Source organism: Podarcis bocagei, assembly GCF_964188305.1.
Source record: "Podarcis bocagei genome assembly, chromosome: 15".
Classification (NCBI taxonomy): domain Eukaryota; kingdom Metazoa; phylum Chordata; class Lepidosauria; order Squamata; family Lacertidae; genus Podarcis; species Podarcis bocagei.
Genome location: NC_138141.1, coordinates 45679055 through 45796715, shown reverse-complemented (window position 1 = coordinate 45796715; position 117661 = coordinate 45679055). Strand labels below are relative to the sequence as shown.

At 50.7% G+C, this 117661-nt stretch overlaps 6 protein-coding genes and 1 long non-coding RNA gene across 13 annotated transcripts; 3 read left to right on the top strand and 4 right to left on the bottom strand.

Moving 5' to 3' along the window:
• Nucleotides 1-204: 204 nt before the first annotated feature.
• On the top strand, nt 205-14055 carry INPP5K (inositol polyphosphate-5-phosphatase K). 3 transcript variants are annotated; one of them, XM_081172144.1, is made up of 13 exons: nt 205-335; nt 2130-2237; nt 3085-3193; nt 4112-4228; nt 4905-5080; nt 5988-6099; nt 6591-6700; nt 6895-6921; nt 8037-8226; nt 9132-9269; nt 10340-10423; nt 10516-10620; nt 10878-14055. In XM_081172144.1, the coding sequence occupies exons 1-13, from the start codon at nt 304-306 to the stop codon at nt 10977-10979; spliced, it is 1410 nt and encodes a 469-aa protein (XP_081028270.1). In that variant the 5' UTR covers nt 205-303; the 3' UTR covers nt 10980-14055. The 3 variants fall into 3 exon arrangements, with proteins under 3 accessions (XP_081028270.1, XP_081028268.1, XP_081028269.1); XM_081172142.1 differs by lacking the exon at nt 205-335 and adding an exon at nt 352-748; XM_081172143.1 differs by lacking the exons at nt 205-335; nt 6895-6921 and adding an exon at nt 352-748.
• Nucleotides 14056-20501: 6446 nt separating this feature from the next.
• On the bottom strand, nt 20502-24901 carry LOC308574410. Its single transcript, XR_014002478.1, has 3 exons — nt 24774-24901; nt 23124-23227; nt 20502-20753 (listed from the first exon to the last, which is right to left on the bottom strand). It is a non-coding gene; the product is annotated as an uncharacterized lncRNA (long non-coding RNA).
• Nucleotides 20937-58780, top strand: MYO1C (myosin IC). Of its 3 annotated transcripts, none has more exons than XM_081171994.1 (32): nt 20937-21065; nt 42437-42595; nt 43024-43139; nt 44415-44613; nt 44976-45056; nt 45596-45775; nt 45966-46064; nt 46184-46297; nt 46930-47001; nt 47185-47304; nt 47509-47594; nt 47930-48035; nt 48411-48491; nt 49238-49329; nt 50239-50333; nt 50493-50539; nt 50663-50743; nt 50852-50957; nt 51285-51402; nt 51676-51789; nt 51876-51952; nt 52107-52175; nt 53022-53106; nt 53263-53422; nt 54358-54441; nt 54571-54664; nt 54747-54802; nt 55003-55138; nt 55772-55842; nt 56025-56122; nt 56709-56808; nt 57120-58780. In XM_081171994.1, the coding sequence occupies exons 1-32, from the start codon at nt 20949-20951 to the stop codon at nt 57144-57146; spliced, it is 3240 nt and encodes a 1079-aa protein (XP_081028120.1). In that variant the 5' UTR covers nt 20937-20948; the 3' UTR covers nt 57147-58780. The 3 variants fall into 3 exon arrangements, with proteins under 3 accessions (XP_081028120.1, XP_081028122.1, XP_081028121.1); XM_081171996.1 differs by lacking the exon at nt 20937-21065 and adding an exon at nt 25031-25174; XM_081171995.1 differs by lacking the exon at nt 20937-21065 and adding an exon at nt 38161-38424.
• A 2137-nt stretch (nt 58781-60917) lies between these two features.
• On the bottom strand, nt 60918-75662 carry YWHAE (tyrosine 3-monooxygenase/tryptophan 5-monooxygenase activation protein epsilon). 2 transcript variants are annotated; one of them, XM_081172212.1, is made up of 7 exons: nt 75458-75662; nt 72342-72541; nt 68944-69050; nt 68116-68322; nt 67407-67543; nt 63444-63489; nt 60918-62425 (listed from the first exon to the last, which is right to left on the bottom strand). In XM_081172212.1, exons 1-6 carry the CDS (start codon nt 75519-75521, stop codon nt 63482-63484), a joined length of 723 nt encoding a protein of 240 aa, XP_081028338.1. In that variant the 5' UTR covers nt 75522-75662; the 3' UTR covers nt 60918-62425; nt 63444-63481. The 2 variants fall into 2 exon arrangements, with proteins under 2 accessions (XP_081028338.1, XP_081028337.1); XM_081172211.1 differs by lacking the exon at nt 63444-63489 and having other exon boundaries at nt 75458-75660.
• Nucleotides 75663-76997: 1335 nt separating this feature from the next.
• CRK (CRK proto-oncogene, adaptor protein) lies at nt 76998-83788 on the bottom strand. Of its 2 annotated transcripts, none has more exons than XM_081171514.1 (3): nt 83516-83780; nt 81958-82496; nt 76998-80163 (listed from the first exon to the last, which is right to left on the bottom strand). In XM_081171514.1, exons 1-3 carry the CDS (start codon nt 83709-83711, stop codon nt 80026-80028), a joined length of 873 nt encoding a protein of 290 aa, XP_081027640.1. In that variant the 5' UTR covers nt 83712-83780; the 3' UTR covers nt 76998-80025. The 2 variants fall into 2 exon arrangements, with proteins under 2 accessions (XP_081027640.1, XP_081027641.1); XM_081171515.1 differs by having other exon boundaries at nt 80022-80163; nt 82128-82496; nt 83516-83788.
• A 2436-nt stretch (nt 83789-86224) lies between these two features.
• RPL23A (ribosomal protein L23a) lies at nt 86225-92100 on the top strand. Its single transcript, XM_081171516.1, has 5 exons — nt 86225-86368; nt 88569-88749; nt 89785-89961; nt 90863-90932; nt 91943-92100. Exons 1-5 carry the CDS (start codon nt 86344-86346, stop codon nt 91955-91957), a joined length of 468 nt encoding a protein of 155 aa, XP_081027642.1. The 5' UTR covers nt 86225-86343; the 3' UTR covers nt 91958-92100.
• A 6744-nt stretch (nt 92101-98844) lies between these two features.
• On the bottom strand, nt 98845-108438 carry TLCD1 (TLC domain containing 1). The gene is made up of 4 exons (XM_081172248.1): nt 108240-108438; nt 105864-105946; nt 102150-102232; nt 98845-99618 (listed from the first exon to the last, which is right to left on the bottom strand). The coding sequence occupies exons 1-4, from the start codon at nt 108428-108430 to the stop codon at nt 99238-99240; spliced, it is 738 nt and encodes a 245-aa protein (XP_081028374.1). The 5' UTR covers nt 108431-108438; the 3' UTR covers nt 98845-99237.
• Nucleotides 108439-117661: the final 9223 nt, after the last annotated feature.

The window sequence follows — 117661 nt, the reverse complement described above, 5'->3', positions numbered from 1 at the left end:
AATCATGAAGAGCAGCAGGCACCAGGGTCGCAGCGACCCTCAAAACCCCATTGACTTCTCTGGCCAGCTTCTTGTTTCTACCCGGAAGTGCACCGGATATGACACTCTATCCTTTTTGGGTAGCTCTGCGTTCGCTCCCCGTTGTTTGCATCACGTGCTCAGAACGACGCGGCCTCTTGGCATCCCAGCCAATCAGGAGGCGCGCCGACCTCGTCCCCTGCCCCGATTGGCCGGAGCGGTCACAAGAGCGGAGCGAGCTCTTTCCTCCGGTCTCGCCCGCCTCTTCTTTCTCGGGCAGCCGCGATGGAGGCGGAGGGAGGACCGCGGCATCTCAGGTGAGGACGCGGAGGGGGCCTCCGGCTGCGCCTGCACATGCGCGCGGGGGACCCGTCTTGGGAAAACCCCCCTTTGGCCCACGTGCCCCCGGCGGAGTCAAGGGAGTCCCTGGGCATGTGCAGAGTGCGCCCGAGCCTTCCTGCCCCAAGGGGCGCCCCCACTCCCGCTGCTCCCTCGAGGCTCTTCCGCCCCCTTGGGGTTTCCCGCGAGGAGGCAGCAACCCCTCCCGAAGGATTTCGGGGCCCCGTGACCGGCCTCCGCCCGCAGACAGGCGCTCCTTCTTACAGCAAAGCCCCCGGATGCGGCTCCGGAGCGGGAGTTATGCTAATCGCCGCGGGAAGCGCGAAAGCCGATTTCGGCTTGCAAAGCACTGGCTGGGATTTGAGTCCTTCGTGGGCCGCTTATTCAGCAGGTGCTGCGCCTGCTGCCAAAGGGGCTCTCCTGTCCGCACTTGCCACATCCTCCGGGGGCGGTGATCAGGTGCGCCCGCGGAAAGGCAGGCAGGCGGCCGGGAACACGCCCAGGATCGGGGGCTGCCGGGCTGCCTGCCGGTGGCGCTTCTCCCTCCTCCCGCGGGACGCGGGTCTTGCGCTTGGCAGGCGACTCCGGGCTTCCGCTTAAGTCCCAGCCAGGTCTTCCTAACCGCGGCCCTGCGCGGCACATCCGCTTTCTGCCTTTGCAGCTCCTGTATTTACGGGGAACCTCCAGTAGATGTTAGGCTCTAGTTCCCAGCAAGCAGCGGAGTCAGTGCTCAGGGGTGATGGGAGCTGTAGTCTGGCAGCCTTTGGAAGGCCACCTGTCTCTGGGCTACATCCTGTGCCATGTGGAGGGCTGACTTGGGTGGGGAAACAGGCCAAATATGTTTTCCCTTCCCCACACTTCTCTGACCACAAGCTAAGCTCCAACAGCCACCTCTGAACCCCCAAACCCCTTCCTAGCCAGAAGCTGTGTTAATAAAAGCCTCCTGAGGGGGTCACTTGTCAGATTTTGTCCCTGGCTTGGCAATCCCTCCATGTGGGGCACGTGCCTCAAAACCAGTGATTATACCTCCATGACACAGTGGCAGAAACATGTGATTGGCCTCAGTTAACAATAGCTTTTCATAAATCTCCAGGCTCCAGTAGCATTAAATCTTGGCGCGTGGCATGGGTTTGGGGGGTGCACCTTGAGGGCTTGCAAGGAGGGGAAGAGGACGTCCCTTCCTGCCTCAGAGTTGCCTTCTGGTGCGGTTGACGGCTTCCTTGCTTAGCTTGTGCCAGAAGCAAGGCTTAATTCTGCCTACATTGACCCTTCTCTGGCTGGGGGGCGCCTTGGGTGGGGAGTGGGGCATGCCCCTCTCCTTCTGGCCCCATGGCATCTTTGCAGCCTGAAGAGCCGCTTCAGGACTTGCTCTCCGTCTCCTTGCTGGACCTGGAGGGCACCCCCTCTGCCTTGCGCAGCCGCTCGGCCAGTGTGAGCAGCACGGGCTCCAGCGGGCGGCTGCAGCTGCGGCAGCGAGTGGCACAGCTCATGGCTTGCGTGGAGGACGTCAGCTCCGATGACGAGATCCACGAGGAAGTCTCACACACCATCGACGAGGCTTTTCTGATCTGTGGGAAGATGCAGAAGCAGAAGCTTCTAGGGATCAGGTGCCCTTCCCAGGCAGACAGGCTCTCTCCAGCGGGGCTTTGGTGTTTTTAGGGCAGGATTACAGATAATAAGGCACGAGGAGGGGAGAGATAAATGGGATGATGAGGTAGCCTGTCCCCACCTGTTTGTACTTCAGCTGCACTGCCTTTTGTCTGTCTCTGAAGGTTGCACTTGGTGACTTGGAACGTGGGCACAGCTTCTCCCCCTCCTGATGTCACCTCTTTGCTGCAGCTCAACTTGCAAGACCAGGAAATGGACATGTATGTCATTGGGTAGGTATTTTGGGAACTAGAGCTGGGGCTCTTCTTGGGGATATCATCCTGGTCATGCCATTTGCAGAAGCGAGGGGGCGGCCTTCAAGAGCATGGTGCTTCTTGAGATCTTTTGCAGAAGGTCTCTGCAGGTCTCTGGACATAGGGGGAATGTGGCACAGGTGAGCGATCTCATTCAAGAAAAGGGGCAGCCATTCAGGATTGTGTGGATTTCAAGAAAGAATGCTCTTGGTGTGTGATTTCACTGAGTAGTACTGAGTAGTCAGTACTCAGTGCGAAAGATTTATACGATCTGAAGAGAAACCAGAGTATTCTCAAGAAATACTACAAAATTGATGAATGTTAAAATGTTGGGGTTTTTGTAAGAAAAGGAGATTGCAGCGACAAAAGATTAAGTAAAAGAAAAGAACAATAAGGGATAAATTTGATAAAATTAAGTTTAGGATTTGCTGAAACAATTCCGGAAATTGGGATGTAGAAAGGGGAGGTTTGGGGGAGTCAGAGAAGTGAGGTTTATGAAAAAAGGAGAGGAAATTATACATGTTTGTTTGTTTTTCTATTTGTATTGTTCATAAAATTTTTGTAAAACCAATAAAAAATATTATTAAAAAAAAGTCAGTACTCAGTGTGCTAAGATGGTATCCAGAATTGTGCCACTGTGTAGTGATGCACCCTCCCTTCCTCTGCTTTCATGTGGATGCAGGCGATGGGTTAAAAGATTAACAAACATTTTATTGGACAGCAGAGAGGCAGCAGCCGCTCCTGCTCTTAGTGGTTCCCAATAGGTCTGGGTACTTTTTGTCAAAATGAGATGTAAGATTACCTGGGTTAACCCTGGACTGTTCAGTTTACAGGAGGTGAACTCCAAGATTGTGAATTTCCTATCCGACATGGCCTTTGATGATCCTTGGAGTATTTTCTTCATGAATGTTCTTTCTCCTCTGCGCTATGTCAAGGTAATCATGTTGATTTGTCTATTGGTGGTCTCTGGCTTACATTCTCCTGATGAATATTCTCTCTGTCATTTGGCCGTGGCCCTGCCTCCTTCCTGACCAGCAGACAGTCATAGATCTGCTGCAGGTGTTCCAGAGTTTGCATTCAGCATAGGGAGGGCACGTTGGGGAGGCATTCTCAGTGACTGCCCACTCCTCCCAGGGACTCGCCAAAGCAGAAACCATTCAAGGCTGGCTTTTGGAATTAAGTGTTCTAGAATTGTCTCCGATGCAAGAAGTAATGTAGTCACAGTGGCTCTGTGCTCCCTCCACTGGTCTGGAGGCAACAAGTGCCTCTGAATACGGTGAATTACAAGCGTGGAGAGTATTTCTGCTGTTTTCAGGTCCTGCTTATGGGGAGCAGGTTGGCCACTATGGGAAACAGGGCAGTGGGCTAGAGGACCCCTTTGGCCCATCCAGTTGCTGAAGGACCTTCTTATGTTCTTTTGATTTCAAGAATGGTCTAGTCTGGTTTGATTCCAAAAGGCCTACCAACCACCTAGAATTGCAGTGGCTGTGCATTAAATTAAATAAGACAAGGCTACAGTTTTGATGTTTCCTGTGCTTGGTCCTCAGACACTACTCCACGGTCAGAGTTCTGTTGAGCATTGCACTGGCTTTGGTCAGATGCTCCCCGGTGCCTTTATCAGGGCTGGGCAGGAAGAGATTCTTGATACTGCCTGTCTTCCATTTATCTCAAATTCCATCAAGAATGGAGGAAGCAGAAGCTTTCCTTGGCCCTCAGGGGAGATGCAGTCGCCTTTCTTTAGCCAACTGAGCAGTGTTTGGACTCCCTTCCCAGGCCTGGGATTTCCTGGGGCATCCTAACCTTTTCTGGGGGGTCGCTAGTGTTTGTTTTTTAAAGTTCTCTTCCGCTCGCAGGTCTCTTCCATACGCATGCAGGGTCTCCTCCTGCTGGTCTTTGCAAAGCAGCCTCACGTCCCCTTCATACGGGACATTCAGAGCCAGTTCACTCGCACGGGTCTCTACGGATATTGGGTAAGCAGCTCACCGTGTTTCCCAGACCTTTTAATGGCTTTTTCAAATTGCAACAAATTGGCTTCTGCATGTTGTCAGCGGTGGCTTCGGTGAGGAATAAAAGAACGTATAGAATTTTACTCCTTTTAGTAAAGTTTTAAAACATTTTGTCTGAAGTTATAAACTTGTCAAGGGCGACAGAGAATAATCTGTATGATTGATGCAGGATTGGACCACATCAGAGCAAAAAGTGCTGCCATCCCTGGTGCTAGCAAATTTGCTCCTCACTTCTGTACCCAAAGTACAGTCTGATTCCTGGCTACCTATTTAACACTCATGGTGGCTTACTTCTCTGTTGTCTTGAGGATTCCAGTCCCTTTCTTGTCTTCAAACAAGTTTGGGATTGACCAGGGCTTTTTTTAGCTGAAACTCACCAGAACTCAGTTCCGACACATCTCAGGTGGGCGCCGTTGCCATTATAAGAGAACAAAGGAGGTATTCCTGAAAAGTTCCGACACCTCTTTTTCTAGAAAAATAGCACTGTTTGATATTTATGAATGGTAGGTGTTGCTTCTGAAATGTACCTGGAAATGGAAACAAGTTCAATGGAAACAAGTCCCAAAACAGCCTCAAGCGCTGCTGTTGTGTGATCTGGGGGACCTGATCCGTCCGTGCCTTGGCTTCTTATGTCTTGTAGGGAAACAAGGGGGGTGTCACCACTCGCATGTCTGTCTATGGACATACCGTCTGTTTCCTGAACTGCCACTTGCCAGCCCACATGGAGAATGCAGGACAGCGGTTGGATGACTTTGAGCGCATCTTGGAGATGCAGCAGTTTGAAGGCGAAAAGATTCCCAACGTCCTGGATCACGAGTGAGTGGCAACTGAATCTGGTCGAGGCTGCCCTGCTGTCTTGCTTCTAGGAAAAGAGGATCCAGCTTGGCTTGGCCTCTGCTACATATGTCATTGTCCATTTAGTTTAGGGAGCCTCTCTGATAGCTTTGAACCCAAAGTGAGAGCATCCGGAAGAGGGTTATTTCATGAAGGTGGTGGTGGTGGTGATTAATTTGTTGCTGTTTCCACAAAAGCAACTCAAAGTGGTTTACAAAAATGAACATTAAAAACAATCTAAAATGCTCATCCATAAAATGTGGATTCAATTCAACTTATCCTAATAAAAAGCTGAGCAGAAGGCCACAAACTTAATTGGCACTCCAAATTCCCAGCTAAATAACAATTTTTTTGCCCAACTCCTAAAAAGAGATAGTGGTTGTGGAATTTTGTAGTTTAGGGTTTATTCAGAGCTCCACAGAAGTCCGTTCAAGGGAACAAAATTCCTGGAAGAAGAGGAGGTCCTCAAGCAGAACAGCCCTTGGTCTCACTCCCAAGCTTGGAAGTCTTCCCTTTTGCTCTGAAGCACCTGGTTCTGCGAAGGGAGGGGGGTAAGGTGCCTGGACCAGAGAGGGAGGACCATTTTGAGCATTGTTCTGGCAGCTCTTTTGGGAGCCACTGTAAGTAGTGAGCCTGACTCCGCCCCCCCCCCCTCCGCACCTTGTCACTTTCAAGACTAAGTGATGCTTCCTAATGGGAAAAAACCATGCAGTTCAAAGCGAGCAAGAGGACAGATAACTTTGCACAGTGGTGAAAGATAATGGAGAACTACAGAGTAAATGTGCTCCTGAGATGACATGTGCGGATGAATCTGCTATGTCTGACGTCTGCCTTGCAGCTTTCTCCTGTTTTTTCTTAAGCCGTTATTTCTCGTTTCTTCTCTATGAAGCGTTCTCTTCTGGTTTGGTGACTTGAACTTCCGGATTGAAGATTACGGCCTGCATTTCATTCGAGAATCAATCAATAACAGCCGATTCAGCCTTTTGTGGGAAAAGGACCAGGTACTACCTCCAAGTTCTGTTCTCCATCCCTGTGCAGGTGCCACCACCAGGATCTTCTGCTTTCTTCTCTCTTCTGGCTTCCCCTGATGGAAGACCCTACAATTTCTCCTGCCCATTCCACCCACCCATGACTCACCCCCCAAATGTCACTTGGCAACAAATCTGTGAATATTTTCATTTTGTTCCCATAATTTTTTGCCTTATTCCTGGTCCATATCTATTTCACAATTGGCTCTAAATTTCCTCCTGGGAAGTTGTGAAACTTGCCTGTCCCATTCCATATCAATTTCTGTGGAGTAAAATGACCTTCATGTGGATCTCCTTTCCGGAAGGAAGGAAGGAAAGAAAGAAAGAAAGAAAGAAAGAAAGAAAGAAAGAAAGAAAGAAAGAAAGAAAGAAAGAAAGGCCTCGAAGAGGAGGCTGCATATTCTTTTAGTTGGGCCTCGTTGCTGCTTTGCGTTTCTGTTATTCCTTTCTTTTTATTTATGCAGCTTAACATAGCTAAGAAGAAGGAACCCATTCTTCAAGAATTCATGGAGGGGCCCCTGAAGTTCAAACCCACCTACAAGTTTGACCTGTACTCAAATGACTATGACACCAGGTAAATGCTGGTTACCCCCACAACACACACATCGTGGATGTATGACCAGGCTGGTGAAGGTGAATAAGCAGAAGAAAGCGGGAGGCAGTTTGGGGAAGGAGAGAGCTTCATCAGTGTCTTGGCCCAGTCCTCCAAAAGAGCTCCAGTGGAATTGGTGTTTGGGATTTTTGCACTAATGTCTGTTTCTATTTCAGGGGGCAGAAGACGCTCCTTTGGTTTAAGTAAGGAGATTTTGATGCCCTCCTTTCCAAATCTTCAGCATTTTAGACTATTAGGCTATTAGCATTTCAAACTGTTGCTGCTCTATTCTCTCCAGCTGCTGGAGGCTTGATCCTAACCTGCTAATTGGCGTGATGGACCTGAAATAAAAAAGAGCCTCTTGCATCTGGGTGCAACGGAGAGTTTCCCCCACAGTGATCAATGGGGATGAAGGAAGCAGCTGTTCTCCAGCATGATAGCCCTTGCAGATTCAGTTTTGTTGGCTCACTAGGTTTGCTTTCTCGCCTGCCTGCTGGGGCTCCTCAGAAGTCAGGATAGGAAGTGCTTCTGCTGCACTTGCTTCCACAAGGCACAAAAGGGCTCTGCTGGCTGCTATTTAGTCAGCTCAGCAGCTTAAAACAGAATTCGTAGGTTGCTCAGCTGCCCCTTGGGTAGCTTAATCCCTTCAAAGAGACCCCGGTGGGGAATGGAGTGAACAGGTCAGATCTTAAGCTACTGGTAACTCCGGTGGCAATAAGAGTTTAGTGCTGCCGAGCAAACTGTCTTCTTCCCACATCTTTCTATCGTAGAATTATAGAGTTGGAAGGGATCTGAAGGGCCATCTAGCCCACCCCCTTGCAGTGCAGGAATCCTTTGCCCAAAGTGGGGCTCAAATCCATGACCCTGAGATTAAAAGCCTCATGCTCTGAGTCCTCTGAGAATGACCAGGCAGCCCAGGCTGTATTTGTCTCCTGGGGTTATGACCATTTCACTCAGGGCCAGAAATGCAGGTGGCACAAACTTCAATGTGGGCAAACCTCTCCTGAGCACTTGATGGTCTCATGACTTACCACGTGGGCCACTGTAAATGTAGCTGATGCAACCTGGCTAACACTTGGTTGCTGCTAGTTCGTGTTGTTTTCTGATACGAAGTTGATTAACCTCCCTTCTTCTTCGTCTGCCTTTCTTTTAGATCTGCTAACGTCCAGATAGACGTTGTTTGATTGAGCTATAAAATGAAGGCGGTGGGGGGCAGTGTATGCACTGGTTTGCTTTGTCCCCATAATGCCTCTGCTGCTGCCACCATGGATAGCAGCTTTGCTTCGTTGGTGTGTCCTCACTGCCTCCCCTTTTGCAGTGGGAAGAAGCGGAAGCCTGCGTGGACGGACCGGATCCTCTGGAGGGTGAAGCACCTTTTGCAGTTGGCCTCAGAGGCAGGAGAGATGCCAGAAGAGGAGGCCATTTCTGTGTCCCTGCACAGCTACATCAGCCACATGAGTTACGGCATCAGCGACCACAAACCTGTCACCGGGACCTTTTTACTTGAGGTAATGTTCTCCTCTCCCTGAGTGCAGAATTGGCTCTTGGAAAAGGGAACCTGGCCACGACTCCGGTCCCTTCCATCAGAGAAATGGCTGGGCAGATGAAGCCCAGCTACAGAAGTCCTGGGAAGGCTTTGCAAGCTTTCCAGCTACCCAAGGTGTATTTTCTGATGGACGCTTTGCAGTCCTGCTCTGTGTCTCAAAGACAGATCACGAACCAACTTATGGTTGGTGGAGAGAGAGCCCTTGCACCCTAAGTAGATAAACAGGATTGACTCTGCCTTTGATTTCCAGGCCCGTTTAAACTCCTCTCTTGTGTAGGTGCTTGCAAACTGTAACTGCGTCAGCCTACTGATTTGGGAAGGTCTCCTGTGAAGCTGCCGCACCCCCCAAATTTTTTTTGAGGGTCACTCTACAACCTTTTTAGGATAGCTTAAGTGGCAGCACGGGATGCGGGTGGCGCTGTGGGTTAAACCACAGAGCCTAGGACTTGCAATCAGAAGGTCGCCGGTTCGAATCCCCGCGACGGGGTGAGCTCCCGTTGCTCGGTCCCTGCTCCTGCCAACCTAGCAGTTCGAAAGCACCTCAAAGTGCAAGTCAAAGTGCAAGGTACCGCTCCGGCGGGAAGGTAAACGGCGTTTCCGTGCGCTGCTCTGGTTTACCAGAAGCGGCTTAGTCATGCTGGCCACATGACCTGGAAGCTGTACGCCAGCTCCCTTGGCCAATAAAGTGAGATGAGTGCCGCAATCCCAGAGTCGGCCACGACTGGACCTAATGGTCAGGGGTCCCTTTACCTTTAAGTGGCAGCACTTGAGGATTATTAACGTTTTCAGAGTTGGGAGCATGAAGAGTGGCCTTTGACTGCTGTTGAATGGGTGGCTATGGGATTCAGCTTCTTTCCTTTCTTCCAGATGAAGCCTCTGCTACCTGTCCCACTGGTCAGGCTTCATCCTGTGGGCAACTGGGATGCTGAGCAAGATGCCACCGTCCGCTACTCCACAGCTCCTGAATTCCCAAGCAGTGCCTGGGATTGGATTGGTCTCTACAAGGTGACATTGCCACAGATGTGTACTGAGGGGGGAAGGATAGTAGCTCAACCACAGAGACATGCAGAAGAGTCCTCAGTTGAATTCCTGGCCTCTTGAACTGGGAAAGACCCCTGCCTGAAACCCTGGAGAGCTGTTGCAGTGTAGGCCAGGCACCCCCAACCTTCGGCCCTCCAGATGTTTTGGACTACAATTCCCATCATCCCTGACCACTGGTCCTGTTAGCTAGGGATCATGGGAGTTGTAGGCCAAAACATCTGGAGGGCCGCAGGTTGGAGATGCCTGTTGTAGACAGCACAGAGCCAACATACCAATGGCCTGGCTTCCATTTCCTCTGCTCCTTTGAGGGTGAGGTGTGCTGTGGTCATGAGAAAAACTGTGCCATTTTCTCCTTGTGAAGGAGAGGTTCTCCTGGTCCCTCCTGACAGTGTCAGAGATTTCCTCCTGCCCAGAGTGCCCGCAGTTCCAAGAGGAATTTTGGCATCCTGCAGCCAAGGATGACTAAAAGGAGGCAGTGGTGGGTTGTGTGAAGCCGAGGTATCAGGGTGGGAGGGCACTGAGTGACCTGAGCAAAGGGTCTGGTTCCCTTGGGGGAAAGAACAGGCTGCAGACCCTGGCCCAGAAACAAAGGCAAGGCTCAGAGACAAGAGGAGGCTCGTGAGCGGCAAACCTCCTTGCGCCTGAAAATTCTCGTTTTGATGGAAGCTGTCAAAAGCCAGGAGACGGATGAGAGACTTGGTCTTTGGTATGGGGATCTTTTGGATTATTTAGGCCAGTTCTTCTGTTCTTGTCTAAGCCTCTAAATACCACATGTGTTGCCATAATTTCCTTAGAGAAAAGGTTACAAACTTTGTGATAAATCATTGTGTGGCCTTGGCTTAATCTTGGTTTTGTTGTCATATTTCCTCATTTCTGAAACCTTGTATCACTCTTAGCAATACTGAAGTGTGAAACAGTTCAGAGTTTGCCTCCCATTTCCTTAGCTACCCAGAGCAAATAGCTCTCACATATTAGACAGGTGTTCACTCCCCTGACAACCAAGTTGTGCTCAAGGCAGCTCTTTCCCCTTGCAGGTGACCTTCAAGCATGCAAATGACTATGTGATGTACGCCTGGGTGCAAGACAACGAGATTTCCTCTGAGGAGGATGCCAAGCAGGTGAGGGGGAAGTAGCCTGAGGTGATCACTGCTGGCTGCTTCGTTCCAGATGTTTTGCTGAATGCTGACTGCCTTTGCTTTATTTTCCCCAGGTCTATCTCAGTGCTGAGGAGCTTCCAGCAACGGGAGGAGAGTTTCTCCTGGGTTATTACAGCAACACAATGCAATCCCTGGTTGGCATCAGTCCGCCCTTTCAGGTATGGGACTGATGGGCTGACTCAATACAAGCCATGTTCCTAGAACTCCCAGGGAGCTCTTCCCTATGTTCCTGGACTCACCTGGGGAAATGGTTCTCCTCTTTGGATTACCTAGCCTACCTCAGAGGATTGTTGTGAGGACAAAATAGAGAGGGGAAGAGAACCATATATGCCGCCCTGAGCTCCTTAAAGGAAAGGTGGGAGAGAACTGTAATAAATAATAAGAAACAAAAACAGAGACTGATCTCTCCTTTCAGATTCAACCAAGGAGAATGTTAGCAGAGAAGGACCTGGCCTGGGACGGAGTCAGCAGGATGCAGGAGCAGCTCTGTGATGAGAAACCACCGTGTGACTTTTGAACTGTGCCACGTGCCCCTGCAGCGGGGTCTGTGAGGAGGGAACCTCCTTCCTCTGCCTTAGAAACAGGCCTCTCTCTGAAGAAGGCTAGAAACACAGATGGGCATGTGAGTTTGAGCAGCCCAGAGCATCATTTCCTAGGAAATAAATAGTTCTATTGCTGTCCCAGGAAGCTGGAACAAGGCTGTGCCTACCTTCAGCAACTAAAGAACCTTGACTAATTGTAGCTTTCCCAAGAGGATCCACCTTCCAGTGGCCTAGCACAGGGCAGGGGGCACGTATTCCTGAGGCCTGCTGCTGCTTCCTTTTCCTAGGGGTTATTTTAGGGCCCAGGCAATACACTGCAATATTAAGTAGTCGATGGTTGGTCTGTTTTTTAAAAACCAGCATTCCAGGATTCAGCTCCCTATTTTTATGAAATGCACTTAGAATTTACTTGGGAGCTGAAATGCACTTTCTATCGTAGACGAAGAGAGTATGCTATCAGTTGTGACATTTTGGTTGGTTGGAAATGAGCAGTCTTGACAGAGCAGTGAAGAGGGAGGGACTTGAGCAGCTCATGGCTTCTGTTATCTTTACTTCCAGCTGCCCCACTTCCTGTGGTAGTTTTAATCTCCAAGAGTTCAGTGCTTGAAATTCTGGAGGTAAATCTACATCCATCCAACCAACCAGCTGACTTTTGCTTGGAATGTGGGAGTTCTTGATGGCCTGTCGCATAAAAAACCCCCAGCCATGCTGGTGATTCCACCTGGGGTTATTTTGAGCTGTACAACAAGGGAAGCCAATGTGGTGCCGTCCAGATGATGTTGGTCCCCCAACTCCTATCAGCCACAGCCAGCATGGCCAAAGGTCAGGAAAGAACAGGGGCAGGTGTTATCTTCCCCTTCCCCTTCTGAAGCAAGCTCCACAGTAAAACAGCCTTGCTGGCACCTTCCTGGGGCCAGTCCTCATCTGGATGCGGATTTCCTGCACCTGTGCAAAATTTCTGTGGACCTGGCCTGTCTCCTTCAGCCCATGTTTCTGCAGTGTGTGGCTCCACTCAGCACTCAAGGCCCCTGTCAGGATGGGCTGCTGTGCTGCACTCTCTGCAGCCCCCAAGCTCATAAAGCAAAGCCGGCTAGTTCTTCTCTGTATGCAAGTGATGTGGAGGCTGCTGTTGGCAACATGTTGTGTGTGGATATGACTTGGCCGCTGCAGGGATTCCCTTTGCTGCTCATGCCTTTGCACTCACAAGGGAGGGAGAGAAATATGGATGCCCCTGCCCTCTGGGCACTTCTCAGCTGCTCCTGTGACTCAAAGGTTTTCCGTGGAGAAAAGGTAACAAACTGCCAAGAGAACAGGAGAAACCTGGGCTGAAATAATTAGTGGTGGGTGTTATCATGGTGGGCAGCCTTTGAGCTCTGAGATAAGGCAGATGCACCCACCAAAATCCTTATGTACAAGCACTTTCACTTTGTCTTGTCTGAATTACTCCTGTTGCATCTGGACTAGTTTCCATTTCTCCCAATGCAGTTTCTGTTTCCGAGAAGGTGGGCATCTTGCTCCCTTCTAGACTCAGACCAAGTGTAAGTATGGGAGGTTTTTGAATGGGGCAAATTTCCCCGTGCCTGTTAGCAGGTGAGCTTCAGTCACTGCCTAATGGATTTAAAGTTAAATTGTGGCAGATGGACAGCAGGATTCTTATGTAAATTGGCCCACAAGAAGGGCGCCCTGTCTGGCAAAGCCTGACTCTTCGCTTGAGCCTCGCATTCTACCTGGGGCAGGAACTTCCTTGGGAGCCAGTGGTGGCAGGTGCTTTTCTGTATGTCACTTTGTTACATGCGTGAAGATATATTGAGAGCGGTTTTTTATTGTCTTTTCGGTAAACACCCTCAAGATACTGTCTGGGGTCATTGCTGTGACGGACATATTTTTTGTTTTAATCTTTCTGTTTGAGAGCTCTGTCGCAGCCTGGGAAAGGACTCTCTTCAGGAAGGGCCATAGCTCAGAGCACCTGCCTTGCATGCAGAAGGCTGCTGGTTCAATCGGCAGGTAGGGCTGGGAGAGTCTGAAACCCAGGCAGTGTAAACAGTACTAAGCTAGATGGACCAGTGGTATAAGGCAGCTTCCTCAGTGGAATTTCATTTTCTCCTCTTTTAAGCATCCTGGCCATCACTTCCTTTGTTCTTTGCTGTGCGAATTTAAGAGAAGCATCGTATTTGTGTCATTGTATCATGACATCATTTTTGTGTGTGAGAGAGATTCACCCCGAAAATTGTTTGGCAGTCAGGTGTGCTCTGTCAACACAGAACAAGATGTGGCAAAGCAGGTGTTCCATCCTTTCACTGTGCCAAAGAGTCTTGTGGCCTAGGGGTCACACTTCTCCATACCAAACTGGTTCACAGTTAAATCTGCCATTAAATCTAGTCCTGGTGTTGACACCCAAGTGGTAGGAAACACTTTTCATCAGCTTTGATTGGTTTACCAGTGTGCATCTCCTCTTGAGTAATTACTTGGCCACATCTGCAGTTGATAACATCCAAGAACTGTGGGGGACTGACTAGGAAAAATGTCCAAGCTACTGAATATGTATCGGCAATACTTACAAGACTACCACTGGGTTGCTGTTGGTTTCTGGGTGCAGTTCAAGGTGCTTCTCCTACTGTTTTTTAAAGCCTAATTCCTTAAAGGGTACCTGAAGGAGCTCTGCTTCCTCCCATATGAACCTGCTGGTTCCTGGAGACCACTGTCTTAAGGTCCAGCTCCTGGCACCTCACTGTCACGGGTCAGGCAGGTGGTGATTTGGGACAGGGTGTTTTCTGTGCTGGTGCCTTGCTTTTGTGATACACTTTCAAGTGCATCAACTTTTTTTTTTTAAAATCATGTTTTAGGTACCAAGTAACAACTGTATTTCCCCCAACCCCTCATCTGTTATTTGCTGTATTTTGCTGCTGCTGCTGCTATTTGTCTTCACTGCTTAGTTTGTATTGTGCTTCTATACTATTTTATTTTAGATGGTAACTTGTCTTGCAGGCCTTGAGGTGAATCACAAATGGTTTAAAGAAGAAATATAAAAATAAATGTTAACTCTGATAGTTACTCTGCCTCCCAGTTGTTGCTGTTGTCTCTGAGCCACAAGGGGGCACTGCAGAGGGCGCAGATTCTGCTGAAACGGTTCCAGCTGTTTCTCGGGCGTGGTCTCTCCTCTGGAAGCTCTTCTGAGTGATGGCAGTGCAGAAGTCTTCACCATTAGTAGGGTGAGCCTGCCTTTAAGTGAGGCATGTGTGTGTGTCCTGAACCCTGGTGCATGCCATTGCACAAGGGGGAAGGGGGTTGCTGGGGAGACGAGGAGATTGTTGGCGTGAAAAGAGATGGTCCTGCTCACTGCCATTGGCAGGGGACGCCTATCTGGGAAGATTCCCCCCACTCCCCGCTTCAAACTTGGGATGCAAAGTTTTTTCACAGCTCAAAAGAGTCTTCTGTTTTGGCTCCTATTGGCAAAGGGAGAACAGATCCTCCAGACCACAAAACAAGACCGGAATTGATCACTTGCTTCAGAAATGCCAGTTCAGAAATGTGCCAGGGAAAACTGCTGACACTTTTGAACTGAGTGGGTGGATCTGTCTTTAGTAAGCTAATCTCTCGGCAGAACAATGCTACTACCACCGGCTGCAGTGGAAAGTCGTCTAATTAAATCTTCCCAGCTTGTGGCTTTTCCAAGCCTTTGTGGCAGAGTGCAACCTGGGGTGGGAGGAGGAAGAGGGCCTGTGCTGCGGATGGAAGCAGATAACCAGGCAGGGAGCGGCTGGCTCCACAGGGCAGGCGCAGGGAGCCTGAGAGGGAAGAGATGACTGAGCCAGAGGCGGAGGGGGGAGACTGGAAAGTATTTGAGGAGAGGCTTGAACATGGAAACAACTAGGCAACTTTTAAAAAATCTGCTAGGCATACAAGAAAACTGGGAGGAGTTCTCACATCTGTCCTTCCCCCTCCCAGCACTGTTGTTCACTGGTTAATGAACTGAAACAATCCTGTTCATGGTGTCCTCCAAAAGCAGTGCTACAATGATAGGAAAGATTTGCTTTGACACAGCCTTCTGTGACCTGGCACCCTCAGGACAGGATGGCCTGCAGCTCTCAGCACCAGGCATCTGGAGGGCACCAGCTGGCAAGGTTGTGAAAACAATTTTGTATTCTTTTGTGATCTAGTAAGATGCTGTGAACTCCTTGGCCTGGCTCAGCTCGCCCCCCCCCCCACTAGTAGCACTGCAGAAGCGCCAATGCAAAGCAAGGAGGAGGGAGAAGAAATCGCCACTGAGGTTCACAATGCAAAGAAGAAGGGTTTTGATGTGTGTGTTTAAAAAAGCCGAATCTGGGTTGCTACTGAAACGAAGTACAGTAGACTTGAAACAAGCAGAAGAGTCAGGAGATAAAACTTCTGACAGGGTTGGCATTCTGGGACAGCTGCCAAGGCCCCAAAACCTAACCCAGTTCACTGCCCCAGAGATGCTGGAGCAGCAACCCCCATGGCCTGCCCTCTGTCTTGCGGCACCATCAGCCTCCCACCCCTTGAAGTGGTGGCCACTGATTCCCACCTCTTGCGCTGCTGAGGGGGGCGGGCAGGTAGGTGGTGGCAGAAGCTGCTGCTTGCTCCTGTCCCATTGCCTTTGGTTCGTCCACCCGACTGCATGGGGGAGCAGCAGACAGCTCCTCCCTGGCACAATGGGACATGGGCCTAGCAGGTGGCAGCAGCTCCTTATTGCCCCCCCCCTCCACTCAACACACTCTCCAGATAAAGCTGCTTCCACACTGCTTCGCTTCCTCCTTCCTTGCCTGCAGAAATCTTCCTACAAAGCCCTGCCCTAGAAGCCAGTTATGGCTGCCTGCCAAGAAGACGGCTGGCCCCTGACCCGATTGATTGACAGACGACTACACATGCCCTGGAGGCAGCAAAGTGGGCCATCAGTGTTGAGAGCAATGAGACAGTATTTCTGCAAGTTCTCTTCCGCTCCCAATCCCGGTTTCAGAGCCAGAGAAAGATTTTGCAGCGAGGGTGAGGGTTCCTCTGCTCTCCGCTTCCTGAACTGTCTGTGGGCAGCAGCACAGGTAAAGCCTGGCTGCTGGATGTTAGAGGCACGAGAGCAGTCTATGAGGTGTCTTGTGGGGTTTTTAATTCCCAGCATGGGCCCGGAAAGAAGCTAGAGGGTTGGGCAGGGGTGTGTGCGTGTAGGGGGGGCAGGGGGAGTCTTTCCTCTTGGGACAGAGCAGAATGTTCTTTCAAGGATTTCTTCCCAAAGTGATTCTGATTTTCTCTCACCCAAGCTGCAGCTCCTCTGTAAACACCCAGCACCGACATCAATCTGCAACTTTTTTGCAGAACTGCTGAAGGCCTAGGAGTCCTTTTTCTGGCACTGCATCAGACAGCCACAGACTCATAACTGTCTTTTGTTTAAGTCTTAGGTGCCAAGCTGTACTAGGGAAGTAACAAGAAGTCACGGACTGATTGTGTCCAAGGGTTTTCTTTTTTCCAGTTGCCATGGGCTTGCTTTCTGGCTTTGGACCAGCCATTTCTCCTCACTCTGATGAGAAGTAGCTGGTGTGGTTTGCTGGGAAGAGTTGGAGCAGGAGCAAGTAGGGAATGGGAGCCTGAGGGTGGGGGGGCACCAGCCACCATCGGGAATGACTTGCAATAGGAGATTTTGCTAACTTAACTATCAGCTATTTAGTGAAATCCTCAGAACCAAAGACAGCCAAAATCATCATCATGTGGCAGGGTGTGGGGGGGAATACACCCATTTTCAGCTAAGAGCAGCAGAAAAACTAGACTCCAAGGGAACTTTTGGTGACCAAGAAAAGTAAGGTGACTTAATTATGTTAGCAGAGTTGGGAGCAACCTTTCTGTTAAAGTGGGTCAAATTTGACGGTGCTGTGTTGGGAGGCTTTCACATGATTGTGGCTGTTCAAACCTTAGTTTGAAATCAGTCCCTGCTCTTTTTACTCCTCTTAGGCAAGGAGGTTGAGTCAACCGTCTTCCACCAATTCAAAATCTGCAGGCTCCTTCAAGCTTCTCCTTGTTAGTGGTAGACAGGCTGGGGTGCTGGAAACTCTGGCTCTACAATTAAGTCCTTGCGTTCTGATTGGTGGCTTCCGAAAGTGCGTAAAATGCTATGGCAAGGGGACCCCCAGTGTGTGCGTATGTGTGTCCCAAGCAATGGCATGAAAGAATGACAAATACCTGCTGAGGCCAGCATGCTGCAACTGCCAGTGTGGATGAGGAAGGCCAAGCTCTCTCTTGGGCAGGAAGAACTCCTGCCAGATGACCCTTCCCTGCCTCCCCCCCCCCCCGCCCATTTGTCAGATTCTTGGCAGCTGCTGGCTCCATCAGTCTTCCATAGGCTGTTTCTCAAAGAAAACATTTGTCTGCTTTCAAGTTGCCTAAGTGAAATCACTTGAGGACAATTCAGCCAGAGGGGTAGCAAGTGAAACATTGCAGGTTTCTTCAGACAGCTTGCTCCCCCCTCTCCATCCCTTAACGCAGGCAGGAGCCATCAATGGTCACCCCCTCTCTTGGGGATAAATAGTGAACCTCTGCATTTACATAGCACAGCTTTATGTAAACAGGAAATGTTTCCAAGATATTTCGCATGTTTTCTGGACCCTAAAATATCCACTGATAAGAGCCATTGTTTCTTCCCCCACTGCTTCCTGCAAACTAAATTATGATTTCCTTGAGACGGCCCAGCCTTAGAGTCCCAGAACATTGTCTCCTGTCTTACCTGATTATCCTGGAACGTGGACCAAGCAAGGCAATTTCTCTGAAGGGCAGGAGACAAAGTTCACGGAGGCTGGTGGGACTCATCACCAAGAGGCAGTTACAGCCCTTGCGGGTGAATTTCCAGAGCACTCCCCATCAGGAAGCGGTTGCAGGGTAACACTGCAGCGTGGGAGGAAATCAGTAGTGTATGTCCACCAGATCATTCCTTCATTCTCTCTTCCTTCAAAACCTGAATGGGGACTGACCAGGCACCCCACCAAGAGGGGGAGGGAGGTTGCAGCATAGTTGTGACACCCTTGCATTCTCAACTGCACTGTCAACAATTGAAGTATATTTAGCTATTTCACTGGATGCCTAACTAACTCTGATTTCTGCAAACAAACCTCTGTATAGGTTTCCTACCTAAGTCCCCCAAGTTCAAAACCTTTCCCTTTCTTCCTCCTCCTCACTGTCCCATTGCATTCGGGATTATGCCACTCTTTCTTACAGCCAGTGACACACCAGAGCCAAGGTGGCTCCATAAATAAATATAAGATTCATCAGAACTGTGAGACATCTTGGAAAACATGAAGTCTTTGAAAGGTAAAGGTAAAGGTACCCCTGCCCGAACGGGCCAGTCTTGACAGACTCTGGGGTTTGTGCGCCCATCTCACATCTATTGGCCGGGGGGCCAGCGCTGTCCAGAGACACTTCCGGGTCACGTGGCCAGCGTGACAAAGCTGCATCTGGCAAGCCAGCGCAGCACACGGAACGCCGTTTACCTTCCCGCTGGTAAGCGGTACCTATTTATCTACTTGCACCCGGGGGTGCTTTCGAACTGCTAGGTTGGCAGGCGCTGGGACCGAGCAGCGGGAGCGCACCCCGCCGCGGGGATTCGAACCGCCGACCTTTCGATCGGCAAGCCCTAGGCGCTGAGGCTTTAGCCCACAGCGCCACCCGCGTCCCCCCGAAGTCTTTGAAAGGACACTGTTATTTTATACTAGAAGGCAACTTTTCTCTTTCAACACAAGTTTGATACCTGGGCCTCTTCCCACCCTGGTTTGGGTGACAGCTGAGCTTGATACCAGTCTATTTTTAAGAGAGGTGGGATTTCAATCTCTGATGAAGGATTCAGTTGATTAATCAGACCAGTTAACCCTAACTCCACCTTGAACCCTTAGCAGGAGTGATTCTAGCACTAATATAAGCTCAATTTTATCAGCAAAGGCGGCAGATGGGTAGCAAAAGCCAACAGTAACAGCTGAGAGTTTTTCTTTTTCATATACCATATTTACTCAGGTCTAAAACACCACTGAATCTAATGCACACCTCAATTTTCAGAACCTTGAAATAAAAAAAAAGGAATTGCTGTCGAATGTAAATGTGCTGTCGAATCTAATGCACCTTGATTTTTGCAACATAATTTAGCCAAAAAAGTGAGTATTAGATTCAAGTAAATACGGTACATATGTATTTCTGGGCATGCTCATCACCCCTCAACATTTAAAGTTTCAGCAAATAAATTGCTTAAAAGTACATTTTTCCAAACAAAAATAAACTAGTTTTATTTTTGGATTGCTTATCTCGGGGGAATATATTTGGACAGCTGTGTCCCAGCCTCCCTTTCTCCTCAGTGTGCTCTTTGGCTCCTTTCCACCTTCGTTTAGTTCCTGGTCCCCCATTTTACATCTATTTCTTAAAACCTGTTCTTATATAAGGCACATCCATTAAACCACTTCTGAAGGAAAAGAGAGATTCAAGTCTGCTCCGTGTTTTTAGGAATAGGAGAAACTGTTGGCAAGTACTTCCCACCAAGGAATTTGCTTTGGAAATGGGAAACTTATTCTGGAAAAGACATAAGCAGACTCAGAAGCGGTGACACAGCCTGTTCTGGAAGGGGTAGTGTTCCTTCTTTTGAGCCTGGCTGGAGGCAGATGCGGGCAGTAGCTGGGCTTGGGCTGCTGTGTCTGTCCTGGAGAAGGCAAATCTGGCCACTTCCATCACCCATGTCTTGGTCACATATTTCAACTACTGTAAACCACTCTATCTTTGACAAGGGCTTTGCAGCTGGTGGAGACTTATAGAATTTCCTCTGTTCCTCTCTATCTGTTTATAGATATCAATATAATGTCCTCCAGAAGAAATTCCCAAGGTGGTTTACATAAAAACAGGCAGAAATTCAAAATGCTTTTTTTTTGTTAGCATTGAGATGTGGTGGCAGGCAAAATGCGAGGATGTAGAATTTCTGCCTGTCATGGAATGGCTGATGACATAGAAGACCTCTCAGATAAGGAGAGGGCAAATTGTTGTTCCCTCTTAATCAGTTCCTAGTTTCTTTCTGAACCCAGTTCAAAGTGCTGGTTATCATCTCTAGTCCCAAGTGTTGTTAAACCTGCTTATCCCGCCTGCCGTTCTGAGATCTGCTGGGGAGGCCCTGCTCCACATCCCTCCTTCCCCTCCAGCAGAAACATGGAGGGGGCCACATTATTATTTATTAAATTTGTATATTGCCCTTCATCCATAGACCTTGAGGCTGTTCACATGCAGGGAGGGTCTTTTTTGGCTGTGGTACCAGTGCAGACTCTGGTCCTCCTTCCTTTGGGCGCAGCCTCTCTTCTCCCTGGCCATTTCACAGACTGGTAAAGACTGTCATGCAGGTGTTCAGATCGGATTATCACTGCCATGTATTTGTCTACTGCCAGTGGTGGCCTTTTTTTATATAGTATACGTGTTTGCAGCTCTTTTTATGATGTTTCCACTGTTTTTTATTAATAAAACAGCTTGCTGACTTCAGGAGCCTTTGGGTGAAAAGTTGCCCATATAATTTACCAAATTAGCACACAAACAAAGCTTTGCCCCTTAGGAAGAGGTCTGACAGAAAGAAAGACACACCTGGCGCCGGCTGGGCAAGGGGGACCAGGAGGGCTAATGTACCCAGAGAGGAAAAGAGCCCTTCCGCTGCAGCTTCTCAGGGCAGAACAGCCAAGGTCACAAAGGTGGTGCCAAAAATTGCAGATGTCCATCCAGGTCTCCAGAGTCCCCTGGGTCTGAGAGAAGAAACATTGGAGTTAAAAGCAATAAGCAAAGACATAAATTAAAGGCTCTTGGAACAGCTGAAAGGACGTGGAAACAAGTGCTTGAACTGCATTGTTGCTTGAGCTCACACCTAGAGCTTGTACAAACACAGGCCTTCCGCTGCTGGGCCAAGAAGGCTGTTTATTGTGCTGCTGCTCCTTCAGAGAATGCCAGGACTGTTCAATGTCCGCCGGCTGCAGAGGGATGGTGAAAACCAGAGACCGAACCCTGGGAGGATGGAGCTGCGGACCAAGTTTATCCCCACCGGAGAAATGATCTGCCAGGTTGGTCAGGATCGAGGGGCTAAGCCTGTAAGCATGGCTCTTCTTGTGCAGCCTAAACCTGCTTTCCTTTTCTTGTTTTGGTAACTTGGCACAGACAAACACGAAGAGGGAGGCACGATTCAGGAAGGGTTCTATCAGTGCGAGGGAACTGCTGCATTTATGGAAAGGGACAGTCTAGCATGGCTTGTGAAGAGAATGAGGACAATATCCAGTGACAAGCTTTGAGAAAACTGGCCCTTGCAAGGCCAGAGGAAGGAGGAGACAACGGTGTCCATATTTCAGACCACTGGACTGATGCTATAGCAAGTTAAAAGCAAACACAGTGAAATCGGTCAAGGTGGTCAAGTAGCAGGGGCGGGGGCATAAAGGAAAAGGCTCCAAGAGCCGTGTAAAATTAGCTGGACTTCAGGCCGTCTCTAAGTTGGTGAATGATTGGATCTGGAACACCATACGGGTGAAGAGGAGGCATTTGTTGGTTTGGGCTTTACACATCTCTCCCAATATCTGCTCTGTTGCTTTAAATTAAGGTTGCCTGCAGGTTTCTAACTCTTTGTGCAGGTGACATAGGCAGGATTCCAAATTCAAGAGGTCACAAAGGTTGGAGTAGACGTTTCTGGCTTTATTGGGACCTCCAAAAGCTAACAGCCTGCATTGCCAAAGGATGTTGGCTCTTAGCTTTATACAGTCCAGTTGAATGATTATCGCTCTGCCTGCAGTTGGTCTTCTCCAGTGTCTATTGTGGTGGACCATGGGCTGGGCTGTGGGGCACTAGTGGCTATACCCGATGTGGGAGCCACAGGGGAAAGCCTTCCTTGCCCTGTGCTCTCTGGCGACAAGATTTGGCTCTCAAGTTACCCTGGGACTCTTTCCCCACTCTCCAGGATGTTCCTAGTAACAAGGGCTAGGCCCTGTCATAACGGCAGGATTTCTCTCTCCCCCCCCCCCCTTTGGCTCTGCTGTGGTCGTTTATCTCTGCCCTCTCAGACAGCTCCTGTGCCCATGTTGTACCAGCCAATGTGCCAATGTGAAATGACAATGGTTGTGGGGAAGAGGACTCAGAGGGCGGGTAACATTCTGGGCTGCCACAGCCTGCTGATGGAGCTTGTGGTGACAGCAGCAGGGTTGGCTTGCCAGTACTGTACAGTGGTACTTTGGGTTACACATGCTTCAGGTTACAGACTCCGCTAACCCAGAAATAGTACCTCGGGTTAAGTACTTTGCTTCAGGATGAGAACAGAAATTGTGCTCCGGCGGCACAGCGGCAGCAGGAGGCCCCATTAAGTAAAGTGGTGCTTCAGGTTAAGAACAGTTTCAGGTTAAGAACAGACCTCTGGAACGAATTAAGTACTTAACCCGAGGTACCACTGTAGTTCAATGGCAGCAGTTCCACTCATGAAAAGGCTATAGGCTGCTGCTGGCAGGACACTTGTGGTAACATTGGAAGACTTAATCTGGGAGTAGCTGGGAGAATGCCATGTAGATCAGACTCCCCACCCCCACATGCTAGAGCCTGTGCATTCTTTTGAGCTCCTGGCTCCCTCTCCCTGCCCCCACTCTCTTGCGTTCTCCTCTAGCACCAGGCCATCTTCTATTCTGCCTTCCTCCTCACCCCCACCCTGGCTGCCTTTATGGATTGGTTAAATATGAGATTAACTGGGTAAATGTTTTCTACATGCTTGCTTCCTCAGCCTCAGTGTTCTCCATCTATAAAACAGGCACGTTTCCTAGAATGCCTATCTTTCCTTTAGCTGATATGCTGCACTAATATGCTGCGCTGCACTGCTGTTTGTGTTATACATGTGATCTTGTGTGCGATGTGACCTGATGTGGTGGGGTTCAGAGTAATGGGGTCTACATGCACTCTTACTTCTTGCTTCATGTGGGACCTAGGTAACATATCTGTTTTGTGGGTTGGGGGGCTGGAATTCTCTGCAAGGCTTTGAAGCAGCACAGCTTTTTTGAGTACATTAGGTCCTAAAAATAACAGAAATGTGTAACTGTTGGTGACTTCAGGGGTGGGGGGAGAAATCCTTACCAGGTCAGCAACACAGAATTTACCTCATAGCTGAAGTGCTGCACATAGCTCTGACATGGACCCACAGACTATTCTGAATACGACACTCAAGATTCTTGGGGAATAAGAGCTGTGTAGTTTGAAGAGCCTGCCATTGTGAGCATAAATGCACTTAGAACTTTTAAATGTCCTGTCTCCAGATGCTTCAAAATAAGAAACTTGAAATGTTTTATTACTAAAATAACCCTCTACTGCTCTATTAGCCGCCAACAACTCATTTGGGAGCATCTGAAAACAGGCAAGACTCAACCCTATCAGAAGCCTGTCAGCTACCCTTATGTTGGAATCCTAAGCTAGATTGTTAGTCCTTCCAGTGCAGTACTGTCCTTGCCCTCGCTATCCCCCATCTTTGTTAGAAATCTGCAGAGCTTCAGGCAAAGTGAGCAAACAGGTGTTACAAGGTGCTCCCTTACAGGCTAAAGCTGCATCCGCCCCAGCACTGGGCACATTAACTGGCAGCAACTCTCCAGACAGGTGTCTCTTACAGTTCTGTTACCTGAGACCTTTCATTGGAGAAGTCCGAGCCTTAACCCACAACCTTTTACAAACAAACTGTGGACTTGCCAACTGCCAGAGACTGACATGTTGTAAACTGGTCAGATTTGCAAGCAGGGCTGGGCTCAAATGAACCACAAGGCAAAGGCAAAGACTGCTGGTGGCGGGGAACTGCAAAAGGCAATTTTTGCAAGGGAGTTCACCCTTCCACTTTGCCCCTAAGTATAGTGTATAGTAAAAGCTATGGTTTTCCCAGTAGTGATGTATGGAAGTGAGAGCTGGACCATAAAGAAGGCTGATCGCCGAAGAATGGATGCTCTTGAATTCTGGTGCTGGAGGAGACTCTTGAGAGTCCCATGGACTGCAAGAAGATCAAACCTCTCCATTCTGAAGGAAATCAGCCCTGAGTGCTCACTGGAAGGACAGATCCTGAAGCTGAGGCTCCAAGACTTTGGCCACCTCATGAGAAGAGAAGACTCCCTGGAAAAGACCCTGATGTTCTCAAAGAGGACAAGATGGTGGGACAGTGTTCTCAAAGCTACCAGCAGGAGTTTGACCAAACTGCGGGAGGCAGTGGAAGACAGGAGGGCCTGGCGTGCTCTGGTCCAGGGGGTCACAAAGAGGAGGACATGACTAAGCAACAACAATAGTGTATTGTGCTGTGCAACCGCAGCATATGGCTAAATCCCACCGAAAGTCTCTTTGGGGCTTCTGCATGGCAGAGTCCTCATCTATTTTCTAGGGTTTGCTCTCCTTGCAGTGGGCGCCTGGGAAGGGCTGCAGCGAACTGCAATTCTCTCCTTTTTTTTCATGTGAGCAGAGCAGATCCCAAGCTCTCTTCCTACTCCAAGAGTTGACAAATGTTAGAACTTGTATTTAAAAGTCACCGCCAGCATTAAAGGCCTGGCCTTTCCGCCGCTTGCCGTGCCCCGGAGAGGCCCTCTGGGAACAAGGACGAGGCTCCTCTGGAAAGAGCTGGCCTTCGCCCGGCCTCGCTCAGCGCTGCCCACTCGGACGGGCAGAAGCGGCGGCTCTGAGGGCGGGTGTCAGGCCCAAGCGCCGCCGAGAGGCCCTCCAGCTCCACCACGGATGGTCCCCCGGGGCCCCTCGAGCGCGACCGAGGCGGGGAAACGCCTCACCTAGCGGGGCGGCGGAGGAAGTTCCCTCAGGGAAAGCGAGACGCCCCGTCCTGAGGTCTCTTCTCGCGCGCGCGCGCCTTTCCCGCCCAAACGGGCCCGCGGGGGCGGGGGAGGAGAGAGGGTCGCGCAGGCGCGGAGGGGCGTGGCCAGGCCGCTCTCCTGCCCTCCCCCCCGCCCCCCCGGGAGGGCCCGAGTCAGGCCGGCCCGCCAGCCCCGCCGCCGCGCAGGCGCACTCCGCCCTTGCCACGGCTCCGCCCGGCCCGTGACGGGAGCCCCAATTGCCGCCGCCGCCGCCGCCGATCCGATCGAGCGGCTGGAGCGACCGTCGCCGACGGGGCAGGAGGAGGGCGCGGCGGAGCGGAGCGGGAGGGCCAGGCGGCGGCAGCAGCTCACTCAACAAGGTAGGCCAGGAGGGAGCGGCGAGGCGGAGGACGGACCTCTGAGCATGGGCAGAGCGCCTCTGCCGCCGCCCGCTGGACTGGGTCTCCCCTGGGGGGGAAGGCAGCCCGGCGGAGCTGCGGGACCTTCTCGCGCGCGGCGGCGGCGACCCCCGAGGGGCTGAGGGGGCGGGGCTCCTCTCCCCCCTCCGCAGCCCCGCCTCTCCGACCCTGAGGAGCTAGGTCTCCACGTGCAGAGGAGGAGTCCCGTGTCCACGTGTCCCGTGTGAATGCGGCCCCTCCCCGGTGGGCTCCCCGCGGCGAGGCTGGGCCGGTGTCCCGGGGGGCGACGGGTCTCGCTTTCTCCCGAGGAGGCCCTGCCGCCAACAACTTCGCTTCGGCGCCGGAGTTGGCTGCGCCGGAGCAGGAGGGAGGCGGCTGCCCCGGGGCAGGGCGGGTCTGCTAGGGCGCCGCCGCCGCCCGAAAGCGGAAGGGCATCTGGGCTGCCCGCGGCGAAGCGTGGCTCTTGCTCCTTAGCCTAATCCGTCTGCTGCCAGCCAGCCGCTGCCTCGCTCGTCTTCCCTTGGGGAGAAGACGAGGCAGCAGAGGCTGCTCTCCCGGAGGGAAGGCGGGGAAACTGAGGCACAGGGGGATGGTGGCCCTGGAGAAGCAGGCCATGGCACGGCATGCCCACTTGCTGCCACCCGTTCCACCCCCCCACCCCCGTCCTGTATGCCAGGCAGCAGCTACACGTGAATACGCCCCACTCTGAGCTCAGGTGTGAAGCCCACCTCCCTTGTGGGTGGAGCAGGGGCCTCTGGCTGTGTTAAAAGGCAAGGCAACTGGCAGATTCAGCCTCAACTGGACTTTCTCCTGGGTAGCCACTCAGGCTGCCTTCTGGATCAGGCCCATGGCCCATCCGGTCCAGCACCTTCTCCCAACCAGATGCCTGTGGGAAACTGGCAAGCAGCTCTCTGCTCCCATATGTAGCATATTATACTCCCATGTTGAACTTTCCACTGGGCAAGTCGCTTTAATAATATTTCTTTTTTAAAAAAAAAAAAAAGCCTCATTATAAGTGATTCCAAAGTAACATGCTTTTCAAAAGCCAAGCCATGGACCTCCTACTTTTGAAAACTTTGCTATCTCTATGGTAGTTTTTGTTGTGTGAATGGAGCCAAGGACCCTCTGGGTGGGTTACATGGATCCGCTGGGGTCCACGAACCACCAATTGGGAACCACTCATGTATAGTATAAATATGTATAAGCAGTATATAACAGTGTATGGGAACATCAGATCCCAGATGCAGGCCAGGAGGATTCCTATACTGGGTTACGTTTTTGTTTCTTTGATTATCTTGGGACTTAGCTCCAGGCGAGGTCCCATAATGGGCAGGTATATCCTGCTGACCAGGCTTGCAGTTCTGTTGTTGAGGGAGTGGAGATTCGTGTGTGTGTGTGTGTGTGTGTGTGTGTGTCTTTCCAAGTGCCTGGTGAGAGTTGGGGTCGCTGTTCAGTGCAGTGGGAGTGAGGGTGAGGGTCAGCCAGAAGGGATGAAACCTCCGGTGACCTTGGAAAGGAAAATGAGTTGGACTCTGCCACCTTTGTATGGGTGTCTTGCAACTTGTGTCTCTGTCAAGGTTGTTAGCAGGCCGAGCCCTTGGAGTGAATTTGGCATTAATTAACAGTGACCTGAGGTCAGCAAATCCACAGCTGCAAGGGCAGGCCGGATGCTTACTTAGTGGACGTCCTGGGAGACGAGAAGGTATTCTTGCTCTGCTCAGGGTTTAGCCGTCTACATTTTCATATTCCGTTTTGCATTCCAGTGCTTGGTGATCACAGGGAAACCCCGTGGCCTTAGGAGGAGTCACACAGACACACTCTCCCCCCTTCCCCAGGGTTTTGACCTGGCTTACAGAAGTAGCTGCTGGGTCAGGGAAGCTGGACTCTGGGCGGAAAGTCAAGAACTGCCCCAAAGGGGATTTTTTTGTTCTCAGGGTGGGCTACCTAATCTTTCTGGGCTGAGCTGCTGGGCTCTGATTTCCTGTTGCTTATGAGTGTTATGGAAGCTCTTAGTCACAATCAGCACTGCCAAGAGTGGCTTGATGCAAAGAGGAAAGGAAGCATAGCAGGTGACCTCTGCAGAGGCTGCTTGAAGGTCTCCTGGCTCCCAGTTGCAGCGCAGTGGAAGGGAGGGTTGGGGGGTCTCAGCCAAGGAGGTGTGATAAGGGCATGGCAGTCTGTGTCTGCATGAGAAGCTCTTAGGCATGGGTTCTCTCCACTTCCCCCCTACCCATTTGTGCCTTGGATAAATGGATGAGATCTGCAGAGTCCCCCCCTCCCCTTAGAAATTGGGTGGCATGGAGGAGAGCAGTATTGGTTCAGATTTCAGCTTTTGAATTCACTGCACTTAAAAAAACCCCTTATCTTACATTTGTGAGTTGGGCTGGGAAAAAACCCCATATGTCAGGTTGCCAGAACATTTGCAGATTGGATGCTGGTGCCAGCTTGCAGGTCTGAAGCTTCTGCCAGCCTGATGCAGAGCTGGTACCTAAACTACCATGGCTGGCTTCTCGGGATGTGATGGAGGGGAACAGAGCGATGGAACTCTTTTCTCAGCCCTGGCCGGAAGTGCTGGGAGAAGCGGATTCTGCTTTCTGTGGTGCCTCTGAGGGAGGGGCACCTGGGTGCAGCGCTGCTGCTGCTGAGAGAGGAAGGCCTTGCCCACTTCCGTGGTGCTCATGGATTATCCCAGGAGGACTTTGGAGCTGTGACTCTGCTAGTGAGACACAGCGGGAGGGACTGTCTCAGCTGCAGCCTGTTCTGCTGTGGTTCCAGCAGGAAGCCTTTGCTGCTCCAGGAGAGCGGAGTCCTGGCTGGAAGTTCTGGGTGGGCTTCCTTCGCCACCAGTGGCTGGTGCTGCTGGTGCGGTGCAGTCAGTCCTGAGCCATTCTTTGTGCAGGAAAAATGCATTTTGTTGGCCAGACTTGGTGTCCCCGAAATCGTGCCTGCCCTGCACATTCTGAGCCTTTGTTTCCCCGGCCAGCTTGGTTTAATAACATAAGAGCAAGCTTACAGTGCCTCTAACTCGCTTAGCTGCAGCCTGGCTAATTTCCTGGCTTCTGTCGTTTAAACAGGCAGCGCTGGCTGCTGATGGGGCCAGTTGAGCAGCTTCTGGGTGGAAGCCCTTATCCTGTTGACAGGTAAAGGGCTTCCATGGGGCCTCCCCGCATCCTGGAGCCAGCCCCGCCCCTCGCCTCCCCAGAGGGCCTGGCAGGAGTCCTGCCTGGTGGCTTTTCCAAGGGAGTGGATTATTGGTTTTAGATTGAACTGCCTTTTATATCCCGGGCTGTGTGCTTTGCTCCCACACCACCTGCTGCATCTCAGGTCCTTCTCGGCTTCTTGGTGGCATTTAGCTGGGCCTGGGCAGAGCTTTCACTCCTGAAAAGCACAGGGCTTCCTTTCTCCCCCCTCCTGCCCCCTCTCCCCACCCAGAGCCTCCTGTCCCCCTGCCATTTTGAGGGGGGGGGGGATGACCACTTTTGGAGCCCTTTGGGTCAATTCTCTTTCCTTTCTTCACTTGCCTGAGTCTCACCCAATGAAGAACCACTGAGAGTGCCGAGTGCCTGAGACAATGCAGAATGAAGTGTTAGCACTTCATACAAGAGGGAGGGTGCCGTTCTAATCCTGGAAAGAGGCTGGTGCGTATTCAGATGCAGTTCTGCAGGTCTCTCTGCCCTCCCAGCCTCCCTTCCTCCCCAGGTTAAACAGATGGAGCCTAACATTTATTTGCGTCCTTGTCTAGTGCTTGTCACAACAGAGCCAACATCTCCCACAAGGAGGGGCAGCCCGCTGGCTGGTTGTACACAAAGCTTGGTGAGCACTCCCTTCCTTGAACTCAGGTGCTTTTTCATTCACCCTGCTCTTCCTTCAGTAAGCGTGTGTGCGAGCAGGCAGAGGCTTATCCTATTCTCACAACAATCCTGTGGAGTAGATTAGACTGAGGAGGTGCCTGGTTCATGTTCGCCCCAGGATGGCTGCGTGGAGATTCAAATGCAGAGTGCTTCAGCCTTCAGGTCCATCTCTCTCTATGCAGGATGTGCAAGGCAGAGTCCTCTCTCCTACTTTTCTTTCCCACTGATTCCGCCCCCCTCCCCGCAACTGAGCAGGTGGGAAGTAAAATGGGAAATGCAATTCCTTGTAAGCAAGTGGAAGGGGATGCATGTTGGGGCAAAAAAATAATAATCTAAATTTCACATCTACACTTACGGCGTCTGAACTGGCAGCGGCTGACCAGCAATGAAACCTTGGGACATAGCAAATAGCTCCATGAAGATGTTGACCCCAGTGTGCAGCAGCAGCAGCCGTGAACAAGGCAAATGCCATGCCTGGGCCATTAGGAAAGAGATTGAAAATGAAACTCCCGCTTTCACAGTACCATTATACAAAACAGTTGGAATATGGTGTACAGTTGCCCTGCCTTAAAAAGGGTATTTTCAGGCTGGAAAGGGTTCAGAAGAAGGCAGCCAAACACATTTGGTGGAGAGTGGTGGAGTTTATTATGGATAACTTTTATTATGCACACAGTCCTGGAAATGAGGGACCCCCTCCCAAAGGTATCTGCCAACTTGTGGATAGTGCAACAAATGATCACCTGTGTTTTGTTTTTTGCCTTCTGTCACAAAGCAATATGCTCCTGCAGTAAGGGAAATGCTAGTCTCACATTGGGGTCTCCAAAACTGAAGGCCAGGGGGATGTTTTGTTGTGAAATGCCGTGGGCTCAAACTGGGCTGTGCAGGTAATAACAATGAACAGTGATTTTAAAAGGAGAGGGGGGCACCAAAATGAACAGGGTGTGTGTGGAGAGACTCCTCTATCAGGGCAGGTTACAACTTTGGGGGGGGGGGGCTTTTTGGTTTAGATAAGTGAGTGAGGCAGGACATGATGGGACGTTTTGCATTTTGGCAAAAGAGGTTTTTCTCCTCCCCCCCCCCCCCCCCCGTGGTACAAGGACTTGTGGACATCCAGTGAATTGGAGAAGACAAGAGAAAGTCCTTCACAAGCCACATGGTTAACCTGTGGAACTCGCTCCTGCAGGAGGCAGGGGTAGCCACCAATGTGGGCAGCTTTAAAAGAGGCTTGGACAGATGCATGGAGGAGGAGGAGGCTATCAGTATCTACTGGCCAGGAAGGCTGTGTTCTCCCTCCACGGTCAGAGGCAGTGATGCTTCTGAATACCAGTTGCTAGAAATTGCGGGCGGGGAGAGGGTTTTGTGCTTGGATCCTGCTTGGGGGCTTCCCACAATGGGCATCTGGTTGGCCCCCTGTGAGAGCAGTTTGTTGCACTAGATGGGCTCTTGGCCTGGCCCAGCAGACTCTTCTTCTGTTCTTATCCTTTGGTGCCTTTGAGAAGCAAAACAAGACATTGTTTATTCCAGGCAATAATCATGAACATGCTGCAAACTGAAGGTGCCTGAATGAGCCCTCGCCATCATTATGCCCAGGAAGGTTTCTGGGATCCCTGTGTGCGCTCTGTCAAGAGCAAACCTTCCAGCTGGCTTGAGTGGCTCCTTAGGAAGTCGCCTGTCCCTGGCTGGCCTTGCCCCCCTCTCCCCCCAGCTTGTGGGATGAGAATGCGGCATGTCAGAGAGAGAAGGACCATCTGCCCTCTGGGGTGGGGCTTGGACCCACATCTGTGGGTTGTTTGCTGGGAGTGGCAGCTGAAGGGGGCATGGGAAATTCCTGGGTGGGGTGGGGGTGAGGCTGAAGTCCTCTGGAACAAGACCACTTTAGACACTTTTATATTTGGCAAGGGAGATTCTTCTGCTGAGAGAGAAAGAAGGTTCTTGAGGGGAAAGGCTGCTAAGAATAGAAATCATATTCATACAGGACATAAAACATTCCAAATCCCAGGCTTTTCCCGGCCTGCAACTCAGCGCAGCCCTGGGAATTGGGTCCCACTTACTGCCTTGGAGTTTGAATTGTAGGGATTCAGGGCTTGGGACCTGTGAGGCTGGTGGGTTCCTGTGCTCCTCCCTGGACAAAGGAGGTTTCCAGCTTCCCCCACCCAGGCCCTTCTCCCTGCATGTGGGGATGGCAGGAAGAACCAGCAGCTGTGTCTTGTTCCAGGCACTCAGGGCTCTGGGAGCACGAGAGCCTCCCTCCTGACATTTTGTCCCTGGGTGCTTCCTGCTCTCCTCTCCTTGCCAGCTTTGTTGCGGAGGGCCCTGCGTGCTTTCTTTCTTCCCTCCCTTGCTCCTCTCCCCCACTTGGGTCCCGTGCAAGAGAGGAATTTCAGCAAGATTCTCCACACGCTGGCATTGCCACTCCTCCCCACTGCGGAAAGTAGGACTGAAGTCAGCTCTCTCCCTCTTTCCCACCCTCGCCAGATCTCGACACAAACTGCATTCCATTCATTCCATGGGCCTGACTTGTGCGGAGGGGGGGCTTGCCATGACAGGCTGGAAGCAGAGCTGCCATCTCAGTCTGCAGCCCAGGCAGGGCTCCCCCCCCCCCTCCGCCTTGCCCCATAACACTTCCTGGAGAAGGCGCTGCAGGATTGCCCCACTCCCCAGCGCCTCTGTAAGGACAGCGGCAAAGGTGCAGGGGGCTGTTGCAATTGTGGGTCCAGCCTCTGGGATCAGAAGTGTCCGTAGCTCCCTGAGCCTTTCATGCGTGTATATATCGTGGGTGCAAAGCAGATCTGTAGTGTCGGGGTGCAGGATTAGAAACTCAGGTAGATAAGCTTATCGCCAAATGGCACCTTGAATCTAGGTTATGGTCAATGTGAGAAACTGGGATAGGAGAGTTAGGAGCCAAATGATTTCTGAGACCTGGGTTGTGGGTGTTAAAACAGAATGTCTAGTCACCACTGGGGGGGGGGTCAGCAACACTGTTAATGCATGTTTAATTTGGTGTTGACGATATAAGTATTGGGACCATACTTAAGTTTTCAAAACACTCTACTCTATTGTTAAACTCCTTAACGTATTGTCTATACTTAACGTATGCTTCAATGCTTCAAAGCAACTACCGTATTTTTTGCTTTATAAGACTCACTTTTTCCCTCCTAAAAAGTAAGGGGAAATGTGTGTGCGTCTTATGGAGCGAATGCAGGCTGCGCAGCTATCCCAGAAGCCAGAACAGCAAGAGGGATTGCTGATTTCACTGCGTAGCGATTCCTCTTGCTGTTCTGGCTTCTGAGATTCAGAAGATTTTTTTTCTTGTTTTCCTCCTCCAAAAACTAGGTGCGTCTTGTGGTCTGGTGCTTCTTATAGAGCGAAAACTACGGTACATTTCAGGAATCCTGGAGTGTCATCCAGGCGCAAAAATGGCACCCAGACTTTATGAGGTGCTCGCAAATGGAGAATCTTTAGGCGCAAAATGCGCCTGGCGCTCTGCTAATTTCAAACCCTAGTTACAGTCACCACAATGCACTGTCCAGTTGCCTTTTCCCCCAATGAAGTTTATTATAGCAACAAGACATCACCACAGATTGGCAGGCTGGCTGGCATGCAGCAATGTCTTTTGATGCGTGAGCATGCAGGAGCAGAAAACTGCTGCACACCAGCCAGATGGTGGCAATGTCAGCCATGAAACCTGGTAACAAGGCATCTTCACTTGTTTGCAATTGGACCTGTGCCAGGCACGAAATGTGCCCAGCGCCTGACAAGTTTTGAATGCTGGTCAGACTACAGTTCCCATCATCTTTGGCCGTGATGTGAGTTGGAGTCCAGCAACATCTGACAGTCTGCCGATTTCCCATCCCTGATTTAGCAGGGGACGTGTGATGGTTGACTGAGATCATTTTGGTTTCTGCATTTTGTGTAATGTGAGATGGGGGGACACACAAGCAGAATTGGAAGGGGACCTGGTTTTATTTGGCCAGACAGAGCTGGCAGCAAGGCAGCCGAACAGCTCAGCTTGGTTCTTTATCTGGGACTTAAAGTCAAGCAGACGCACAATCTGAAAGGAATGATGATGGAAAGAGGCTGGCGTGGTGGAGCAGAACTGCAGCCACACCCCAGCTGCTGAGGGCAGGAAGCTGCCTCGGTCAGACCTTTGGTCCCTCTGGCTGGCTGCCTGGTGGCTCTCCAGGTTGCTGGCTGCCCTGCCTGGGACGCCACTGGGCCTGGACCTTTTGCATGGCAAGCAGACACTTCCCGCCGAGCCACGTTGAGTAAGAAAAGCCCCCGCAGGACTTGGTGGTGCTTGTTCCGAGGAGGTTTCAGCATTTCAGAGTTCACGAGACGGCAGGGCGAACCTCGCCTTGTCTGGGTAGGGCACTGCCTTGGCACTCTGGTCCCCAGAGACGTGTTTGTTCTGCTCCGGGTGCCTTGGCTGGGATCCTGCAATAAAGAATGAGTCACGAGTGTTTGGCCAGCAGCACCAATAAGGGGAGCCTTCCTAGGAAGAGGAATTTGGAGAGCTCTGGCGGCAGGCCTCGCTTCCTGGGCAGGTGCTGAGCAGTCCCAGGTTGTGGAGAGGGAGACAGAGAGAGGGGAACTCCTCCAAACTTGAGGGCGTGCAAAGGTGCCATCTCCTCAGAGAAGCAGCAGCAAGAGCCAGGAGGGCCTGGGCGAGCCATCCATGTTTGCTTACTGGAAGAGGGGAGGATCTGGGCTGTTTCAAGGTGCGTTTCCCACACCCATCTGCTGGGAGAGGCTGGGGGCCTTCTCCTTGGCTCCCCTGACTGATCCCCATGGGATGAACATTTCTGTAGCTTATTGTTTATTCACTTTATTACCTGCTCTTTAAAAGAGGATTAGACAAACAGCCTTAAAGGAGGATTAGAGGAATACAAGGGGGGAAAGGCTACGGATGGCTGTGCTCTTCCTCCACAGAGGGAGGCAGCAGTGCTTCGCCAGAGTCCTATTGCAGGGGAGGGCTCTTGCTCTCAGGGCCTCTTTTTGGGCTTCCCATTGGGGCCGCCGCCCTGGTCCAGCAGGCTCTTGCGTTCTTCTAAGGTCCCAGGGTGGGTTACAAGAATTTAAAACACAAGAATAAAAACAGATTAAAACAAATTACAATTGCAAGAATAGGCCGGGTTCTAAAAACACGCATCTCGAGTGTTCAAGGCCAGGGTGCAGAGGCGCATCTTCAGCACACTGTCCAATGAAGGTGCCAGATATCTGCACCTCTGCGGAAAGGGAGCAAGGGAAGCTGGCCACCCAGCTCAGTATTACCTGCACGGACTGGTAGCCGTGGCGCCATCACTAGTGCTTCAGGCAGGACTCTCTCTCCCAGCCCTCCCTGGAGATGCCTCTGGGGGCAGAGCCTGGTGCCTTCTGCATGCAGGACAGGTCCCCTCCCCCGGGGCCACGTCCCTCCCTAAGGGGGCTGGCACAGAGAATGCCTTTTTCCACCACCCCCCAACATCCAAGGGCAGTGGGGTTACCAAGAAGGCCCCCCTCCCCTGATCTTGCTCCTCCCCAAGAGGGTCAGGAGGTGGCCTCCCAGATATTTAAGGCCTAAGTCTTTCACTGCTTCAAACGCCATGCAAACCCCTTGAATGGGGCCTGGAAATGACCTGGCCATCAGGCAATTTGAAGGGTGGCTTTTTGGGGCCTCCTGGTCCCACCCAGCCCCCAGTAGAGCCCCTTGTCCCCATGGCTGCTCCTGGGGAAGGAGGTCCTCAGGGGCCACAGGAAGGGGGGTAGGAGCAGCTGCTGCATTTCGCCACCTCCCTGCCTCCTCCACAGGCTTTCCCGTTCCCTTAATTCCCAGGGGCCTTGTGTGGGAATCGGCAGCAAATCAGTAATTGGCCCTGGTCTGCCAGTGGCATCCCCCAGCTGCCTCCCAGCTGCCTGCCTGCCTCTGCTCCTCCTGGAGCCCACAATGGCTCCTGGGAGCCCCTGGGAGCAGCAGGATCTGGACCTCGTTGTCGTTCCTTGCAACAAGCAGCCAGAGAAGCACGAGCCTTCCTGGGGCGCCCCTCCCTGGGCGTGAGGCTGGGGGTGGCACGACCATGCCGCCCCCCTCTGCGTTGGGAGAGGCCTGTGTCTGGAGCTGAACAAACAAGCCATTAAGCGCCTCCTGGGGCTGGGCGTCAGGCATCAACAGGGCAGGCGGCGTGCTCAGCGCCTGGGCTCAGAGCTGGGACGTTGTGCCAACCTGCCAGGAGCCACGAGGGACGCCTGATCAGCGCTCTCTGTTCATTGTCAGGGGCCCCCCAGGACGGGTTTGGGCGAGGGCTTTTCCCCTTCCAATTAATTAGTTTTCACAGACTGGCTCTGAGCAGCAGCAGCTGGGACTGCTCTTTTGTACAGGGTTGCAGGTACTGAGTCCCTGTCAGGGAAAAGGGGGGCCTGTTGTTGGGGGGCAACTGGTCCTCCTCCTCTGCCCCACTGGGGCCCCAGGAGGACTTCCCTGGCCCCAGTGCTCTGTGGGAGAGGCGTCCTCTTTCAGCTTTTGCTGGGAGTGGGGTGTGTGTGTGTGTGTGTGTGTGTGTGGTGGAGAGGGAGGGCTGGCTCTGCCATTCGGGACCTTTGGCATGTGGAGCAGGTGTGGAAGAGGCCCAAGGGAAAGATGTCAGGAAGCACCCTGGCTTTGCAGGGGGTCAGAGCAAGGTGCTTAGCCCTAGACAAAAGCATTGCTGAGCGGGAGGAAAAGAGCTGCCGCCTAAGTGCCCTTGAATCTGTGCAAAGCAAAGAAGCTGCTGAAAAGTGGCCAGTTCCTCCCTCCTGGACAGATCCTGCCTCTCTCTGTGTGTGTTTGTGTTGCAGCAGCAAAGCTGCTCTCCTCAGTTCCCCTCCCAAACTGCCAGGCACCCAGTGCAAATCTGCCCTTATACAGTCATTTCCTATTCTTAGAAGCTTTTCCCTGGGATTCTGCTGGGGGAGTCATCCAGAGGAAATCCTGTTTCCTCCGTTAAAAAATGGAGGGCTGCAAGCGGCACTTCTCTCACTTCCTATCTGGTGTCCCCGAGGGGACCCTGGATGGAGGGGGCAGGCCCTGCCCGTCCTCCCCACCTTACGTCCTTTGCAGCAGCCGCCACAGAGCAGCCAGGTAGCAGGTTTGATTTTTGACTTTGGGCAGAGGAGCAGAGCCTTCTCTACCGTGGGGAGGCCCCGTCTGCAGGGCATTCTTGCCCTATTGCTGCGGCTCAGGACCAGGGCCTGCATCAGCCCAACGCCTCAAGTGGGGCAGGGGGGGCGCAGGAGGGGACCCCAGAGTCTTTCCGCTCTCCGGAGCCTCTTGAGGGAGGAGGCATTTCCAGCAGTGGAGGATTCCAGCAACCGCAGGCTCTGGACACTGAACTTTCCCCGTGAAAACATATTTTCTCCTTAAAAGGAAAATGACGGCCTGGCTGCTTGGAGGAGGAGAGGCTTTGGCTGAGCAGAATCCAGCTCTTTCTCCTCAGTGCCACATCTGGCAGGAGAGGGAGAAGCTCCGCAGGCGACTGGGCTGAGCCGGGGGTCTGCGCGGCTGCTGGGGGTGGCGAGGGGGATCAAGGCACAACAACAAACAACAAAGCAGGGTCCGGTGCAAGGGGCACCAATGTGACATTTTGTTCCGCATGGGCTCTGGACTCCACCACCCGCCTGTCCCCGGTCTTCCTCACCCTGAATGCCTTTTAGCACCAGATGCTGTGCACCTCTGTTGTATATGGAAGCGGGGCTGACTTTGATCCGGATGTGTATGCCTACTCACAGGCCTCAGGGAACTGGGCAGCTGAGAGCCAGCAAACCCCTTTGACTGGCCTGTTTGGGGCACTTCTCCTCCCAAAGCTCCCTGTGGAGAGACACTCTGCCTCCACCCGCTGCCTGTGCCTGGGAGGGAGGCCCAGGGTGACTGAGGGGCTCCTGCTCACCCTCCTGGGGGCTGCCGGGCTGCTTTTGGCCACATGGGAGGCTGTCCCGCCCCACCTAAGGGTGCCACCCCTCCCTTCCCTTGTGGCCTCCATTTCTCAAGCAGCTGTGGGGTTAGGATACAAAGGGCTTATCCTGGCAAAGCAGTGGGGGGACGGACAACCAGTTGACCGATTGATCTCTCAGGTGTGAGCGTGGCAATCCTGAGTCGGGACAGACAGACAGACAGACGAGGATCCCAAGGCCCTTCTGCCCCTTCTGAATCCTGCCCTTTGTGGCATGCAACATGAGATGCTTGGCTGGTGGCGCAGCTGGCAGAGCCTCGCCCCCTCACCCACCCCAGGGAGAGACTCCACCTGACCCCTTCCAGGCCTGCTGGGTAACAGGTGCTTATCAACTGAGTAGAGCAAGTCTGGCCAGGAAGGCCGGGATCCGACCACGGCCAAGGGGAGCCATGCAGCTGTCCGTCACCGCCCGCCCCCCGGGCAAAGAAGAGACTGCTGAAGAAGACCCCCTCGGTTGCCTTTGCTGCCCTCCCCCCCCCCCTGTTTCCCAGAGGCTTGGCCATGTGGAGATCCAGAGGAGGTGTGATGGCGCAGCAGGAGAGCCAGCACAGCCCCCCATCTGGAAGCCCCCATGCAAATTCCTGCTGGCAGGGTGGGCCCCAGGTCTCCCCCAGCCCCTCGTGCTTTGTGAGTGTGTGATGCTCACAGGGTGTTGTTGCCCAGAGGGCCAAGGTGTAGGAAAGTGTGTGCAGGACATTGTGAACTTTGGGGAAAGAAGGCGGCAAAGGCTAAGTCGTTGCCTTTCGGTGGGTTTCCTCACAGAAGTCTTCGAAATGCGCCAGGCACCTTTTGCTCCTGCTGTGGGTCAGTTTGCAACTATGTGGAGACTTCTGGGTGCCCAGAATTCAAGGTGCCATTAGCCCCTAGCTTATATGCGTTTCTCACACTGCCCCATGGCTGTGGCCGCCTGCTCCTCCCTCCTGGGCGACCTTGCCTGGGCATCCCCCCATTGCCGCCCTCCTCTGGGAGCCAAGCTGGGCTGCCATCCTCCCTGCCTCCCTCCCTCCCCCCTCCTTGTGGCTTTTTATGAGGAGTGCTGGGCTCGGGCCCAACTTTCCCAGCCACTTGGATTCCTTTTCTCTCCCTCTTGCCTGCTGAGAGGGAACTATTCATCCAAGGCAGCCGGCAGAGGCTTTTGCTGCAGCTTGTGATTTAGGGTGTGCCCACTCGCCTGCCCGCCTGCCTCTGCTGCCCATTGCTCACCGTGGAGCCAGGAGGGGGGCTTCTGCTGCGGCGGCGGCTACTGCTGGCGATGAGGGAAGGCCTTCTGGAGGGCCCAGGGCGATGCTGCCGGGAGGAGAGAGGCGGCAGAGAGTAGAGGCAACCTCCTTTGGATCCCTGCTTTGAGAAGCGAGGCCCGTGACTCTGGCCAGGGGCAGCCATGAAGTTCAGGGCTGTGGTAAGGCTCTTCTGCGGTGGGGAGAGGGCGAGGAGGGGCAGGAATTTCCTCCATGGGTCTCCTGGGGGTTGATCCTGGCCTCCGGCTGATGCCCCTCCCTGTGGCCCTGTCCTGCAGGGGCAGACCTGGACTTGGGAGGAGGTGTGGGGGGGTGTCAATGTGGCCACAAAGCTCAGGAGGTTTTCTCTGTGGGGCTCCTGGATCTGGTGTGGGGAGGGAGCCTATTTCTTGGCTGGATCAGGACATGGGGAGGGGAGCCCACAAGCCGTGAGGCTCTGGAGTCGTCGTCCCCCCCAGTCCTGCAGGGACCCAGGAAAGCTAGGCCTGGTGTGCCTCAAGGGCCCCTCCTGGGTGGACTGGCGTGGAGGGGGAGCCTTCATCATCCTCAGGTGACCCCCCTCTCTATCCTGGGCCATGGACTCTGCCTCAGGCAATGTTCCTCCTCCAGCTTCCCTTATCATAGGAGCCTTGTCAGGGCCGGCCGGCCCCTGAGTCTCCCCAGACACAGCCTACCTCCAAGGAAGCTAGCCCTGCCCTTACAAACAGGCCTGAGCCATTTGCTCAGCTGCAGCCCCTGGGACAGTTCTGGGTTACCCTGTCTCCTTGCTCTGTATGTGTTGCAAGGGGGGGGGGAATTGTGAATCCATTAAACAGTCGAAAAAGCCTTCCGAAGGGTGTTGAAGGAGGACCCTCTGGGGGCACTGGGGCCTCTTACCTTCAGGTGCCTTTGGGGGGCTGAGCGACACCCACAGCCCCCCTCCTAAGTCCCAGCCCGAGGGGCAGGGCAGCAAGACAAGGGAAGTTGGAAGCAGAAGCGCTTGCCAGTCAATGGGGAAGCTGGCCTGGAGAAAGCTTGCTGCTGCCTTTCCTCTTGTTGCCCTCGGCCTGGGCTTGCGCACCAGGAGGAAGTCGACTCCTGAGACATGCTCAGTCTTGCAGTCGGAAGGGGAGCTTTGCCTAGTGGGCGGCCAGAGCAACAAGCAGGGAGGGAGGGAGCAGGGTGGCCCAGGCACCTTGGAAGGGCTCCCTGGCTGCCCACCCGTCCTCTTGACCCCTGGCCTGGATGCAAGGCTGCCCCAGCCAGGCGAGAGTGACGTGGGGCCTCTTTGCCAGCCAGGGCAGGGACCCCCTGGGGCAATGGTGCCATTGCCACGCCCCGTGAAACTCCTGGCAGCTGAGGAGTGGGTGCCTGCCTCTGTCTGGGTGAGGGAGGGGCCCTGTAGAGATTTCCAAAGGCCAGCGAATGGTTTGACTGGAGCAGTGGAGCTGGCCAGCTTATCCTCTGAAGGGGGTTAGGGTCTTCTGGCTCAGCCTCCTCCATCTCTGTTGTCAATTCTGCCTCTGGAGGAAATTGCCTCTGGGGCTGGTGGAAAGCAGGACCCCTTTCTATGGGGTGTGGAAGGGGGTCGCTGTTGGGGAGCAGGCAAGCTCCCCTCTGCCCGGCATCACTGCTTGTGGTCCAGCAGAACCAGGGAAGGAAATTCCTGAGGCTGCAGCAGCCTGAACTTCTTCTCTATATGCCCAAGTTCCTTCTACTTTGGAAAGGGAAACCCGGGTTGTGTGTGTCCAAAAGGCCCTCCTTCCTTCCTTCCTTCCTTCCTTCCTTCCTTCCTTCCTTCCTTCCTTCCTTCCTTCCTTCCTTCCCTCCCCATATCTCTCCACCCCACCCCAACAAAACAATGTGCCTTTGGGTGCCCTTTGGGCCTCACAGCTCTGTCTCCAGTGATGATGGGAATGTTTATAATTCTTGTTTGAATAAATACTGCAGAATTTACACTTGTTTGCTTCAGAAAGACGCCTAACGGTACTATTTTTAAACGTTACGTTTATTTGCTTTTACCCAATCCAAGATGCAAGAAAGGCATGTAAGATCCTGGCACAAAATGTGTGTGTGTGTGTGTGTGTGTGTGTGTGTGAGAGAGAGAGAGAGAGAGAGAGAGAGAGAGAGAGAGAGAGAGATTGAGAGAGGGAGGGAGGGGTGGTAAACAGTGAACACGTCTGCATCATGTTTAGCACCAGAATTGCACCAGAATTTGACTGCCTGCATCACCAGGCAGTCAAAAAACCACCCTGCCTGCGTTCCACTTCCCCTATCTAGCACTTCCTTCCGGTGGACAGAGGCTCAGGACCCTCAGGACCACGGGCAGGTTAAGTCCCATCTGCAGACAAGCTGCAGGTGGGCCAGCCATGCCAGCCACGTGTCCTGGAGGAAGGGGAGGCTGCCCACTCCCAGCCAGCCCTGGGGCCTTTGCCTCCACCTCCTCCTCCCAGGGAAGGCAGCCAGCCAGGGCAGAGCATTGCTGGCTGGTCCCAGACAGGCCCATCAGCTGATCTGGCTGGCCAAGGGGGCTGCCTGCCAGGGATGAGCCTTCAGGATTTGTGTGGGGGTCCTGCTTCACCCCTTCTCCCCCTCCTTCCACCCTCCCATGGGGTGGGCATCACTGTGGCCTTGTCTCCCTTGGTTTGTGGTGAGTCCCCTCCCACCTCCCACATTGCCCTCTCCTCCAGTGTCCAAAATTCCCCAGGGGCGTTTTGCTACTGACGCAGGTCCAATTGCCATTGTGTGGAGATTTCTGGGCGCCAGGCTGGCAGCGAAGTTTAAAAACCTCTGCCTTAATCCATAGTTTCCCCTGTGTGAGTTTCTGCTCCTTGCATGCTGGGATTAGTGAAGTGTTGTAAGATCAAGTACAGTCAGGCAGTGCAGTTGAGATCATAGGATCGTAGAATTGTAGCGCTGGGAGGGACCCTGGGGGTCATCTAGTCCAACCCCCTGGCGAGCAGGCGTTCCGTTGTGGTGACCGTGACCCAGATTCAAGGTGCCATTTGGCACTCCTCCCCCACAGAGCCACCACTTTGTCCCCCAACTGTACCTGTGGCACCTGGGGAGACCAGGTTGGGTCGGTGTCCTTCACTCAGAGGTCTCTGTGTCCAGCTTGGATGTGACCTCTTGTTTCCCCTCCTTGGCCAGCCAGTGTTTGGAGGAAGACCTATGGGCTCCCTTTGCTGGTGGTGTTGAGGGGGCCAGTGGGGTGGGGCTGGCTAGTGCCAGGAGCCCCTGCAGGTATGGGGAGGAGAGAGAGAGAGAGAGAGAGAGAGAGAGAGAGAGAGAGAGAGAGAGAGATGCTCAGCTGTCTCTGAGGCATCCGCCTTTCTCTCCCCACTCTGCCCCCCAAACTCCAGGTCTTCCCCCCTTGGAAGAGCCCCTCCCAGTATCCAACCCCCAAAGGCTCCCTGCGGGGCCTGAGCAGGGAGAGTGGCAGGGAGAGGTGAAGAGGGTGCTTGAGGAGCGCAGGTGCGCCTCCTTTCTCCCTCTCCCCTCCTGGGGATTTGCTAGGGGAGGAAATGTTCCTGTTGGCATGGAAAGTTTCCTCCATTGGGGGGGGGGGCCTCTGCGCAGTGCTGGGGAGAGGCCGGCAGGCTCACTCCGCTCCACTCCCAGCAAGCGAAGGACGTGGGGACGCTGTGTTCCCTCTCGCGCCAGCCATGAACGTCGAGGGCTTGTTGGCCCAGATCCAGCAGAAGAGGTCTCTCATCCCCATGGGCTTCCACCTGGCCAACCATCTGGTGAGCGCCCATGGCGTGCGCAGGGTGTTGCTGGCTGAGGGCAGGACCTGGAGGCCTGGACGGGATGCCAGTGGAGCGTGTGTGTTGGGGTTGGGAAAAGCCGCTCTCTTCTGCCTCGCAGCCTTCCTGGGAAGGATCCTGATTTGCATTGCCATTTGTGGCTTCTGAGACCTGGACTCCTTTACTCTAGGAGATGTTAAAACTTTGGTAGTGAACCAGCTGAGGGGCGTTGGCTGGGCTGGAGTGGGGCGTGTGGACTTCTGCCGGTGGGTTGGGGACTTCTGTCCCCTCCTTGTTGTGGACATGCCTCTCCCTGAGCCCTGCCAGCCCTCGCTCTGGCGTCCGTCCTTTGGCCCTTCCTTGACAGCCAGGCCAGGCACAGCGAGGCTTCCCTCCCTGTCCACCTCTGGCCGCCTGGCTCAACCTCCCCTCTTGTTGCTCCTTGCAGCCTGTCGGCAGTGACGGGATCCGGCTCGCAGCCATGGAGAGCGCCCTGACAGCTCGCGACCGCGTGGGAGTCCAGGACTTTGTCCTGCTGGAGAACTTCACCAGCGAAGCGGCTTTCATCGAGAATCTGCGCAAGCGGTTCAAGGAGAACCTCATCTACGTGAGTGGAGCGGGTGGGGCAGCCCCCTTCATCCAGCAGCTACCTCTTTCCCTGTGGGGCTCTACCCGACGGGAGCAGAGCCCCTCTGTTTGGGTGCTGGGCGGTCCCACTGCAGGTTCTGGAGCAGAGGGTCCAGGAGGGCAGGCTGGGGTGGGGCCTGAGGTGCAGCTGCTCTCAGCCCTGCAGGCAAACATTGAGGGAGGCAAACCATTCTGCCCCCACCCCCAGTTTCTCGTGCCATCCAGTAATAACCCCCTGAGAAAGCCTCCCCTCCTAAGCTGAAAGCAAAGTTGTTTGAGGGATGCAGGAAACATTTCTTGGAGGAAGATTTCAAGGCAAAGAAGAAGAGCGTCTTGCCAGGTGTCCCAGAGGCTGCTCCCTCCTTCTCCCTGTCCCTCCTGACCTCCCCTCCCTCCCTTGCTCTGCAGACGTACATCGGCTCTGTCCTGGTCTCCGTCAATCCCTACAAGGACCTGGAGATCTACTCCAAGCAGCACATGGAGCGCTACCGGGGCGTCAGCTTCTACGAGGTCTCTCCTCACCTGTGGGTAACGCCAGGGGTCAAGCCAGCCCCCCTCCCCCCCTTGCTTGTCCTGGAGCCGCAGGCCGCCAGCCACACCCAAAGCATAGGAAAATCTCTGTGTGTGTGTGCACGGGAGGGCAAGGGTGGGATTTTTCCTGCTCCCTCTGCCCAACATTCCCACGTTGCTAAGAGACCAGGAACCCGCCAGAGTATCTTTGTTTGCATAGCTGGGTGAACACTCCTCATTTAGAGAACGGAGCGCTGATTCTGAGCTCAATTTTGGAGGGTTCGTAAGACAAAAGAGCCCCACGTGCGCGAAACACCCGGCCGCTCTGCTTGCAGGGCGTGTGTGTACAAAATCTAGGGAGTGCCTTTGCTTTGGGAGATGGGAGGGAGGAAGAGAGGGGAGGAGGGGATATCCCAGGTCACATTCTGCCCCCCTACCCATGTTCCCTGGGATTTGGCCCAGCCGAAATGCTGAGTGGGCGGGGCGCTGTCTTTTAGAGGGACAGGCTGCCTCCCAACTTCCCACTTGTTGGATCTGCAAGGCTCTTGATCACAAGCTTCAGCCTCCTTGAGATGAGGGAAAGCAAAGAAGGGAGGGAGTGGGAAAGAATACTCAATTCGGGATTTATTCTCTCCCAAACCCTATCACATTTTATTTATTTATTAAAATAGTTTGCTCTCCGTATACCACCCAAAACCATGTTGGGATTTCAGGGCAGCATACAGCGAAAAGGTACAAATTCTCAATTATGACCCAGCAGACAAAATCCTTGAAACGTTGATGAGGATTTGTAGCAGTGGAAAGTGCCTCCCTGAGTATCAAAACATTTGCCCTGTGGGCCCTGGGCAAGGCTCTTTGGGGGCATCCTTCCCCAGCTGGGGCGCCACAGCCAAACAGCCCCTCGCGGCTGCATCACGGGAATCAGATGCTGCCACAGCCTTTCCCTGGCCAGATGGGATCCGACCCTGTAGTTGTCGATATCAGTCTCAGTCCCTGTTTTAACCAGCTTTTACACACGTTTTACATTTTGCTTTAATGGCAATGCGTACTGGGTTTACGGTAGACATTTTGGAAATAAAGGAGGAAGGTGCCTGGAGAAAGGGCCTCAGCAGAAGCTCTTTAAGGCACAGGCAGGTGAAGAGAGAAGAAGTAGAAGCAAAACTCTGGCACAGACTCCCCCCTGGCAGGCCTCCTTCCCCCGCCCCCTGCAGGCCCCGGGAGCGCCGGATGGTGGCGCTGGCCAGGTGGTGACGACCGTGGCCCTTTGCTTCCCTCCTCCTCCTCCTCAGCTACGCCATTGCAGACAATGCCTACCGCTCTCTGCGCACGGAGAGGAAGGACCAGTGCATCCTCATCTCGGGGGAAAGCGGGGCTGGCAAGACGGAAGCCACCAAGAAGGTGCTGCAGTACTACGCCATCACCTGCCCAGCTAGCGAGCAGGTGGAGACCATCAAGGACCGGCTCCTGCAGTCCAACCCAGTCCTGGAGGTAAGAGCACGAGGCCCAGTTCAGAAGGTGCCCGGGCTGCGGCTGCCCCTTCTCCTCTGTGGCTTTTGGGACGCAGCACAGCACAGCTGCTCCTCCCCGGTAGACCTGCCCCATCTTTGTGGCCTGGTTTGCTCTGCTGGTTGCCAACAACCAAGGGAGCCCATATGCCAGCCCCTGGCCCAGGATGCCCGTGCTGAGGCAGGAGAGGCCCTGCAGTGGTCAGCACTTGGGTCCGAGTCGAGGCCAGCTGGGGGCCAGGCAAGAAAGTCAAGCCAGGCAAGGCCTGCAGTCTGAGGGGCTGTGCCTGAGCCAGAGTCCTCTCCCCACATCTGGAGATCAGTTGTCCTCTTCTTCCTCTACAGGCGTTTGGAAATGCCAAGACCCTTCGCAACGACAACTCCAGCCGCTTTGGGAAATACATGGATGTCCAGTTCGATTATAAGGTGAGTCCGTGGGAGGGCAAACCGAGTTAGCCTCCTGGTCCGTCCTGCTCTCCCCGCCTTGCCTGGTCATGTCGGGGACTGAAACTGGACCCTTCTGCATTGCAATGCGCACACTGGGCCACTGAAAAGCCCCATCTTCTGAGCTGTGGAGGAGTAGGGGAGCCCCTCTCTCTGTCCTCATGTGGAGCCAGGTTTCCCCCAGCCCCCAAAGCTTTTCATCATGTCCCCTGTGGAAAATACACCTGAGCTTCTCTGAGCCACGTCCTTCTGAGCATCTCTCTTGGGAGAGGAAAGAGCGGCCTGTCCCGGAAGGGGTGGGCTCCAGTTTCTGAGATGAGGAGGAGGACAGAGCTCCAGCAGCAGGGAGCTCCAAGGCGGCTCTGCATGCAGGGCTGACCCCTGGTGGACGGTCTGCAGGCGCTTGGTGGGGAAACCCTGAGAGCTCTGGCAGCAGCCTTCTTGCTTGGCTCCAGGCTCCCTCTGCCCCTCTGCTCCCTTTCTGCCCTCGCCAGCCACACCTGCTGCCTTCTCTGCCTTAGGGGGCTCCCATTGGGGGCCACATCCTGAACTACCTCCTTGAGAAGTCACGGGTGGTGCACCAGAACCACGGCGAGAGGAACTTCCACATCTTCTACCAGCTGCTGGAAGGGGGCGAGGAGGACCTGCTGCGGAGGCTGGGCCTGGAAAAGAGCCCCCACCAGTACCAGTACCTGGTGAAGGTAAAGCGCTCCACACCCCCACACCCCCAGCAGAAGCTTTTCTGGGCCTGCAGTGGGGCTGAGCGGTAGCTGAGGACCGCCTGCCTGCCTGCCTGCCTGCCTACTGCCTGTCCATTTTGGGGGCAGCCACTGCATCCCCCCTCTCCGCTGCTGAGGGTCTCCTCCCCACATTCCCCATCTCTCTTGCCAGGGTCAGTGTGCAAAAGTCAGCTCCATCAATGACAAGAGCGACTGGAAGGGCGTGCGCAGGGCCCTGTCCATCATTAACTTCAGCGACAACGAAGTGGAGGTAAGAGGCCCCTTTTGCTCCTGCGGCGTATTTGGGAGGGAGGGGGCTGGTCCTGCGTCCCCTTCTGTGGTGCTCTTCTGCTAGTGACCCTCCCTGGCCCTCCCCTCTCCCCTTCCCAGGACCTCCTGAGCATTGTGGCCAGCGTCTTGCACTTGGGCAACGTGCAGTTTGCTGCCGACGAAGAGGGCAGCGCCCAAGTGACCACAGAGAACCAGATCAAGTACCTGGCCAGGGTGAGTAGCAGAGCTGGCAGGGAGCGGGGCATGGAGAGGAGCGAAAGGCTCCCAGGTACCTTCGGAAATGGGCCTGAGCTGCATCACTTGGAAGCTGCTTTTTAGGGGGGACGTGTGTGTGTGTCATAAAGGCTAGAGAAAGGCTTATATTCTAGAAGGGATCAAAGAAAGGAATGAATCTGAGAGATGGCCAAGTAACATTGGGGGAATCAACGTCCAGTGAATACGAAGGCAGGCCACAGTTTTATTCCTGCAGCTCTTGGAGTCAGAAGACGGAATGCCAGAGGAAATGACTTTGGAGTACTTGAAAAGCGTGAATAAGGCCTTCAGTATGTTTTGGGGTTGAGGATTAGTCACAGCTGCTGGAAGAGAGGAGGCCAAACCACCCCCCAGACTTCTCTTCTAAAGTGAGGGGAAATAATGACCCCCTCTCTCTGATGCTAAGCAGGGCTGGGGCAGGTGGCCCCTTCTCTCTCTCCCGGCTGCACTGCACCCATCACTCCTCCCCAGTTTGGGTCTCTGCCTTCCTGCTCCTCCTCTCAGGGCTGAGAAGGACCCTTTTCCTCCGCCGTGGGCAGAGGCTGCTCTGGCTGTGGCTCTTCAGCCGTGGCTCTCCTTTTTCTGCCTTGCAGCTCCTGGGGGTTGAAGGGTCTTTGCTTCGAGAGGCTCTGACCCACAAGAAGATCATCGCCAAGGGGGAAGAGGTAAGAGGGTTGGCCGGCTGACTGCCGCGGGGGGGGGGGGGGGAGGCGGCCAGGCCAACCCAGGGGCGTTTCCTGGTGATGATCACTGTGGCCATCTCCAAGGGAGGTGATTCGGGTACCTGGTGGCCCTCCCTCCCGAGTCCGCTGGCCGGAGAGAGGCTGACGGCAGCTCCTTCCTTGCAGCTGGTCAGCCCCCTCAACCTGGAGCAGGCGGCTTACGCACGGGACGCCCTCGCCAAGGCCATCTATGGGCGCACCTTCTCGTGGCTCGTGGGCAAGATCAACAAGTCCCTCGCCTACAAGGTCAGCAGGCTGGGTCCTGGGCAGCACCCTCCGTGGAGGAGGCCTTGCTTTGGAAAAGGGGCCCACAAGGAGCAGGCCTCCTTCTGCAAGGGTGGCTTTGCTGGGACAGGAGCAAAGTCCCCGTTTTCCAGGCAGGGAGGGCAGGGGGGCCAGGGGAGGGTGCCGTTCCCAGGGGGCCTCTCACTCCCCTGTGCCTTTTGGCAGGAGACGGAGCGCCTGGGCTGGAGAAGCAGCGCCTCCGTCCTGGGGCTGCTCGACATCTACGGCTTCGAGGTTTTCCAGCACAACAGGTGGGTTTTCCTGGCTCCTGCCCAGGTGGAGGAAGAGGAGGGGCTGCCTGTCTTCCAAGGGGCAAGGGGCCACCTGGCACAGGGCTGGCCTCAGGCTGCTCTCCTCCAGGGTTTGTCTCTGACCTTGTGCTGTGCCACTGAATCTCCGGTTGCTGCAGGCCAGCAGGGCGGTGAGAAGAACCAGCCCCAGCAGGGAGGTGGGTCTCGCTCTGCCACCCATGACTGTGGCAGGGGGGACTGTGACCCCCCTTAAGTGAAAGTGGTTGCTTGGAGGGGGAGGGGGTCAGAGTCTCTGCTGGGGCCAAGAGCTCTTTTCTGCCTCCCCTCCTTTGCAGCTTTGAGCAGTTCTGCATAAATTACTGCAACGAAAAGTTGCAGCAGCTCTTCATCGAGCTCACGCTGAAGTCGGAGCAGGAGGAATACGAGGCTGAGGGAATTGCGGTAAGAGCAGGGAGTGGTGATGGGGGGGGCTCCTCTGCTCTCCCAGCGAGGGAGGGGCTGCCATTTACACCTGAGGAGGCTGAAAATAGTCAGCCCTTTGGCCAGCCGGCCCCTGCTGAGCCCTTGCCCTTTGGATTACTGGCCACGTTTCTGTTGAATGAGAGGTGCCTAAGAACGTGGCAGCCGTCACTTCTCCTTTGAAGGGCAAGGAATTGAGGCCTTAATGCCTGACTCTTGGCAGTGAGGGGCTTCCCCTTGGGCCCCCTAAGGCCAAAGAGGGAGCCCAGCCGGCTGGTGCCTCCAGCTGCTCCCCCATGCGCCTCTCCTCCCGAGCAGGGCCTATTTCACTCAGACTCTCTCGCTTCCTTTTTGCAGTGGGAACCTGTCCAGTACTTCAACAACAAGATCATCTGTGACTTAGTGGAAGAGAAATTCAAAGGCATCATTTCAGTCTTGGTAAGTCCTTGGTAAGGACGTTTTGAAGAAAAGGGTGTGAGAAAATTCTGGGCAGAGGGCCTTCTCGGTAGTGGCTCCCTCCCTGTGGAACACCCCCCCCCCTTCAGATGTTAAGGAAATAAACAACTATCTGACTTTTAGAAGACATCTGAGGGCAGCTTTGCACAGGGAAGTTTTTAACGTTTGATGTTTTAGTATGTTTTTAGAAATGCTGTGAGCCGCCCAGGGTGGCTGGGGAAACCTAGCCAGATGGTTGCGGTATAAATAAAAGTATTATTATTATTATTATTATTATTATTATTATTATTATTATTATTATTATTATTATTATTATTGCTGTTGTTGGGGGGTGGAATAGCATTTCTGTCCCGTCATTCCCCAAAGGTCCCAGGGCTGCAGAAAGGCAAGATTTTAATCGGTGGAAACAATTTACGGTCAAAGGAATAGGGAAGGTTCTGAAAACATACATTGTCTGCAGCTTCACAAGAGAGGCACCTCTGTTGGGAGGGAGCCCCACAGCACAGGAAATGCCATCCTGGGCCCCCACCCCCACTGCTCTGCTCCCTCCTTTGGGCCCATTAGCCAAGTTGGTCAGCGGGCAGTCTCCTGGGGACACCTGCAAGGCCCCCCCCCCGATCCTATGGAGGCTTCCATCTGCTCCGAAAGGCTCCAGTGATGGTCTTGTAGGGAGGAGGAGGGTGGTGTTGCCTGCTAGACCCCCAAGTCCTTCCATTTCCGCCCTGCAGGATGAGGAGTGCCTGCGGCCTGGAGACGCCACCGACACGACCTTCCTGGTGAAACTGGAGGAGACAATAAAGAACCACCCCCACTTCCTCACGTGAGTCACCTTGGGGGCCGGAGGAGTCCCTCCATCTTCAGCCCAGGACTGGAGGCTCCACTTTGGTTTCAGCAGCTTCTTTGAGAACAGAAGCAGCCAATCTGCTCCTGCTACAGGGACCCAATCCCCTCCAGCTCAACCTTGTCCTCTGGGACCCTGAGCCACTGATTCTGGCTCCCTCCCTCCCATCTTCTGCCCATTCTGGATTATTGTAACTCGCTCTATGTGGGGCTACCCTTGAGACTGACCCAGAAACTCCAGCGGGTGCAGAATGCCGCGGCGAGACTCCTTACGGGGTCCTTACTGCAAGATTACATTCACCCGGTGCTATACCAGCTGCACTGGCTCCTGGTGGAGTACAGAATCAGGTTTAAGCTGCTGGTTTTAACCTTTAAAGCCCTATACGGCCTAGGACCTCGTGCCTACGGGACTGCCTCTCCTGGTATGTCCCACAGAAGAACTTACGGTCTGCAAATAAAAACATCCTGAAGGTCCCAGGCCTCAGAGAGGTTAGGCTGGCCTCAACTAGAGCCAGGGCTTTTTCGGCTGTGACTCCGATCTGGTGGAACGCTCTGTCACAAGAGACTAGGGCCCTGCGGGACTTGACATCTTTCCGCAGGGCCTGCAAGACAGAGCTGTTCCACCAGGCATTTGGCCAAGGCACAGCCTGACTCCCTCCCTCGGCAATCTTCACAGAACTCTAGCCCAATGGTTGCCATCAATTTGATTTGAATTAATTTTATAATGAATGATTTTAGAATGTTGTACTATTTTATTGTTGTTAGCCACCCTGAGCCCGGCTTCGGCTGGGGAGGGCAGGATATAAATTTTTTATTATTATTATTATTATTATTATTATTATTATTATTATTATTATTATTATTATTTATGGGGTTTCCCTCTCCACAGACACAAGCTGGCAGATGCCAAGACCCGGAAGTCCTTGGGCCGAGAGGAGTTCCGCCTGCAGCACTACGCAGGGGACGTCACCTACAACGTGGCAGGTAGATAGTGGTCGTCTCCAGGCAGCAGTGCTGGGCAGCGGGGGGGGGGCTGTGCCTGTGCCCCCCTTCCCATACAGACACTGTTTCAGGAGCAAACCCTCCCTCCAGCTCCTCCTGGCGGGGTCTTTTATGTCACTGGTTTTGTGCTTCCTTCCCCAGGTTTCCTGGACAAGAACAACGACCTCCTCTTCAGGAACCTCAAAGAGGTGAGTCCCGGCTGGAAGTGGGCCTGTGGCCTGGGCAGGAAGGTGCCTGTCCGTGCAAAGGGCTCCTGGGGCTGAGCCAGGCCCACTTTGCCCCAGCGTGACTCCCTCTCGCTGCCCCCACAGGCCATGTGCAACTCAGAGAACCCCATTGTCAACCAGTGCTTTGACCGGGCGGAGCTGACGGACAAGAAGAGGCCAGAGACAGTAAGAGCTGAGAGAGAGTGGGAGGGTGGGTGGGTGGTGGCCCTGCTGCAAGGCCAGGTGGCCACGATCCTTCCCTCTGCTCCATTCCTCTCTTCTCCTCCATTGCAGGCAGTGACACAGTTCAAGAACAGCCTCGCGAAGCTCATGGAAATCCTGATGTCCAAGGACCCCTCCTACATCCGCTGCATCAAGCCCAACGACGCCAAGCAGGCAGGTGGGTCTGAGCCTCTGTCCCTGCTTCCTTCCCAGAGGGCAGGGAGTGCTGGTGTGGGGGGTCTGGGGGCATTCTGAGCCTTGGCTGGATTCCCCCCTTTCCAGGTTTCTCATCTCTGACGTTTCTCAAAAACTCCCAACTTACAAGCTCTGGCTGCCGCCTAGGCCTCCTCTGATGCTGCCTGGCTTGCACTGCCCCGTTCTTGAAGGAAGAACTGTGGAAGAATAGCTCCATAGACAGCAAGAGGGCAACCCAGGCGCTGGGCAGGGCATTGGCCCGGCTGCCCTTTTTTACGGGTCACTCTCCTTCATTCTGATCATTTTCTAGGCCGTTTTGATGAAGTTTTGATCCGGCATCAGGTGAAGTACTTGGGCTTGATGGAGAACCTGAGAGTGCGTCGGGCTGGCTTTGCTTATCGGCGAAAATACGAAGTCTTCCTCCAGAGGTAGGTGTGCGTGCAAACCCTGTGCAGGAACATAACAGCGCAGGAATGGATTCGGAGGGAGCAGGTGGCTCCTGGGGGCGAAATGAAGGGTGGTCGCTCTGCCTGCAATGTTACGCCAAGGGAGGGGGTTGTGGCTGCTTGCTGTGCTGTGGCAGCTGCAGCCCCCTCAGAGGAGAAGGGCAGCAGGATCCTCATACAGCTTCTGGGGGCTTTGGGGCTCTGCCTGGCGCTCCCTTGGTCATGTGACCAGGCTGCCATCCCTTCCCTGGCCAGGTACAAGTCTCTGTGTCCCGACACGTGGCCCACCTGGGACGGGAGGCCCCACGACGGCGTGGCTGTGCTTGTGAAACACCTTGGCTACAAGCAGGAGGAGTTCAAGATGGGCAGGTAGGCGGCTGAGTCTTGGGGTGCTGCCCCAGGTGGGGGTGGGGGGATCAACGTTCTCTCTCTCTTACGGATAATTTCCTTTCCAGGACAAAAATATTTATTCGTTTCCCCAAGACTCTCTTTGCGACAGAAGACAGCCTGGAGATCCGGAAGCAGAGTCTGGGTGAGTTTGCCCATCGGGGAGTCTGGGGGCAGGGAATGCCTGGGGCCCTCCGGGGGTCAAGGAGGGTGGGCGCTGGGCCCCAGCAACCTTTGAGGCTGCCCGGGGGGGGGGGGCATCTCTGTGCTCAATGTGCCTCTTCCCTCCCTGGCTTCAGCCACAAAGCTCCAGGCAGGCTGGAGAGGCTACTACCGGCGGAAGAAGTTTCAGCAGATGAAGCTGTCAGGTAAGAAGCGGCGATGGCTCTTGGCTTCTCCTCTAGGGACAGACCCTCCCTTCCTGTCCATCACAGGAGCAGTCATGCAGCTCCAGTTAAGCAGCAGGGCTGGCGCTCCAAGCAGCCCCTGAGGCCAGCAGGGGGGTGGGCAGGGCAAGGGCCTCCCTCGCAGGGGCGTTTCTGGGCCCTGTGCTCTGCTTGCTCCAGCAGCCATTTGCAGGTGTGGCAGGCCGTGGGGGCTGCTTCTGCGCCTTTCCTCAGGGCAGCTCCTGCCACGAGAGGCAGGCAGGCAGCTGCCAGGGAGGGACAGGGTGGCACACCCACTGCTTTGCCGCCCATGGCTGGCCTGTGTTGAAGAGTCCGTGCCCAGCCCAATTGGCTTCTGCATCTGGAACGGCCGGGGAGCGGGGATTCATCTCATTTACCTCAGGAAGCCCTAATGCCCTGGAGCAGACCTCCCTTGCGGGTCCAGCAAAGGCTGGCCAGCAACATTTCAGGAGGGAAGATTGGGAATCGCAAAATGCCCAGAGAGAGAGAGAGAGAGAGAGAGAGAGAGAGAGAGAGAGAGAGAGAGAGTGTTGGGTAGCCTCCTGCATCTCTGGCAAGGACCCCCCTGGCCACCTCCTGCGGCAGCCTCTTCTCCCACTGAAGAGCCTTGCTCTTAGGGAGTTTGTCTGCCCTCCCTTTGGCCAGAACCAGCAAACCCTTGCAGGTGGTGCCCTCTGGAGAAGGAGTGGCCGCCTCTGTGCCAGGCTCCCAGGCCGCCCTTCTCCAGGCTCCTTCCACCACTCCTGCCCCCTCACCAGCACTGTCCTGTGCCCCTGACCCCCGTCTCCCCCTCTTTGCTCCCTCCAGCCATCACTATCCAGTCCTGGTGGCGAGGGACACTGGGGCGGCGCAAGGCAGCCAAGAAGAAGCGGGCCGTGGAGACCGTCCGGCGGTGCGTCTGGGCTCCCTTTTCCCTTCCCTGGGGCGGGGGGCGGGGGGGCGGGCGCACCCTGCCCCTTGCAGGGCTTGTGAGGGGAGGTGGGGGCTGTTGGGTGGGGTTAGTGCCACTCTGCTCTCCTAAGAAGCCTTTCCCTGGATCTCCCTGCAGGTTCATCAAGGGGTTTATTTACCGGAATTATGCTCGCTGCCCCGAGAACGAATACTTCCTTGACTACATCCGCTATTCCTTCCTGATGAACTTGAAGCGGAACCTGCCCCGGAACGTTCTGGACAAGTCCTGGCCGGTGCCTCCGCCCTCCCTGAGAGAGGTAGCTCCAGGGGCAGCGCAGTGGGGTGGGGTGGGTGAGCGCCCTGCCTCGCCCAAGGAGCTCCTCCTCCTGCTGCTGTCCCGGGCCTGGATCCAAGCAGGGGCCTGCATGTCCCACGCTTTTGTCCATCAGCAGTTGTGGGTGACAGCAAAAGAGTGTCTAGGCCACCGTCTCCTGGCTGAATGAGATGCTCTGCTTTCAAATGAACAAACCTGGATCATTGTGATAGTGCTTCCCCCTCCTTGCAGTCCGAAGAGATTTTCAAATATTAAGCAGTTTATAAATGTTGTGTTGTTGTTGTTAATGTTCCAAAGGGAGTCAGCAAAACAGACTCTGCAACCCAGTCTGGGAATTGTGGGACATTTGGCAGGGAGAGGAGAGGGAAGATTCTTGACGCCTTTGGCCTGGTGCCAGACACCGCCCCTCCCTCCTCTCTCTCCCTCCCTCTCTCAGATGTGATGTACAAGGAGCTGGAGGCCCCACAAGTGCCAGGCCCATCTCCTCAAGAGGTGGAGGCCTGCTTTCATTCCCAAAGTGTTATTCAGGCAGGCAAAAGCATGAAGCGGGGAGAAAGCCCCTCTCTGACCTCCAAATATCTAGCTCAGGAGGAGGAGGAAGAGATGGTCCTCTCGGCAGGGAGCTTTTGTCTAAGGAAACCTTTAAGTTTGAAGTTGTGCCATTGCCACCACCTCCTATTCAGGCCGCAAGGCTGCCCTGAACCCTGTGCAAATGTCCAGAGGGGGCCCTCCCAGCTTGGGGCCAGTGAAATCTGTGAGCTGGTGTCTGCGTAGGTCCTGAGAGCTTAAAAGCTGCCCAAATGCTCCTCCTTCCTCGTATGGTGTGCCCAGGGGTGAGGGGGGCGTGTCTTTGCCCTCCTGCTGCCCCTTGTGGTCTCCCTTTCCATCTGGCAGCTGCGTTTGCTCCTTGTCCTTCAGGCATCTCAGCTGCTGAGAGACCTCTGCATGCAGAACATGGTGTGGAGCTACTGCAAGAGAATCAGCCCCGAGTGGAAGCTGCAGGTGGGTAGCGCTGGGTCTGCCTCCTTCCCTGCCTGTCCCACCCCAAGGAGAAGGGCTCTCTGTGAGCAGCTTCCCAGTGGCTCCTCCTTTCCCTGGGGAGCGCTGTGACTCCGCCTGTCTCTCCCGCAGCTGGAGCAGAAAGTGGTGGCCAGCGAGATCTTCAAGGGGAAAAAGGACAACTATCCTCAGAGCGTCCCTCGCCTCTTCCTTAACACCCGCCTTGGTGAGTGGGGCTGACCAGGGGTGGGGCTGCCATCTCCAGCTAGCTGCTTCCAACTGCCCCCCTTCTTTCCTTTTTGCGGCAGGTAGCGAAGAGATTAATGCCAAAATCCTTCAAGTGCTGGGAAATGAGACACTCAAGGTAAGTGAGCCACGGAGGCTCTTTGGCCCCGACTCAGGGGCTCTGAAGGAAGGGCGCAAGGAGGCCGAGCCGGCCCAGAAGGGCTGGCCGGGATGGAAGTTGCCGCTCTTCCCTGCTGCCCCCCCCCCGTAGCCTCCTGTCTGGAGGCTGCTTTAGGCACTGTGGAAATTTGCTGTTGGGATTCTCGCTGCTCCTTTCAGTATGCCGTTCCCGTGACCAAGTACGACCGCAAAGGCTACAAGGCCAGAGCCCGGCAGCTGCTGCTCACCCAGAATGCAATTCTGCTGGTTGAAGAGGCCAAGGTCAAGCAGCGGATTGACTATGGCAACCTGTCAGGTGCGGAGATGGCGACCAACAAGCGCTTGGCTGGCCTGGAGGCTGGGGGGGGGGAGAAGCTGCTTTTGGAGCAAGCGTTGCCTGGTCCCCGTTGTTGGGAGCTGTTGTTTGTGACACAGTGTGGTGTAGTGGTTAAGAGCGGTGGACTCATAATCTGGGGAACCGTGTTCGCTTCCGCGCTCCTCCACATGCAGCTGCTGGGTGACCTTGGGCCAGTCACACTTCTCTGAAGTCTCTCAGCCCCACTCACCTCACAGAGTGTTTGTTGTGGGGCAGGAAGGGAAAGGAGAATGTTAGCCGCTTTGAGACTCCTTAAAGGGAGTGAAAGGCGGGATATCAAATCCAAATCCAAACTTGCATGCGGCCAACTCAGAGAAATTTGTTGTCCTCTGAGATTTTAGATGCACTTTCCAGAACGTGGCTGGCTGCTGGTATTGTGGGGCCTGTTTGTGGGCCTCTCTCCCCTGCCCAGGTCCCTGGCGGAGCTTCCTAGCTTGGAGCTCTGTAGGTGGCAAGGGGGGCCTGTTCTGCCCAGAGGGCTGGAGCTGCCAGTGTTGCCACAGAAGAGAAGGGTGGCCGTGCCTGGAGTGAGCCCACTTTGCCCAGCAAAATGGCCCTTTCTTGTCTCAACAGGAATGTCCGTCAGCAGCTTGAGTGACAGCCTCTTCGTTCTCCACGTGGTCCGGGAGGATAACAAGCAGAAGGTAGCTTCTCTGCTCTTTTAGCTGTGGGCTTGGGAGGGGAGGAAATTTGGGCAAGGGACCAGGCACATGCTGGATTTGGGGTTTGGTGGCTCAGTTCAGTGATGAGCAGCCAGATTCCCAACAGATTTGTACCTTGTGGGAATTCGAAAATCTCTCTGAAAGACATTTGGTTTGTTTTCCAGGGAGACGTGGTGCTACAGAGTGATTTTGTGATTGAGACTCTGACCAAAATTGCAATCTGTGCCAACAAAGTAAACAGTGTGAATATCAACCAGGGCAGGTGAGCTTGCTATACTTTTATTTTAGAATGTGTGCCTGTCTGATGTGGGTCATATGAGCTGCCGCCCTCCTGCTTCTCTTAAGAGTAAAGGCCTCCAGGCCTGTTCCTGCTTTATCAAGGGAAGGGGCACTCTATAGATCAAGCGGCTTTGCCAGAAGAATGTCCTGTGTATTTTGCGCTGCTGTGGAAAGCCAGTGCCACACCAGGCCACTGGGCAATGCAGACAAAAAGCCCTGATATCAAATCCCAGCTCACCAGAGGCCAGTCTCCCAGCCTCAGATTGTTCCTCTGCAGACAGCCATGGCCTGAATTAAAGGGATGTTAGGACTGCAAAAAGAATGTACGAGAAGCATGTTGAAGATTGGGTCACTGTACTTAAGAGGCAGTACTAGTGACAAGACTTGTTTGTTGGTTTTGATTTTAATCCTGCCTTTTATTGTCAAATTATTATACCAATTTCCATCTATTAATCCCACCCCTGGGTATGTGACGTGGCTCAGCTAGGTCCCAAGTTCCGCTTTTGTGCTTTGAGCCAAGATGCCCCAGTAGAAGCTGCCCCAACTCTTCTCCTTCCCTTTCTCTACAGCATAAAGTTCACTGTTGGGCAAGGCAAAGAGGGCATCATTGATTTCACATCGGGATCCGAACTGCTGGTCGCCAAAGCCAAGAACGGCCATCTTGCGGTTGTAAGTAGCATTGGGCTGGCCAAGCTGGTAGTGGCTCCACCCTCCTGCCCACCCCCAGGGGTCACTCCATGCGGCTCCTAAGCCAGTCTCTGTGAGGTGCTTTGATGGCAGCTCTCCCCCTCCCCTGTGACCCTGCAGGTGCCTTAGGCTTTATGCAGCTGTTTATGCTGCACCAGAAGCCTCTCATCCCTCTTGGCAAAGCCCTGCCTCGGTTCCTGCTCAGTGCTGACCTTGTTCAGTTCTGAGCAGGAATAGCTGCTTTGGGCTAGCTGTTGCTCTCCTTCCACAGCTGACCTTTGTCTTCTTCTCAGGTGGCTCCTCGTCTGAATTCTCGATGACAAAAGCTGCCCTTCCGCAAGGGACCTCTTCGTCGGGCGACATTCTGTAATCCTGGCTGGACACTTTCCCTGCCAACTTTTTTGGGGGTGGGGGCTGCTTTGCAGACCTTCTTTCTAGCTACCAAAGACCTGCAGATCCAAAGAATTATCCTCTAATTATGTCCTTTGGTTTCCATCGTACCAGGCAGGAACCTTTTGTCACAGCAGTGGTGGCCGCTCTGTCCCCTGGGCATCGAACGGCTGTGTGCCACAAGAAGGCCAGACCCAGAACAGCAGCAGCAGCAGCAGGGAGAGAACCTGTAGAGCTGCCGGCCAACTAAACGAAATGCCAAATTTTATACTAAAAATATTTTATGAAGATGTTTTCTCCTAGATTTTTTGATGCTTTGTATGAAAATGTAAAAGCCATAATACATGTGTGTAATTCTGTTAGTATGCCCTAGCTCATTGTATGGGATGTTTGCACTTTGAAAACTATTTTCTTATTTTTAAGTGGAAGAGCTGTGATAGCAATCTATAATTAATGCCCGTCTGCCTTGCCCTGACCTTCTCATTTCCTCAGTTCAGTCTTGTGGCATCTTGCATCAAAAACCTGGGCTGCTTTTGCTGCAAGAGTGGACTGGCATGCTTGCACCTCTATCCCTTTGTGCTGGGAGGGGCTTCTGGTCCTTCGTGGCTATTTGCCTGGAATATCTGTCTGCCCCAGGCCTTATTGCAGCCAGCTTAGTTGGGACAGTTGGCAATGATGGCTTCCTTCCCCCACATGCTACCTCTGGGGTTTCTCCCCCTGTAAGTTACTTCCCTCCCCGCTATGAACTTTCATCCCATCTACCCCCAGCCTTTGCAGGGTATTTTATCATGAAGTGACAAGCATGGAAACAGAACCAGAGCTTTTTAAATGCCTTTTCAAATAAAGTGCAGTTTTAAGAATGCAAAGGTGCTTAATTTAGGCTCTAGTGTTTGGCTGCTCCAGTGGGAACCCCTGGGTTTTGGAAGCAAAAGTATTGTTTTTTTACCACCATTAAGACACTAAACCAACCTTTTGGTTTTGGTAAGCTTTTTGTGAAACAGTTCCATCTGGTGTGGTGTCCAAATATCGTTTTAAATCTGAATGTTCAAATTATATGAAAAGCCCTATTCATTGAGTCAGAATTCTTTTCATTTCTTAATTGCCATGTGGAGGCATGATTTGTCTTTTACAAGACCCACAAAAGTTTGAGCACTTCTTTAATCCCATAAAACAAAAAAGGAGGAGCTATGATATCTTTTGAAGGTAGTTACACGTCATCAGTAACAGCAGCTGCAGTGCTTTCAAGGACAATTACTCAAGATAAAGGAAAAACTTCTTTAGTGTAAAAATGTGAATACGAGTCACTTTTGTGGTTGGACTGGACAAGCTTAAAGGCATTATTTGATTTTGCATTACTGATGGGCAAGATGTAGAACTTGGGTGTGCTTGTATCCTTAGCATCCTGCTGCTGCTGCTGCTGCTGCCCTGCAGAAGCCCAATTAGATTTTCTTTTCCGACGGGAAAAAATGTTGCACCAGGCCTGGAATGCTGTCCATGCTATAGTGTATATAAGATTTAATGCACTATTGCTATATAAATGCCAAATAAATTTTTACTAAAATCAGATTTTTCTTTGCATTACAAACTAGCTTTAAAGTGCACTGGGACATTGTCCATGAATGACAGGTGGCAGACTGTGGCTTTAGCTACAGAGATCTCTTAGCCTGGGTCAGATGTAAAAGCTGCAGGAGGAGGTGTGCATTTGGCCTAGCCTAGAAATTACAGCTCAGTGGAAGCTACTCAAATCACAGCACTGCCAGTTTAAAAGGAGCGGAAATCCAGAGAAGCCACTGGTAGGCAGACTGGGCTCTTAGCCCAAGGGTGGGGGCTGGGATGGATGTGGAGATGCACGTCCAGGAGACCATTTTCCTGCCCAGCCTCACCTAATAAAGGAAATGACCCTTGCCACCCCTCAGATTGTTCCTCCTTCAGAGTTTGATGATTTTCCTCATCATTGCAGTTTGGGGCCGGGCTGTACTTTGTCCACCTAGCCCAAGGCTGCAGCATCCACCCCCCACCCCCCCGCCAAAGCACCATTACCTTGGCTTTGTGGGCCAGAAGCCCACCACCCCTGAAACAGACACTATGCCAAATACTCCAGATGGAGAATTACTCTCACCTTACATAAGGCAGCATCCTGTGTGGCTTTAATTGGCCTGGAAAACCCTTTATTTTGTAAAATATATATACCAGTACACAATACAAGTTCAGAGGGTAGTTGAAGGTAGAAGAGGAGCTGGGGTGACTTTCACAGACGACCCATTTAGGGATGGACAGTGGTGGCAACTCAAATCTTCCCATTAGTGTGCTCAATTCTTGCTTTAAACTGATAACCCAAAAAAACTGGTCCCATGAAGCAGAATTACCTGTGAAGAAACTAGAACCTCCCAATTCCAACCTCTTCTTAGGGAATAGTTGATGGGGACCCCAAAGATGCAATAGCAGCCAGCAGCTGGGCACTGCCAGACTCCTACAGCACCATTTGGTGTTTTCCTTCCTTGTATCAAAAATTCATGTAACAAGATTCGTTGCTGCCCAGCACTGAGGGAAGTGGCAGATCGCTAAGTGACGGTGCCTGCAATGGCAGCCAGGGATGGGGTGGATGTTGAGCAGAAAATTTCTTGCCCTTGTCTGCCTCTACTTCACTGCTCCTGGAGCTTGGCGTGCCAGCCTCTCCCTCTATAGATTAGAGTCCAATATGGTTCCAGCTAGCAGCAAAGAAAGATGAAGCAAGCAGCCTCAGAATGAGGCCTAATGGCAAACTACTGCAATCCCCCTTGCTGTGCAGTCCTTGGTAGAAACCGTCTGCTGTCACCTGTTCAGTCAGAAAGGGGAGGGCACAAGTATTATGGGTGTGTGACCTGTTTCTCATCAGAGCTGTAGTACAGTTGGTGCTGCAAAGCGGCTTCCCTCATCTTGCACCCACTAAAGTATAAATAGCTAAAAAGTATGAAGAGTCCATGCAAGTGCAAGGAACCGTTTGTGCAACTGCACACCTTTCACACAACACTAGTATGATCTGTTCATTGCGTTTCTGTGGACTGGAGGGGGCTGAAGGCCACCGCCCTAGGAACACAGGAGGAGGACCAGGCTCCTGGCTCCGATCGCCAAACAAGGCACCCAAGATGGCCACTCCATGGCCAATACAAAGAAAAGGGGTCCTGGGGCCAGTCATTTGCTCCAGACTGCATTTCAACGGACGGGTGGTTCTTGTGGCAGGCTAGATGCTCTCTTTTCAGATATACCCCTAGGAAAGGGATCCATTAACCTCAGTTCTATGTGCAGGTAGGAGCAGTAGCAGCTGTTAGCACAAGGGCAATGCTAGAACCTCACTTGCCCCAAACAAATCCGTTAATGTGCAGATTCGCCATACCACTGGCTCATTTGGCATTTTGAGAAATGGGGGGTGGGAGAAGGGAACAGCTCTCAAAAATGAAAATGGGTGGCTGCTGAAAGGAATGGGCACTTGAATCAAGCAATCCATTTTAACCCTCCAGTACCAACTACAATTCTTGGCATTATTCAAGAGGGAAACACTGTTAAGAGCCCCAAGCCCCTACCCACTCACCAAGAAGGGTACTGAAAGGCATCACTAAGCATATTACTGGAAGGGATGGAGACTGGTGGGGGCCTGGCAGATGCTGGTTGAGTGCTGAAGCATTTCCCACTTTTGAGAGGGTTCAGTAGAGAGCAGTCTGAGGTGCAGAATCTTGACACAGTATTTTATTTATCCAACAGACTCACTGCTCAGCCAGAAGGGAAAGCCCAGATGAAGCTAAAAGGCAAGGAGACAGTTCAGACCAGAAGAAGGAGGGTACAAGGCATTAGCAGAAGGAGGCTGAAGCAGCCAAGGAACAGTTTTTCGGGGCCGGAAGGCTTCCCCACAATCCTTTCAGTGTTTTGTCAGCATGTGACCAAAAGGACTGAGCACAGCTAACAGCGGAGTTTAACTTTGAAAGGAAACAGAGCCGTTAAGAAATGAAAGGGAGCATGGCTTGGTTTTCAAAAAGGTGTTCTAGCTCAACCAGAGTACAAATTTTTGACCCAGTTAGGCAGGCGTCTGCCTTGCTGCTTCCCTGATAAAAACTGTTTCCTCGCAATGCAACAATTAAGCAGATTGAACCACCTCAGATTGATTCAGTGCCCAAGTTTGCGCTCTCTGGGCAGCCGCCAATTGAGACCCACAAATTCTGGTGATGGCCTCCCTCTCCATTATGCTACAGCCAGCCTCTCTTCCATTAAGTAACACTTTTCTTCCTGCTACTTGTTCGGTCTGCAGCTCTTGCTAAACATTTACCAGGGTAAAGTAGCAGTAGTATTTGGCATCATTTTAATTTAGGGTTGTTTTATTTAAGTTTAATGTTAATTCCATGCTGTGTTTCAGTAAGAACAATACAGATCCTGTATCTGTGGCTCCAGTCAGATATCCAGTAGTACAAATTAGCTTCAAGTTACACATACTGAACAAAAGAGGTTGAGCTAGCGAAAAGGGAGGGGGGAGGGAGAGAAAAATATTGAACACACATGCAGGCTTTCAACGCCACCTTCAATGCTAACCTGCTTGGAGGGAAAGTAAAGAGAAGGCAAGAATGAGCAGCCACGGATTGTTGAACCGTTACCAGCACCGTCTGTTGCAGCAATATCATCTCAGCACAGTTGGATATTTTTTTTTGCTTTTTGTTTTTTCTTTTACAGCAAAACCACTACAAGAACTGTCCCAATGAAACCGGTAACTTCAAGCTAAACGCCCAATTCTAAACACTCATATAAAATTGTTTAAACAATTATAAAAAATGAAAAATGCCAACACATGCACTCTACAGTGCAAGCCTCTGCTAGAATTCTAATGGCTTCCAGATGTCACCTCCAACACTGACAGAAGACAACACAGGAATGCAGAAAAAGCCTCTATGCAGCCAGTCCGGTTAGTGTCTTAAAAGAAACTGAAAGCTGGCACCAGTAAAATCCACAGACATTCACTCTTGCCTTTTAAAGAACTTTTCAACTGTGTAAAAAAACCAACAGGGTAGGAACCTAAATTCTGGGGCCCATCACAAACGTCAGATCAGATGGTTCCCAGGGACACTGAGGGGCTTATGGGAGTGGGTGCGGTAGAAGGGGGACAAAGATGGGGGTCTCTTATTGGCCTTGATGTCTCACTGGTTCTCATCTTCCACATCCTGCAGCGCTTCTTTACTCTGTTCTTCACCTGGGAAGGAAAACAACAGAATTAGGCCATGGCTGTAGGACAGATCACCCTGTCGTTGAGGCCTCTGCCTGCCAGGATTCACCTACAGAGCTTGGCCCCTCACAGCAGCGGCAGGACAAGTGGGCAGCCCAGCAGGGGGTGCCTGACAGTGACGAGAGCAGCCCCCCCCCCATTGGTGAAATCTCAAATGCTGGCCATCAAAACAAGCATCCAAAATAACCAAGTAACTTCTACAGCCAAAAGAAATGCCTTCCTCCTTTCACCCTAGGACCATGGCTCTTTTCAGTGGCTCCTATCTCTACAGCAACACACTGTTAGTCTACCCTGCAAACCTGCTCTGCAGAAGGCAAACACTGTTTTAATGGTTACTTTGCAACTCCAACACAAGCAGCCTTGTGCCAAAGGTTACAGAAAGGGTTGTTTTGACCAAGGCTGTTCACATGCTTGGCGTTAATTTGGAGCCACCTCCTCAGACTGAAGCATGCAATGAACACAAGACTGCTCCACTGCCCTCTGCCACTCACCAGTTGGTGCCTGACCTTACACACACAAGCATGGACCCTTACATCCAAAGGAGAACACGCCTAACATGGCATGGATCTAGCCCAGACATGCAGGACTTGGATCAACCAGTAGAAGAAGATGGCCAAAATGCCGTCTGTGCCTCTCCCTCCTGGCACTCCTCTTGCAAGAGGTAGAAGGGATGCGTCACTGCACGTGCCAGGCCCTTTCATGGGGCCACTGAAATGATAAGCTCAGGGGAACCCTGGCAGTGCAGACGTTAAGCTTTGCCATTTTGAGAGGCACAGAAACGTGTTGAAAACTGCCCAAAGAGCAAGCGCTTAAGGGGGCCTGCCCAGGTCTCCAGAAACCCATGGCCAATGGCCCATATTCAGAACCTATGGGAAGCAGGTGAGCTGGTGCACAGCCCTGAAAGAATCAAGATATGCAAGCAGGACCACGAGCATTAGTGCCAAGGAGGAAAACAGTCACTCCCCAAGTAATCATGAAGACTTACAAAGTAGAGTTTTAGAAAATGAACAGGTGAAGTTCCTTTTAAGAATCTACACAACAGAAAGGGGGGAAAACAGGAGTTAGAGAAAGGCAGCAAATGAGCCCAGGTACAATGTTTACGGAAAGCAGGAGATGGGAATGTGGCAAGCCCAATCTGGCTGGTTAGGAAAGGGACTGCAAAGATACCAGCACACACAAAAGTCAGGCACATCTGGGAACTGCCACTGTGCACTGATGCTCCCTTTTCACCCTTCACACTTTCTCACAACTCGAACCAATAACTTTTGAGGTAGAATCAGTCATCCTGAAGTGGATTCCGAAGAATGCATCTTTTCCCTGGGTGTCATTTTAGCACACAGGTAGTGTCCACTTTAAGCAGGTCTAATTGACACACGATCGCAGATGCACTGGTCCTTTTGGACCCGAAAGAAGACTGGAGTGGGGCAGAGCATAGGGGCTGGGAAAGGACACCCCATGTGAAATGCTTGCTGCCTGTATTTCACAATACGGATGACTACTGAATGAAAAGCCAATTAACTCCCCCCCCCCAAAGCAGAAAAGGAGGAATGGATTACCCCTTGCTGCTCTTTTGATACTTCCTTGAGCAGCTGAGGTGGGGGCAGGGCCTTCTGGGAGGTGGCAGTCCACAGGATGACCTTTTGAGTACCCAGTGAATACCTTTTCGTCCTCCCAGGCATTTTCACTGTAACGGGTGCATCTATTTTAGTGATTTGAGATCTGTGCACCATGCAACGCTCCATACTGGTTTTATTTATTTTTTAAGTTGCTGTGCTTGCAGTGGTTTTAACTTTTTGCTTTATTATTGTTAAACTATTCTAATTTGGATTTGTTCTGTTTTATTTACAGTATTTATAGTCCACTACACTAAAAAAAAAAAATAAATTCCAGAGTGGGTAACAACATAGAAAAACTTATGCAAAAATTACAAAACCATATAAACAATGGTATGTACACAATACAAAAAGCATAAATTTTATGTGTTGCATAAATACAAAGAAAGCTAGGACATATAAAAATTGATTTTAAAAAGCCCTTCTCTCCTGCTGCCGCCTCACACTCCTGACCCAGAAAGGTACTGGACCTTTTAATACTGAGCTGAACGAAAATGAGGGTTGACAGCAACACTTGAAGATTTCCCTGAGAAGAGAAATACTGGCTTCACCACCAAAACCATTTCTGCTAGATGAACCCCACCTTGGTGCTGAATGGTGTGCCTGTGCTAAGACTCGGGGAGTGCTGCAACAGTGAAGAGCTGGGTGGAGAACCAGTACAGGGTTTTGGAGACGGGGTCTGTTCTCTAGCTGGGAGTGGGGCGTCCAAGTCTGACAAAACGAAGCCCAAGGCCACCTGTCCTAAAAGCGCTTTTCCTTAATTCTGCCTGGGAAAGGGCCATGTGCTCCCCCCCCTTTTTTTTTAACATACCGTCTAGAAAAAATAACTGTTGGAATCCAAATCTGGACAATTTGCTGACTACCTGAGAATGTGTGTGGAAGTATCTGACACCAAATACTACTACATTTATTGCACTGGCATATGCAGCACGGAGTGCTCCCTGTTTGTGATGAAAAACATCTAGTCCATTTGGGGTAAAAATGTGGCAGAGCACCTGGCCTTGCAAACAGAAGGCCCCACATTCAATCCTTGGTGTCTTCAAGTAGGGTTGGGAGACTCCCTGCCTGAAACCCTGCTGAGCTTATGCTAGTCAGCGCAGACATTATCAAATTAGGCGGATCAATGGTTTGACGCAGTATGGAGCTTCTTTTGCTCCTCTCCCCCTCATCACCGGCCTTGGGGATTCTTTTTTTTGGGGGGGGGGTTACCAGCAACAAATGCTTTGTACTCTTGAAAACTTCAGGACCCCTCTGAGCATGCTGGGTGCCACATTAGCTCCACCAGGACTAGCACTCCAACTATTAGTGGCTAGGAGGGTCGGTTTCCTGCAGGACCCAAGACAAGGTGTGCTCAGCTCCATTTCACTTGTTCTGGTTCCATGCGATGCCACCCCACACCTTGTCTGGGTCATGTACCAAGCACAAGCGCATTTGCCACCTTCCAGCCACCAAGATTCTGCACTGTTACCAGTTCTGCATTTACCAATGCCAAGTCAAGCTACCAGAACACTTTTCCATCTCATGAGATGAAAGATCTGCCACGTGAATTGTGAAAATCATGATGATGCTTCTTTTTCAACCAAGAGGAAACTATCTGATCGCTTTTATTTTGTTGCAGAGGACCAAACGAATGATGGCCAGGCATTCCTGATTTTAAACAGCAGCAAAGTTCCAGCTGGGAAAGGGAATTTTGTCTTTTTCAAAAGACTGATCATAACTCTGAAACTAAAGGTCAGCCCCTATAAACAAACACACCCCGTTATGAGGCTGGTGGTCTCAACAGAAACATCTCATGCGATCATGACCATCGTTTTCTTTTCCTCACTTCACTTCACGCTTTGCAACTATTCTGGGACTGAACAAGTTTCTTCCAGTATTCACAGCTAAACTAGGGGAATCAAACTGCCCGCTATGTGGAACCAAGGCTTCTCCGTGGGACCCCAGCTGACATGCAAAGTTCATGATGGCAACTGGCTGCTTTCTGCCCTCATGGCCTTTTGAACTCTCTTTATCTGTGATGTATTTTGGGGCTTGTCCTTGTTTGCTTTTTAATGCTAGGCCTGGATTCAATATTGAAGTGATTTCTGCTGCCTTAACATTGTTTTGTACCCAATGTATTTTTGCCTAGAGAAACGTTTTTCTGAGGCAATCAGCAATATGCATAATACCGGCACCCCACCCGTTTACACGTGCTAAATGTGTGTGCAATAGTGGAGCACACTGAACCCAGAAGTAACTCAAAAGCATCACAGGCAGGGGGAGGGGTGTTTGCAGGCTTTTTCAATGGTGCTTCAAATATATGCAATTTTGCAGATGAGTGCAGTGCTTCGGAACATATCTTCTGCGTAAGTGGGGGAGTGGGTTGCTTGTAATGAATTTAAAAATTGTGATTCTCAAACTAAATGCTTGAGGTACATAAGAAACACCCTCCTCCTGCCTGTCACCCAGAGATGACAACTCACTGCAGTAGCAAATGCAGTCACTGAATGAGCCCAAAACAAGGCCACAGAAGAAGAAGGAGAACAAGGCTCACAGGAGTGTAGCTGAAAGGAAAAAGCAAATGCAACCCCAGAAAAACAGTCTCATGAGCACATTGAAGTGCTGAGGAAAAGCCCTGCTTGGGCTCCTGACAGTTCCTAGTAACTTGGAGGGCGGAGTAGATGTCTGGCACCCTGAACAAGAGCTGCCCTGCTAGGAGGGGAGGCCACAGCAGTCACCCCTCCAACAGCAAATTCAAGTGGCTGAGCATCTATCAATGCAGTGGTTTATACATACCACGAAGATCCTTAGGCACACATTAGTATGCAAGTATGCATTTAAAAAACTGTGGAAAAACTAAAAGGAAAAGGTAGTTTTAAAAAATGCTTACAGCTGAGCCCATGGGAAAGGGAAAAGGGTCAACATAAACTGGAAGCCAGACTGTGTCCGTTTATCAATCAATCAATCAATCAATCAATCATTTATGGTTGAAACCTGGAAAAAGACAAGAGACTATCCATGTGTCAGTTGGAAATATGGAGAAGAAGAACTGGAGCATTTCTGGTGTCATGCCAGTAAGAATCCTAGATGGGGAATCACAACTGCATGTCCTCCAAAATATAAGCATTAAAAGACTCAGCTTTGAGGCTGACAGTTGCAAGGTGCTCAGCTGGGAGAGAGAAAAAGTGTCCCCAATCTCTTCCCTACTTCTTAAATACCGTGCCCCCAACAGCCTAACCAATGTGACACACTTCCTGTTCCAGGCTAGCTGGAACCATGGGAACGCACTGCAACCTTCTGCCCCACTTGCTCTCTCCCATGTTAAGATTAAGGCTGGAGCATCATCAGCTACTCACCGTCACCCTGCATGTCTGAAGTCCATAGTGTCAGGTTATCACGTAACAACTGCATGATAAGTGTAGAATCCTTATAGCTTTCTTCGCTCAGCGTATCCAGTTCTGCAATAGCATCATCAAAAGCTGCTTTTGCCAACCTACAAGGAGACAGATGACAAAGTGTTCCAAGATACCGGATCTAACAAATCAAAACCAATTCACGGAGGACAAGGCTAGCAGTGGCTCCTAGCCACAATGCTCCTCAATGCCAGTTCCTGGAAACTGTGCGAGGGGAGAGCTGTTGCACTCAAGTCCTACTCGTGGGCTTCTATTGGGCCACTGTGAGAACAGGAGGCTAGAATAGGTGGCCTCCCTTTGGCTGCAGGGCTCTTATGCAAAACCGCTCCTGAGGTGCCACTGCCCACTTCTACAGCACTCTCAGGATTCTCTCCACCTTTTGTCTCTCACCAGGGGAGCAAAGTTTTAACCCACAAAGATGACCAGGGGTGTATGGGTGGGCACACAAGGGCGACCCTTTTGCATGCCTACCTGGCTGCACACTCCAACAGGCCCAGAGACCCAGAAGCAGTGGCAGCTGAAACACCCACCCACCTGCCCTGACATCTTCTGCTTCTCACCCCTGCTCAGAGCTGCAGGAGACAACCTTGAGAACTCTGCTTAGCAGGCAGCACCTCCCCCAAACCCTCCCATGCGGGGGGCTGCTCCTCACCTGCAGGCGCGGTCAGGAGAATTAAGGATTTCATAGTAGAAAACAGAGAAGTTGAGGGCAAGTCCTAGGCGGATGGGATGTGTTGGAGGAAGTTCTGTCATTGCAATGTCACTAGCAGCTTTGTAAGCCACCAGGCTGTTCTCAGCAGCTTCCTTCCTGTCGTTTCCTGTGGCAAACTCTGCAAGATACCTGTGGTAGTCCCCTTTCCTGGGAGCAGGGGGAAGGAAAGAAGAAAACATTGCTTACTTCAACAGCTTACCAGCTGGCATAGCCTTCCATATAGAACATTTAAGCAGAAATTTAAATATATAAATTTAATAAATGAATAAATAACCAGCTATGCAAGCTGTTGACTGTAGAGACAGATTTGTTTCTAAGCTCAAATAATACAATTTCCTTTTCTTTACTGATAGTTTTCTGCCTTAAACATAATTCCCCCCCCCCAAAGAAAAAAGCATGAAATGTTTGTTACTTTATGGTGAAATAGCTAGTTTACTGTCTGAATAAAGGCAAGGAGTTCATTCATGTCAAATTTAATAAATATAGGAGTATAACTTTATGTGCTAACTAATGCTTGCTATGTTGTTCACAATACATTTTATGTTCTTAACAATATTATACAAGAACTGATGAAAAATATTACAAACGCTTCCATTTCTCTCCGAACTTCTGCTTCCTTCTGGAGGGGGCAGGAGGAGAACTGTTCATCCCCTCCTGCCCCTGCCTCCCAACACGTTACACCACTAGGGAGGATCCCGTCACCTTTGAGTAGAACCCACTCTACCCACAAGCATCATAGTTAAGGCACCTTCCGTATTTCACACCTACATTTTATAATAGAAAACCTTGGATTCGCCAGTGTTGGCTGCTGGAATGAGGTGTTTGTCCAGTACGTCCAGAATATCACAACAGATTAGTTTCAATTCAGTCTCAACCTTGGGGGAAGAGAGGAAAAAAGAATGGCCAATTCAGAAAACCTGCTGCCAATGAATAAACAAACAGAACTTTAACAGAATTTTTGAATAATCATCGGTCTCACTCCTGTGGGAAAGTGTGCTGCTTTGCCTTCCAATCCCTGCCTCCAGCCCAGGTAAAGTTTCTGACTCAAGGATTTACCTCCCTCCCCTACAAGCCCAAGAGGTATACAAAGTAGGAGCAGAGAGGCCACGATGCACCCCGCGCCCCCCTTAAATGCCCCAGGGGGCAGAATGGAGGGTCTGAAGGAAGAGGCCTGCGGGGCTAGCTGTTGTTTTGAAATCCAAGGCAGGGATTGGGTGGGGAGATGCACAAATTTCATCAGGTGTCCCACTGATCTCAACATGGGAGCCTGTAGGGAATTCTTTTTGCCCACTTTCCCCCCAGCTGTTGTTCACAGCGACATCCTTCCACCTCACCCTGATCCCAAAATCTTCAGCTTTCAGAAACAATACCCCCTTATCTGTGTATTCACTGTAGTGCAAATGCATGCCCAACTGATCACTGCAACAGGGTGATCTAAATTATTCCTAATTTCCCAGTGACCACTGAATGATTTGCTATTTGATCCAGCAACTCACCCTAAACTCTTATTTGAATCCAAGGTTGAGACACTACAGCGGTACCTCGGGTTAAGAACATAATTTGTTCTGGAGATCCATTCTTAACCTGAAACTGTTCTTAACTTGAGATACCACTTTAGCTAATGTTCTCATCCTGAAGCAAAGTTCTTAACCCAAGGTACTATTTCTGGGTTAGCGGAGTCTGTAACTTGAAGCGTCTATAACCCAAGGTACCAATGTATCTACTGTTATGAACTGAATACAACACACAAAGCCCTTAAAAGATCCAGGGAACTTTTCAGAGCTTGATTTGCCTAAGATGCAAATTCTTCACTGTGCTCCAGTGCAAACTTATGGATGCCCATTGTTAGACAGCTTCATTTCCACAGCACAGAGGCGCCACCATTATTCCCTTACAATTCCAGTTCAAGCGATTCCCATCAGCTTTATGCAAAGGACAGCATGCTCAATTGTAGGCATGGGTGCCAAACAAAGGATCCCCCACCCCAAAGACTGTCCACTTGGAACAAAATGAGACCATCTGGACCTGGTGCTGTGGTGGAATCCACCGGGGGGGGGGGGTTGCTATTGTGCTCATGTCCTGCTTGCAGGCTTTCCATGGTTGGCCAAACTCTGTGCTGCAGCAGTCAATGACAAACTGAATATTTGGCATTATGAGGAAAGGGGTGGATATAATAAATGCCTTATATATAAATAGATGATCTGTCTGTGCTTGAAATGCAGGTACAGGGCTGGTTGTCTGGTTTCAAAAAGGATATCGAAGCACTGGAGAAGTGGGCAGATCTTCACAAGGAGGAAAGGTTCACACTCCAAGGTTGGTTAACCATTTGTGCTTTTACACTTGGCTCCCGCAGGGGTTTCCATGATCAGGAGCCAACTGTTGCAATTCCCCCTTTCTCCTGCATGCCCCATGAATACTGCCCCTCTGGAGCCAATGTGAGAAGGAGGGTGCAGAGGAAAAGGGAACCACCCATTCCCTCCAATTCATAGAAGCCTCCATGTGCAAAGAGACACCATAGGATGCAGCCTTAGAGCAGTGTTTCCCAACCACTGTTCTGCGGCACACTAGTGTGCCGCGAGGTGTTGCCTGGTGTGCCGCGGGAAAAATTAAAAAAATTCGATTTTTTTTTAAAGTCAAATTTTCGATTGGGGCGCCGTCACTAGATGACCCCTGGGGTTCCCTCCCTCCCTCCCTGCGCCTCCCTCCTCCTCCTCCGGGGAGGCCCTTCCTGGCTCTCGGCCAAGGCTTGGCGGCTGCCACTCACTCACTCGCTCGCCCACCCGTCCCTCCATCCCTGCACCCGGCCTCTCCCCCTCCGTCCCCGGCGCGGGGGCTGCCGGGATCCGTAGTCCCCTCGCTCTTGGGCTCCGCGCCCGCGCGGGGTGCGCAAACTACGTTTCCCAGCGTGGCCTGGCGGGCCGGGCGTTTTGTTTGAAGCGCTCTTCTCCCGGCCATGGAATGAGCGCAGCGGCGGCGGCCGGGCGGGCAGGGGCTCTTCCGCGCAGACCCCGTGCAGCCTGCCTGCGCCCCCGCGGAGATTGGGCGGCAGGATGGAGCCCGGGGATCCCCGCGGAGGCGGAGCGGCGGAGGCTGCCCCCCAGGTAGGGCTGCGTCGGGGGGGGGGGTTATTTTTGCAATGCTGCATCCGCGCCGGAGGGGACGCATCGGACAGCGGGGAGACTCCTTGGCGGGCGTGCAAGACAATGCATGCATGCAGGCGTTGCATGGAGTGCAGTGCAATGCAATGGCAACGCGGCGCCCTGCATGCATGCATGCAACTTCCACCGGCGCTCCAGACTTGGCAGGTGAGGGGGGTCCCCAGTGGGCGGCAGAGAGAGCCGGGAGGGAGAAGGGGAGCCGGGGGGGAGCAGCGCTGCTCCCCGAGCCGAGCCCGGGGGGAAACTTCGGCGTCGTTGCGCCGGGTGTTGGAAGCGGAGGCTGGCGGGGGCCCCTCACCTGCAAAACCTGGTCGCCTCTCATATATTTCGCATTCATCGCCTGCTTTCTCCTCCAAGGAGCTCCCGGGGGCGCACGTGGTTCTCCCCGTGTTATCCTCGCAACAACAGCCCTGCGAGTGGCCCAAGGGAGCACCCAGGGATTGTCCTGGCCAGGTGGGGTGATTTGAACCCTGCTCTCTGCCCGGTCTTCGTCCTCATTTAGCCCCCACATGTGCATGACTGAGGTTTTCCCCCCTCGTCTTGGCTATGGTGTGAGTCTGTCCTGTTAATTAATGGGGTTCTGCCTTCGGAGAATATGAGCCAGCCCTCAAGGAGGTGATTATGTAATTTGCTAGCAATTCATGTCCCTCCCGGCGTGACGCTGCGCGCTGACGTCACGGGGCTGTAATGGTGGTGTGCCTCGAGATTTTTTTCATGAAACAAGTGTGCCTCAGTCTACACTGGGAAAAGTCTTGCTCAATCCCAAACACAGCCATCACAGAGAAATCATGAAGCAACCCTTACCTGGGGGCTACCCTAAACAGCATGGCTGTGCAGCTGGAGAAGTTATGTTCCACAATCCAAAACTCACACACTGATGCTTGCAACGACAACAGAATTCTGTGAGCCCCCCCCCCCACCCACTGGACTGTGTTGCGTGTAGGGTTGCAAACCCCGCCAGCTGCCCCCTCAAGCGTCCCAGGGGTCCCTTCTCTCCTGAGCACTCACCATTTGCCGATACTCCCGGATCATCTTCAATTTGTCTTCTCCACCTTTGTTTTCCTCTTTCTGTTCAATGCTGCTGATTATTCTCCAAGAAGCTCTTCTAGCGCCAATTACATTTTTGTATGCAACAGACAGCAGGTTCCTTTCTTCGACGGTCAGTTCAACATCCATACCAGCTACTTTCTTCATTGACTCAACCATTTCTAAAGAGAGAACAGGTGTGTCTGTGTGTGCTTGAGCAGAGTTGCTCTCCATGCCCTTCCATTTAAAACCATCACCAAACCAGACACAAGCCTGGCTTTGAATTAATGTCAGTCTGGACAAACCTGAGCAGGGGAGGCAGGAGGCAGCCAGCCACTTGCACAACCCAGGACAACCTCACAGACCTACAAGAACTCAAGTGGTGTGATTGTTGTCACCAAAGCACTTTCACTGTGCATCCATTATGCTATTCCAAGGAGCCAGGAAAGGGCACTGATGAGCTGCTCCATTGACGTGCTGAGCTACAAACCACCAGGGCTGTGATTTCAGGTCAGCTACTCAGATTAGATGTACATCATACAACTTTTTCAGCCCCCAAGTGTTCTCCTGTTCATGCACATGTAGTATGAAAACAGAAGATGCCTTCACTACAGTGAATTTATACATACTGTAGCAAAGAACAGTAATCAGAAATGGAGCACAAATATATCAACCAACTCCAAATTGTATCCATATTAAAAGGGAAGCCCTTTATGTAAAGCTGCTTTGGGGCAACCATCACATATCACTGAGCACCAGCTGCAGTCAAGATCTGCTATATGATAGAAGATGAGGCATTCCAAGCTATGCTGAGCCAGATGTGTGCTGGAGAACCGTAATGAAAATGACCGGATTGTATTGTGGTATCTGTTGTCACATGTTTACACTGCATAATTCCTTCTGCTTCCAAAATATAAGTTTCTAAATTTGGAGGGGAAGAGGGCAGAAACAGAAGCATTGGAAAGGCTAAGAAGCAGGGGACAAGAGGTGTTACCTGGCTGCTTTAGCAGAGGAAAGATGAAGAGGCAACAAATGCAGGAACCAAAAGGGGAAAGAGAGACAATAAGAATGCTCAGGAGACATTTACCCAAAAGAATTTAAAGCAATACTGTTATTCAGGCGGGAGTCTTGAAAATATGCTAATATGCATGTATCATGTTTCTAGAGTTGAGTACAGGTTTTAACCTGAAACACATTGGGCAATGAAGTATATTCAGGGCACCTTCATGGTCTCATGCCCATTTATGCTTAGAAGTCACCCAAACATCTGGGGTTGCCAGGCCACTGCCAAGCAGGGAGTGCCTTTGACCTTATACTGCACTTCTGAAGCTCAGTTTTCAAAATCAGGAAAGGCCTCCTGCTCTGGGAGAACCTCTTGCCATTTGGTGTTAAGGAAGGAGAGCAGCTGTAACCTGGAAGGGGCAGGGGGAGGAAGAAGAGCACCTGTGATGTTCAGCTCCTGTGGTCTGCAGGGAGCCTTTGAAAGGCAGCCTACCATGCTTTAGATGTACCACGTGAGGGGAAATAAGAAGTCAGCTCAGACTTAACATTTCAAGCAGACAGGTGAAATGGAACCAGGTCATCACAAAAAACACACAGGCATGCCCAAGAGTGGTAGTCACAAGCTGCTCAGCACTCTAAGCCATTGCCACTTTCCTTTGCCCAAGATGCGGCTACCCAGGCAAGGGATAAACTCCAAAGGTGGCGGCTTCCATGGTCTACAAGGAGCTAAAAGGCACTTTATGTGAAGACTGCAAAAGGCCGGCTAGGTCAAGCGTTTACAACTCCCAGAGTGTCCACATGTCACCGCAAATAGCCCAGCTCCTTTTCAATAAATACAGCCTTCCTTGTATTGTAAGCTCAGCCGTCATGGCCAGGATGGGATGGAAACAGGCCACCTAATAGTAAGTGGCTTTCTGCCTTGGACAGCTCCACCCTCCCCTGCTTTGGAGAGAACCTCCCTGCACTGCGATCAACGTGTGCTATCCACAGGAACAAGGGCACCACCCCACACTCTCTGCCCCGTCAAACCTCCCTGCCCCTCAGCATGGAGAAAAGATGCGGGCCAGTGTCACACAAACCCAGGTAAATGCTTGCTCCCTACAGGTTGTAAAGCTTAAGGAGAAACTGAGTGAAGCGGAGAGTGTGCTTTCGCTTCCGGGTTTCACAGCAGCAGATGCTTTTAAATACTAGAGCAAATGGACCTAAGCAATCCCCACATCTTCAGTTCCCCAGCAAGGGACAGTGATGGCAGCTAAGGAAGCATGCTATTTCCCAGTAACCCCCCCCCCCGATTATCTTCCTGCGAGTCTCAGAAGGGTTGTTCCCCCTGCCCAGTAACGGGCAGTGGTATTCTATAGTGCTTTCAACGAGAGCCTGGCGAATACCCAAGAATTCTGCCGGTCTTTTCCAAGGGAACACGTTGGGGGGGGGGGAGAGAGTGTTCGCTTGAACTAACCAGCTTGGGGGGGAAAAAAGACCCACCTCGGGAGCCCGGACCCAGCGCGGGGCGCGAAACTGACAGTGAACATACACACACACCCCCCCCCGCCAGGCGATCGGGGGCTGCGGGAACCGGGGAAATGGCTGGACGCAAGAGAGGGACAAGGAGCCGCGTCGCCCTCCGGCTGGCTCTCCGCCTCCGTCCGCCCCGCCACGCCCCTCTGCGCCGCCGAGACCTCCGGGAGCCGCCCAGGCCCGGCGTGGGGCTTTTGTCCTCCCCGCCCAGGAGACCCTCACGCCGCTCCCCCGCCGGCGTCTTCAGCGCCTGTCGCGCGCGGCAGCCATTTTGTGTGCGCCCCCCCCCACGCCCCGCCGCTTCTCCCTCTGTCGCCGCCGCCGCCGCCTCCCCGCCCGCCCCGTCTTGCCGGCCCGCGCCGCCATTTTGTGCCCGGCGCTCCCCTCCGCCAGCCAGCGAGGCAGCCGCCCGCCCCTCCCTCCCTCCCTCCCTCCGCTGGCCCTTGGTCGCCGCCGCCCTGTCTGTTCTGGCTCCCCGGCTGGCTGGCCGGCCTGCTGCCTCCCTCCCTCCCTCCCTCCCGTCCCTCTCCGCCTCCGCCGGCCAGAGGGTCGGCGGCGTCGTCGTCGCCCCCCGCGCGCACCATCGTAGCGTTCGGCCTGCTCGGCGAGCTTGGCCTGGTAGACGAGGTCCTCCCGGTCGTCCATGTCCGTCGGGCGAGGGCGGCGGGGGCTGCGCGGGGCGGATGGAGACCGATGGTCCGGCGGGGGGGGCTCAACCACGATCAGCTCTCGCTGCTCTCCGGGCAAAGATGGCGGCGGCGCCTCCTCCCGCTACATCCGGGCACTCCGGGCCGCGCGCGCAGGCGCACCGCTCCGCTATGCACGCGCGCTCTCCCTCCCTCCCCCCTCCCGGCCATAGCAACAGCGGCTCCCTAGCAACCGCGAGAGCCGCGGCGTCCGCTTCCGCCCTGGCCTCCAGCGGTTGTCCGGCGGGCGGCCTCTTCGCGCCACGCAGCGGCTGGCCTGTGGCGTAACGGTTAGAGGGTCGGACTGGGACCCGGGAGAGCAGGGTTCGAGTCCGTCCCTCAACCCTGAAGCTCATTGCGCGACCTCGGGCCTCTCAGCCTAACCTACCTCACAGGGCTGTTGTGAGCTCCTTTGAAGAAAAATGTGCTATATAAATACAATAAATGCAATAAAGCCCGCAGGTGTGTCCTGGGGAAGAGCACTCCATTCGGGAGGGGGACGGCATCTGAGAAGGGCGCTCTGCATGCATTCTGCATCCCTGGTGCACCTCACAACCCCACTTGCATCCTTCCTGCTGGCCGGACCCTTGTCACCCTGCGCAGCCTCCTCCCCACCGCCCTGCTCAAATGGCAACCCGATGTCAGGGAGGAGGCTTGCCCCTGCTCTTCTCAAAAGGACTCACACTTTTTCTGTTGGATGCAGGGAGGTATACAAATGTATACAAATACATACTTTGGCAAAGTAGTAAATAATTATTTCTCAAAAGATCTGCTGCCCAGATCTGGGGACACCTTTGTAATAAATTTAGAATTTTTAAATAAAAATAACCAGTTGACTTAATATTGGCAGACTGGCTTCAAACCTGGTTGGCAGGATAAGTGCGATGGAGAAAGCTTTCCACAAGAATTATTTGATTTCTGTACTACCCTTCATCTGAGGATCACCCGGTGATTTACACAACATAAAGAGGTCAGGAGGGCGGAGAGCCCAATGGCACAAACTTTGGACTAGCGCAGTGCACAAGTAGGCTGCAAAGAGGTAGAAATAGCTCAGTTACAGTGAATATTCGGTACCGTGAGCAGCTGGCATGTCCACAGGGAGACGTTGGTTTGAACTAGTTTATTTGTCAGCTATAGTCTCAATAGCCACAGTGCAATCTAAATTGTCAAGCACATCAAAGCGGTGTCAAAACTCTTATATGCCATGTGAGTTAAATACAATTTAAACTGGCAGGAAAACTGAAACTCATCAACTTTGGGGACACATAATGTCCATTTAATAGTAATTCAATTTGCATCCTACATCTACCAAGAAATTGATCCTAATGTGCAACGCACGTAAGAAAATATTGAGGTACCTTTTCAATTTTGTTACCATCACCCTAGGTATCTCACATATCCATATGTCTATATTTTTAAAGCAATGAGTCACAAATACGGTTTTTGCAATTTTTATTTACTTCACGTATTATGCACATGTCAATTACATACTACAAAAAGTAACTGTCAAGAAAGTGTGTAGTGTTATATAATACAGTGGCACATTTTTACATGTTTTTGATTCTTGTTCGCTTACTTAGTATCTTTCATCCAAATGGCATGTTATTAAAGATGATTAAAATACTTGCAGTATTAGGAATTCCAACAGATTAACAAGATTAAACCACAGCAAGTTTTAGTATGAAAGGCTGGGTTTGACTTAGATGGAAGACAGGATACACAGCAGCCCATTCAAAGAGAGTTCAGTATACCGATGCAAAACTGCACCAAAGAGAATGAAAACAGGGCAACCGATGGCGGTGCTGTAGTTAGAAACCTTTATGAGTTACGCTAGCTGTAGCACAAGTTAACCACCCAACACTGACCAAGTGACGCAGTCTTAAATCTCTGAAGTAACTAGGAAGGAAGGAGCTTCACTGTGGAAAAGAAAAAGCAGCCTCCGATCTTGTGCAGGAGTTTAATGTCATCCATGCTTCCCTGCCTTCCAGCCTTACTCAGCACAAACATTGAAGCAAAGGGAAGTTTGTTTTTTTCTGTTCCGTCTCAATCACTGTTGCATTCTTAAACACAGGGAATTTCCCCACACAACTTAAGAGAAGGGGTGGGGGGGGGGTCTTCCTGATGTTGCTGGATGACAACTCCCATCACCTCTGCACTACTGGGTGGGTTTGCTGGGCTTGACTGGAACTGAATGCCAGCAACATCCGGAGGACTGTTGACTTAGGCACAAAAGCTGGTTCCCTTCCTTCTGCCAAGCTGATCAGTTCCAAACTGAAATGGACTGTAATACCTATATTTTTTATTTAAAAATGCAGCACATCAAGGTTTAATTAAAAATATTGCATTTCTCTGTAAAATACAGTTCCATGACAAAATTTAATAGTGTGAAAGAGGAACTACTAAAATCAACAAAAGCAAAGAAAGGTCTATGGATTTTAAGACTGTAGCATGTACTAAAGCTGTTTAATAAGGAGTTATGTTATCTTACAGGAAATGCTGTAAAAAGAAAAGGGAGGAACTTGCTGAGGAATTGGTCAACTTTACAGAGACAGGTAGGTCTCAACTATCAAATTCCAGTTAAGGAGAAGAATTAAATAATAATAATCTGCATTCCCCATAGAAATCCAAGAAGGTTCATGAAGGCAACTGATTGTGTTCACGGCTTGCCCAATAATTTGGAAGCATGATCTAGATAAAACATGCAACAAGCACCATCAGAAGGAATATTACCTGCCAACCTGAATTATTGATCAGCAAGAGCATTTTGCTAAAACCTGTCTGATGCCGTCACACATCTACAGCCAATTTGCATTACTCTGCAGGCACTGCCCTTTCAACGTAAAGCAATCGCACTTAAGCAGAAGTGAAGAACATGACCACTGCAGTGTTCCAGCCCCAAGGGCCTAACACACGGTGGTGTATTCTGCACATGGTCTCCATACTGGGATCCAGCTACTCCACTGCAACATGTAACAAGACAACACCCCATTTATACGGGATCATCCAAAGGACATTTCAGTTCTTTATCCTTTAGGAAGAAAAGCCTTCTTTACAATTGCTGCATCTGGGTGGATGGTTGGATTGTTTAAAAAAGGATGTTGGGGGGGGGGGAGAAAGCAGCCTGGGAAATATTAGCACAAAAGTTGGATGTTTAAGTAGTGAAAAAGTGAAGGGATAAAAATTAATTTTGTGAATTATGAATGTATTAGAATCAATCCCAAAGCGTTTAAGTATTTCCATTAGTTTATTAAAAATAAGATCTTCATGGAGCCATCATGTGAATGCTTTACAAATGGAAACAAACAGACCTAAATAGCAGGTTTTAAAAAAAGGTTTTGGCATTTTGATTTCTGATGGCAATATTCAGTGCTTATTTTCTGGGGGTATGCACACCCCTAAACGTTTTGTGAATCTAACAGGAAAAGAAACTTTTTTTAAAAAAATAATAATTGTTTCTTCTCTAGCACGGTGAATTGTCCGTTCCGTTGCTACCCCAACGGTGGCCTCATTTCCTGTCACGGTGTTTCCTGAGTCTCAGACGGAATGAGAGTACCCCTAAACCTTTTTTTTAAGGAAAAAAGCACTGGCAATACTTATCTTACTATACTGAATGAATAAAAGCACGCAAAGACTTTGAGGCACTTCCATTCCTTCCTGCAGCGCGTCAAAGGTTACATCTGGAGTGTAGTGCTCAGATCTGTAACAGATTCAGCAACTTGTATCGTTACCCATATTAGTGAATAAAGTGCAACAAACATAGTTCTCTGCACTTAGAAGGCCAAATAGTCTACCTAATTTTTTAGGTTTTAATCTCTACTTCTGGAATTAAATCAATAACTTGCTATGCCTGTACTGGAGACTGATTTCTGAAACCCCCTTTCTTGGGAACTCTGGGGAATAGCCAAAACGCAGAATAGTTATACAATAGCTAACCCATTCAAATGATGGTAGTTATGCAATAGCTACCCCAGTATCAAAATAGTATGTTTAAACAGTCACCTGCAATGTGCAAATTGTACTTATTATGCAACAAGCAGTTATGATGCAGGAGTTGCAAATCAAATCCAAAGAGAGGAAATTTTCTTGGCTTAGCAAGTTGTGAGCCTTCTACTAAACCATTCAGGTTTGCTGCCTACAGACAAAGCAATGGGACTGGTAAAGCCATACACAAGAACCCTCTTGAGGTGGCCAAATCCTACTTCCAGCAGGGAGGAGGGGAGGGGAGAGGGGAAGTGATGTCTCTGATTTACCTATCCTTATGTGCCACTTTTGGCACAGAAGCCATTGAGTTTCGTACCCTGAAAACACAAGCCTCTTTTAAGTGTCGGGTCCCAGGGATATTTCAACAATATCAGTGTCTTGCAGAAGTGACACTGCTTTTGACATCTAGGAACAGTCTATGGCAGCTGCAGTGGAACACAGTGTGTTTGTTCCCATCTGTAAGCAGAACCGTTGAGCCATACTCAGCTGAAGTCTTCCTCGGGATTCTGTTGATCGAGCAGCCGGACATGCGTGAACGGGAAGTGTCCTCTCCTGCCATTGCACTCTCCTTCCCACTGGCCACTCATGTTAATCTTGGTGACCTTTACCAGCTCACCGACCTGCAGCCAAGAATGAAAGCACCACTGTTAACAACTCCTCGGACAAGTAGAGTCCACAATTATTTGGTCAAAGTAGTCAGTCACAACACTATACTGAGCCAATAACCCCTTTCCAAAAGCACCAAGGAGAATGGGAAGCAGTGAAATTAAGACACACAACCAGCAAAGCATCAGTGGAGACTCTTGGCTTGACTCTTCCAAGACCACAGAATGGCCTTCCTGGTGCAGCCTGCACAGCTGCTTGCATATTTCCGTTCCACTGTGTCCAGGAGAAAACACAAAGCGGCACCATCTCAGGTGCTGCTCAAAAGCAAGTGAAGTCACTTGGGGAAAAATTAAGCTCATTTAACAGGCAGCCTACAATCACAAAAGGTTTCAGGTTTGAACTGGCCCATTTTATTGCTTTCATAAAACCAAGGACCACTCAGTCAAATGATTAACTACATGCAAAGAGCAGAAGGCAAATCCCGCTTGCTGCAGGAACTGAAGATCCCAGTGGGGCTTGGATTTAGCGCCAAATTTATGATCAGGATGAAAACTACCTGGTGAGCCTAAGGAAACAGTGTAGCCTCCCAATAATATTAAGGAAGTGGAAACAGTAACACTCCCATCAGGCAGGCCTCTCTATGATCAGACAAAGCCTTGCAAATCACCTGGGTCACCTGAAAGACTGAGCAAAGAGCCTCTCCCAAAGCAGCTGCCCTACAAAGTCTGCTTTGCCATTTACTGCTCCAACCTCTTGCTCTTGAACAACTGAAGTTAGGGTTTTATCTACTCACATAAGGGAAATGCTGTATACAGTGGTACCTCTGGTTATGAACTTAATTCATTCTGGAGGTCTGTTCTTAACCTGAAACCTTTCTTAACTTGAGGTACCATTTTAGCTAATGGGGCCTACCGCTGCTGCTACATGATTTCTGTTCTCATCCTTAAGTAAAGTTCTTAACCCAAGGTACTACTTCCAGGTTCGGGGAGTCTGTAACCTAAAGCGTTTGTAACCCGAGGTACCACTGTAGTATGAAAGCATAAACCTCTAAGGAGACAGTAGACCTTACTGAACTGCATAGCAGTGTGCTACCCACAACATTTGGCATAGCAATCTGTTTGCCAAAGCAATGTGTCTAATCAGGCCTTTCAGAAAACTGCATGGATGTAGAGAACCCCCTTGTCTCTGAACAACACAGAATCCTCATTCTTTTGGATGCACAAGCCTGCAGAATGAAACAATTCTAAAGTTCAGTATAGGCTGCTCCCAGATTTCAGCATAATTAAACCTTTAAGGAAAAAACAAAAGTGGCAATCGCATGCACTAGAAGCAGCAGGCAAGCACACCCTGCCTGCCCAAGGGTCCAACATTAGACACGTGTAACATTTTGTAAAGGACCCCTGGATGGTTAAGTCCAGTCGAATTTGACTATGGGGCATGGCGCTCATCTCTGCTTTCAGGCCTAGGGAGGCGGTGTTTGTCTGCAGACAGCTTTTCCAGGTCATGTGGCTAGCATGACTAAACCACTTCTAACGCATGGGGCACCGTGACAAGTGCCAGAGACACAGAAACGCCATTTACATTTAGTACTGTAGATGCACAAGGATACAGGACAACATATTGCTGCAAGGTGAGGATTGGCCCCTTAATGGTATGTTTTCACCGCCCCTTTCATATATTTTAAACAAAGAATGCATGAAAAGCATGACTACTTTTGATTAACAGCAAAAGGATTCTTAACCTCTTAGGATGCAAGGCTATTTGAAAAAGAAATTGCTTGAACCAATCTCTTTTTGCCCATTATGTACCTCCAAAGCCAAGGCTGTCTTGTCGTAGGCATTAGGGACCCGCTTCTGGATAACCCGGGCAAAAATGGGGCCATTCTGGAGGTTGGGGAGCGGAGTGTTGATGCTGGGCTGGGCATAGGGACCTGGCTCCGGCCCACCCAGCGGCTGTGGGAGCGCACTATCCTGGTTACCTCCAATCGGAGCAGATACTGAAGCAGAGGCAGGTCTATACTTCTCGACGTACGGAACAGGGATCATCCCTCGCTTGCCTTCGCTGTCTTCTGCATTCCACCACTGCTCTTCAGGCTTTTCCCGGATTCTCAGTATGTCTCCTTTTTTAAATGGAAGATCTTCCTCATCATTGCCATTAAAGTCAAAGAGAGCACGCACATACTCAGCCTCTTCCTGCCTCAGCTGCACATCACTGTTATGTTTGGATTTTGAAACAGGTTCTATCAAGGTTGTAGTGTCCAAGTAGTGTATTTTGTAGAACTCCAGTAAAGCTGGCAGGGAGTCAAACTCTTGGTCCCCTATTCGAAACCTAGGAGGATTATTTGACCCTGGGAGTAGGAGGGGAGAAAGAAAACTACAGATTACTTACTCCAAAAACTATGAGCATGGCCAAACAGATAACTCTGACTGTAACTAGCTTTCTTTCAGTGCAATCAACTTTTCAATTTGTGACCGTCTTAAATATTTATTTAGCTTATATGCAACCATGTAAAAGCACTCTTTTTTACTAAGGCAGTGTTTAAAAATATCTAATACCTCATTGTAAAAGCAAACAGAAAAACTCTCCAGTGTTATGGTCACCACACAAATGTGCCTTGTCCTGCATCCTCACAGCAAGCATCACTTGCGCAATCTTCTCTCCATAATGGAATGCATTATGGAGAGAACGCAGGCATAAAGTTGTGCATTCAATTTACAGGGCACCACCTGAGCCCCAACCACCAAAGTAACCAAGCCAAGCGGTTTTACAGCACTGTCAACGAACACTTGATTGCAAACTCGGCAACTGCTGCTCTTCCAAAAGATTTCAAAGGCGCTTCATGCCTTCAAAGCAGGTGCAGGTGAACCGAGCAAGCAGCAACAAACACAACACTGGAACTTTGAAACAATTATAAAAAGCCAAGCGTAGGAGCAGCGCACATCTTTTCGGGGGCCAATCGCAACAGCAGGAAGTTCCCAGCAGAAAGCAAGGAATCAGAAACATTGCTGGCTGGAGCGAGGCAGGATCCTTTCGCGGACCGTCTGGTCGCTCCTAATTTTGTTTGGGAGGGGGTAGAGAAGAGCGAAGGTGGAGTCAGGAAGACTAAAGTTCCCTCTCTCCCAGTATACAGCTAACCAAGGACCGGGGTCCACCCCGTCTCAGGCCAAACGCAGGCGCGGCCTAGCCCGCCAGAAAACCGAGGAGGCGTCGGTCTGCCGAACCAGCCTCGTGCTGGGGCAGCCCCGCCCAAGGCAGCGCCCGAAAAGGCCTCCCGCCGCGCCCGCCGGAGCTGCAGGCCCCTCGCCCACATAAAGGGGCGGAGGCGGGGAGGCCGGCCCCGGGGCCCCCGCTCCTCCCTGGGCGCACCTTGGCTGTTGACGATGTAGTGGGAGACGCGGGAGCTCTCGGAGACGGAGAGGACGAAGTCTCCGGGGATGCTGCTGGAGTCCCGCACCAGGAAGGTGCCGTGGCGCTGCCCCTGCAGGAGCCCCACCGCCTCCACCCGGTTCAGGCGGCCCCAGTACCAGCTCGCCTGGTCCTCCGCGTCGAACTGCCCGGCCATGGGCGCCGCCTCGGCCCGCCGCCGCCGCACCAGCAGGAGCAGGAGGGGCCGCAAGCCCGGCCGCCGCCGCCGCCGCCGCCGCTTCCCTCCCCCCGCCCTCCAGCCGCCCAAGATGGCCGCCGCCGCGCCTCACCGCCCGGAAGTGACGGTGGGCTCGACCGGAAGCCCTCTGAGCGGGGGGGGGGAAGGGGAGAGAGAAGATCCTGCTGAAGCGTCATAGCTCTGCGTCACGGCCGGGGGCTTAGAGCTAGGCAGGGAAAGAAGGGTATCTGACAACCCGGAGAAGGAACTTCCGGAAGCGGAGAGTCTTGCAACTTACGTCACTGCCCCGAAAGCTCCTCCCCCGGGGCGCGGGGCAGCAGATCTTCCAAAGGGGGCAACTCTGGGCGCCCGAGGGGGCCGCGCCCCCCCATAAAACATTTGGGGGGGGCCGCCCCCAAGTTGATGGGCATTACTATTCAAATAGTGTGCGTGCACCACGTCCTGTGATTGATTATGCGGGGCAGTGCTTACCAGCCCCCCCCCCCAATATTTTATTCACGATGGCATAATAATAATAATAATAATAATAACAACAATTTTTTTTTATATCCCGCCCTCCCCAGCCGAAGCCGGGCTCAGGGCGGCTAACAACAATAAAATAATACAACATTCTAAAATTTCATTATAAAATCAAATTGAATAATAATAAATCCCTAAGATCTTTATGACGTAGCTGCCAACTATGATAGCGGAAAGTGGTGCCTCCACGGCCAGGAGCAGTTTATCTCCTGCCTGAGACAAGGTTTTTAGTTGCCCCTTTGTGAATAGGGTTTTATGGATTGTAAATGTTTTATTGATGATTTGTTAAATTTTAGGTATGATTTATGCTGTATTTCTAATGCTCTATTATGCTTTATCACGCTACTGTTATTTATTGCTTGTAAGCTGCAATGGATAACAGCATAGAAATACAATCAAACCCAGCTTCTAAGGAGGCCTTTTGCCACGAGGTCCTGCTGCGGCGCGTCTTTCCAGGCACTTCAGTGGGAAGCAGACAGGAGGGCTCGATTGGGGTAGGCACCCCCACCCCACATTCTAGTCCAGCAGAAGCAAGTCTGTTCTCCTGTTTTGCTGCTTGGAATCTCCTGTGGCTGCACCAGCTTTAAATACAACTTAATATTGTTTGCACTGGCTGGCAGCCTGCCCCCCCCCCAGGATTGCATGCTGGGGACATTGCCACCTCTACCGGTAGATGCTGCCTGGGACAACAAGGGTCTTCTGTGTGCCAAGCACTGGCCCTTCCCTAGAAGTTGGTATGGAAAAATTGAGGGGAATAGGGCTGTAAAAGCCAACCCCAAGTTCTGTGGGTCAGAAAAATTAGAGTGGAGGCAGGAACCAATGGAAAACAAGGAATATCTTTATTTTTCTGTTGCAGCAGAGTCCTCACCATCACCTTGCAAGGAGGTGATGCCCCAGGATAAAGGTGTGTAAGTGCTTTTGAAGACTTTAGAAGTCGCCCCTTAGCCCAGAGGCTTTCAACCTTTTTGAGTCCACGGCAGCCTTGTCCAACTACAATCTTTCTGTGTCTCCCCTGAGGGGATACACTCCAAGCCTCAGAAGCCCAGTTATGTCACCCCTTGTCTGCAAAACTGACAGCCCCTCAGCTTTTTTTAAACAATCTCCTTTTGTATTCCCTCAGGCTCCTCTGCTCTCCCATCTCCTTGGGAGTCTTCTGGACAGCAGCCACCACTCCACCCCAAAGAGAGGTGTCTCCTCATGCCGCCTGATGGAAAAAGAGATGTGGGTGGGCATCAGAGGAGGGAGAAAAGGAAGGAAAGAGGGACGGAGGCCAGAGTTGCCTGCGGCATCCCATCATTCAAAGCACTCCAGGGTGCCATGCTGAAAACCCCTGGACTAGGAGTCAGGCATGGCTGCAGTCTTGCTCTCTGTCCTATTTTAGATCATTTGGTGGTATATTTGGGATACCAGAAAACAGGGCAGGTGCTGTTTGTTTTGTATGCCCTTGAAGAGACTGAATAAAAATCATTATTATTATTATTTTTAAAGTATAAAAATAAAAAACTCAGCCAAATGGGCGGGGTATAAATAATAAATTATTATTCATTATTCTTATTAACATACATCCATAAATGACAAGTGTCATGGTTAAAGCAATTAAAGTGTTAAAATACTGATTTTTGTTTTATACTTTGTTGGGTGTAGTGAAGGGTTAACCTTCTGTGCCTCGAGCTTTGGTGTTTTATGCAATATTGCTCATGTTTCTTTCCCCTGATGAATATTACATATCTCTTTTACTTGAAATAAATGAATAAGCCTCGTCTGCGCCCCTTGATTTCAAAGGCTCCGCCCCTGACTGCCACTCCAAACGTGGCCGCGGGGAGGCGAGCTAAACCACAACTCCCGTCGCGCACCGCGGCGTTCCGTAGCCCCGCGAGGCCTCGTGGCGCGCATGCTCCCTCCAGCCTGGCTGGGGTGCGGGAGGCCCGCCCCGGAAATCTCTTCCGCCCGGCAGCTCGCGGTTCTCCGCAGGACTTCTCGCGGCGTTTGGGCGCCGTAGCCTCGCGAGAGCTGGCGCTATAAGCTGGCGCGGGGCTCACGTGGTTCTCTCTTTTTCGCCTTCCTTTCCAAGATGGCGCCGAAAGTGAAGAAGGAGGGTGAGCCTCGTGGTGGGGGCTCGGGGGGCGCCCTCTCTGGGGCAGCCGTGGACCTGGGGGGGGGCTGCAGTGCGGGGAGGGAGTTGGCTGGCGAGGGCGGGGTATAAGTAAAATTTATTATTATTATATTATTTCACCCCCCTATAATTGCTATAGCTCTGTTACTTAACTTTCTCTGCTGGGGGGCCTGTTGAGAAGGGTTTGTGGGGGGGGGCTGCTGGTTTCTCTCTCTCCCCCCTAAGTTGGAAGTGGCTTGGCTGCAAGGCAGCCCTCAAATAGGGGAGGGGACTAAATTATGGGTAGGGAGGAGGTGGTAAATTGGGGGGGGGTTTCAAAAGGGCTTGTTTCCTGGGGGGGGGAAGGCTGCTGGTTCGTTCATCCTTCTCTTAGCAGTGCCCCCCCCCCCAGGTGGTTTGGATGAAGTGGTTTGGGAAGACTGACATGGTATTAGCCACCACATTTGGATGTGAGAATGATTAGAAAAATTAGAATATGCAGCAGGAATAGATGATTTGAGGAAACCATGGAAGCATGGAAAGGAAGTCGATCTAAAAAGAAATTATTTAATGAATAGATTGAAATGTTTTCTTTTTTCTCTTTCTTTTCCCCCTCTGTTTTTTTAAAAAAATATTTTATTTTATAGTCTACAAAAGAAAACCATAAAATAAATATAAAACAGGTCCAAAGCAATTGTCGTAGCAACAGTAAAAATACTGTTATATTTTGAAAAAATTATAAAGAAGAGGAGATAGTATTGGCCACCAGCTTGGATGACGTTAAAAGAAATTTTGACAGATTCATCGGGGTGGAGGGGGCTACCTGGGCCTACTAGCCACACAGTCAGAGGCAGCAAGTGCCTCTGAATAACGATTGCTCGGAATCACAGGGATACGAAGATTTCCCTCCTTCTCTTGTAATAGTGAAACCCAATGAAGCTGAATGTTGAAAGATTCAGGACAGTCCAAATTGGAAGGGGCATTGAGGGACATCCAGCCCTGGCTGAGGCTGTAGGGTGACATGTGTTTGTGTTTTATACCTACCTGGCAGCCAGACCCATCTAACAAGTGAAGTAAGAGTTGACCTACTGTTGAGTGGCTTTCATTTCTGGCTTTTAGAAAGCTTGTAGGCTTCCTTCTTTTTCAAAATATGTTTTTATAGCAACAGGTAGCTTTCTCCCCCACCCCCCAAATCTTTATTAACCCTGAGCAGATTTCTTTACATGTTATTCTGCATGTTCTAGATCAGTAGAATCTGGCTTTTTCAGAAATGCTCCCCCCCTTTACTCAAAGAGACACCCAGGGACCCACTTTTTAACTTCATGAAATATTTTTTGTTGTACAGCTGTAGTGTTGCTGTTGCAGCCCACTCCTAAATCAGGTTGTGACCCAATAGATCCTGACTTACCAGTGGACTAAGATGGTGTTGAGGCAAACACTATAAATCTACCCTTCCCGTTCTCATAAAAAGAGACCTGTTGAATCAGACTAAACATTCATATAGCCAGCCCAGCATCCTGTTGTCACAGTGGCCAACCAAACAGCAAGCAGACCACGATCACAACAGCACTGTCTACTTGTGTTCTCCTGTGACTGGTATTCAGAAGAGGTTGCACATAGCTGTCCTGGCTAATAGCCACTCAGAGCCCTCTGAATTTGTCCAAATCCCTTTTAAAGCCATCTAGGTTGGTCCCATCATTGCTTCCTGTGAAAATGAGTTCCATAATTTAACTGTGCTCTGGGTGAAGAAATACTCTTGCCTCTCCTGAATCCTCTAGTACTGGGATAACTCACCTTCTTTCTAAATGAGGGTGGGCAACACAATATTCCAATAGAGTTTGCACCATAGATTTGTATAAGGACAGTTTAATTTTCAGTCCCTGATGATCCCTAATGTGGAATTTGCCTTTTCCACAGCATCTTGATGATGGGTCGACATTTTCATTGTGCTAGCATAACTACAAGACCTCTCTTGACCACTCACTGCTAGTTCAGAGCCCGTTAGTTTATGCAAAGATTTCCTTCCCTCTGTGGGTCACTAAAAATACATGTTTCTGTTACTGGAATTGATGTGGAGTAAATTGCATAGGCTTTAAAGGCCATGTGCTGATAATCCCGTTGAAGCTGTATGGGATGTGCAGAGGATCTCTCCCTCCCCTCCCCCCACCTCCCTGCTCATCCTCAGCTCTGTCTTCTCCTTGCAGCTGTCCCGGCCAAGACCGAGGCAAAATCCAAAGCCCTGAAAGCTAAAAAGGCAGTCCTGAAAGGCGTCCACAGTCACAAGAAGAAGAAGATCCGGACGTCCCCTACCTTCAGAAGGCCGAAAACACTGCGGTTACGGAGGCAGCCCAAGTATCCCAGGAAGAGTGCGCCAAGGAGGAACAAGTAAGTCGGCCCAAGAGATGCTCAGCGTGGCCCACCAAGTTCTGGTAGCCAGGCAAAATACCCATTCTACTTGTGTATTAAAAATGGATTTTTTTAATGGCATATAGTATCTTCCTGCAATGAGTTCCACAGTGTCTTCCTTTAAAAATTGCTGATCAGTTTCTGCACTGTCCCTCTCAGCTCCAGTCTATTTTGACAGTTTTGTTTATTTTTAAAAAAATATTTCTGAAGAAAAGTAAAATATTTACACTTAGAAAATATCATAGAAATAATTGAGTGCAATGTCTTTAGTAAAATATTTGGAGGATAAAACTAGATTTATTCTATTTTTATGGTTACTTAATGATGGTACATGAATGATGATTGCTGCTCCTGTTCTCCTCCTCCCCCAAATTGTTGAGGGAGTTTGAGAGTTTCCCCACAGGCATCCAGGTGTTCACAGTGAGAACAGGATGCAGGACAAATGGGCTGTTAGCCTGCTCCAGCAGAGCTCTTTTTATGTTCTCATCTCAGTTCTTTATGAATGCTACGCAGGCATGTTGAAAGCTGTTTTATCCAGAGTCAGACCTCTGACCACTCTAGCTCAGCATTGTCTACTCTGACTGGCAGAGGCACTGGCAGGAGGGACTTTCCCAGCCCTACCTGCAGATTCCCCTGGGGATTGAATTTGGGACCTCCAACGTTTCCCAAGTCTTCTACCAAGTCAGGCTGTTGGCCTATCTATCTTAAGCACACAGACTGGCAGAGGCCCTCTAGGGTTTCAGACAGGGAGGATATTCCCCAGCCCCACTGGAGATGCTGAACCGGAGACCCCCTTTTGCACACAGAGCAGGGGTTCCATTGCTGAGCCCATGGCCTTCCCCTTTGGCCAAGGATCAAAGGTGCAGAGGATGATGATTTAGCGACCAAAGCCTGATTGGTTGTGATTACAGCTTAATAGTGACTGATGCACCTGGATCTGTATTTGAGGACCTCTCACCCTCACCACTTCTGTGAGTAACTGAAAAAGCCCCCTTTTGCTGCCCTCCTTCCCAGGTTGGACCACTATGCCATCATCAAGTTCCCCCTGACCACTGAATCAGCCATGAAGAAGATTGAAGACAACAACACCCTGGTGTTCATCGTGGACGTGAAAGCAAACAAGCACCAAATCAAGCAGGCTGTCAAAAAGCTCTATGACATTGACGTGGCAAAGGTCAACACGCTTATCAGGTGAGCAGAGACCGTGTGTGTGTGTGTGTGTGTGTGAGAGAGAGAGAGAGAGAGAGAGAGAGAGAGAGAGAGGCGGGTACTCTTGTGCAAATGATGGAAACATTATTGAACTGAAGAAAGTGATGCTTTCAAAGGAACCACTGATGCACAAAAAATGCCTCTCCGGGGATCGACAGAGGTGTAAGAATTCTCAGGGGAGGGTATTTGCCGTCTGTAAAGCTTTAGTTCATTTTATAATGTACAGTATATCAAACAGAGAACAATAATAACAGATTAAAATTAAAAAGATGGAAAACAACACTGTAAAACAGGCACATAGAACGAGTACAGTGGCATGTGGGTTAAAACAGCAACATTCCAAGTACAGAATATTATCTGATTGTCAAGCATTTCTCCAAGATTTGCCAGGCTTGGGACGAGGTTGTCTTGAAAATGATGGTTCCATTGCACATGTCATAAAAGGAATGCCAAATCATATAAAAAGTGTCTGGACGTTCTAGTCCTTATCGACATCTCAGATTATGCACAATTTTCTCCTGATAACTATATTCCAGAGTGGGTGGTACCAAGCATCCAGTGTAAGGTTTTGGACTGGAAGATAAGGTTTTCTTTGAACATCTTAGCATCTTGCAACGGGGAAAGGATTGTTTTTGCCAGTGTAAAGTAACTCAAAGCGCACACCTAAAATTTAAATGAGGAACAGGTCTGTTAAGAGGAAGAGCATGGATTTTGATTTTTTTAATATAAAAAAAGTTCTAATTGCTCAAGGTAGTAAAATAAGCTGAAGCAAGAATATCACACACCGCACTTATCCTAGGGAACAAATGTGCACCAGGGCTGGAGAGTAGGAATGGTGCAGCACCACTGCTTTTGAGAGCTAACACCACCTGTCTCCTTCCAGGCCTGACGGTGAGAAGAAAGCCTATGTCCGCCTTGCTCCAGACTATGACGCGCTAGATGTTGCCAACAAGGTAAGGAGGGAGAGGCTGATAGACCCTTTCCCCATAATGGGGCCTTGGAGTAAGGGCAGGCAGGGCCTGGCTGCTGGATCAGGCCAAAGAGGGCCTGGCTAGAGCAGCATCCAGTCCCTGCAGAGGCCAGCCAAATTCCCCAAAAGGGCGCCCACAAACAGAACGGGAGTGCAAGAGCGCTCTCCCCGCCTGAGAGTCCTGGAATTACCAGCCAGGAGAAGAGGAGCCAGAATGGCCATCTTTACATATCGAAAGGAAATTTTGAGTAGTAATAATAATAATAAAATTTTATTTATATCCCGCCCTCCCCAGCCGAAGCCGGGCTCAGAGCTGCTAACAACAATAAAAGTAACACAGCATTCTAAAATCAATTCATTTTAAAATCAATTCAAAATCAAATTAATGGCAACCACTGGGCTAGAGTTCTGTGAGGAATTACCAGAGGAGGGGGTCAGACTGTGCCTTGGCCAAAGACCTGGTGGAACAGCTCTGTCTTGCAGGCCCTGCGGAAAGATATCGGGGCCACAGCCAAAAAGGCCCTGGCTCTGGTTGAGGCCAGCCTAACCTTAGTAAACATTAGGAAGAACTTTCCGAGGGTTGGAACAGACTTCCTCAGAAGGTGATGAGCTCTCCTTCATTGAGGGGTTTAAAACAGTCAGAGATTCTTTAGCTGTGGTTCCTGCAGGGGGGTGGACTAGATGAGCCTTGGAGGTCCCTTCCACCTTTACATTTCTGTTATTCTGGTCATTGCTGCTAGATTTTCTGTTATCGCCGAGAATACTTACTGGGTTTCTAGGAAATAGCCCCAGATCTCAAATTCTTGGACAGTTTTTGCACTATGAGGCTGAGTTGTATAGGCCGCTGTGAAGCTCCTTTGCTAGAAGATGTCAGGTTCCCCCCCCCCCAGGAGGGAGCAGCGCAGTGAGTGGGTGTGATTCCCCAAGAAGCAGAAAAGCTGGGGTAGATCAGACGGCTAATGCAATTCTTCGCTTTTTCTTTTGTGTTTCCAGATTGGCATCATCTAAGTGGCCCGTTGCCAGCATTGTACGAAAAGACCTCCCACCTCTGAAATGCATTTTGTACAAAATGTTTCCTATAGACTCCTGAGTCTAATCCCACCAGTATATGTAAAAGGATTTTGCAATAAATTGCATCTTGGGCTCCATAAGTAACTCCAGACATGCTTTCAAACAAATGCCAAAGTGGGGGGGGGGGGAGAGAAAGGGTCAGCTTTGTCACCAGGCAAGCGCTTGGAGTGTGGGTCTGCAGGCATCTGAAACAATGCTTATGTGTCTTCTCATTCTTTGGAAGCAGAATGATGGCTGCCTGTCTGCAGAAATCCAAGACGGAAGCTGCCGTTTTCAACGTAAAGCCATTTCTAAATCTGTTCAAAATTGGGCACTTCCACTTTCTGACCACGGGGAGGCAGATGTTGCGAGAGACGGAAGCAGGTTGAAACCGCAGCCGTTTAGTGTTTTCTTTTTATAAGGGTGAAGAACTAAAGAGACTTTCCTTTGGAAAACAGGAGGGTTGTGGGTCCACACAGGTTTTCAAGCATAAACAACATTGTCTGCCCCCCAACCCAGTGCTTCAGTGGCAGTTAAGCTAGTGCCAAAATCTGTTTGGCAAAAGACTGGAGCCTTGAGGTGGTTAGCCCTTTTTCTAGCCCAAGGGCCGCATGGGCTCATTGCAGTTCCTCTGGGGCCATATGGCCCACTCTTCTGCAACCAGGTACGTGCATTTTGATAAAAGAAGCCATGCAGACACGCACACAAGAAAATGGGAAAGGAATAAAGAAAGGGTCCGTCTAGCTATATGTAATTTAGCAAAATGTATATGCCGCTTGATTGTAGTAAAGCCTCTAAGCAGATGACAGTTACAGATAAAAATGATCAATTAAATTTTTAAAAAATGATTAAGTAAAAGAGGTTAAAATGCGTGCCAGCATCTACCTGTGTGTGGCTAGGGTTCCCTAAGCAAAAATGTTTTAGGCAGACATGGCAGAGAGTTCAGGAAAGGCACTTGCCTGTTATCAAGAGGCAGGGAGTTCCAGAGGACAGGTAACACCACACTAAAGCGCCACTCCCTTACAACTGCAGAGCTGGTATTGGAAAGATCAGAGCGCTTGAGCTCTGGGAGTGATGCGATCTTGCAGGTGACCTGGTCCCAAGTGAAGGGTTTTAGATTCTAGCCGTAATGCCTTGAACCTGACCTGGTAGCAAACTGGCAACCAGTGCAGATGTTCTTGGAGCACAGATGTTCTATCAGCATCAGTGAGGCAGCATTCTGCACTAACTGCAGTTTCTGGGTCATCCAATATTATATAATATTGCCAGAAACAGTTACAATATACCATATAGCCTTTTGGTATACCATGTCAGAACTCTTCCATGGGTACCTTTCAGGGTGGGAGAACAGCTTTTACCCTCTGGATGCTGCTGGAGTGCAATTCTTGCTCCCCCTGAATTTTACAGGTCAAAAGTCATAAGAACTTAAGAAGGACCCTGCTAGATCAGACCAGAGGCTCATTGGTCCACCAAGCACAATTCAGGAGCATTACTGCATCTGGTTGTGGGGACAGACCATAGCCATCACGGCTACTAGCCATAAATAGCTGTTTTCTCCTTGAATGTGTCTGATAATGATAATATTAATCCTCTCTTAAAGCCACCACTGCCTCCTGCGGAAGGGAGTTCCACAGTTTAGCTGTTCTGAGAAAGAAAGGAGGACTTTCTTTTCTCGATCTTGAATCTTCAACTTCATTGGCTGTTCACGAGTTCCAGTTTTATGAGGAAGAAAAGCACTTTCTCCATGCTATGCTAAATTCCTTATCATGTCTCCTCTCCCTCACTGTTTCTCTAGAGAAAACCCAAACACTCCAGCCTTCCCTCCGTCTGTTTCAGCCACCCTTTTCTGAACCTTTCCCAACTCTCCCGTCGCCAGAGCCTTTTTAACTAGAGATGCTATTGAGGGTTGAGCCTGGCACCCTCTGCCTGCTGCAACGTGGGGCTCCGTCTCAAAGCTACGGTTTCTCCCATTGTGCCAAACGCATTGTACCCGTGGGAGAGTTGAGAAGACGCTGCTTTAGTCAACAGCTGTCCTGGGGCGAAATGCAAGACGCCCTTCCCATCTGCCTTTGTGCCTGGCCTGATTGGAAACCCAAATCGCTTTGTTAGCAATGCAGCAGCAGCAGCAGGGAATCTGCTCATCTGCACATGCCTTCAGTTTGCCATTTATTCCAAGGTGCTGTTTTACTCGGGGACGCCGGGGTTGAAGCTTGAACCCTCCCTGTGGCCCATTACCCAGTTTTTCCCTAGACATCCTGGTACCATTCCCCAGAACAAAGATCATAAAAAGAGCTGGGGAAAGCAGCAACGATAAGCGAGGATGCAATGGCTTTTATGAAACTTCTGTGTGGTGCAAGAGGAGGACAGGAAGACGTTTTTCTGAACCTGAGAGCCTGCCAGATCAGGTCAATAGCCCATCTATTCCCATAACCCACAGGGGCCGACCAGAGGCTCCCAAAGGAAACCACCTAAGCTGCGTCTGATCCTAAGAGCCCTCTTTCCCTCCTGCAGTTGCCATCCACTGGTATCAAAAAGCTTTGCTGACTCCAACTGGGGAGGCAGGGCACAGCCCACTGGTCTTGAAAGACCTACATTGGCTCCCAGTACGTTTCCGAGCACAATTCAAAGTGTTGGTGCTGACCTTTAATGCCCTAAACAGCCTCAGCCCAGTACAGTGGTACCTCAGGTTACAGACGCTTCAGGTTACAGACACCGCTAACCCACAAATAGAGCTTCAGGTTAAGAACCTTGCTTCAGGATGAGAACAAATCATGCTCCGGAGGCGTGGCGGCAGCAGGAGTCCCCATTAGCTAAAGTGGTGCTTCAGGTTAAGAACAGTTTCAGGTTAAGAACAGACCTCCAGAACGAATTAAGTACTTAACCCGAGGTACCACTGTATACCTGAAGGAGCGTCTCCTTCCCTATCGTTTTACCCAGACACTGAGGTCCAGCTCCGAGGGCCTTCTGGCAGTTCCCTCATTGCGAGAAGTGAGGTTACAGGGAACCAGGCAGAGGGCCTTCTCGGTGGTGGCGCCCGCCCTGTGGACCACCCTTCCATCAGATGTCAAGGAAATAAACAGCTATCTGGCATTTAGAAGACATCTGAAGGCAGCCCTGTTTAGGGAAGTTTTTAATGTTTGATGTATTACGGTATTCTAATATTTTGGTGGAAGCCACCCAGAGTGGCTGGGGAAGCCCAGCCAGATGGGCGGGGTATAAATAATAAATTATTAGTGGCAATTCATAGCATTCTCTGCGAATCTGCCTTTTCTTTTAAAGACACTGGGTTGGTCCCCCTCCCTGGGGAAGTGAGTTCCAGAGTTTAACAATGCGCCTCTCGAAGGACTCCCTGGAGCGATGGTGCCTCGGAGCTCTCTCAGCCTGAAGAGCACTCGGGTGCTCTTAAACTTGATTAACTGACGAGAACATTTGCCTTCCATTTGGCAATGGGTTTGGCTGCCAAGAATTTCCCCATAAGTGGGAGGCATGTTGCAAGTGGGGCTGGATACTGGGTGCTTTAGCAAGGGAGGGCAGTGCCTGTTTGGACCTGGGATGTGGGGTGGGGGAGAGAGTTTGGAGTGGGGTGAAAGTGGAGCTGTTGGAGTGGAGGCCCTGGATGGGCGTGCGCCAAATCAAGGAGCTTGTGTGCAAGGAGGTGGATTGGCTATAGATCCTCACAGCAGCTACAGCTTCATAAAAAGGGCCCCAGCATCCTGTTGAGACACCCAGATGCTCCAAAGCGGAACTCGCAAGCAGGGCCTGAACACAAGAGCCCTCTTTACCCCACTGTGGTTTCCAGCAGCTGGTATTCAGAAGCATTGCTGCCTCCAAATGGGGAGGCTGGGCAGAGAAATCATGGCTAGCAGCCCTCCAGAGCTCTCTCCTCTTCCACGAATTTCTCCAATCCTCTTTTAAAGCCATCCAAGTTGGCCACCACTGCTTCCAGTGACAGGGAGTTCCACAGCTGAACAAAGCGCTGGGGAACAGAGCAGCTTAACCGTGGGGGAACCGAGCTGGAAGCTGCCCAGAATGGTTGGGGAAAGCCAGGTGGGCGGGGTATAAATAATAAAAATATTATTATTATCAGATGCAGGTTGTGAGCACACTCTTAACGCGCTGCAGAGAGAAGGAAAGCCATCACTCTGGCAAAAGCTTGCAGCTGGAACGCTGCCACCTCCTGGGTTTCTGGGGCCCTCAAGAGTCCCAGGATGGGAACAAGGCGTCACCAAGTTGACTGAGACAAGGATCCTCTCAGCTGAAGTGGTCACACACCTGAGCAGCTGTTTTGGAGGTTTAATCTCCACAAAGAACAGTAAATACCTGCTGTTCTGCAGTGTTTGGTATTCAGAGGTAGGTTGCCTCTGATGCTGGAGAGACCGCATCCAGCCGTCGTGACCAGCAGATTTCTTCTCTGTTAATTTGTCTTAATCTTTCAAAACCATCAAGGCAAGCGTGTTGCAGCGGCGCCTTGTGGCAGCCAGTTCCACAAGTTCACCACGCCCTGCCATTTCATTCTCTTCTGTTCTGAATCTTTTGTTTTCGTTAGATGACTCAATGTTCTGGTATTGTGGAAGGAGAGTTTAGGGCAGAAAGAAAAGGGGGGAAAGTCCTTCATGCTGCAGAGAGTTGAACAGTGGAACTCCCTGCCACAGGAGGCAGGGATGATGCCCACCAACTTGGATGGCTTTAATAGAGGATTGGACAAATTCCTGGATGAGACTACTCTGCCTCCATAGAGGCAGCAAGGCTTTCGAATACCAGGTGCTGAAAACCTCGGATGGGGGAGAGTTGCCTTGTGTTCAAATCCTGTTTGTGGATTTCTCCATTCCATTCTGTTCATTGCACTTATATTCCACCTTTACTGCAAGGAGCTCTTTATAGTGTATTTTAAAATAGTATTACTTGTAAGGGGTAAAATGTCAAGGTTTTTATGGTAAAAGTAAGTGCGATTAAAAAAAATATGGTTAAAAAGTATGATATATGTAAACTGCTAAAGAGGAGGTAAAATGGAAATCAGATAGGGGGGACTTGGGGAAGCTCACCTAACAATGTTTAGAAAAAATAAGGGTAAGACAAGAATTTGCTTGTATTGTCTGGTTTTCTGTTTGTGTTGTTTAGTTGTGTTATAAAATGAATAAAAAAAATTTTTTGGGGAAAAAGGGGGCCCATTTGGTCCAGTATCCCTTCTCACAGTGGGGTTTCCAGCAGCTGGCATTCAGAAGCCTCCCTGCCTCCAGATAAAATAGCCACCAGGGCTAGGAGCCATTGATAGAATCCTAGAAGTGTAGAGCTGGCAAGGTACTCCCAAAGGTCATCCAGTCCAACCCCCTGCAAAGGAGTCGGAGCTGAAGACTCCCTACCAGATGACCATCCAAACACTGAAAGGAGCGCCCACCACTTTCCACGTCGCCTGTTCCACTGTCAAACAACTTTTCTCAGAAAGTTCTTCCTGATGGTGAATTGGAATCTCCTTTTAAATTGAAGCCATGTGTTTGAGTCCTACCCACCATAGCAGGAGAAAACAAGCTTGCTGCCTCTTCCATGTGAGATATTTGAAGATGGCTCTCCTATCTCCTCTCAGACTCCTCTCATCCAGGCTAAACATACCCAGCTCCATCAACTGTTCCTCATCAGGCTTGGTTTCCACACCCTTCATCACCCTGGTTGCCCTGCACTGCCCACCTCCCAGCTTTGTCAATATCCTTCTTAAACTGGGGTGCTCAGAACTGGACACAGGACTCCAGGTGTCTTCCCAGGTCCCACTGTCAGGACTGCAGAAAAATGTGAAAATTCCTAAACTTTTTTTAATGAACAGGAAGACCACATTAGACCTCGCTTGATGAGCATCCTGTTTTCCTCAAACGGCCAACCAGATGGCCCAATGGGAACCCTTCAAGCAGGTCACCTGACTGCGGTAGCACTTTCCTGCTGTTGCTTCAGAGCAGCTTGAAATTCAGGGGTACACTGCTCCTGAAGGTGGAGGCTCCATCTAGCCAGCCTGACCGGAAGCATTCAAGAGCCTTCTCCTGCTCAGTGGAGTTGTCTAGACCTCTGAAGCTACCTGGTGGCAGCAATTCTAAAAGTTTGTTATGCTTTGGGTGAGGGAAGTTTATATTTTTCATTGGGGAGTTTTATAAACCTCCTCTTCTTACTCTTCTACTAAACTAAAAGAATCTCCAAACATTGTAGACTTGAGGTGGGGAACCTCAAGCCTGGGGCTCAATGTGGCCCTCCCCTCCCCTCCATCAGGCCCTTGAGACATTCCCCAAGCCACAAACACTCCCCCCAAGTGCCAGGCTGGGAAGTGTCCTTGAAGCTGACCAAGCTAACTTGGCTTCAACCAGAGCCAGGGCCTTTTCAACTCTGGCTCCGGTCTGGTGGAACGCTCTGCCTCATGAGACCAGGGCCCTGCAGGATCTGATTTCTTTCCGCATGGCCTGTAAGACAGAGTTGTTCCACCTGGCCTTTGGCTTGGAGCCAATTTGATTCCCTCCCTCCCTTTTCTTTTTTCTTTTCCTTCTCCTGCGATGAGGCTACATTTTAATATTTTAATGTTTCAATATTTTAATACTGTATTTTAATTTTGTTTTAAAGTTGTATTCATTCAACTTGTTTTTATTATTGCTTGTAAGCCGCTCTGAGCCCGGCCTTGGCTGGGGAGGGCGGGGTATAAATAAAAATTATTATTATTATTATTACTATTATTACTTAAAGAACGGGAAGGGACCCCATGTCTCATCCAGTCCAACCCCTTTCTTGTCTGGACAGAGGATGGCGAGACACGTGTGAGACCATTTGTGTGAAATCGCCGCCCCCTTGAAAGAACACCTCAGGGGGGTGGTGGCTTATATCGAGAACAGCTTTTAATGCATGAAACTACCCTTTCCCCTTCCGTTTTCCAAACCACCAACACCGAACAAGGCAAAAACACAACCCCAACCGCTAAATCTTCCCATCTTCTCTTGCTTCCTGCTGAGCTCAGATCGGCTCGGGATCTGAATTCGGAAGGCGTCACCCTCATCTAGTAAGGCAAGGCCCGGTGGGGTGGGGTGGGGAGCCCCCTAACCCCACCGGGCCCAGAACAAGGAAAGGAAAAGGCTTGGAAAGAACATCACAGTGAGAACGGCGCGGTCCTCAGCGGATAAGGCACACGGGCAGCGAAGGAGCTCTCCCTTTGGCACCGCCCAAACCGTCCTCTCCACCCGCCGAGGAGTCCGGGAGAGACCACGAGAGGCGGCTCAGTCCGTCAGGAACTTCTTCTCGCTGTCGGGGTCCCGGGCGCCTGGGCAGAAGTCGGAGCGCATGAGGCGCGAGAAGTAGATGAGGATCATGCCATCGAGGAGGACCAGGTTGACCATGAGGAAAGCGCCCTGGCCGCGCATCTCCACGAAGCGGACGAAGTACCAGGTCAGGTAGGCCTGGGGGGCCAGGCGGAAGAGGAAGTAGACCACCACGTTGATGTACTTGTTGACCAGGTAGAGGGTGGGGAAGGGTAGGCGGCCCAGGCGCATCATCATGCGGAGCGTCAGGAAGATGTTGCTCACCTCCACAAAGAGGGTCACCAGGCCGGCGGCCACAAAGCGGTTCAGCAGGATCCCAGAAAACAATCCCATAATGGCCTGAGAAGTAAAGAGGAGAGGGAGGAATCGTGTCTTTAAATATAATAATAGGCGAAGATGAAGGAGACTGGCAAAACAAACTACAGTGGTACCTCGGGTTAAGTACTTAATTCGTTCCGGAGGTCCATACTTAACCTGAAACTGTTCTTAACCCGAGGTACCACTTTAGCTAGTGGGGCCTCCCGCTGCCACACGATTTCTGTTCTCATCCTGAAGCAAAGTTCTTAACCCGAGGTACTATGTCTGGTTTAGCGGAGTCTGTAACCTGAAGTGTCTGTAACCCGAGGTAAAATAAAATGGTAAATGGGCCCCTGACCATTAGATCTAGTCGTGGCCGACTCTGGGGTTGCGGCGCTCATCTCGCTTTACTGGCCGAGGGAGCTGGCGTACAGCTTCCGGGTCATGTGACCAGAATGACTAAGCTGCTTCTGGCGAACCAGAGCAGCGCACGGAAACACCGTTTACCTTCCCGCCGGAGCGGTACCTATTTATCTACTTGCACTTGACGTGCTTTTGAACTGCTAGGTTGGCAGGAGCAGGGACCGAGCAATGGGAGCTCATCCCGTCGTGGGGTTTCGAACCGCCAACCTTCTGATCGGCAAGTCCTAGGCTCTGTGGTTTAACCCACAGCGCCACCCACGTCCCTTCGAACCCAAGGTACCACTGTAATGAACTATGCAGGACACACCAGACAATCTGAAACCCTAGAAAGAATAAGGACGTTGTTCTTCTTTTATTTCCTTTTTCTCTCTTCTTTAAAAAAAAGGGAGAAATGTTCAGGCATAATTAGTAAGCTTTGCGTATTGGCTTCTACATTAATTGACCTCTTGAAGGTCACTTGTAATAATATGCGTAAGGTTTTAAAATTGGATAGTTAAGAGTACAGTAGTACCTCGCAAGACAAATGCCTCGCAAGACGAAAAACGCGCAAGACGAAAGAGTTTTCCGTTTTTTGAGTCGTTCCGCAAGACGAATTTCCCTATGGGCTTGCTTCGCAAGACGAAACGTCTTGCGAGTTTGTTTCCTTATTCTTAAAGCCGCTAAGCCGTTAATAGCCACTAAGCCGCTAATAGCCGTGCTTCGCAAGACGAAAAAACCGCAAGACGAAGAGACTCGCGGAACGGATTAATTTTGTCTTGCGAGGCACCACTGTATAAGACTCAGTGGACGTGTATAAATGAGTAGAAAAAATGGAACCAGGAGGGGGAGTCTGCGGGAAGTCAATTAAGAAGTGTGATTTATTTAATCTGTCCTTTTGTTATCATAAAATTAATAAATTGTATCAAAACAAAATAATAGGCAGCCCTGCTGGATCAGGCCAAAGTGGGCTCATTTGCCCAGCGCTCTTGCTGTCCCGGAATCATGAGGACTAGGAACTCGCCACTTAAAAACAAAAGCGAGTTTCTCTGAAAGCTGAATTCTGCAGTGTCAAAGAACATCAGAAGAGGCTGCTGAATCAAACTCAAGGGGTCCCTGGGCCCAGCCCAGCCTCCTGTTCTCACAGATGTCTAAGAGTTCCAGTGTTAAGAGAAAAAAGCTTTTCACTATCCACTTTCTTCATTCCAGACATGATTTTATAAATGTCTATTGCGTTGTCTCTTCCTCACTTTTTCTCTAAACTAAAAAGTCCCAAATGCAGCGACTTTCCCTCTGAAGAGAGCTCTTCCACTCCCTTGATCATTTTGGTCTATCAGAGTAGCAGAGATTAGCAAATCAAGGGATTCCCAGAACTGTAGTGTTGGAAGGGAACCCAAAGGGCATCCAGCTCACCCCCTTGGTCAAGGGAAGATCTGGAACACAGGATGCAGCCACAGCAGATAAGGCCCCGCAAACTCTGGAGTCTGCCAAAACCTCTTGCCTGCTTTGATAGAGGGTGGAGGAGGGTGAGCATGTGCAGTAACTCTGTCCTTGCGTGACCTCATTCTACAGTGGTGCCCCGCAAGACGAATGCCTCGCAAGACGGAAAACCCGCTAGACGAAAGGGTTTTCCGTTTTTGAGCTGCTTCGCAAGACGATTTTCCCTATGGGCTTGCTTTGCAAGACGAAAACGTTTTGCGAGTGTTCCGATTTTTCCCCGCTTTTTCCCTTTTTCTAAGCCGCTAAGCCGCTAATAGCCTTTTAGCCGCTAATCCACTAAGCCTTTAATAGCCGCTAAACCACTAATAGCGCTAAGCCGCTAATAGGGTTGCTTCGCAAGACGAAAAAACCGCTAGACGAAGAGACTCGCGGAACGGATTAATTTCGTCTTGCGAGGCATCACTGTACCTTTTTAAAAGTTATTTTTCTCATATTTAGTAAAGCAAGCTTAAAAACGCTGACAATACCAAGCTCGTTTATATCACAATTTGCAAACGGCACCCATTCATGTTTACTAATGAACTCGTGAAACGGGACTTTTTTTCCAGCAGGGGAAAAGGAAAAAAGAAAAACCAGGGAAATTTCCTGCTTCGCATCTCTGTGACTCAGAGCCAGCCGAGGGCGGCCACCGGCCTCTAAGTTGCCTCGCCTGGCCCATGAGGGCCGGTACTTGCCATGGCATGGTGGACCAGGTACTCCCACGAGGCCCGAGACTGGCGGCAGACGATGATGTCCAGAGAGTCATGGATGAAATAACCTGGGGAGGAATAAGAAGAGTTATAGTGTTGGAAGGGACCCGTGGGTCATCCAGCCCAACCCCCAGCAGGAAGAGGTTCGCTCTCGCCACCCTCTGCACCCCCAAGGATGGGGGAACCTGCGGTGTGGCCTTCCGGGTGCGCAGGAGCAGACTCGGGTCATTTTTGATAATATGGCGCCCTGAGCGAGGCCAAAATTTGGTGCCCCAAACAAATCTTCTCCATTTTGGCCCCTTGGCCTGGTACCCTGTGCAGAGGAACTGCTCTAAATCTGGTGCTAGGACTCCAGTTCCCATCTTACCATCACCTACAACTATTAAAAGGCCCCCAAACTTTTATACTTTTATCCTGAAAGGATAGCATCCCAACCCCCTTGAATTTCAGCTCTTTTAAAACTCCTGCACCAAAAATGATCTAACCCGCTTTGAGATTATTATTTTGTGAAAATGTTGTGAATAAAAGGACGAAAATGACAACACTGCGACCTTTGGGTATTAAACAGAGGAACACGGGGAGGTACCTTGCATCGCAGACCACTGACCCATCTAACTCAGTACTGCCTGCACTGATTGGCAGCGGCTCTCCAGGGTCTCTCCCAGACTGACCTAGGGATGCCACTGAACCTTTTGCATGCCAAGCAGAGCCTCTGCCGTTGAGCTACAGCCTTAAAAATACACCCAAGACTCCAGTCCTCAGGGTTTTAAATCAGAACAAAAGAAGTCACTTTTTTCTAACTCAAGACCGTTCATCATCCACCTAGCTCAGTACAGTCCACACTGACTGGCAGCAGCTCTCCAGGGTTTCAGATAGGAGTCTTTTGCCTACTTAGAGACTCCAGGGATTGAACCTGGGATCGCCTGCACGCAAGGCAGAGGCTCTGCCACTGAGCTACCCTGTATTCAAGGAAGTCACATGAGGGAGCGGTCTGGCCTGCTCACAATCCCCTCTTTCTGGGCCCAGGAAAACCTCCCATTCACGCAGAAGGCTCCAAATATTGATGGGCACCCAGCAGAACCAGGGCAGCCTCAAACTCCACAATACAGAGCGCAGCTCCCAACTCTCAGCTGGGGAAAAATTAGCAACACCAGCCGTGTTTCCGTTACGCTGTTGAGCAAAAAAGGAAGTTGGCAGCAGCGCTGAGTGTCTGGTGGATTTCATTTCCATACAGCTGACCTGCAGAACTACCTTGCTGCAGCACGCAATATCGGGAGGGTTTGCATGCCAAGGGACAGCAGAAAAATATCTGCACGGAGAAATCACGGGGGCACATGAGGTCAACCCAAAGCAGCGTCAGAAATTCTGCCTGGTTCCCTGTAACTTCACTTCTTGCAGTGAGGGAACCGCCAGAAGGCCATTGGAGCAGGACCTCAGTTTCTGGGGTGGAGACACTCCTTCAGGTATACTGAGCCGAGGCCCTTTAGAGCTTTAAAGGTCAGCACCAACACTTTGAATTGTGCTCGCAAACGTCCTGGGAGCTTTCTCCTCCATGACCTAAGAAGAGCCTGCTAGATCGGGCCCAAGGAGGCCCATCTAGTCCAGCAGGCTGTTCCCACCGTAGCCAAATGCCCCAAAGACCCTAGGAATCCAGATAGATTGCCTTGGGACCAGGAGGTTCCATAAGACCCTAGGAAGATCCTGGTTGCTGGATCAGGCCAGAGGTCCACCTAGACCAGCCTCTTATTTTCACAGCGGCCAACCAGGTGCCCTAATGGGAAACTCACAGTCTTGAGTGCAACAGCAGCCCTGCCCTCCTGACATTTCCAGCAATTGGATTTCAGAAGCAGAGCAGAGCCATTGCAGCTAGTAGCCCAGTCCATGGGACTCTCAAGAGTCTCCTCAAGTACCATAATTCAAAAGCGCCCAAGAATTGATGCTTTTGAATTATGGTGTTGGAGGAGACTCTTGAGAGTCCCATGGACTGCAAGAAGATCAAGCCTCTCCATTCTGAAGGAAATCAGCCCTGAGTGCTCACTGGAAGGACAGATCGTGAAGCTGAGACTCCAAGACTTTGGCCACCTCATGAGAAGAGAAGACTCCCTGGAAAAGACCCTGATGCTGGGAAAGATGGAGGGCGCAAGGAGAAGGGGACGACAGAGGACGAGATGGTGGGACAGTGTTCTTGAAGCTACCAGCAGGAGTCTGACCAAGCTGCGGGAGGCAGTGGAAGACAGGAGGGCCTGGCGTGCTCTGGTCCAGGGGGTCACGAAGAGGCGGACACAACTAAACGACTAAACAACAACAAGAACAACAGCCCTCGATAGCCCTCTCCTCTACAGACTCCCATCGTCCCTGCCCGCTAGCTGGGAGTCGTTTCAGAAACATCTGGAGGTCAGGCGGTTGGCAAAAGCCACCCTCGATTCTTGCCCCCCCCCCACCGGCAATCAATCTGACTAATGTTGAGGTACATTGCAGTTTAAAAGCTTCTGAAAGCCCTGCTCATTATTTCAGCTTACAACTGCTCTTAACTTAGGAGCAAAGGCATTAAGTGTAGATGCATCAAAGTACGGGAAATGTGAGCCATTATCCTATCCACCCGATCCAAAAACCACACATCCAGCAGTTGCTCATTTTCTGTGGGAAAAGCCTGCTAAACCTTCCATCTCTCTGAGCTGCATCTCGGAGAATCAGAGAGTTGAAAAGGGCCTTCAAGGGTTATCCAGTCCATTTCCTTGCAATGCAGGAATAGCATCTATATTATTATTACTATTATTACTATTATTATTATTATTACCACCCCTAAGTCCTTTTCACATGGACTGCTGTCAAGCCAAGTGTCCTCCATCCTATATCTGCGCATGTGATTATTCCCAATTATTACATTTGTCGCTACTGAAATCCAGTACGTTTCCATGCACAATTCAAAGTGTTGGTGCTGACTTTTAAAGCCCTAAATGGCCTCAAAGGCCCAGTAGACCTGAAGGAGCGTCTCCACCCCCATTGTTCTGCCCGGACGCTGAGGTCCAGCGCCGAGGGCCTTCTGGCAGTTCCCTCCCTGCGAGAAGTGAGGTTACACGGAACCAGGCCTTCTTGGTGGTGGTGCCTGCCCTGTGGAATGCCCTCCAACCAGATGTAAAGGAAATAAACAACTATTTTACTTTTAAAAGACAACTGAAGGCAGCCCTGTTTAGGGAAGTTTTTAATATTTAATGCTTTATTGTTTTTAACACTCGATTGGGAGCTGCCCAGAGTGGCTGGGGAAACTCAGGCAGATGGGTAGGGTATAAATAATAATAATAATAATAATAATAATAATAATAATAATAATAATGACAGTGGTACCTCGGGTTACATACGCTTCAGGTTACAGACTCTGCTAACCCAGAAATAGTACCTCAGGTTAAGAACTTTGCTTCAGGATGAGAACAGGAATCGTGCTCCGGCGGCGCAGCAGCAGGAGGCCCCATTAGCTAAAGTGATGCTTCAGGTTAAGAACAGTTTCAGGTTAATAACAGACCTCCAGAAAGAATTAAGTTCTTAACCCGAGGTACCACTGTATTATTATTATTATTTCCTTTTTTGGCAAATCTACTCTGCGCCGTCTTTTGCCCAATAGGCTGCCTTACTCCATCAGAGACAAGGCACTGGGTTGCTGCCTGCCTGAGCCCGGCACCACTAGCGTCACCTGCTTCTCACCTGCGGAAACACACAGCAGCAGATGCCCGGATCGAGAGGTTGAGTTGATGAGGTCGGCAAAAGCCCCAGGCATTTTCCACACCCTGGGATGGAAAACAAGAGATTCACAAGTTAGGACAGGCCATCTACAATAAGGACTTTTTAAAAGGGTAAATTCAGGAGAAACAAGTTCCTCCTGACCTAAGCCTTACCAGGGTCACACACTCTTGAGGGCCAGTCCCGTTCCTTGATCAACCCACAAAATCCATGTCATATTACAAGGAAGAGATCCCTGAGCAAAACTGGTGGATCATGGAACTAAGGGGATATATGACAGGCACAGACCACCAGAATTACTGGCCAGGGAAAGCTAGGCTCTTTCCCAGACCCAAAAAGGGATCTCTTGCACACAGACACAAATGCAAACTAAAATAATCAAGATTAGATGTCTCAAATCCAGCACAGATACCATTTAGAATTTCCCTAAATTCAAAATGGGGCGTTCTTTCCTTCTCCAAAATCCCAAGTGTTTAAAAAGAGAGACAGACAGAAACAGAGAAAACTCCAAAAAACAAATAAATTGGTTTGTTGTTATTAGCTGCTACTAAATAAACCAAGTCTGCTTTTAGCACAATGTCTGCCACTCTTTAAAGTCTGTTTTCATTTGCTGTTTTTAAATGGATGTTTTGCCCCGTTTTATGTAAAATGCTTAAGATTATTTTTTTTAGCAGTATATAAATATTGCTAAATAAAACAACACAGCATTATGAAGAATAACCACTTATTGCAACATGGGGTGGCGTGGGGAACTTCATGGCCTCTCTCTCAAAGACCATTATTAGGGATTTCCTAATGCACGAAGATTCGAAACCAGGTTCTTGGAGTTCACACACACAAGCGCACAGATGTCCTTTTTTGCAACCGAGAGATTCTGGCTGGCATCTTGCCAGCACCTGCTGGAATGAGGAGAGGCTGGAGACCCACAACAGGTGCTTAGTGGCAGGGGGCGACCACCTGCGCCAGCCCCCTTGGGCAACCCCAGCCTGCTAAGAGAGGCTGTGCCAAGGCAGGGACTGACACATCCAGGGCACCGCCTGCGGCCTCCTCGTGGGGAGACGGGCCGGTTTTCTCCTTCGGAGGTGAGTTAGGAAACATGGGAAAGAACAGGTGAAGGTTGCCACACCTTGGCAGTGTGGGAGAGCAGGGCATCAGGCAACGGCTTGGCCATCCGCAGGCTTCCTTGGACGTTACAAAACCCCGCTGAGGTTCGCCAGGTTCCCTCCCAAAATCTGTGTGGGCTTCCTTGAGAGAAGGATGGCCCACACTCTGTGTGCACTCAGGGGCACCCTCTCCTTCCACAGAATTATTAGAGGTATTTCTGGTCTCTCCAGTTTTCCTGGAACAGGGCTGACCTCGAGGAAATTCACCAGGAAGCACCTTCTAGGGAACAGGTAGAACCAGGAAAGGGAAGATCCATCATCTCCAAGGACAAAAGCAGCCTTGTTTCAAGGCCCCGGCAGGCAGCCCTTGGCAAGAGGAGGCTGAGAACAGGAGCTGGGTCTTAACCTGAGCGGCGCTGGCGCCAGGCTGCTGCCCTGGGAGAGAGGAGGCCAAGGAACAGAAGCCGCATCTGGTAGCCCCACCCTGGGGAGCAACTTCTTCTTTCAAAAAGAGACAAGGGGGGGTGTCCTCTGTTTTGCAACATGCTGTCTAGGCTGCAGGAGGGGTGGCACTCTGTACATGCCCAGAAACCACCACCCTCACTCCCAGCCACCACAATGCCAGCCTTGCAAAATACATCCTCCCTGAGAGATGCTGTTTATGTAAGGAGCGTTCTCTGTGCATGTGCAAAGGCAACCAGGCTCCGGGAAGGGCAAAGGCAGTGGCGGGGGAGGCACTTTGTGCATGCTCAGAGACCACCCCACCCCCACCTAGAAACCCACCCCGGCTTTCCAAGACGCCTTTTTCCCCAGCAGTGGACTGGCGGGGGGGGGAGGGATGGGAAGGGGGGGTCTCTCTGTGCATGCTCAGAGGCAGCCTCGCCCCGGGTGCCGATCCAAGAGGGGAGGGCACTCTGTACATGCCCAGAAACAACCACCACCACCCTCACTCCCAGCCACCACAACGCCAGCCTTGCAAAATACATCATTCCTGAGAGATGATGTTTATGTAAGGAGCATTCTCTGGGCATGTCCACTGGCAAGCAGGCTCCGGGAAGGTCAAAGGCAGCAGCGGCGGCGGCGGGGGAGGCACTTTGTGCATGCTCAGAGACCACCCCCACCCCGGCTTTCCATGACGCCTTTTCCCCGGCAGTGGACTGGCGGGGGGGTGTCTCTCTGTGCATGCTCAGAGGCAGCCTGGCCCCCGGAGCGGAGGGCGGCCCTGCTCCGCACTCACCCGACCACGGCCCAGATCCCGGCCACGACGGAGTGGACGAAGGAGACGAGCAGGTTCCTCCAGCGCCAGGTGCGCGTGGCGTCCAGGCGGACGTGCGCCGGCAGCGGGCTGAGCCGGAGCCCCTGGCGGAGGGCGGCGAAGGCCAGCGTGGAGCCCGCCACCAGCCCCACCGAGCGCAGCCACGGGCCCATCGCCCGCCTGCCCGGCCGCCTCCTCGCCCGCCCGCCCGCCTGCCTGCCTCCCCGCTCCCGGCGCGCCGCCCCGGCCCACGTGCGCGCCCGCCCGCCGGGAGGAGCCCCGCCCAGGGGAGGAGCCCGCCCAGGCCACGCCCCGGGGAGGGGCCGGTAGGGGGTCCGTCCGCCGCCGACGCCAGGCCCCGCCCCCCGCCCGCTGCGCGATTGTCACCGTCGCCCCATTGTTGTTGGGCGGCGCTGCAGCGCTATCGCGACGGAGACACTATTATTATTATTACTATTATTATCATCCTTATCAATCACCCAGTAATATTAGCAGCTTCGTTCTCAAGCTGCCAAGGAGTAATAACATTATTATTATTATTATTATTACTTGTCTTTTTTCCCATCATAACCAGGGTCGGATTTAGGTTTGATGAGGCCCTCAGCTACTGAAGGTAATGGGGCCCTTTATATGTCCAGCTGTCCTTTGTCAACAACAAATTGTCGCTGTTTTTTGTGTTGAATATATGCTATATGGTAATTTATGGACCTAATAGGAATCTAAAGCCATTTGCCACTTTTTCTTTTTGTGGGTTTATTTTATTTGTTTTTGTCTTATATTTTGGAAATGTACATCCAGAATTTTTTCTTTAAGTTTTTTGGGGGGCCCCAAAGCTATAGTTTGTTTAGCTTATACATAAATCTAGCACTGATAATCACCCCAGCGATAAGGAGAGTATCATCTTCATCCTCAAGGTGCCACATAATAAGGACTTTATTATCATTTTATGGCTTTATTTCTAGTGGCCTCGCCATATGGAATTGCCCCTGATTTTTTGCGCGAGCCTGCAATAACACCTCTTTTTTAAAAATAGAAACCAGCCTTGTGGTACTTATGAATGCTAACAGTATTATGGTGACTATTAATTAAATTGTATACTGCGTACAAGCCCTTGTTCTCCTTCCATCAGCCACTGGAGACATTCTTGTTCGAACAGGCTTTTGGCAACTGACTGCTTTTAAGGAAAGGGCTGTTTTGTTGTAATGATCTGTATGTTGTAAACGTATTATAATGCAAACACATTCTGTTACTATTTAATTGTTTTTTAAAGATTGCTTCCCCACCCCATTTGTCTGGCTGTCTCTTTTTTAGCTGTAAGCCCCCTTGAGTCCCTTGTCAGGGGGGAAAGCAGGATAAAAATATATATTAGAGGTTGAAAATGGCTTCTTTTATTACGGCCAGAGCGACAGTCCACGTCACCAGATGCGCAGAGCATTAGCCTGAGTTGTCACTGAACCACTGATGTGAAGAGTGGGCCCTTTGACACTGGGTGGCAGCAACACACCATAATATTTGATGGGCCTTTTTTTTTTGTTTGTTTATTCAGAGCCTTTCCTTGCTGGGGAAGAAGGATAAGGTTTCCTCCAGGCACCTGGGATAGTTATTTCACTCGATTTGCCCTGGCCGAATGCCCCTCACTCTCTTCACACGGTGCAGCCTTAAACCTGGGAATCTGCTGCAAAGAGATATTGGCAGCGACCACCAGCCTGAGCAGTTTAAAAGAGGATTAGATGAAATTCATGGGGGATAAGGCTACATAAGAACATCAGGAGAGCATCATTCCTGATCTAACATATTGTCCTCTTTGGTGGCAGAGACCAGTTCCGATCTGCGCTTCCTCTGGTTCACTTTGGGCTGACACCACCTCTTTGCCTACCTTGCAGATTTGTTGTGAGAATCAAAGAAGGGGAAGACATTGTGTCTGCTGCTGTGGGTTCCTTGGAGCAATGGTGTGTGTGCATGTTTAAATGTGATACTACCTGAAGGAGCATCTCCACCCCCATCGTTCAGCCCACTGAGGTCCAGCTCCGAGGGCCTTCTCGGTAGTGGCGCCCGCCCTGTGGAATGCCCTCCCATCAGATGTCAAGGAAATAAACAACTATCTGATGTTTAGAAAACATCTGAAGGCAGCCCTGTTTAGGGAAGTTTTTAATGACTGATGTTTTAATGTATTTTTAATCTTTTGTTGGAAGCTGCCCAGAGTGGCTGGGGAGGCCCGGCTATATGGAAGGGGTATAAGTAATATTATTATTATTATTATTATTATTATTATTATTATTATTATTATTATTATTATTAGCTAATCCCTTGGTTTCCTTTTCTGATGAATTCTGATATTTATTTTTGTGTATATATGCAGAATCTTCCCCAGCTTTCCTTTGAAAACATGCACTACTCAGCCTGCTTTCCTCCCTCCTATGTTTTGCTTTAAAAAAATAAACCCTTTATCAAGGTGAGGAGAGGGGAAGCCAAGCTCTTTCTCAGAGACAGCACCAGCCTTGCTGGACACCTGGCTGGCTGCGAATAACCTTGCAGGGAGAATCAGCCACCACATCCACCTTATCTCAGAGGATCTGTCTCAAGACCTTGAAAGCCTCTGTGGGCTTTGCTGGAAAAGGAAATCCATGCATCTCCTTTCCAGAGGTGTGCCTGGAAACAAAACATTTGCCTCTCCAAACAGGGCAGATGGCAGCTTGAATCAAGGCCAAAGATTAGTGAGTTGCATTCAGAGTTTTGTTTTCCCCCTTCTTGCAAACGTTGACTGCTTTGTAGGAAATGCCCCTCGTAAGCACTTCCAGCGTTCTTTACAAATCTGCTGTTTGCCCTGACTTGGTAAATAGGTCTAGACTTGATAAGGCTTTCCAACTCCTTATATATAAGCTGTGGGTTGCTTGCAGGGAGATCAATTAAGCTATCAATAAAAAATTGTCCAATAGCACCTTAAAAAAGGTAAAGGACCCCTGGCAGTTAAGTCCTGTCATGAATGACTCTGGGGTTGCGGCGCTCATCTCGCTTTACTGACCAAGGGAGCCGACGTTTGTCCGCAGACAGTTTTTCCCGGTCATGTGGCCAGCATGACTGAGCTGCTTCTGACAAAACCAGAACAGCACATGGAAACGCCGTTTACCTTCCACCAGAGTGGTACCTATTTATCTACTTGCACTTTGATGTGCTTTCGAACTGCTAGGTTGGCAGGAGCTGGGACTGAACAATGGGAGCTCACCCCGCAAGCCCTAGCTCAGTGGTTTAGACCACAGCCCACCCGCATCCCTTAGCACCTTAGAGACCAACTAAGTTTGTTCTGGGTATAAGCTTTCATGTGCATTCGTCAGACCAACACGGCTACCTACCTGAATCTGCTATCAATTGCTGTTAGCCACTAGAGCAAAACCTTGTGGACCATCTTCAAGGGTAGCCCCACACAAAGGGCATAAACAGCTATGGCCATTCCTTACTGGCTCAGGAATGAATGTACTGTATCTGGAAAGAGAGGTGTTTCTGCCCCCCCTGAAATCAAGTGATTATGTTCTTAATCCAGGTGCTTTGAAACAGGTAGGAAACTCTTGTCTGCGAGTGCTTCAATTGGAGAACAGCCTTTACCAAAAGTGTCATGGGCTTTGAAAACACTCCAACTCAGGACACAAGGAAGAAACGTGCTAAGAGGAAGGCACACTTGGCAAATCCACACTGTGATCAACTCCCGCCCAGAAACCTGTGTCCCCACTGTGGAAGGATGTGTGGATCCAGAATTGGCCTCTACAGCCACTTACAGACTCATTTTTAAAACCGTGTTTATGGAAGACACAGAGCCTAGGACTTGCTGATCAGTCCAGTGGTTCAAATCCCTGAAACAGGGTGAGCTCCCGTTGTTCGGTCCCTGCTCCTGCCAACCTAGCAGTTCAAAAGCATGTCAAAAGTGCAAGCAGATAAATAGGTACCGCTGCGGCAGGAAGGTAAACGGTGTTTCCCTGCGCTGCTCTGGTTTGCCAGAAGCGGCTTCGTCATGCTGGCCACATGACCCGGAAGCTGTACGCTGGCTCCCTCGGCCAGTAAAGCGAGATGAGCGCCGCAACCCCAGAGTCGGTCACGACTAGACCTAATGGTCAGGGGTCCCTTTGCCTTTATGGAAGACAGTCTTACTTGGCTATGAGTGATCGCCAAAGAGAAAAGAGAGAGCTTTGAAACATATGCTTGATTAAATTGTTCTGTTGTTTTAGCGCCTGATGAAAAGGTCTGTTAAGCCCCGAAGCTTGCACACTCCTAGCGTGTGCAAATGAAGATCACATCCACACTGTACACTTAAAGCATTTTAACAGTCACGGAGAAAACCGGGAACTCTAGCTGATTAAGGGCATTGAGCACACGGACGTACAATTCCCGGCACCATGATGGCTCTGTTCTGCCAGGGAGAAAACTTTGTGCTTGAATTCTGCTTGCAGGTTTCTCATGTGGGCCACTGTGAGAACAACATGCTGGACTAGGTGGTCCCCCTTCGGCCTGGTCCAACAATCTCTTTTTAGGTTCTTAGCACTCTTAACAAACTACAGTTCCCAGGATTCTCCATGAGTGTTAAAGTGGTACAAGAGGGCTTGAGATGGATGGTGTGGATGGTTCATTCTGTCCCCAATATTCGAACCTGGTCCCTGCAGAGACCCACTTTCCAAAGATCCCTCTTTCTTTGCATCCTTCCCACCAGGAGTCCAACAACAAGCTCCCTTTGTCTGGAGAAGAACCGCCTCCCCAGCTGTTTATGCCTCAACAACAGCTTGTCTTTGCCCCAAAGGGATGGGGCATTTAATTTGCCTGAAAGGGACCTCAGCTGTGTTGTGTTTGGGGGAGGGAGTCCTGTCTCCTGGGGGGGACCTATCCATTAGGTGCAGAGGTGGGGAAATAGGCAAATAATTAGCGATGAACCTCCTGGATCGCAGAGGGCCTGAGTGGTGCCTTTAAAATGCTTTATATACCATGCTAATGGTCATATTTAAACCAGTTTGCAACAGAAATAGCCATAGTTAATCCCCTTGTCCAGATGTGGGGAACCTTTGGCCCTTCAGATGTTGCTGAATTTTTACTCCCAGTATCCCTGGCTATTGGCTATGCTTGCTCTGGGGCTCATGAGAGTTGTGGTTTAGGACCAGGGTGGGCAAAGGTTCCCCACACTTGCCTTAGTCCTAAAACTGCAAAGTACATGCAACTACAGTAAACAGCATATTCTAGCCTGGCTCTCTCTCCTGTACTCTGTTGACTTCCTGGGTCAGTCTGTAGATTGGAAGCCTCTTGGGGCAGAGACCAGTCCTCTCATTTTTTGTTTCTTTTCAGTAAAGTGCTTTGCTCCAGGAGGGCGCTATCAAAATGATAATTATAATGGTGTCAGAACCACAAAAAAGAAAAAATAGTCAGAAGAACCATTTATTTATTTGTTTATTGAACTTGCCCGGGGGTATATGGTTAGCCAATGCAGACTTTTTTTAAGTAAAGATATTTCATTTTATAATGCATATAAAACAGAGAGAACAGTTATAATAACAGGTGAGAATTAAAAGATGGCAAACAAAACTATAAAATGGGCATGTAGAGTGAGTCCACCAGGATGTGGGTTCAAATAAAAAAGTCCAAGTAAAGAATATTAGTGTCATCTGATTATCAGCTCTGGTTTCAGACTTTCCTGGCTTGAAAATGATGTTTCTGTTGTACATGTAATAAAGGAATGCCAAATCATATTTTAATAGGGTTGCCAAAGTGAACATCTAGCTGCTTTTTTTTGGGTAAAGTTTCTAAGCTGCCATACATCCAAATTTTCCCTTGTCAAAATCCCAAATTCTGTGAGATTTGAGCACCTGAATTCTGTGCTGGCATCTGCTCCCCTCAATAGTCTAGCTGTGGCATTTTGCAACAGCTGGATCTCCAGACCATAGAATCATAGAATCATAGAGTTGGAAGAGACCACAAGGGCCATCGAGTCCAACCCCCTGCCAAGCAGGAAACACCATCAGAGCACTCCTGACATATGGATGTCAAGCCTCTGCTTAAAGACCTCCAAAGTAGGAGACTCCACCACACTCCTTGGCAGCAAATTCCACTGTCAAACAGCTCTTACTGTCAGGAAGTTCTTCCTAATGTTTAGGTGGAATCTTCTTTCTTGTAGTTTGGATCCATTGCTCCGTGTCCGCTTCTCTGGAGCAGCAGAAAACAACCTTTCTCCCTCCTCTATATGACATCCTTTTATATATTTGAACATGGCTATCATATCACCCCTTAACCTCCTCTTCTCCAGGCTAAACATGCCCAGCTCCCTTAGCCGTTCCTCATAAGGCATCGTTTCCAGGCCTTTGACCATTTTGGTTGCCCTCCTCTGGACACGTTCCAGTTTGTCAGTGTCCTTCTTGAACTGTGCTGCCCAGAACTGGACACAGTACTCCAGGTGAGGTCTGACCAGAGCAGAATACAGTGGCACTATTACTTCCCTTGATCTAGACCAAGCCCCACGGAAAGCAATTTTATCTATCAGTCTGTGGGGAACCTATCAGGATCTCCTGATACGGCTAGATTCCCGTTCTCACAAGCCTCTGGCCAGCAGGAACAGTGGTCAGGGATTGTGGAAGTTGGAGTCCAGCTGCATCTGGAGCTCCCCATCCTTGCCTATGCACCCTAGAGAAAAATCCGAATGCAGCCTTTGCTGGCCTGTTATTTCCCCCAGATGTTTTGGGCTGCCTGTAATCCCAAACATCAGGAAGGCAACAGGAAGGTGAAGAGGCTTCCAAGGCCCAGGAGCAAGAGGGCAGCAGCTAAGGCTTGCACCCTTGGGCTCCAGAGAGACCCTCGGGTGGGTCTTCAAATTCACAGAAGCAAGCCTTTGGTCGTGATGGGGACCCTTGGGCCAGTCACCACCTCTCAGCAATGTGAGCCGCCTGTGACCTCACAGGCTTGCTGTGAGAATGGTCGGCAGGGAACGGGGAATGAGAATGGGAGGAAGAGAATGGGAGGAAGATAACCTTGTTGTGAGCCTTTTGGTAGTGTTTGCTATTGCTGTTGTGATTCTGATTGTTATGTTATTGATTGATTATGCATAACTGTCAACGTTTCCCTTTTTTAAAGGGAAATCCCCTTATTCCGAATAGGATTCCTCGCAAGAAAAGGGAAAAGTTGACAGCTATGTGATTATGGTCATCTTGCTGTTACTGTTTGGAAGCTGGTTTATTATTTATTTATTTATTTATGGTATTAATAATCTTTTATTAAGTTTTATCAATAGAAAAATTCAGAAAAATACAAAAACAGAAAAATACAAAATTACAAAATACAAAAATACAAACATTAAACACAAAAAAGAAAAAGAAAAAACACATATAAAAGAAAACAAAACTCCCTCTTTTTTGATTTCTCATCTTTAGTTAACTTATTTTCCTGACTTCCTCACGCTTCCCTTTTTTGTATCCCTTTTAAAAATTGGTTCAGCAAATTCATATCCAATTTAGCTTATCTATTATCAATCCCATCTTACATTTTACCTTGTTGCTAGAACCCCTTCAGTTCATTTCAACGTCATCAGCATTCAAAAATTTTGCAATGTTTCTGTAAATAAATTTTAAATTTCCTCCAATCTTCTTCCACAAGCTCTTCTCCCTGGTCTCGGATTCTGCCAGTCATTTCTGCCATCTCCATATAGTCTATTAGTTGCATTTGCCATTCTTCCAAGGTGGGTAACTCTTGTGTCTTCCAGTGCTTTGCAATAAGAATTCTTGCTGCTGCTGTAGCATACATAAAGAAAGTTCTATCCTTCTTTAACACCCATTGGCTGGTTTATTATTTATTCATGGTTCCAGTTACAGATGGGTAGCCGTGTTGGTCTGCCATAGTCCAAATAAAAAAATTCCTTCCTGTAGCACCTTAAAGACCAACTAAGTTAGTTCTTGGTATAAGCTTTCGTGTGCATGCACACTTCTTCAGATACACTGAAACAGAAGTTGCCAGATCCTTCTATATATTGAGAAGGTGGGGAGGGGTATTACTCAGAAGGGTGGTGGGAATCGGAGATTGGCAGATAGCTGAGATGAGCCTGTTGACGACTCTTAACGACTGTAATAGGTCTTACAGGAAAAGGCAAGGGGTGAGGAGGTGAGAGATGGCTTAGTCATGTATAATGAGATAAGAATCCAATGTCTCTATTCAGACCAGGTCGCTCCATTGTTTTAAGTTTGGTAATGAGTTGTAATTCAGCAGCTTCTCTTTCCAGTCTATTTCTGAAATTCCTTTGTAGTAAAACAGCTACAGAGACTCTCACCTAAGAGATCTACAGCAAACCTTTTCAGAACTAAAATACCCAGCAGATGAAGTTAGACAACAGATCAACAGAGCCAGACTGATACCCAGAGAGAACTTGCTGCAAGACAGACCCAAAAAAGAAAATAACAGAACACCACTAGTCATCACATACAGCTCCCAAGTTAAAACAGTTCAACGCATCATCAGAGATCTACAACCTCTCCTGGACAATGACAGTTCTCTTTCTCAAGCTCTGGGAGGAAGACCTTTCATTGCCTACAGACAGCCACCCAATCTTAAACAACTCCTAACCCACAATAATACTACAACCAGACTTAACACGGACACTGGCACCAGAGCCTGCAATAAACCCAGATGCCAACTTTGCTGCCACATACACCCGGACAACACCATTACTGGCCCCAACAACATCACACATACCATCTCGGGGCTATTTAATTGCTCATCGTCTAACATTGTGTATGCCATCAAATGCCAACAGTGTCCTTCAGCTCTCTATATTGGACAAACAGGCCAAACCTTACGCCAAAGAATAAATGGACATAAATTTGACATCAAGAATCACAAAACAGAGAAACCAGTAGGAGAACACTTCAATCTCCCAGGACATTCTATACAAGATCTCAAAGTAGCTGTTTTACTACAAAGGAATTTCAGAAATAGACTGGAAAGAGAAGCTGCTGAATTACAACTCATTACCAAACTTAAAACAATGGAGCGACCTGGTCTGAATAGAGACATTGGATTCTTATCTCATTATACATGACTAAGCCATCTCTCACCTCCTCACCCCTTGCCTTTTCCTGTAAGACCTATTACAGTCGTTAAGAGTCGTCAACAGGCTCATCTCAGCTATCTGCCAATCTCCGATTCCCACCACCCTTCTGAGTAATACCCCTCCCCACCTTCTCAATATATAGAAGGATCTGGCAACTTCTGTTTCAGTGTATCTGAAGAAGTGTGCATGCACACGAAAGCTTATACCAAGAACTAACTTAGTTGGTCTTTAAGGTGCTACAGGAAGGAATTTTTTTATTTATTCATGCTATGGCTATTGAAGTTTAGCAAGGGTCCCTTAAGCAGAGAAAGAAAAAGAAAATAGCATTCAGGTTTGTCTTGTT

Excerpts from the sequence above, each read along its gene's own strand:
- RPL23A (XM_081171516.1), top strand. The coding sequence starts at position 86,344 with ATGGCGCCGAAAGTGAAGAAGGAGG. Across the intron at positions 86,369-88,568 it reads GCCGAAAGTGAAGAAGGAGG|CTGTCCCGGCCAAGACCGAG; the intron begins GTGAGCCTCGTG and ends TTCTCCTTGCAG. Across the intron at positions 89,962-90,862 it reads AAGGTCAACACGCTTATCAG|GCCTGACGGTGAGAAGAAAG; the intron begins GTGAGCAGAGAC and ends GTCTCCTTCCAG.
- YWHAE (XM_081172211.1), bottom strand. The coding sequence starts at position 75,521 with ATGGACGACCGGGAGGACCTCGTCTACCAGGCCAAGCTCGCCGAGCAG. Across the intron at positions 68,323-68,943 it reads AAGGTTTTCTATTATAAAAT|GAAAGGGGACTACCACAGGT; the intron begins GTAGGTGTGAAA and ends CCCTGCTCCCAG. Across the intron at positions 62,426-67,406 it reads TTCAGACATGCAGGGTGACG|GTGAAGAACAGAGTAAAGAA; the intron begins GTGAGTAGCTGA and ends TTTCCTTCCCAG.
- MYO1C (XM_081171994.1), top strand. The coding sequence starts at position 20,949 with ATGCCAGGACTGTTCAATGTCCGCCGGCTGCAGAGGGATGGTGAAAAC. Across the intron at positions 45,776-45,965 it reads AGTACCAGTACCTGGTGAAG|GGTCAGTGTGCAAAAGTCAG; the intron begins GTAAAGCGCTCC and ends CTCTCTTGCCAG. Across the intron at positions 51,953-52,106 it reads GATCCGGAAGCAGAGTCTGG|CCACAAAGCTCCAGGCAGGC; the intron begins GTGAGTTTGCCC and ends CCCTGGCTTCAG.
- CRK (XM_081171514.1), bottom strand. The coding sequence starts at position 83,711 with ATGGCCGGGCAGTTCGACGCGGAGGACCAGGCGAGCTGGTACTGGGGC. Across the intron at positions 82,497-83,515 it reads CTACATCGTCAACAGCCAAG|GGTCAAATAATCCTCCTAGG; the intron begins GTGCGCCCAGGG and ends TCCTACTCCCAG. Across the intron at positions 80,164-81,957 it reads AGACAGCCTTGGCTTTGGAG|GTCGGTGAGCTGGTAAAGGT; the intron begins GTACATAATGGG and ends TCTTGGCTGCAG.
- INPP5K (XM_081172142.1), top strand. The coding sequence starts at position 636 with ATGCGGCTCCGGAGCGGGAGTTATGCTAATCGCCGCGGGAAGCGCGAA. Across the intron at positions 6,701-6,894 it reads TCAAATGACTATGACACCAG|GGGGCAGAAGACGCTCCTTT; the intron begins GTAAATGCTGGT and ends TTTCTATTTCAG. Across the intron at positions 8,227-9,131 it reads CCGGGACCTTTTTACTTGAG|ATGAAGCCTCTGCTACCTGT; the intron begins GTAATGTTCTCC and ends CCTTTCTTCCAG.
- TLCD1 (XM_081172248.1), bottom strand. The coding sequence starts at position 108,430 with ATGGGCCCGTGGCTGCGCTCGGTGGGGCTGGTGGCGGGCTCCACGCTG. Across the intron at positions 105,947-108,239 it reads GGGATCTGGGCCGTGGTCGG|GGTGTGGAAAATGCCTGGGG; the intron begins GTGAGTGCGGAG and ends TTTCCATCCCAG. Across the intron at positions 102,233-105,863 it reads GCTGCTGTGTGTTTCCGCAG|GTTATTTCATCCATGACTCT; the intron begins GTGAGAAGCAGG and ends ATTCCTCCCCAG.